Below are 137544 nucleotides of genomic sequence, written 5' to 3'. Positions count from 1 at the left end.
GCACTGGTCCTCAAGGCAAACATTCGCCTTTTCCGCTGGTCAAGTTGCGTAATTGACTTGCCTGCCGAGCGCAGTGTCCGTCCGTCCGCTATACAACTTTCAAACGCTTGTTATTTCTGTCGGTATCGAATGGATTCTGCTGTATTTTCATCGTGAAAAATGTTTTCATCAAGTTGAGCTTGACGTCCATGAATCAATACAACAACATCGCCAGTGTTTCAACCTAAAAAGAGACTCCATTAAATTTATCACTGGCGTGTGTTTCTGATATTTTTGAACAACAACAAACCCCGTTTCACAATCAGGAAAAAATATAACAGAGGCGACCCTCTGATACAGCGAGCAACTCGCGAAACTTTGAGTCCCCCAGTGGAGGAGAGGACTGCAGCTCACGTTACTGCCCCTGCACCGGGGTCTTTATTGAAACAATAGACATTCGTCCCGTGAAAGTCATTCACACACGCTGGAAATGTGCAAACCAGCCGGAAAGCTTTTGCGACCCTTTCAAATATAAAAAATACTCGTCATTGAATGCAAAGAGAAATCAAATGATCTAAAATGGCAAATATTCTCTCCAGATCTTTCATGGAACGTGTGTCTAATTTTCAATCCTTGCTCCCCCTTTTTGTCGCTTCTCAAAAATTGTGAACATTTTTCTCGGTCTCACTTTGCAATTTTATCTCTAGTAGTGGTGGAATGAGATGGGATTGCTTGAGATCTCGCTGATTACTTACTTGCCTTGAAGCGTTTCATCCAATATTCACCGGCAAGGCGCACCATGGTGAGATCGCATTGCGGAGCCTTTTTCGTGCTAACCCAATTTGGCGAGGAACGGCTCCGGATTTCGACGCTTTGATCTGGTTGCGACCTTGTCAAATCTTTGAAGTCCTCTTCCCTCCCACAGTAACGACGATCATGAAGAAAATTCGTTCCTCGCGCAAGCAAATGGCAAGCAAACACAAGAAAACTTTGGATATACGCGCGCACGCAATCTGATCCGATTTTTCTTCGCCGCCGCCGCCGCCGCTGCTACGAAAAGTTTGACACTTATTGGAACGCTGCTCGTTAGACATGCATGAAATATTGCAGCGTGGAATCAAAACTTTTTAACTATGAATTATTCCCGGCCAGCATTGACAGCGCTGCAAATTCTACTGCTGCAACAGCATTTTTCTCTTGCCTCCTTATTCCGCACTGAAAATTGCAACCCATGATCTATGAATTTTAATCCGTCCTCTGTCCCTCCTGTTTTTGCGATGAATCCTAGAAATTAATTTGAATTCATATGCGTCTAAAAGTAGCACAGGAATTTAATTTCGGATATTCTTGAAGGCCGAATTAGGATGGGCAGCTGATTCAATCAGTCGAAAGGCCGTCACAAAATGCCGCTAATAGGTGGAAACCGTGGAAACGTATAAACCGTTACTTGGGCGGTTGTTGGTCTAAACAAGAACGCCGGCGACCAATCAGTGAAGCGAGTGGTTCTCTGATTGGTATCTTGACGGAACGATGGCAGCGCCACAGCGACAGCCAATGTAAATGACAAGGCTGAATACTGGGGCTGACCTGCCTTGTCGCTTAACTCGCTTTCGCTGGCTGTCGCTGTGGCACTGCCGTCTCGATCTTAAAACAATCAGAGAACCGCTCCCTTCTCTGATTGGTCGCTGGAAGTCTTGTGGCTGTAGGTTCAGACCAAAAACAATCCAAAATTATGTAATTGTTTTTACGTTGCCGCAAATTTTCCAGTTGACCAATTGATTCAGCTGCCTATTCTAATTTAAGCCTCAGGAATTGGGACTACCAAAAAAGATGTTTTAAGTATAAAAATATATTTTATTTATTTCCAAGCCATTTCTTTCATTATTTTTCAACTTACAGTATCCTTTCATTTTAATTAATAAGGACGAATCAGCCAGCATATTCAAAAATATAATGAGAGCAGGTCTTCCTGTTTCCCGGGCAACTTCACACAGTTTACTAGCAGAGCGAGTCTTGATTTTCTGCATAATTGAACGGTGTTATTAGAATCATTATCCGTGCTTATTGAGTTATGATCTGGGAAAAGGTTCCACATTATACCAAGACCTCGATTAATCATGTTTTCGCGAACTAAATGCGCAGCTCTTTTTAAGAAGTTCATTTCATTACAAGTCGAGGTGAAACTCTGCAGCAGCGAAGAAAACTTATTCTGAAGGAGGAAAAATTCTCAGCACTTGTAGTGGTTTTGGGTTTGGATGCATTGAACGAAAGAGGTCTTTTGTCGCACGCAGCAAATTAAATTACGAGGCACGCGCGCCAGCCGGCGCAAAATAAATAGCCCGCCGGAAAAGAGAGAGAGAGAGAGAGCACGCACTTTGCTCCAATTCCTGCAAGGGAGCCGAAGGGAGACAGACGCACGCGGCCGGTAAAAAGCATCAAAAGGCTGGAAAAGCTGCGAGAGCGCAAATCAAATTACCGTCGCCCAGGCGGTGGCGAGGACCCGAAATTATTATATTCCTTTGCTGCCGACGCGGGCCAAATCGTCCGTGTTTGCAAAAGCAATCTTCGCAATTTTCCAACGGCAGCAGCAACGCAAAGGAAGGCTTTCCTCGCTGCTCTCCGGATTACGGCTGCGCCGCCAAGTGAGTTCATTAACGCAATGAAATAAACCATGCGCGCACCAGGGATGGTCCAAAACTCACAGGGCAAAATTAAATTTTATTTTAACCGTAAAAGAGGCACTAAAAGGATTGTGCAGTAAAAAAGTGGCTCAAATGAGCGCTGAAATATTTTATTACGTCACACTAACCAGTGAAAAACTACATTTCCAGCCAAATGATTTAAATTCGACAAAGAGGTGAAAATCCTGGTTTATCCCACGTACTGCTAAATTAAATCTGCCAGAAAGAAAATTGTTTTGTGTCATGAGAATTAAATTCTACAACTGCCAGGTTTTTTCCGAACAAACAACACGCAGAGAATGTACCAAAAAATCGAGTTTTTTGCTTGAAAACGTTTCAACTGGGAGAGGGCGTAATTCGCCGGAATTTTAAAATGAAGGTATAGTTCCGTAGAAATTTAAAAATTAAGGCGTGCAACGTGTCAGGAAGCAAATAAATTCGTAAATTTTTCGTTTTTCCTAAGAATGCCGCACATAAGATTTGAAATCAGGGCGTGGTTTCCCGGGAAATGAAAAAGGAGTGGCATGTGTTACAAAACAATGGAAAGTCGGAAAAATCGTGAAATTTAAGCAGTATAATGACAGTTCGAATTTGAAACAAATTTTATTTTGGAGCGTGGTTCTCCGGAATATGTAAAAGGAGTGGTACATCTCGCAAAGCGCGGGAAAATTGTATAAAATTTAACGTTTTATTGTGATTTCTTTAGATGCTAAAACTCTAGTTAAATTAATTGGTTTTGTATCAATAATTGATTTTTAAAATGCTTGATAAGCCATGCATGTGATTATATTTACAGTCCAAATGACAGTTGATAATTGTTTTGCACATCCCTATTTATCTGTTATTTAAACGAGGCAGCTTAAAGCAAGTCAGGTTGCAAGTGTCATTATCGGTGCGTTTGTCCGCACCTGGCATTGGAGGTGTGGCCCACCCTGCATGTGTGCAGCACACAAAAGCCCGGAATCAGAAGGCAGCAGTCGTGCAGACGAGCGCGCCGTTTAAACAGTTAGTGGACCCTTTTGTACGGGCGGTGGCGCCGAATATTGGCCGGTTTGTGCGCATTGTGTGAGCGTGCGGGCCCCCAACCTGGCCAAACGGACAAGAGGTCAAATCTAGCCGAGCAAACAGCCTGCCTCACGTAGGCAAACACGTACGCGAACGGCCGACTCGGGTGCTAATAAAGACACAAGCGTCGGGGCCGACCGCACGCAGGATGCGTTTGCGATTGTGTTTTATTTGCAAGTAACCGACGCACAATTGGCTCTTCGAGTGCTCTTGCCTATGAAAAGTTGCAAAAAGGGCCGCTACACAAGAGTCGTTGCTAACTTTCTGCTTCAAATGGGAATGCAAGGACATAAAAATTGCATAAAGACATCAACGAATAAACTTGCTCATTTAAGGATTTAGCTGTTTTTTTTTCGAGAATTTAATTTGTATATAGCAAAGTCAAAGATTCCCCCTTATGTGTCTTGACAGTCTTTTCTTTCAGATGTTTTCTCAAAAGATAAAAAATAAGGTTGTAAATCTTTTCTAAGAATACATCAGACTTTTCTAATCAATGCCATAGAAAACGCAACTAATGGCTGACTTAATTTCCGAGTGACTCGATTGAGTTAAAAAAGTAGCCAAGCATTAAATTTCTTTGCCTCGGCCGCAAAGAATGATATGTTTGGTGCAGAGCAGAGCTACAGCATTTTTCCGCTCTCTCATTTGGCTCCTCTCGCCGCGTGTTTGTGTTTCGCTTCGCTTCGCCTCCCTCTGGTAAAACACACGGGCTCTGTCATACATCACCTCTCGCTCTCTCGCGGGCGACTGTGTGCGAATTGGGACGCGAGACACGTCCACGCTCATCCCATCCAGCATCCACAAACAGCCGGGTCTGCTGCAGCTTTTTCGCCACCCATCTCGGCGCTCTGCATGTCACTCTTGCTGCCAAATGCGCGGCTACTCTCCATTCTCTTGCACTTGAACCACCACCGACCTTACAATAAGGGAAAAAGCCAACTTTAATACGTTATAAATTATTACTTATTTTATAAGATACTCACTAAATAAAATCGAAATCACGGGTCGCAGATAATTTTGGCGGTGCCAAGATTATTTGAAGAAATTCAACACCATCTATTCGTTTTTACGGGCCATTTTTGGCGAATTTGAGAATAGAATTTTAAAAGTTTTAAAAGTAAAGGTGTGCGTTGAACTCGTCTCGTCAAGCCTGATCGAATGAACTCTAAATTCGAGGTCATTGTTCAACGTCAAAGGTCAACATAATGCTCATTTTCGAAAATTTCCAGGTGCTTTTAGGATTTTGTAAACTAACACCACACTTTAAAATCCGAAACGCCCCTCAAAAGTGGTCTCAGGGAACGTGTGAACTTGTGTGAAAATTTTAAGGTGATATTCAGCATTATTTTCGAGAAATTCAATTTAAAAAACCCCAAATTTCTAGTTTTGAAAATGTTGCGAGCGCCAAATCTCGGGTTCTAACAGTCAGAAATGCAAAAACTGCACACCGTTCGACTTGGCTTGACTTCCCCTGGTCAGCTGAATGGTTTCAGGGTTGCTCACCTTCAACCCTCAACCCCTATTGACCGTCGACTATTTTAAATCGTCAAGATTGTTTGTTTCTAAATTTGAAACTCCTGTTTTATTAGTTGTGTTTTACTGCGATGATCGTATTTTTGGGTTGCTACGGGGCAATTTGCCAATTCAGTTGGCGTAGAGCTCTCCCCACGTTCAACGGTTCCATGGTGTAATGGTTAGCACTCTGGACTCTGAATCCAGCGATCCGAGTTCAAATCTCGGTGGGACCTTTCTTTTGCCTGCAGGAAATACAATGTATTATGACCTCACTGAAAGTGAATTAAGATTTTTCCGGTTATTAATACATATTGAAGTTACATTTTCTAATAAAAATGAATCAATAATACGAAACTAGGTTTCCTACTCTTCATTAGATTTTTATCATTATTTCCGCTTCCTCTTTCATTATTGACAAATCTCTTATTTGACTTGCATTAATTAAACCAAACAATCGGCTCCAACATTCACTCTGTGGGAATATCGATTCATAAAATTCAGATGAGCTAGCAGAATACTGATTTGAAAAGGGAAGTATCAAGGTGTTAAATAAAAGAAGCAGTACTGTGTATTACAAATGAATCATTTTCCTCTTTGGACTAAGCACAACAAGGAGAAAAACGATGGGCAATATAATATTGAATGAAACTGGAGCATCGTTCAGTAGTCTGGCACCAAATAAGCCTCCATTAAACTATTTGCTTGAGTTGGATTCGCGGACAAAGGCGTGCAGCGCAGCATTAGCGAAATGGTTTAATCCATTTATGAGACCACACACTCGCATAATGGGTAAATGTTGCTTTCGCTGCGCACAACCATTAATAAATTAGTCCGCGACTGCACATTCCCGCGTGAAGCTATATAGAGTTGTTGCAAATCCACGCAGCTCCAGTGATGTGTGCATCAGGCCATCAGGTGAAAATCGATGCAAATCCCATCAGAAATCATCTAAATGTTTTGTTTACGGTGTTCAATCAGGAATGAAATTCTTATATGATAGGATTTTTTTGAGAATTCTCTTAGAGGGGAAATGGAAGATTCAGTGCATGCATGCAATAATTTGAATTAGTTCTGTAGCGGTACAACAACGCGGTCCTGCTTTTTGTTGGAAGCCAACAATTGTCGGCGGTTTGAATTATTGTAATTTTGCATTATTGTTTAACAGCAGAAAGATGATTTTAAAATAAGAATTTAGTTTTCGTCCGTCAGCCACACGGTGCTGACGTGATTTGTTTAATTGTGCAGAACCCGATTCAAAGGGGTGAGTCCAACCGTCAGTTAACAAAAGAATTTATCACTTATTATTGTAAAACAATTTCAGTTCTTGTACTTGATTTAAGTATCCGATCGGATTTCCAACTGTAAACCAATACATCAACAAAATTCGTCAAATCTGAATTTATCGGTCTTCATCATTTCAGCCCCTTCCATCCCCCAAAGTTCTATTTTAAAAACAAAACAGACACAAATACAATATTAAATTTAAAAAAATATATATTTATCTATCAAGTGTTAGGCACTCGGTAAGGAATTTTCTATTTTCATATGACTGTGTAAAATCTGCAGTTGAAAGCCTCTGATGAATTCATTCCTTTTCCTAGCTGAAATGCTTACTCGGTTGCCTTTTCCTCTCTTTTTTTAAGCTGGATGAGTAAAGTCGAAGAGGCGAAACGCCGTGGCAAGTGATTACGTGGGCCAAAAGCGGTGAAGTTGGGAGAGCAGTCGGTCGAAATCTCGATTGCGAGGGAAGTTTTTGCATTCGCCAGCTACTGCTGCTGCTGACAAAGAGGGAATCGTGCGCTGCCAGAAGGGAACGAGCCAGGGGTCTCTTTCTCTCTCGCTCTCTCATTTACGCTAGATTGGAGCGGAGCAATCTATCTGCAATCTCGCGGGTCAGCGGATAATATGACGAGCGCTAGCGAGCACGCCTTTTTATCATATCTGGCCTGCGGAAGCGCGCACGGCGTGCAAGGCAGCAGTATCAGCTCGAATTAGCCACAGCTCGTCGGCTGCTCTCAACCATCTCTCTATTTACATTCGAATGCTCCCGCCAGACATCCTTCGCCAATCGGCTAGAATTAACCAAACCACCCTAGGCCACCGTTCATTTGCGTCGCAAATACGCATAATCAATAAATTTCAAGCAGCAAACTGCTTCCGGCGGTCATCCTTGCCTTATTAGAAAGCAAAACAAGGGTGAACGCGTTCTGGGTTCTACTTTGATGGACCTTCGGAAGCCATTCTAGCCCAAAATAAATTCCACTCAGGTGAGGCAAGGGCCACCGAGATCCGCCAGAAAGAGATTTAGACAGCAGTGACACAATTAAGCGAATTAAGCGAATCAAACAAGGCAGTTCAGCAAGGAGCCATTCTTTTGTCGCGCTGCCGTGTTTACATCAAAGAGCCGCAATCTCTGATTGGTCACCGGGGTTCTTGTGCCTAAGTTCGTAGATAAAAAAAATGCCGAAGTATTTCCACCTTGCCTAATTCGACCCTTAAGAGTCACAGTGCTACTTTAAGAACGTTGGTATTTATTTCGGAATTCAAATGCTTTAAGCTCGTTAGATAAAAAGTTTGCAGCGCAGTTTTAATTAAAACTCGATTGTGAGCGCTGTGGGGCAGAAAAAAATGGACTCCCACGCCGATTACACTTTTTGCAAGGAAACAATTAGAGTCTAGGGAAAAATTAATAAGTTAATTAATCGCCAGTGTGGCAGAACACTCGGCTATAAAGCAAGATAGCGTTGTGGGACAAGAGGGAGTTAATTTTTTTGCATGTAAGGATTATACATGCTCGCTGAGCGAGCGAGCCAGCACACAGCACAGTGGACCTCGTCCTGCAGACTAATCACAGGCCATTTATTAAAGCGAACGACACGCCGCACCAAAAACATGCTGCAAATAACTAATTTTTATTCAACTGCACGCAACGGAATTATTTATTACTCAGCGACACGAGCAAGGGCTTTTTGCATTTTGCCAAATTCATATTTTTTCCGGCGAGATGATGCTTAAAATGCTTTATGGATTGCCTGATTTCCCCTGTTGATATTCACTTTAAAGCAACATTTTTTCTAAATCGTTAGGAGATTTTATGTAAATGTTCTCTTTTGTGTCCCTCCTACAGCTAATTTAACTCGCAGAATTTCGAAGTTGGAAAGTTTTCATTATTTATAATCGGTTTTTCTCTTCCGGAGATGATCGTCCGCCTGATAACGAGCAAACGCAGAAAGAAAGAATGTGGAAAGTAAAACGCATATTTTTGCTGCAAAAGTTGGCTGGTGCAGGCGATCGAACCGCAGCGTTTTGCACTCTGGCTGTTTGCTGGTTGGAGCGAGCGAAGCAAAGCAGCTTGTTTGCCATTTTCATCACGCTCCTCGTCCTGGTCTTTTTGCTCCGTCGGACAAAATCCTCTGGTCGACGGCGGCAATGGCGGTGCGGCGGGAAGAAAACAAAAGTGCGCGCCAGCCGCTCGCTTCCTTTCATGCACTCAACTCTCGGCTTCGTTTTTGTCATTTAGCTTTGCCGGCCTTTGTTATTCTGCGTTCGTACAAATCGCACTAATTGCAATCTAGGGATTGCTTGTGCTAAGAACTAGTGTGCCACTAATGCCTTCGCCTTTTCTGACGCACAACAATGCCTCTTTTTCCCTCGGTATATGAACAGTATGCCCTGAATTTTAATTGCTTGTCAAGTGGCCGTGATCCATTTTCTTTTGAGTGAAAAAGTTCTCTTTAAGATGTATGAAATTGTTCTAGAAATAATTTTTCATGTCTGCCCCACTCCCATCCGGGATAATTTCGGCGGGGATCTTTGGCAGGAAATGAACAAAATGGTTCACCAGATATCTAAAAGACGCGCGTTTTTGCTGTTGTAAATATACGACGGAGCAAAGTCGTGAAAGGAACAGGGTGGTAAAATTTTTCTCTCCGCGCGCGCAGTACATTCGTTTATGTGGCAGGCGAAAGGGGTGCAAGCGGCGAGAGGGAGACGGACTACATAAAATAGCGCAGGCGGACCATCACTGCGACCAGACCGCTTATTATCTTGCCACACAGTGCACGTCGTCCCCACCGCATATTTGAATAAAAAGAAGGAAGTGGGCAAAAAATTCGACTCGCTTCCGGCAACTGCTTTGACGAGAAAAATCGCCTCGGCCGGAAGCCGCATGTGCAAGCACATGAGACATGTTTCGGGGGATGAAAGAGCAGAGAGCGAAGTCATGGCTAAAAGGGTGCAGTCAAATTTCTCTTTATATGGCGAATGAAAATTTAAATGGACGCGGATCCTGGAAAATACTAATTTTGTTTTAAATTAAAACTAGTAGAACTTGTATGGGAGCTCGATTGATCTTGTTTAAATAAAAAACATGTATCTAAGTTAAGAACAAGATTTTTTTCAAATTAAATGCGTTCATTTCAAAGATATTCTACGCATAAAATTTCCGTCCGGTATGAAAAAAAACACCGGATACAACTAGAAATCTAGAGGATGGATCTGTCAGCAGCAGAGGGAAATTCATAAATTAAATTCTGTGCAAGAGTGGCATAACTGTGCCTATATTTCCTCCATCGCCCCAGGAGCAGAAATGGCCGCTGCAGAAAAAAATCTGCGTGACAATGACGGATTGCAACGTGTTTGGACGTGTCCGTGCAATTATATCCATATCTTGGGAGTCGGCTGCGGCGGCATTCTGTCTCTCTCGCACTCTCATGATTAATTACTGAGGACCGACTGATTTTTCTCGCTACATTTGCCAGCCGACGGACGCATTCCTCTCACACCCAGTCAGGGGTGCAGGCTGCATTTGCCCAGGCAGGTCGCGATCGATGCGTGCTGCGCTGGGACGCATCAACGGCAGCCGCGGGCGCAAAATAAAAATGAAAGAGCTCGGGTCGCGAACGCCATTTTTATCCATTTAAAAACAACCTGGTGATGTGTGCAGCAGTAATTGCCTTTGCCGCGGTCACGTCCTAGTAGCCAATGTTTGTGCCGCCACGCCTGACTGAGTGAGTGAGTGACCGGCAAGCGGGATATATAATGCCGCCTCACCCATTCACCCATTGACGTCTGACGTGGCGACGGACACGTTTAATGTTAATGCAACTTGGTTAGTTAAATTGATGCTGCGCTCGCTGGCATTAATTAGTGTCGCACTGCTTGCAAGTCTGCTATCTGCACCAGAGAAGCATCAGCTGGTCGGCAGGATTTGAGCAGGGTTGTGTCCACTCATTGGGCCAGGATTGATTTTGTAGGGCTGAAATGTGTTTTTCTTTCATAAAATTTAACAAAGTCAGATTTCTTGTCTCTAATTAAAGTATAATAAGCGTTTCTCTGATTAGGACAGGCCTAATTGTAAGATCGAGACAGCAGCGCCACAGCGCGCCTCAAAATCATGGCTATGCTGGCTGACCTGCAGCATTAAATTTGATGCTTGACTCGCTTCCGTTTCGGCTGTGGCTGCCGTCTCGATCAGCGCCAATCAGAGGATCAATATATCTTCTTTGATTGGTCGTATTATGCGTTCCTGTTGCTAGGTTTAGACCACAAACCGGCACATCGTCGGGTGATTCAACCCTCAGGAATTGATTGGCGCTGTAAAAAACGAACTTCAAGCTATAATTTATTCGTTTCAAGGAGGTTCGTGACAATTGGCATTCTTTTTAAAATAAATATCATGGAAAGGAATTGAAATAAAAAATTTTCTTCTGATTGTAGCCAAACCAGCAAATCACTTAAAAAAAATCAAACCTCTTCTTCCATCGTAGAAACATTTGTAATCATTACTGCGACACCAATACGAAAGAAAATGCAAACCCAGGGAGCTATTAACGATTTCGTAAACCTTTTCTGCTCGTTTCAGGAGGAGCATGCACGCTTGGTAAAGCTGATCACGATGTCTATTGCGCAATTACAGGCTGCAAGAATTTGCACAAAGGCGAGGGTAAGCAGGTCAAATCGAGCGTGTATTCATATTTCATGTTCGTAAGCCATCTTGCTCGCAGCGCAGGTGCTTTATGCCGCGCACAATGAAGAAATCCTATTTCCAATGATCCGTCAGCATTGTGGCTGCACTCGCTGCACTACTTATATTCTCCATTCTCGCTGATCGGTTCGAAATGAAATCAGCTAGGGTACGAGCGCAGAATCATCTAATCTTATCATGCGGAGAGCGGCTTGAGATGCCGAAAAAGTGCGCACGTAGTAATAAAAAGATGTAATAGCTTTCCTGGCGTGCTACTTTCCCGACCGCTCTCTTTCCAAGCGAGCCGACAATCAAGTTCTTTCTTTCTTGTGACGCGGTGCTGCTGATGCTGGGTGGAGGATGCATGCATCACATCACACGCACTCTCTCTCTCTGCTCGGCCGGCCTTTGCCTGGAACCGGGTTTGAAAGCGTCTCTGCTGGCTGGCTGGCAGCACGTCGCCGCGATTTCTCCGGCCGACAATAAACCCTTCGTGCATTCACCGCATGCCCAATCATAATACACAGTTATTTGTCATCCTAAATGGACATTCCGACAAACCATTTGCCTCCGACAATAAAAATTCCATGGCTTTCAACAATTTTTACTCGGCTGATAGCTTTTCCGCCTCGGCTTTTCTCTCCAGCTAGGTGCTTTTTGCCACTTTCCAGCTCGAATATGGTGAGCAATTCTTCGCTGAAAGCTCGAGAATGCTGTGTACAAAACGCCGTTCGCTGGTATAGAGCTTGCTTTGATGACTTCTAATGCCAGCGTCGACTGGCTCAAAAGGAACGGTCGCGTATAGAATGCTTGCGAAAGGGCTAAAAGCAAATCTAGGTCTAATTTTTTGTGCGAACGGAATTGAAAGCGTTTTGTGCGCCCATTTTGTCTGACAACGGGATGAAAAGGGGCCGGGTCTTTTTAACGCATGGATAGTTTTGATGTATTATTTTACTTTGGATATATTTCGGAATCTATACGCTATTTAAATTTAAGAATAGAAAATGTAGTTCAAACATATTATCCATTTTGATTATAGTTAATTTTAAAACGGCTTTGGCAATTTGGGACATTTCTCCGAAATAAAAGCAATTGCTGGGGACGTCCCTTTTCAATTAATTGCGGCTTCCACTTGGCAAGCGTTATTGTTTACTATAAACATTTTACATGGCGGCATAAGCTAAACGTGACAAATAAATAATTCGCAGCTTCATTTTGCCGCTCGCTGTTTGGACACCTGATTCTGGGGATGAGAGTGGACGCAAACAAAAAGCAGCCGCGCAGCCTGTGTGGCCACAAACTGGAGTGCGTGTGACACGATCGCGGCCTTGATTGATGGCAAATCGATGCCGCCCGCCGCTCATCATTCGCCCACTGCCCACCGCACATTTTCGAGGTGAGCCATTATTATATAACGTTTGCGAGGGAAAAAATAACAAAAAGCGCTTTCGGTCTACACAACGCTAAAGCTCACAATTTTAAATCCTTGTTATTTTTCACGGTTATGCTAGTGATATTTCAAAAGTACTGCTGTGGAGCAAGAGGATAGATCGATGGGTTCAGCGAATTTTTCTGTGGAGCTTATATTTTCATCCAGATCAGAAAGAGGATAAAATCGTTTATATGGCAACGCAACTCATGTTGCAAGCGTTCGTATAAATCAGAAAAAATCCGGTATTAATTGATTGAATCAAAACAGTGGAGTGCTTTACAAGAGTCTAACTCTCTGTCGGCAAAGCAACAGCAGTGTCGTTGAAGTGGATCAAGCTGGAATCTGGGGGATGCGGCCAAATATTGAAAAGTGCGGCCGTGCCAGCAGTATTATTCCTGGTTCGCAAACTCACACTGAGTCGAACATGTTGTTAAAGGAACGGCGATGCTCGCTTGGAATCAGCCCAAGGGCCTTAATGTACTGTAGGGGTCGCCTGGCGGCCTAAGCAACCTGCGGCACAGGTACCAAACGAGCGCAATGCGCATGCGGTACCTGTGCCGGCAGCAGTGCGTGTGGTGGCATTTAACCTTCGGAAATCGAGCGTGCAGGGCGTGTGTGGTGGTTTAGCGAATAGTGCTCGTCATTAAGGTAACTTTTAGTGTGCTTGTATTTTTGATAAAAAAAGAGAAACCTTTTTGATTGATTGTAACACTGATTATAAATTGCAGTAAAACCCCATGCACTGCGCTTATTGTCTCGAAGGGTGATTACTGGCTTATCGTGAAGTGACTGACCCTGTGAATAGGGGTGAGATATTTTCTTGCGGTATTAAATAATTGTTGTTTTGATTTTAATTGACGAATTGATTATTGATTATTAGTAAATTAATTGGCGTATTCAAATATTGATCATGATCCTTGTAAATTGTTTCGAATTCCTTTTCTTGCTCTGACTTTGGAATGTGAAATATTTATTGTGAATTCCTCTGTTTCCAGTTCAATTGCCATAATATACGACGCCAGATATAGAAAAGGTTGGAGTGGTTTTATTTAAATATTTGGACCCCCACAGTACAAACACACAAGGCGATATTACTTATTTATTAATGTGCATACAAAGCCTAGCTGTGACTGCGAGAGAGAGAGAGAGAGAGAGAGAGAGAGAGAGAGAGAGCACAATGCTCGAGAGATTTTTGTTGAGTTTGAGCCAAAGGCGAAATAAAGAAGCAGACAGAGCCAGCTAAACTCCCTTTTCTTGCGTACCAAGCGAACGTCTTCTTGGAAATCACCTGCGAAATTAAATTTCTGATGTGCGATGACGAAGTATTTATTGAATTTTAAAAGCAATCCCCGTCGCTTCAAAAATCTGAATGAAATTGGTGCAGAAATTGTGATATTCCGTCCAACTTTAGCTTTATCGCTTGCAGGAAACGTTAGAATTATAAGATTGACTCATCTGAGAAGCTATTCTCCTTCCATTCTTTGGTTTCAATTTTACTTAAGTTTCGTTTTCAATTTGAATGTCATATTTTGTGGACAAATAACTTCTTGAACACATTCAGCATTTTTATTTTGCTTTTATTTGTCAATTTAGCTGATTAAATAGTTTAGGTCGCGAATTTCTCAGCAACATAAAAAAGTCACAAAATCAACGTTTACAAACCTATTATTATTTGTTAGTTTGTGGATGGATAACTAAAAAATATATCGGCTGGTCCTCGTTCAGCTGATAGTGCAGCTATCATAGCAAGTATACACATTTACTTTTCTTCGTGGCATGTTGCTGATTGTCAGCCGTCTTTCGTGTGGGACCAGTCTCGCTGCTTCATAAACACAAACCAAACAAACAGAAAGAAAGGGAAAAGGGTCGGCCAGTCCATCAACGTGGTAAAACTGCGGCAGCAGCATCCGGCGGCCTACGCATTTCTCACGCAACTCACGCTTTCCATCGTTGCAAGAGAGTGGCGAGCAAGGCTCGGCTAGTTCAGAAAAAAATACACAAGACACTGGCCTAGGATTGCCAGCTAGGCCATCCTCCGCGCTTTGGGAACTCTTCTCACAGTTCCCACCGGGGTAGTTGTGTTTTTCCTGCTGGTCACAAAGTAAAAATGGCGTCTACTGATCCAGTTGGTGAGTGTCAGTTCATTGATTTGAATCAGTGAATTGTAAACAGGGCGAATAATTGATAAGACTCTGGTTCTGCTTTGTTTTAACAATTTAACTGTCTCTAAAAAAAACAAAGGTTAAATTTTTTAAACCTAAGCTCTGAGCTTTTGACCTGCACCGTTTTGATAATTTGTCTTGTATTTTATGAATAATTACATAATGGAAAAAACCGATATGACTGTGGTAACCCTAGAGTGGAGCCATTGGCGGAATTGAAATGAGCCGGTCCACTTAACCCGCGCACCAATTGATCTCTGGACCGAAGGGAGCCAAAATCAAACAAATTGAACGCGCAGCCCGTTCGCTCTCCATCCTCATGCCTCGCGCAACGGCATAAAAGCAGCCGGGCCCATTCATTTCGCAGAAAGCGCATTTTATTACCTTTTCACTTGCTGTGCTTCAAAGGTTGAGCCCATTAAGTTTAATTAAATCCCACTTTCGGGCTTGGCTCTGTTGGTATTGAGGGAATTACAAATAATAAATCCCTCAAATTTGATGAATGCCTTTATTGCCTGCCTCGGAAATTTGAACTGTAAAGGTATTACAAAGATTCAATAAAATTCGGATATAGGATAAATAATTCGACGTGTTCAAGTTATTCATTAAAAATAAAGTCACCATATATATAAGTCAACATTGTACAGTAAATATCGACTTAAACAAAAATAAAATAAAATCTGAAATCTGATCATCTTCACTAATAAATTATTTTCGTCACATAATGAGTAGAAAAGGCGTAATAAATATCACACAAGAATTACCAAATTAATTGAATTAACAAAACACAGCTGTGTCACTCAATAAAATTAGGCTAGACGAATCTCCACAATTTTCGTTTTCAATGTTGCAGCAACCACCTTTTCCCCCCACTATCACCTGTGGGGAACCCTGGAACCCCCCGCTCGCTAGCGCACAGAGGGGTGGAGCTGAACACAGGTGAAAAGTGGGGGGAAAAGGTGGTTGCTGAAGTGTCACACAAAATGAGCGCTGCGTAGAACATGAGAATTATAATGAACGCAATTCTCAGAGCACTTCTATACAAGATATAATATTCATTATAGATAATTTATCATAAAATTCTTACATAGAAATGCAATTAAGCACAAAGATTCGCTATCATCTTGCAGGCGTGAGAGTATTGACGTTTTCACGCAGAGGGGAAGATTAGAAATATTACACTGTTGCAATGGAGGTGTGCATACGTTGAAAAGGTGGAAAGGAGAGTGCCGCGCCTATTGGCAGGCATTACAGCATGGTAAAATAAAGAAATTATTTCACACCCACCCGAAAATTTGTCAAATTATTGAAGCCAGTTCATTTGCAAAAAGGACGGGAATTCGTGGAAGTGCCGGGATTCGGGGCAGCGAGAATTTTAATCAAAATGCCAAATCTCGGCTCGGCGCGAGAACGCGGCGCTTAATATTTTGTTTTGGCTGCTTTTCTTATCTAAAAAGTGCCTCATTTCCTTAATGCTGCGCGCGTCTGCGTTTGAATCCAGCAGCCGAGTTGCAATCTAAATGGAAAATAACCGCACGCACACACCGAGTTAGCCATAGAGCCGACCAACCATAAATCCTTCCTTGGAATTCCGCATTTAAATGCGGAAAAATGAGCACGCGCTCAGTTTCTGCTCAACAAGCGAAAATATCATATCTGCTACTGAGCGAGCAAGGATGCTGCTGGTAGCATTTAAATACCACATAATAGTGCTATCCAGATATAATAGGGATCATTTTCTTCGCGATTAACATATTTCTTGAAATGTTTTTAAAATTGAACAATCTTTACCGTGTTTTATGGTTATTTGTGTCTGCAGGTTATTCTTCCATTCATACATTCAAATTCATATTCACATTATTTGAGCAGCTAAACTAAAAAGTGTAGCAAAATAAATACATTTTTAATGAGGACGGTTAGTTGTTACAAGTCTCGAAAGTTTTGTGCTGGTGAAAGACCTTGGCGTGAGCGTGCAGGCAACCCGAATTCAATCGAAGGGGGCGCAGGAAAAGCGACTTAGGGTGCAGGTCATCGCGAGAGCGAGCAAGGAAACTCGTCTAATGGACCAATCTGACGGGCGGCGGAGCATTAAGTCGGCCGAAATGGCTCAATGGTAATCCTATCAGGCGTGCAGATGATGCGTTATACCCCCCTTAGGGCAGCACGGGGTGTATCGCAACAGGCGACCGAGGATATTGCGCGCAGCCCCGAAATCACCTCTGTACGCCCTAATCGACTTTTAATACACCCAACTCGATCGCAGCACATTGTAAAAGGGCCGTTTGCCTTCACTGCTGCCGCGGCCGCAAACTGCGCGCTCTCCATGTTAATGCGTCATTACAAAAGTAACCGCGACGTATTAAAACTTAAATGTGTTATAATCGCATTGAACGGAAGATGGGATACCTCTCAAAAGTAACAACTCGTGAAAGAGCAAATATCACGCGAAAATCATGGCAGTTTTGGTGGTGTCAAGAAAATCTGACATAATTTCCAAATTCCAGAAGTAAAATCACGGTTGTTTTATAATATTCACTTTTTGAATGGGGATGAACTTAGTGCTAATAAGGGGCTGAGGGTTGAAGGGGTAGCACCCCAAAAACCATTTAGCTCACCAGGGAAAGTCAAGACAAGTCGAACGGTGTTTAGGTTTTGCATTTCTGACCCATAGAACCCAAGATTTAACGCTCACAACATTTGCAAAAATGGGAAATTTGTGTTTTTCGAAATTTAGAATTTAGGAAGGAAGCCGAAAACTGTCTTGAAATTTTCACACAAGCTCACACGTACCCTGAGACCACTTGTTAGGGGCATTTCACATTTTTTAAGTATTGTGCTGGTTTCAAAAATTTAAAAAAAATACCCCGAATTGTTGGAAATGCCCTTGGTGACTTTTGACCATGATTGATTACCTCAAAGTTAGTGTTCATTCAATCGGGCTTGACGAGAGGAGCTCAACCCACACCTTAACTTTCAAAATGAGTTAAATTGCATTCTCAAAATTCACCAATTATGTCCCGTATTATTTTGGGCTCACTTCGGCTGTGTTATTCCAACAGAGTCTTATTTACTTGTTTAACAGAAGTGTCGCCCATTCTCACATGCTTCCTTTCTCTGCTTTCTCTATAAAAACCCGCAAAAATTAAAACTGAAAAAGGAAAACCTCTGAAGTTAATATGACTGAACTATGGTGTGAATTCCATCAGATTGTCTTGACAGCGCAAAAACTGTCCTGCAACCCGTGATATTCGCTCAAAAATTCAGCAGAGATAATTAAAGATCTTTAACAAATTGTTTAATATTTAGCTCGGTTTGACCTTCAAATTTCATTCACCTTTTCAGTTTCTTAATTTTGAGTCATGCTTCAAATAATACTCCTCCACTGTTTTCAACAGTTTTCGCTCCAAAAGAACTTGGCTCAAGTTTGGTAGAGTTTGAAACAAAACTTAGGACTTAACTTGAAGCCGCGGTTTCCAAAAGTTCCGGTCTCACGCGCGTTTGTGCGATTTCGTCAGGCAAAAGCCTTTCTCCGGTGTGGTTTGCCAGCACGCCGCTCTTTTATGGCGGCACGTTCACGAGGCCATATTTAATGCTTTTAATATCCTTTCACCGCACCGTCTATAATTATATTTCCCGGACACGTATCAGAAATTTCCACACAGATAGCACTGGGTCTCGACTGCTGCACTTTGCAAAAATTTTGAGTTATATATAAACGTGCGAGCGACGTTCTTTTATAGACTGAAAACGTCAAGGTTGGTCCTGCGGCAAGCACGTTTCTCCCGAGATCACTTCGGCAATCAGCAAACGTGCGTGCCGACCGAAATTTGGCACAGCAATCGTGTGCCCGATGCCCGAGTAAATTTTAGGGATAGGACATTTTGGACAAAAATGTCATACAGAAATCATGGTGAGAATACTATTTTTTCTGTGGTAACATCAAATGGGTTAAGCATTTTGTTGGTTTTCGTTTATTTTACCGGTATATCTCAGTAAAAACGTCAAATTTTATGATTTTCCGCGCTTTGCCATGCCTACTTTTTATTTTCCGGGAAGCCCCATAAAAATTTGGGGCCTTTCCCAGTAGTAGCTGTGCAAAGAGATTCAGGTAAAAGTAAAAAAAATGCAAATTTCCTATAAAATCAATTTTACTACTGATTAACTCGTGTAAATCGTTTAATTATCGTTTAAAGTGGAAAAGAAACATTTGACAATTTCACTAAAAGTAAAAGACACTATTTGAAACAAAAACATTGTGACTATTTTGAGTAAAAAACGATTATTTTGAACATTCTCCTGTCACAGGGTATTTGAAAAAACGAAATGAAAAAATTGTTCTCTGTCCACAAAGATAAGAAGGGCAAAACACAACAGCTCATCCCTTTGTTGCGTGTAAGAAGCACTTTCTCTTCCTTTTCCGCGTGTGTGTGTGTGTGTTGCGAAATGCATATCTGTGCCGCTTAAGGGCATTGGGTTTTGCGGTCAGCTGGCCTTGTGTCAGCTCCCCGGCGGGGACATGGCCACAACAGATGGCCGCCATTAATTATTCACTTAAGCGATTCCCAAGTTTTATTTTCGCTGGGGTGCAGCCACGCCTCCGTTCGTCCGTCCGTTTGTTGCATTAAGGGATCAACTCGGCTGAAAGAAGCAAAAGGAAGGAGCGCTCGCTCCGGAATAAAAAGCACTAAACAAGTTTTTATTATTTTTCTGCCCTCTGAGTGTGTTTTTGCCTTGGCTCTGTACGCTCTCTCTTTATTGTAAACGGGATTTAAACTTGAGAGACACGAGTTTCCTCTTTTCCCTCTCTCCAGGCCAACGTTTTTATCATAAAATGTATTTACTGCTCTCATAAAAATTTTCGCCTGACGGATAAAAAAGGAAGCTCTTTTTGGGACTGTAGACCCTGCGACGTGCGAATTTTCGGGCGTGACAAGATTAATGCTGGCGCCGCGGAGAATAAGTCCCCCCGAAAATGGTCATGTGCGAATGAATCGCTCGGCCTCTGCCTACTTTCAGCCTTTCATTTGCGTGTGCAGTTTGTGTGAGTGAACTCAACATTCATTTGACTTTAAAAAGAGAAAATGCCAGGAGCGCTGCTGCTCTCATCTGAACATACAAAAATCCATTGGGGAAGATTTTACATTAAAAAAATAATTTTGTAATTGTCCCCTTTTTTGTTTTGACAGTTTTAGATGGCAGCCAATCAGAGGCGTCGGCCAAAGGGTCCCTATGCAGTCGGCTGGGGTAGCGAGAAAAGCGGAGAATGCGCGCTTTTTGCCCCCTTTCGTTACTAGTGGAGGGGATGAGAGCGTGTTCTTTCGCCATCTCGCTCTCCCTCCAGTGTCCACTTTGCTCGATGACTAGGGAATCCCAAAATTTTCCGAGATAAACGACTGGCCTCCCAATCTGACAATGAGCGAAACTGGTTAAAAATATTTTATTTTTCACTAGTTAGTTATTTGCATGTCGATCAATAAATTCTGGCATTATTTTTTTGGAATGTCCCTTTGATTTTAAGGTCTCATTAAATTAAAGTATCTTGTTGTATTTTACGGCTCTTTATTTAGAACAATTGATGAGTTTGATGATAAACTCAAACTTTCAAAATACAGGGCAGCCGACCAATAATCCATTCATTTCTAAAGACAACTCCTCATTTTGTAAGCAGAATAATTTTGATCGACGAGGGAGAGTAAAAAATGCGCACGTCCAGTTCAATGTTATTAAATTCCAGGCCGGCAGAACCGGCAAAAAAGATGGTCCAGTGGATTATTGCCAAGGGCAGGCCAGCAGAGACGAAGAAGAGCAGATCCCTCGCCTTTTCTGAAATTTCTCATCTCGCGTCCGCCGACAGGGCAATTTTTCTCAGCGCGCGATTGCATTATTTTTTCTCGCTCCGGCGCGGGGATTTATCTAGCAGTTGATTTAGCCTGTGTCTATCTATGTGGCCTTAATGGGCAACTCATATTTCACTTCGCATGCGTGCCGTCCTCGCAGCCCAAATTTTCCACTGAACCAGCGTTTCCCGCTTTCGCTTTCAGAGCAAAATTTTCGGGCTGTATTTTTTATGTAGGAAGCGCTAAATAGAAAATTAAAAGAACGGTGAAAACTTTACTACATTCCAGCGACAGAGTCTGATTGTGAGTGGCGAAGAAATTGAAAAGCTGCCACTCAGTGAAAACGAAACGAAACAAAAATAAGCAAGATCCTCATCAATTGCGCGGCAGGCACATTTAATTAGAGCAAAGAGCTGGCAAAAAGTTTGCCAGTGTGCAAACAATGGAGCCCGAGTGTCGCTGCGGCCGATGAAGAGCCTCGCCGAGTTTGTCTGACAATGAGTAAAAGAGCTTTTCTTTCTGCCGCGCGGCGCGCACCAACTTTCCGTTCGCTTGGCTGACTGACTGAGTGTGGGAATATTAGCAGAGTGTATGTCATTCTCTCGTCCTCCCAGATGCTGCACGTCTACATCGACAATGAAACAGAGAAGCCTTTCTTTCAGTCTGATTAACCAGCCAGCATCTCAGGAAATCCTCAAATCCGGAAAGTTCTGAAGAAACGCTGCACCGCATTTCAGGGATTGTACACGTCATACAATTCGAAACTCCCATCTTATTTGAAAGAGTAATCTAGAAACTCTAAGAGCGACCCCTAAAAAAATGAACAACAATTAAGGAACCCCTTTCAAATCAGCCAAGTCAAATGCCTTTGCTCCGAATGTGGCGTTTGCAATAACAGCGAAAGAGACTCTGAATGAAGGCCGGATGTCTGATTAAAGAGCCTTTTGAGCTGGGATTAACGCGAGTAGAAATTCACAACGAGCCTGGCTGGCAGGAGGAAAGTTTTGTAGACGCTCTCTCACAGCAGAGGAGCAGATCTGCCCGAACATTGCTGACAATCAAAGAAGAACAATTCCAGTTGAATTAGCGAACATGCTGGCGAATGGATGCAGCTTTTCAATCGTCGTTCCTTTCGGTTCGTACAAATTGAACTGCACTTTGCTGCCTTGATGGGATGGATTCATCATTAATCAACCAGCGTTTATTCAAAGAATAGATTTCATTAAACACAAGTTTGATGAGCAATGAAAATTGAACCTTGTCAGTAGCGTAAGAAAATGTTTGTACAAGGATTTCAAAGAAAAAACATTCCCTTTTGTGCGTCTCCTTTTAAGACGAAAAATTGCGCAGAAAGAGAGACAAATTGGCCGCAATTTTTCACCGCCTGCAACCCCAACGAGGCGGAATCATCAAATTTTCAATTCCCGACCGCCTCAGAAACGCCGGCGTGGATTTTCCACTCGAGTGAATAACTAATTAGCGTTGCAAGCCGCAAATCTGCGAGAGAGAGAGAGAGAGAGAGAGAGAGAGAGAGAGAGAGAGATCCAGCCGAAATTGGGGCTGAGCCCACGCAACGCTCCCTGCGGATTAAACGCAGGGAGGCGGCCGACAAATGGCGCGCAAAATAAGACGCGATGCGAGATTCGGCTAAAGTGGCGTGAATAAATAGAAAGCCATTACACGGCTCGAACATGCAGCGCCGCAAACTGTTTGTGAAGTTTATAAAGTGGCTGGTGCCCGATCCACGCGTGCAAGCGATGGAGGCAGGCCCCTGCTCTCTCAGACACTGGCTTAAAAGTGTACAAGAGTGCAGGCAACGTGGGCTGACAGGTGTAGCAGCATAAGCACACATGAGCGATGGATTTAATTCCGACTTGCTTCATTCCCGCTACCAGCCAACTGCACCTGCTCCACTTTTCCGACAGACCTGACCTCTGAGAGAATTCGCCAGCCGCATCCTAGCTCCAGACCGAAGTAATGTGGCTTTCCAGACTGAAACAGAAGTTTTGTCATTTTGACCATTCTCTAGTTAGTTTAGCTTAGAATTTTTATTTTGTTTAAATTGTTTTTTACATTGGCGACTTATTAAAATGCGCAAAGTGTTTTCCTAAACTATAACTAACTTATCAAAGGCAAAAAATTCATGTCATAAAATTGATTTTTCTATACAATTGTTTTTAAAGATTTAGAAATATTCAAACATTTTCAAACAATTCCGTTTCAATCGGTAACTTATTAAATATTCTCGGGATCATTAGCTGCTGGGTTCTGGGCCGAAGTATTTAGGGAGCACACACGCTCCATCTTACAATTAAGTATTTAGGAGAGAGATTTGTGGCTGAAAGTCTGATACAAGAGGCCAACAAAGGGTTTGTCTCGCGTCAGAGTGAATTTACTACCAAATATTTCATGCACTCCAAAAATACAAAGAATATGCAGTGAGAATTTCATACTCCGTAAAAAGTGGACGGCGCGAGTCCAGTGCGGTGCTTTTCCGCCAACATCTCACTCCAAAAAAACTCTTGTTCATCCAAGCTCAATTTTCAAAACCTGATTTATCTAAATTTTTGTACATGTACGAAAAATTACCATCCATTTTGCGATGTAAATGCGATTTTCTACTCTAAAGCGGTAATAATTGCTTCCTAGAATTGCTTTCGCACAATGTTCCATTCAGTAGCAGCAGGCAGGCGCCAACAATGAACGCCTAGAAGATTGCACCTGCAGTTGTTTACGACTTTTCCTGGAATCCTTAAGCTATTCCTTGGACAAACCCCGTGCTCGGATTGTCAGCCAACACTGACAGAAACATCATAGCACGAAACTTGCGAATGAGCTAATTTATTCACAGAAACTGTTTCTTGTCTTCATACAACACAAACATGACAGCCTAGTGCGATAGTTTGCATGAGAATGTCAGACACACAGGTCCAATTTACTCTTGTCGCTATTGTAATGCCTTCTGGTGCATTTCCGCATGCACAATTTGACTGGTGCAGAACGTGCATTTAGTCCAGTGAGGCGAATTAATTACAAAATACGCGGAGCGGTCATTCATGATAATTCCGTTTTTCAGATGACATTTTATCGATTCTTGTATGGTTCTATCGAAATTACTCAGATAAAGCAAATTGAGCTACATACTGATTGGTGTTAATCTGCATGCTACAAACTAAAGCTTTTACAGATTTTATTAAAAGTAGAACTTTGCCAACAAATAAGAACATTTTGCAATATAGTAGTTCATATTATGGAATTTAGCAAAAGTTTATTATTTTTAGAATGTGAAATAATGAAATAGGATCAAGGAACAGTTAAATTTCAGATTTAGCTACATTTCTCGAATAATTAAATGATTTTTTCACCTGATTTCGATCCCTCTCTTAGAGATCTATCCAATGGTGTGTGAATTATGAGCTAAATTTCCCTAATTTGATAAATAAATCGTGATTTTACGGTAAGGAGACAATGATTGATTAGCATGCAAAGTTTTAAGCCGATTATTCAGGAAATTTTTCACTCATTTTTTCATTTTTGGATAGCATTGTATTTTTTAAGGCCAACCAGGTTAACTGGGATTTTTCACAATTTTTTTGCATTGGCTTACTTTAGAAAAATGTAAAAATGGAGAACAGCTAGGGACGAGAACTGCGTTTCAGTTGTATTCGATACATCAGCCTGCTGACTCAAAGGGGGCTTTGCGTGCATCAAGAGAGCTCTCTAACTAATTGCAGATATTCCGCGGCGTAAGGTAGTCGTTGCAAGAGACGCGATTGTATGAGCGAAGCTCGCGGGTTCGCGCTCATCGTCAAGTCGCAAACAATCCACTTTAGCTGCTGGTGCGACGAATGCGTCGGCAGCGGCGTTCAGCGAAATGGAACGTTCTCCGTTTCTCTTTCTGAAATGCCACGCACACAATGTGTGTGTATGTGGTCCACACCTTGGCTTGGATGCTGCGGAATGGGCGGGCGCACACCGACGCGCGCGTGGTAGTAAATCAAACAAAAGGAAGTTTATCTTCATGAAAATGGAAATGGAAAAAAGCAATTTTCAGAGCTCAGATTCGGTGTGCGTCCTTCGCGCGCGCGGCAGTGTCGTTTCTGGCGCAGAAAAGAGAAAGCAGGTAATCCTCTCAGAAAGCGTCTCGATCTCACAGCCATAATTCATCGGCATCAGTCTTGGCAGCAAGTCGGCACCGCCAGCCTATTTCCCGTCGTATAAATAAGCCAGCGCAGCAGCTAAACTATCGAATGTCTCCGGCCTCTCACCTGCTCCACGCCCGCTTTCTCACTGTCACCGGCGGAATTCAGGCAAATCCTCAAAATGTACACAACACAAGGTGCCACAATTTTTCTTTATGTGTTTCCTTTCAGCTTGTTTTTGCATTCCGCGCGGCGTTGAAAAATGGGTTTCCATGCTACTTCAGCATTCAGAATGCCTGTTTTGTCACCTAAAAGAGATCATTCTCCAAGTTTGCTCATTAAAATTACCACCAGTGCTACAGTATTTTGTAAAATGAATCATGAAGAGCGGTTAACAATTTTCTTGCGGGTGCAGATTAAGAAGAAAAGCGTCCCAGTCAAGGTTGCTCCCTCTTGTTTTTGTTGACCTGTTGGGACCGTGGGTGCAGGTCTACTGATTGAAAGAGAAATTGAATTGTAACCAACAGTTTCCATTGTGATTAATTTCCATCTGTTCTTTCGCGGAGGATATTGGAAGGGAAGGAGAGGGAGAAAGCTCTTCATTTCCCTTGGTCCGACCAGAGCAACCTGGCCGCAAACGCATCGCCTCGACGCCAAGATCAATTCTCATTTGCATAATTTTTGCTCTGCCAGCCTGGAGCGTTGGGGTGGCGCGGCGCGAATTCTCCCTGTCCCATCGTGTGTCTGCGTGAGAGCTGGAAGGAAAGCAATTTGTTATTGAGTGTAATCGCGGGAGAGAGAGAGAGAGAGAGAAAGAGGGGGTGAGGGGGCGGCGGTGGTACACACAGAGCAGCGTCTTGAAAGGCCGGCAGCCGAGCAGAACGAGAGCGCGCGGCTTTCGAGGACGCATTAAAAGCATGTTGAGGAAGAAAAGCTGATCATCCTGATGGCTTTCATTGAAAAACACAAGAGGGAGACCCGTCGTGTGTGTCGTCTTTGATGAAAACTGCTTGAGTCTTGTGTGTGGCGCGGGTGCATCGCGGCCATTGTCTTTTATTTTTGTTTCGCTCTCCAGCCCGAGGCCACTGACGCCGGCCAACGTCGCTTGCTGCCTTTTTCCCTGCTCTAACAAGCCAAACAAAAGTGGAAAAAACACGCGGACGCACACGTGTATTTTTTTGCGCTGCCGCTGGCTCGTGCTTTGTACCAGCTTCTCTCAACTGGCAACCTTTTTCCTGCTCCGGATAAATATTTGCCAGTTCTTCCCCTTTCTGCATAATCGAGAACTGCCGAAATTGAATATCGGATATTGCCGTGCACAGAAAAGGAAACGGAATTTCAATGGCAACAATTCCCTTTTTGATCTTATGAAACACAAATTTTTCTTTTGTCAAAAGCCAATGTTTCAACTATCTTTAGAATCTATAGAAATAAATTATATTGTCAACCTAGCTGTCGTAGCAGGCATTGGCTTTCTCCTCGCAAACATAGGAAAGGGATGCCAGCCAAAATAATTGGACTGGAGATGCTAAATAAACAAGACTCTGACGTTGTGTGCGCGCTAGGGAGCGAGTACAGGCATAATAAAATGAGCGAAACCGCATGTAAAGGAAATATTTATTAGACGACCACCATGTTAGCGGCGAATGGGAACATGTACATGCATATGCGGGGATGGGGTTAGTACGACTGGGCCGCGCCAAGACTTATTATACGCAATTTATGCGACGGCCCGGCATCTTGAGGGTGTTGTAGTGAAACTGTAAAATTTTACTGCCGCAAGCGAGCGCGCAGGCTGAATGTATGCACCTGTTTCAGATTGCAAGCGCGGCCAGAGTGCAAGAAATTGCTTCACGAGGTGTTATATGCAATTCAAGCGAATTGCTGCGCAACTATTTTAGTTCAAATTAAGTTTTCATCAGATGCATGCAATGGCTTTCTACCCGGGGGAATGTTCCGAATATAATATACCCGCTTGGTATTGTGAAAGTCCAAAGCAGTTTTTGTTGTTTGCGTTGGTTGCCGCTGTGTCGCTGCTGTCTCGCCATTCTAAAAGTCGCTCCCCTCAGAGAAAGGAGTTTATTGGATTTTATTAAAAAACAAAAATGAACGTCCATGATTCAATTGTACGTGAGGTGCTAAGCCTTTCTGTTATCGTGTTTTTCTTGAAATGATGAAGGCTTGTTTTTACCTGTGAAAGCATCCCACGCAGAAAGAAATGTGTTTTCTGCTTTGGAAATAGGAGTTGCACGTCACTCGGAAAGTTTTTGTATATTCGTGCTGTCGAGACAAGCAAAAGGACACAAACAAACGATCGCTCGCAAGCAATAAGTGAAAGTTGGAGCGAACAGATCTAAAAGCGCACCCACAGGCAGCGAATATTGATGGCGACGTATCTCCGATTGCGTGTATTATTTCGCAAACACATTTCTCGTCGGATGAGCCGATCGCGGCTACAAAAGCGCAGGCGAGAACAACTGACGGCGCAATTCTCCGTTTCGTGTCTGCTGACGTGCTCATTTTGCTCGCTGCTCTGCCGCACACGGTACGAGGCGAAAATGAGCTGCTCCGTCTGCGCATTTCAAAGATACATAAACTCTCCTTTGCACTGCAGGTGCTGGATCGCGTGGTGTTCATTTCAGTATATTATGGAGCCAGCCAGTGAGTGAGTGAGCGAGCGAGCGAGGGGGATGATGCTACGTTTGCACCACAGTCATTCCTGAAGCTTTTAATAATTCATAGCGAGCGCCGTCCAGTCGCGCGTGAATGCAGCTTGCTTTAATTAAACCGGCTCTTGTGTTAGCAGTGAGCAGCCGACTCAAGCAAAACAAGATTAGTGGGCCAGTCGAGTCTGCTACTCCTTTTCCAACATTCATGTCCGACGCCAAGACTGAATGCAAATTAAAATTACTGTGCAAAGTACTGATTCATCAATGCTTATAAATATAGATGATCCGGAAAAGCAATCAAACTAGAAAATATGGAGACGAACCTTCAATAACGATTTTTCGACCGGACCTCTGCATGGATTGACAGTCTTTTTGCTCACAAAACAATCAAGCTTCAATTTTTATCTCCATCCAAAGCTATTCAACGCCAATCTGCCGAAAATTCCACGTCGTTTACGAAAACGGTCCCTCATCCTTATACTACCGAGCAAGAAAAAACAAGATTTCGCGAAAATTAATCCCCCAGAGTGAGAGCAGGGATTTTCCATTTCAGAGTGTATCAAAAAAGTTAATAATCTTCAGCGGAGAATGTCGTGTAGAAAATGAAAATTTAACGACCTTCAATTTGCTCGTCAAGCTGCTGGCCAACGCGCGCGATTCACTCTCACGGCAGGAGACAAAGGGGCCGCAAAAAATTGCACGCTTCGCATGAGCCACTTTCGCCGCCAGTTTTCGCTAACACCAAAAAGAGCGTGTCCAAGCAGCACCGGCGACGCACAGATTTTATCAAGGGAGCAGGAAAAACGGCGCCATGGAGAGCCGGCCGAGCGTGCGAGCACTGCTGGCGGTCCGATTTAAACGCTTTGCATTGCATTTTGCACTAATGCTTCGCGGGAAGAGTCCAATTGACTTCATTTTTATCCTGGCTTCAATTGCGTGTTTGCCAACCATTCTGTCGTAAATTATTTTGCAGCATCGGCAATTTGAGCCACGTCCGCTAATTGAACCATATAGGCGTGCAATATTTGCGTGAAATAGTTGGCGCTCGGTGGGAGAAGCAAGTGAAAGGGAGCCAAATTGATGATGGCCGCGTAAAATGATTTATGGCCGCGGCGTGAGGTAGCAGCCTCCCCGGGGCCGTATCAAAATAGGGCTGAAAAATCTTTACCTTTGATAATGCTGGGTTTTTTTCGATCCTGCATTTTTTTCTATCAATACACGAGAAAAGAATGTGTCAGCATTTTGATCTGCATGTCAAAGAAATGTAATTTTGTTTTTGGTACAGCTACTTACACCATTCAGAACCACTCGGCATTCAATATTCTATACCATTCTGTTTAAAATCAATAAGTACAATTCTTTTAAAACAAATTCCCTGTCAAACAAGAATCTTTTCTTTCTGGCCCACGTGCAGATCGTTCCGCTTGTGAGGTGCGATACATAAACTCGAAACTCACGCGAGCAGCACGCAGAATCGCAACTCCGGTGCAAAGCAGACAAGTTGGACGAGATGGATTATATATTATATGCGATGCTAGCAGTGCCTACAGAGAATTTCTCTTTTCCAAACAGCCAATTAATTAATTTCCGTCTCGCAACTCGCTGCTAACAATGCCAGAGCACGTACGGTCTAGCTGCCTGGCTGGCTAGCGTTATGCAACCCGTTCAGCCAAAGAGCCGAGCGGGTTGCCGAGCGCAAAAACGACTGGCGCGCATTCCAAGCATCGCTTAATTTTGCTATTTCGAAAATTATTCAAAGCAACACTGGAATTTCTGTTTTGACCGTGCCAATTCAAATTCAAATTTATTTTGACGTTCAGCATGGCAGTACACTCAGGTGATGATGTTCTCACATGCACCCCATCTGATCACAAAATTACAAAAAAATACAAACTATATATGTAACAAGTTATGTTACAAGTTACATATTAAACAATAATTACAGCTCTTTGACATACGACAGATACTCTCTCTTCGAGTAAAATTTCCGCAAATACAAAAAGTCTTTCAAAGCACTAACAAACTGTTTGTATCGCGGCTCACGCTGCAATGAAACTGGTAAGGCAATATACAAATCAGCAATACAAATCAGAGGATTTTGTTTTGAAATAATCGACGTTTGAATAGGGACATACAGGTCCGACTCGTCACGCGTGCTATAAGAGTGCACATCCCTCGTTTTTTTGAAATACGCCGGATACTTTCTCACAAACTTGCACGACTCATACACATATATTGAGAAAAATGGCAGCAAGTTATAGCGGACAAGTAGCGGCCTTGCTGAACATAGAGGAGTCGGACTTCGCCAATACCGCTCGCCAACAAGTGCCCGGATCAAACGCTTTTTTCGATTCCTGAGGATTTAATTAGGTTAGGAAACCGAATAACTCGGTCGTAAATTCGACTGGACGTTTTGAAAATCAGCAGAAACGAAAAAAAACTGTTATTTTTGGTGGTTTTTGTTCTGGACCTAGCCACAAGAACGCTGCTGGCCAATCATAGAATCAAGCAGTTCTCTCTGATTGGCTAATAGAACGAGACAGTCAGCGGAAGCGAGTCGAGCAACAAGACAGAGATCAACCGGAATCCAGCCTTGTCGCTTAATTGAGCTGGATGCCGCTGTGTCGCTGCCGTCTCGATCTTTTAGACCTGTGCCAATCAGAGTTTCATAATGAAAAAGTTTAGAGTCCGATAAACGCACGTTTCCCGTTTTGGAAGATGACGGAGTGAAATGGAATTAGTAAAAAAGAGGGGCAACAGTTATGAAACTTAATTTTTGTTTGGCACGAGTGGCAGAAAAAGTTTGAATGTGCCCAAAACGACGAGAGCAAATGCAAAACTTTTCTTGTTAACGCTCGTCGGAAAATGAGAAGGGAGCATTCCGGCGGTGGCAACAAATTTTTGTGAAATTATTACCATCTGCTGCGCAGGGCCCGCGAGCAGTCATAAAAATCAAGCGATCGTCTCATTCTTTTGACATTTTAATGATATGTCTCTAATTGATGAACACTTTGTTGTTCGCGCGCTGGCGCCACTTTCGTTTGTTGGGACACACCCCTGAAAAGTTAGTTATGGCTGACTAGGAATGGAGCGTGTTTGTGTTCTACGAGGCTCCCTAGTTAAGAGGAATTGGGCGAAAATAGAGACCTTTTATTCACTGGCAATTGGCCTAGGAAGAGCCGAAGGCATAGCAAAGCAAGAAGTTAACAATTGGCGACGAGGATGAGATAAGCGGACCGCAAATCTCTGAAGAAGTACACCGCGTGCGTATGGGTTTGCCGTCAAAACGTGTGAGTGATTCTCAATATCGCTGAAAATCAAGAGGATCAGATGGCGGATGACGAGCAAGAACGACCTGTGCCTCGCGAGGGAGCAAGAAGAGGGAGACGGCCTGATCCGTTTAATCCGAACGGACCGTTATCATTCGATGAGTATCTCCAAAGGTGGGCTTTCCATTTTCGGGTGCAGAAGATTACGGATGCGGAAGAAAAACGAGACTATTTTGTAGATAGCCAAGATGACAAGACTTTCAGCATCATCAGTAAAATCTGTACGCCGACCATGCCGGAAGAAACATCGTTTGAGGTAATCACGGCAAGGTTGTCGCAATACTTTATGCGAAACGAGCCGCAGAAGATCGTTTATCAAGATCAATTCAACCAGCGTGTGCAAGGACCACAGGAGCCGGCTGCTGAGTATATCGCAGAATTGTCAAGTTTGGCTACGAAGTGTGGTTTAAAGGCAAGGGAGGAGTTGCTGGTGCCAAAGATTATCAGTGGTTTAAAAAACATAAAACTGAAAGAAGAATTCTTGGCGGAAGACTCAGACAAGCTGACCTGGGATTTTGTGACGGCAAAGATCTATGCGCATGAGCGTGCTGCGATGAGTGCCCAGACGTTATCCGGTGCAGCAACATTGAATCAGATGGGGGAGTCGGCAGCCAGGAGATTTGGCAAAAAGGGCCAGTTCCAGAAGCAGCAACGGCGACAGGGAAGTGGGCAGGAGGACGAAAAGAAACTGTCTTGTTCTGGTTGTGGCCGCCGGCATGAGCGAGCAGACTGCACGTTTAAGGATGCGGAGTGTTTCGTTTGCCAGAAGAAGGGACACATCGCTCGTGTGTGTAAAGCTAAAGGGAAAAAGGGTAGTGCTCACCTTGTACAGGAGGAAGAGGATTTGGAGGAAGGACAGGCGGAAGCTGTTACCAACTACCTGTTACAGATCGAAGCAATGCCGACAGCCAAGCAGGGAAAAATCGAGTTGGAAATTCCACTGGCTGGTCGTAAGCTGTTAATGGAAGTGGATACGGGAGCAACATACTCACTCATTGGCTGGCCAACGTTTGTAGACTTTTTCCCTGATGCTAATTGTCTCCAGCCGAGTGATGTGAAGATGAAGACTTGGGGCCAAAGTGGAGATATTAGAGCTGCTGGGAAAATTATGGTAGAAGTGAAGCCAAAGGGTGCGCCGCAAGTGAAGTTGGAACTCCTTGTCATGGAAAAGGAAGGCCCTGCTCTGATTGGAAGAAATTGGTTCAAGCCACTGGGGATTTCAGTGCAAGTTCCGGAGTTGGGGGTTACAAGAATACCTCCTAGGGCCCCAAAGAAAGTATGTTTGCCTGAAGTACTCCAGTTGTCACAGCTGCCACCTGAGCTGAGTGAGTTTGCAGAAGTATTTGAACCAGTGTTGGGCCGGTACAAGGGAGAACCTGTCCATATTCCTTTGAAGCCTGCCACTAAGCCAAGACAGTTTCCAGCACGAAATGTCCCTTTCGGTCTGCGAGAGAAAGCAGGCAAAGCGATCGATGAGCTGGAGAAGAAAAAGGTGATTGAGAGAGTAATGTTCAGTGAGTGGGCGACGCCCGTAGTGTACGTGGAAAAGGGCGAGTCAGTGCGGTTGTGCGCCGATTTTTCAGCGACCGTCAACCCTGCGTGCGCTTCGGCGGATTTCCCGTTGCCCTCAATCGACCAGCTGATCTCCGGTGTGAAACCTGGCAGTCATTTTACTAAAATTGACTTGGCAGATGCCTATCTGCAGTTCGAGGTGGACGAAGAGTCGTCCAGGATGCTGACCATCAGTACACACAAAGGTAGATACCGCTTTTTGAGATTGCCCCCAGGATTGTCAATCTGCCCTGCTATTTTTCAAGAAAAGAACCAAACTTTGATTGGGCACATTCCTGGGGTCAAGGTATATTTTGACGATGTGCTGATCGTGGCAGACTCAAGGAAAGAGTTATACGACAGAACTCGAGCAGTTCTCCAAATTTACAAAGACAATGGCCTGAAAGTGAAGCTCACCAAATGCGTTTTCGATGTTGCAGCGTTGGAGTTCCTCGGGTACAGCTTTACGCCAGAGGGGGTGCGAGCTACACCAGAGAAACTCAAAGCCTTGGACGATATGCGAATGCCGGAAAACGTGGATGAGTTGCGTGCCTGGCTCGGGTACGTGAATTACTATGACCGGTTCATTCCGAACAAAGCAGCTATCCTGACCCCTGTCTACAGATTATTGAAGAAGGGTGTCCGGTTTAACTGGTCTACTGAGTGCCAAGAGGCTTGGGACAGAGTCAAGGAGGTTCTTCGGAGACGGTTTGCACTGGCGTACTTCGACCCCGCAAAGCCGCTCCGCCTGGCCTGTGATGGAAGCAAACGCGGAGTAGGAGCTGTGTTGAGTCAGCTGGATCAAGATGGCCAGGAGGTACCTGTCATGTGTGTGTCGCGAACCCTGAAGAAAAGCGAATTAAACTATTCACAGATTGAGGTGGAGGCATTGTCTGTCGTATGGGCCGTCAAGAAACTGAAGAAATTCCTGTGGGGACTGCCATTCGAGCTGGTGACTGATCATAAGCCACTGCTTGGAATCTTCGCCAAGGGCAAGCCTATGGCTGATGACTTGCCTTCAAAATTGAAGAGGTATTGCGTCTTCCTGAGGGATTTTGATTTTGTGCTGGTCCACAAACCTGGAAAATTGCATGCTAATGCCGATGTCCTGTCCAGATTGTCACTGCCGTGCGAAGAGGACGAGGACGAGGACGAAGAAGGCCGAATAGCATTTCTGCAAGTGGTGGAAACCAAAGACCGACTGTCGCTGACGCAGTTCCAGGACGAGACAAGGAAAGACGAGCAGCTTCAAGTCGTCTATAAATGCATTCTGCTAGGTAAACACCCTGAGAGCCTGCCGATAGGCTACGAAGAATTCAAGAAAAGGTGGCCGCAATTGAGAGTGACTAATGGAGTGCTGTCATTTGGAGAGCGAGCAGTGGTTCCTACGAGTCTGCGTGCCGGAGTACTGAAATTGCTGCATAGTAATCATTTTGGACAGACCAGAATGAAAGCACTGGCACGGCAGTTCTTCTGGTGGCCAAACATGGATGACGAGATCGCCCGAGTGAGCGCTTGCTGCCAGCCGTGCGCATTATTCAATAAGGCTCCAGCAAAGGCGCCCATCATTCCTTGGTCTGTGCCCCACCGCCCGTGGGGACGAGTTCATCTGGATTTCTTTGAAGTGTCCAGAGGAAAATCCTTCATCGTAGCCGCCGATGGATTGTCCGGATGGATTGACGCCGAAGCCACCAAAAATATGGACGCAGAGACTGTGATTAGGTATTGCAGGAAATTATTTAGGATTCAAGGGTTGTGCGACATGTTGGTGTGCGATAATGGTCCCGCTTTCAGGGCCCAAGAGTTTCAGCATTTTTGTGAGAAGCAATCTATTGCACTGATATTCGCGCCCCCTTACAGTCCACAGACCAACGGCCTTGCCGAAAGAGCGGTGCAGACTGTGAAAACGTTCCTTAAAAAGGTCCCGGAGAGAGAATGGCCTGAGAGACTGGATAGTTATCTACTAGGACACAATTCAACACCGCTGGCAGCAACTGGGGTTGCCCCGGCTGAATTCAACTTGGGCCGAAGGCCACAGACTGTGCTCGATAGACTGCGCCCGGAGATGGCTTTAGTACAACGCCAGAGCATCAGAGATAAGAAAGCAATGTTGGCAGTGGAACAGTTGCCAAAAATACCCCTGCCCGAGCAAGCAGCAGTTTGTCGTAGCTACAGGGACCCAAAAGTTAGATGGGAGCCAGCTCAGGTCGTACGTGCCTTGGGTCCTCGGCGAGTGCTGTTGCAGACGAGCCATGGTACGGTCGAGAGGCATGCGGACCAAGTAAAACTACAGCCAACAGGACAGGTGCCAGGTACCGGGACCGTGCGTATGGACGAGGAACTGCCTCAGGGTTATCCTGAGCCCCCTCAGGTACCGCTGGAACTGCCTGAACCAAGGCTGGAGGAGGAACACGCACTTTCGGAGCCTGGTCCGGTCTCTCCGGTAAAGCCGACAACGCCGGTACGAGAGCTTCGAGTTCGTCCAAATAGAGACGTGAGGTTGCCCGCAAGGTTCAAAGACTATGTGATGAAATAACGGCATGGATATGAGGCTGCGATAAAAGAAGAGGCTGATAATTCAAGTTGTCACGCAAAATGAGTGAGGTACAATCAAGTGCAAGTCAATGTCGGCGTGAAATTTTGGTGGGGCAAAAGTTGGGTTATTTGTTTTTCCATTTGTTTGATTTTGCCAAATTATGTTCTGTTCAAACTAAGGCAGGAGGAATTGATATGTCTCTAATTGATGAACACTTTGTTGTTCGCGCGCTGGCGCCACTTTCGTTTGTTGGGACACACCCCTGAAAAGTTAGTTATGGCTGACTAGGAATGGAGCGTGTTTGTGTTCTACGAGGCTCCCTAGTTAAGAGGAATTGGGCGAAAATAGAGACCTTTTATTCACTGGCAATTGGCCTAGGAAGAGCCGAAGGCATAGCAAAGCAAGAAGTTAACATTTAACACCGAGTCTGTTCAAAGAAATGGCACCAAATTGCTTTTCTGATGAACCTCTCCCCCGCGCCAGGCAATCAAATAAACCCTTACTTCCGCGAATTACACAAAACTCTGAATCTCTCTCCTTAATTTTGTGCCAAATATTGAAAGAGCAGGAAGGAAAATTGCTCTTAATAATGCCTCTCCTTTTGTTCGCATCTTTAATTAATTGAAAAAGGTTTGTAAACGATTCTCTCTGGGGAAAAATTCCGTCCACAGCTTAGTGATTAAAAATTCCTAAAAAAATTAATCTTACACGAATGAAAGACTGATGTTTTATGTGAATTTGTCATAAGATTAGTTCGGAAGAAACGCTTAATATAGCTTTGTCAAATTAATGCTAACAAAGCAACAGCTAATGATGGATAGAATATTAAATTATTTGGACATCATTCCACCTAATTGACACTCAAATGTATTATTTGCATAAAACAGTTGGTTCTAACGCGAGTTCATTATTTACCAACATTTACACCAACACACTGAAAAACATTATTTGTTACAGTGACATATTGTTCCTGTATTGTGCAAGAGTTTTAAATTCTATTTATAATTTTTAACTATGGTCAGGATCTAGTTTTCATAGTAATTGGAACGGAAAATCATTGCCAACACTTAAAAAATATGCATCATATCGCCACAGCCTGTTATTGCATCACAACACGAATTGGAATCTGTAATGAAATTTTTGCTCAGCGAGCAAATCTGTTTGCGACGAGAGTGCAGCGCGCGGTGAATCTACTCACACACACAGGCATCGCTAATGCTGAGCGCCAGGAATGTTTATTAACAGTAGCGGCCGATATAACTCTCACTGCCGGTATACGCTCTCGAAATCTGATAAACGCAGCCGCGCGCGTCGACTATTGGCGTGTCTTAACGTTATTTGCGTTTTGCGTGGCAACAACGCCAGATGAATGTTGAATATCGCACGGTATGTGCACACGGACGAGATGATAGTGATGATAATAGAAATGCGCCAATAATAACCGCGGCTTTAACAGCCACCGGGGTAGCTCTGTTAGGCCTGAAACTGCATCACGCCAGCTTGAAACAGCTCGAATCGATCTCTGAACCGTTAATTTGCCATTTCTGGAGTGGTACATGTTTGTATAAAACCCATAAAATCAATGATGAAGAAATAAGATATAGATCCAAAGGGTAAATATCTAGCATTTTCCCTATTTGGAATTTAGATCTCCATTTGAAATTACTAAGCGGCGAGATCGTTGATGGCTCCCTTGAATGGCGAACGAGAGAGAGAGAGAGAGAGAGAGAGAGAGAGAGAGAGAGAGAGAGAGAGAGAGAGAGAGAGAGAGAGAGAGAGAGAGAGAGACCGTGCTCAGAGCAATAATTCATTTCCACCGATCAACACGACGAGTCTGCCGCACTTGGTTGCTTTTTTAATCGCGCGCGCACTTGCGCCGATAAATCAGCAAGAGCATTTTCAATGGAACGAATGCATAGCGAGATCACGGGTGCAAATGAACGCGGAAAATGCAAGCCCGCCGCGTGCATTTCTCGCAGTGACCCCGATCCCATTTCTATCCCAGTGGAATTTAACATGAACAAGCACTCGATTCGTTTAAAACCCACCATGAAATGATTTACTTGACACTGAAGATATCAACGCTTAAAACTAAAACATTCTATTTGCAGAGAATTTACAGCTAATTTTCTAGATCAATTTGGAAAGACGTCGAAATTTTGAACTGGCACGATTCTGTTCTTCTCTATACACAGTAAAACATGAAATAACCTTTCCTCATTATCAGACACGGCGGTGGTTGGGGATTTGATTAGGAAGAGTGGGGATTCCCCCTCCCCTGCCTGCCGTCATGGTGCTGTTTGCGAGTGGTGAGTGAGAACTGAGAACACGTTCCCGTCCCCCTCCACTCGCAGTGACAGAGGCGAACAACGTACTTTCTCCGCATTTCTCGCTATTGCAGTGGCTGGAGGGACAAATTAGTGGATGCCTCTGATTGGCTGTTCCCCTCAATCCACCTAAACAAAGGGGAACAGCCTAATATGCGCATGCGCAGACGGGAACAAATCTAATGATCGCGTGCGTTTGGCAGACACAAAAAAAAAATCATGAGATCTGTTCTTTTGATTTATTATTTAACGAGATATTTTGCTTTTCCTTGTCCCCTTTAATCAAATTCACGTCAAAAATAGGAAAAACGTAAAAATTAGGAGTTGCCCATGATGTTTACAATGTTACGTATCATAACGAGTGAAAAAAGGTAAAACCTACACAAAAAAAAATAATAATGAGCTGTTCGTGCATGTTACCGCGGGGGAACTATCTACACGTTTAACGTGCTCAATTAAGCACAGCAAAGTCTAAGTTATGAACTAATTAAGCATTGCAGAGGAATTTATTAATGTTTGAAGAAATCGTAGCCAAATTCTTGGAACTGAAAACTGTAAAAAGACTCTATTTATACGTAGAAACGAGTTGTGCTTCCTGCTGCATCCACATTTGTTTTGAATTTACGTGCTTTTTATCACGCAGAAGCCATTATTATCTTGATCTGGCGTAAAAGGCAATTTCAGTGCGCCAATCGATAGCGGCAGGCAGGCAGGCTTGATGGAAATAAAATGTGGACACCCGGCTTTTGTAAATTTTATCGGCCTAGTGGCGTTATGCGTTATGCGCGGCAGCAAATTTTGACTCGCTGCCCACCACCATTATCAGTCTTTTGGGTGCGTTGAAATGATGGCGAAAGCATCAAAAATAACTCGTGATTTAATGGGCAGCTGGCTGAATAACAAACACAATATTATATTTGTTGGCGTGGCAATTATTGTTAAATCCATCTGCGGAATGATTCCCAAGGCGCGGACAGATAATTTAAATTATTGCCAATGTCGGATTAACTCTCCAAAACTGTTTGGGATTTATTTGCCTCTGGTGAAACTTGTGTTTGCCAAAAATTGAGCTTAATGTTGAATATATTTTCACAATAAATCGATACAAAATGAAGTTTTAGTGCTATATTTTCATCTTAACTCGTTCAACAGAACAAGCCATCAGTGAATTCACCAAAAATAACTAAAACATCCCTGGAGTTTTCTTTGCAACTGCTAACTTTTCAAATTTCCCACAGCTGCTTATTTACATTGAGGAACACGCTGTCTGGCTTTGTATACAAAAGCAGAGGCTGCGAGGAAACTAACAGTACTTTTTACAGCCTTTAAAACAGAAAACGGCATTAGCGGTTATAAATAGATAGAGAGAGTGGAGCTGGACAAGAGCAAAGCAACCCATTGAGTCGTCGTCATCGCACCGTTCCGCTTCATAGAAAATAAATGAGCAAGAGGTGGTTTATTTCGCCCGAGGCACGAATGGGTAATAAATTTGCTATGTGCTCTCTCTCTCTCTCTCTCTCTCTCTCTCTCTCTCTCTCTCTCTCTCTCTCTCGCACACCTCTGCGCAGCAGCCGCGCTGTAATAAATATTATGAGAATGAACAAAATTTATCAAGGTAGCGCTGACAACGCGCGAAAGCGAACGTGCGCCTCTGCGGGCAGGTACATCCGCGCGCTTTCCTCAGGAGGAATCTGTCATGCCATTAAAAGTTGTGTGTGTGTGTGTGTGTGTGTGTGTGTGTCACATCCGTTGGAGGTGGCGTATGTAAGTACGAGCTGCGGTTCCCCTGCAAAGTTAGCCCGGCCGCACACTTAATACCGAGATCACCGGCCGCTGGTTATTAGCCTGGATAGTTATAACTTCTTGGATGAACTCGCACTATCAAACGACCGACCCACGAAACTTTGTGCGAAGACGGAAACTTGGCTGGCGCCTGCCGATTCGGGTCCTGGTTAGCATTTTCGACACGCAGCCAAGCCCCAAAGTGTGCCCACTGAAGTTGATTGATATCTAAACAATTGGATCAAATTATGATGCGGCGCCGATTTGCACTTCTGCCTCCAACTTTCTCGAGCGGAAAATCATTCGGTGCTCCTACCAATGACAATGAGACAGGTCTGTGATTATAATTCTCTCCTTTATGTGTCCTACAACCAGACTAAAATACCCACAATTTAAAAAATAATCGAGTTTTGCTCAAAATAGTCGCATAGCACATAGAAATATGTTTGATAATTGATTTTGAGCGGAAAATCAGTAAAAAATAATTAGTTTCTAAAAAGTTAAACATTTTAACTTTTTATCAAAGTGCTATGAGTGAAAACGCCGCTTCTTTCTTTTACGCTTAAAGCAGTAAATAATCGATTTCCACGAGTTAACCAGTAAAAATTATTGTTTTTTTTTTAAATTTGCAATTTTAAGTATCGAAAAACACGTCCGGAGGATTTTCGGGGGCAGGGGCTTCTGGAGGAGAGCTTAGCTCGCAGGATTTTCAATATAGGGGCATGGTTCCCGGTGGCACGTGTCGCCAAGGGTTGGAAAAATCATTAAATTGTCATTTTTCTTTGTTTTTTTCAGCGTAAGCCCTGATTTAAACTATTGATTTTCTTGATTTGCAGACAAAATCGCAAATACTCGGTGTTCAAAATGCGTCAAATTTGCTTGGTCGTCTTGAAATTAGAAAAAAGTAAAACGAATACTGAACCATGGATACTTGTTATAGAATCAATAATTTTACCACTTTGCCAATTTTACAATAATTGTTGCTGTTGAATAAATTTATTCATAACAAAATATTAGTTAGAATTGCCTGTGCGTGTTTATGCTTCTTGTAATTTGATTCATCCGGGTGTATCGCCAAAATACATTTTTTGCGTGTTTGTTTGGAAAGGTAAATAAGAAAGAGTGAAAGTGGACGGGACAGCGGCAGGCGGCGATCAAACGCGTTGAAATCGGAAGACGGCGGAGCAGCGGGGGCGCTGCAGCCGCGGCGTCGGCGCAGAGGCGGCGTCTGCTTGGACTGTGGCGTCGGTGGCGCCCAGTGTCGGTGCTGCAGCCGTTCCAGAAACACGTTCTCGTTCTCCGGCAGCCGGCCAGCCAGCCAGCCACTCAGCCATTGTCAGTGTTGTTCTCACGCGTGAGCTTGTGGATTACTTTGCTTAACAGCCCGAGTGGTGCACGAACACTTGACCCCACGCCCGCGCGGTGCCCACCCCTCGGCAGACCGGTGAGTCTCAACCCTTTGCAGCACTTTCGCCGTTCGGCAAGATTTACGCTCGAGCGGGTGTGACGAATCTTGTGACACAACCCCATGCATGCAGGGGTGGTTTCTCGACTGGCCCACTGCCAGTGGGGATTATCATTTCTCTGTGGGGCCGCTGCCGCCGCCGGTGGAGCAGCCAACACATTTCCTTTTGCACGAGTGACCCATATTTGAGCTCGCTCTCGATGCAGACGCCGCGAAGGAGCTTTGTTGGCCTGCAGATATTCTCCCTCTCTCACTCTCTTATTTGCATATGTATGCGAACCAAGTCGCCGCTTTTATTAATATTTATGCGCCTCTCTGCGCAGCGTATTTCGTGATTTTCAATTGCTAAACGCCGCCGCCGCCGCTTTTGTTTTCAACGCCGATTTACATTGCAAAACTGACGAAACTATAAGCCAGCGCGTGCATGTTATTTCCCAGACACGTTGGCAGGTGCACATCCCTGGAGGTTGATCAATAAATAGCGTCGTGCGAAATTGCAACATTTATTTTGGGTACTAAATTTCGCCAAAACTTTGACATTTCATTTAAAACACGAACTTAACCCACTTGGGCTTAACGGAACTTCGTGCAATGGTGCTAGTTTTTATCGTCCGTGTATTGCCTCGGTTCAGCGAAAACAAAAAATTCAAAACTTTAAATAAAACTTTTGCTAACAAAAAACTGCTATCTCTTCAGTGCTGTTTTTTGTTCCCACCCTACTCGACTTTCTTATCTTCGTTAATGTAGATGTCTGAAATGTCCTTTTGCTCACCAAATAGGCTGTATGTATCAGTGATATATATCAAATTAGTTCTAAGGAACAATTAAAAACTATCAGAATTAAAAACCTCACAGTTCAAAATTTCTTAACGTGATTTATTTTTAAATTTAGGCATGTCGCCTCAAATTTGAATTTTTCTAAAAAAAACGCAAGTTAGCTGCGAACAACTAACTTCGTTTATTTTAAAAGGTGCGCAATGTGGTTGCTCATCGTTTGTTATGTTATCAAACATATAAACACCAGTCCTAAGGGAAACCTCGTGAAGGTTGTTAAGATTTTAAGAAGCTCTACGCCTACGGCACCTTTGTTAGGCGTGCGGTCACAATTCTCAGCCGGCCATCATCTCCGTGCCGGCCGCCTCGTCACGCGCGGCGCCACGTAAATACCCTTGCGCATTAACGACACAAAGGCCGGCCAAGTTTGCTTATGCATTTTTCAGCGCCTCTCGGCACAAGTTGGCTGCGATACACACACCAGCCATTTCTTGGACCTCTATCTAATTACCACCTAAGCTGAGCACACAAACACGAAATGTGAATGCCTATATTTAGGATCAGGAGAGGATTAATTACACTGATATAAAATGCCAAAATGGTCAAATATATAGAAGTAAATATTTATTCTGAAATAATTCATGCTATTTTGCATGGGTTTCAAGTAGCAAAACTCTGATTTCAATTTGGGGAGTTTACCCAGCAGGTTTCTAGAGATAAACAGCCCGAGATAAAAGCGGCCATTATGTGAGAGCCCACTCGAGCTCACGCGAGCACAATGAAGGACACGCAGAATCCGGCGAGAAAGTCGCATTGCCAACAAAGGAGAGGGCCCTCTCGAGCCAACGAACAACTGCAGCAAAAGTGAATTAGTGCTGTTTGCAGACAAGATTGGCACTGATTCCTGCTCTGTCTCTGTTGGTTGTGTGCAATGGTCTTTCACTTAAGGTTATTTGATGATCATGCTTTTTATTATTGATTTGAGTGTCTAATAAATAAATAATTACGATTTCAAGTCTTAGTGGATTGGAAAAATTCTTTTAAAGAAGTACTGCATTTCGTTTAATCGATTCCTGAGGGTTGAGTTAGGTTAGACAGCCGAAAATCACCGTAATTTTGGCGGTTATTTGCCTAAACCTCGATTAAAGAGGGTTACAAACACGCTGGCAACCAATCAGAGAAGGAGTGGATTTTTTATTGGCAAATTTTGATGTTACGACGGCAGCAAAAATCGCTTAATTGCTTTGACTGTCGCTGTGGCGCTGCCGTCTCGATCTCAGTGTCCAACATTACGTTAAAAAGCCAATTTGAGAAGCTCTTGATTGATCGCCGACGTTTATGTAGCACTTTTTTCCAGGTATTCTGACAAAAATACCTCCAAAGTAACGGTTTACACGTTTTTCCGATTTTTAACGTCATGTCGATTGTCAACTTTAACGAAAAAAATAGAAAAAATATCAAAAGCATATATTTAAAAAATTCGGTCCGATATAGGCAATCAAATTTCGAATCAGAATTATTTGCTAACACACATGCACGCTAGGAAATTCCGTCTGCCGTGGTGTCGGGGGGCAAACACCTCTTCGCACACCGCGAACCGCATTAGCGGCCCCGGGGAGCGTGCCCGGCCAAGTGCAATTTGATTGAGCCCGGAGGCCATCAATCAGGCGCGCCCAGAATTGGCAGATCCACTTGATTATGCAAGCTGGTGCGCGCGGAATGCCTCGCCCCTTTGGGGAGGCTGCGCTGGCTGACTTTCCACTCGACGGGGCAGTGCTAGATCAAACACTGCGACGATGCAACGCTTTATTAGCCCCGCGGCCGCGTAATTGAATCGCAAAGCTCGCGCCCCCGAGCATTTTCATCATTATTTGTTGCCCTCAAGAGCGTATTTTTTCCTCTTTTTGCTATTTAATCGCGTTATATAGAGGATCGATAAGGGAAAGTGCTTTTTCAATAATTGCAACACTCTAATGCTTGACTCAATTCACAGGAAAATCAATCGTACGTGATAAAAAACGTAACCATGAAATTTGAAACCTCTGATCCTTATAGCTACTCGGAAAATATTTTTGTTGTTTTATTAAGTTTTCCATTCAGTGTAGAGAAAACAACATGTTCTCAGGACCAGAACTGTAACTCTTTTAAAAATTCAGCAGGACACACAAACCTAAAACAAATAATAATTCGCTAAATTGAAATAAAACTCTATTCAAGTGGGATCTGTTTGCTCTTGGGCATATTACGTTTAATTTAAATAACTGTTTTGTTAAGTTGTTTAGAATCAAGAATACCATTCCCCTTATTGAAATTTGAATGTGTGGCATCCAAACTGAAAATTGATGGAAATTGCCTGTGAGCACACAAAACAAAACACGAGAGTGTGCAATAAATTACACGCTTCACTCACCACCCTTGGGACAAAAGATACACAAGCAATCAATAGAGCACGTCCCTGGCTATGCCGTGGGACAGGCAGAATAAATTATTTTTCGAAAAATCCTTGACTCACCCACCACAAACAAAGCATGACTCAAATTTATATAGCCTTCAAAGTTTAGCTATTGATTCTTTTTCTGATGGTCATTTCAAAAAAATTTCAAAAATTTATCTCACCGCATTCTCCGCCAAAAATTCTTGCTCTGTCGCTCGCGCGGCCGGTGTTTCAATTTCTTCCGCCTCTGCTCTTTTTCGCAGAGGCAGAAACTCTCATGCGGAGGCAGAATGAGAAGGAAAAATAAACAAAGACTCGTCTGGCGTCGGCAGTAAAGGAGCAGCTAGCGAATTTATAAATATTAGCAGCACAGCGCGACTACGAGAGCAGGCGCGCGCGTATAAAATTTGCAAAGCATGCCCGAGAATGATATCAAAGGCTAAGGGCAGTAAAATTTTATTATGGCAAAAATATTCGCTGGTATTAAGCAGGAAAGAAGGCGGTTCCGCTTTATTTCATTTATTTCCAGCGCGGGCTTTGATTTTACGAGTGTTTCCAGCAAAAGGGACTCAATAGTTGCGCTTGACGGTTGAGGAAAAAATGCGCTCTTTGACATGCGTAAATAAGCAGCAACCCTATGAATAATGATTTTATTGGAACGGGCCTCCGCCTGACTTCAGCCCCGATTGACTGACTGACGCTCGCTTTACCTCCAAACACGCAATCTCGGAAAAAGGGGACAGAGGAAGATTCTTAAAAAAAATGCATGATTTATGACAGTTATAGATTGCGCATGATTTTTGTTTTGTTTTAGTAGCATTGGAATTGTTATCTTTTACTGTGCCAATCGATTCCTGAGGGTTAAATTAGGTTAGGAATCATAAAAAACCATTGCTTTAGCGGATTTTGGTCTGAACTTTCTTAGCAAAAAGTGTCACAAGAACACCGGCGACCAATCAGAGAAGAGGGAGGTCAGCTGACAGACTGCGCTGACTGCCACTGTGGCGCTACTGTCTCGATCTCAAGCCAATCAGGGAACCGCACGCTTCTCTGATTGGTCGCCGGCGTTCTTTTTGCTACATGCAGACGAAACACTTCCAAAGCAACGGTTTAAACTTTTCCGCGGAAAAATCAAAATAATGCGGAGAAACTAAATTCAAATCTGACACACCGATGTTTTGAAAAGGATTTTATGTGGATCATCCCCAATTTTATACCGAGATATTTGAATAACCAAGCAATCCCAATTTTATTTTGGATGTGACTTTACGAGCATAGATCCAATTTCCAAACTGCGTGCGGAAAAAGGCGTAAAAATGGGTGAAAAATCTGGTAGCCAGTTCGGGAAAACCACGCGTGCAATCAGCGTAATGCAGAGAAGCACACATAAGCAATTCTGCCAGATTCGCCGGTTGGCACGTTGCGTAAAAAGAAAAGCGGCCGCCACAGAGCCGGGCAGAGAGGCTTTCGAGCTGGGAAAAATACAGAGGCGCTCGTAAACAAAGCACTGCCATTCCTAGGGAGCTTCTTATTGTTACAACAGCGACACAAGGGTTGCCGCGTGTCTGTGAACAAACGGATTTGACTCTTTTCTGGCTTCCCCTTTATCAAAATATTTCCCTAAAGCGAAAATGGACTTGTGCCAAAAGTGACCGGACAAGTTTTAAAAGAGTGAATTAATTCTTCAGTGTCTTTTATTTTTTATTTGAAATCCCGTACTCTGGGAGAGCCAAAAAAGCACACCTCTATTTTTATCGTACACAACAGAGAAGATGGTAACCCTAGGATAGCAGCGTCGTTTGTGTATGTTACACACTCGGGCAGCGTGTTTTGTGTTAAAGAAGTGAAAGAAGAAGCCCCGCAAGAGATAAGCCCAATCCTGCGTGTGTTTGCGCGATTCAGCAGAAAAATTTAAAAGTAATCTCGCTCGCGCAATATGGAGTCAGGCAGGATTTTGCCCGCAACGTCGTTTCTTTTTCCCTCTTCCTCTTCTCTCCTCCTGCGTGTGCAATACACTCACACAAACACACACACACACACACACAGCCTGCTGCATTATTACGCAGTCAGCACTTTTTGTGGCGGGTTCATATTCCACGCAGCCAGATAATAATAACACTGACGACGATGGCGAAACAGCCCCGGGCCATGCGGAATTTCCTTGGTGGAAACTATCTGTGAACGGCCCCGGGGCTTGGGGCCACCCTTCTGGAACAAAAGGGACGCTCCATTATCTGCCATACCAAGCATGTACAGCACGCGCGGTGTTTAATTAAATTTGTTGCTACTCAAACGAGGCCGACACCTGCAACTTCCATGAGCAGTGCCCTTTCAAGTTTATTCAGTTCACTTAATACTATTTCCCTCCAGAGTTAACCTTAGCAATCGGCAGTCAGCTCGAAATAACCTAAAGTTTAAGATGTTTAATGATAAGATTATAATTAAAAAATATTAAATAGGTCTCAAAATATTGGATTGTGACATATAATTCATGAGAGCGCTTCAAGAATTAGGAATCGAGTAGTAAAAAATAAATTAATGTTGTTCTAAAGCTTTTTTCGTGCCTTGTATAGCTTGCAACAAAGAGAAGGCGAAATACAAAACTTATAAAACCAATTTTAAAACTCGGCGCTGCTCTCGGCGCCCATGATTGTGAAGCTCTGAAAAATGCTATAGGAGAGTTTCGGGACTCATTTCGAGTTTTAGCCCCTGAAAACAGGTGTTCCGTTTAGGCGTGCATCAATAATTCAGGCTTCCTCGTCGGCTAGCTGAGAAAGTAGGTTATGGATAATGCCTGCCATTTTCCTATACCTTGCGGTTGGATGGTAGACAAGAGGAGCGGCTGGTGTCATTCCGCTGAGCGACGCAGGGCCGGAAGATTCATATTTTGCCGGTGCGGCCGTTGTTTGTTCCTGCGACTCTTCTCGATATTTGCCAAGCCTGCCGGTGTCATTGTGCCGCAACAAAAATAAATTTCGGCCTCGGAGGCTGCTTCTCATAACTCACACTTTCGCCTCTTGTGTTTTGGGGCTGCAGGTGTATCGTATTTCATCCTGCTGTCAATATCGATTTCGCATTTCTTCTTGCACCGCGCCGCCGGAGTGAAACCCAAGACGCCTCCCTCTACGGTTTCCCTGCAAATAAATTTAACTCTGATGAGTAGCGTCCAATTATATACGCCTCTGTCCTATTAAAAAATCTTTGCCTGGAATATCAAGGTAAGTTACACCTGGCGTATAATTGGCAAAGTTGAGTGGATGGAGGCAGTAAAGAGCGGGCGACGGGGGAGCGCATTGCCAACTCGCGTGCGTACATGTGTATAAAATTGGGGCAGGCTCACTCGCCGGTTTATTGTTGCCGTATTTTCGCTAACGAACCAACTTAAGTGAGTTGCCGAGGAGACAGGCGTCGGCACCATGTGCAGCCGGTATAATTTTGATGCCGCGCTCATTAATTACGTTTTACTGCCGCCCGTGAGCATTGACATCCCGTCGGTGAACAAGCTGCGAGCGAACGAGCGAGCGAGAGAGAGAGAGCGAAGGCAACGCAACTTTCCTATTCTGCTAAGTAATGAGCTTATCACAAAAGGCCTAGCTGCCTCCCAGGGGCCTCGAGGTGCGATAAAAAGGAACGCACGCCTTTCAAGCTTCAACTCTGCCGTAATTGGAAACATTATTCTGACCCACTTTGAATGCATAATGATATTATATTCATTTAGAACGCATATATTTAATTGCAAGTTCTCAGCAACAACATTTTCTTGCTTGGATAGATGATACTATTCAGGGAAACACGTGCTACTTCTATGAAAAGCCTTTATAAGTTTTTTATGTTTGTATGTATTCCTCAGTTACTTAAGTAGATTACGACAGGAAAAGCAAACCTTTCCCTCTGGAAATTGTGTTTTTTCCGCTGCCATTCGATAGTGTTTGGTATTAAAGATGACAATAGCTACCCGTTATTTGATTAACGCCTAGAAATCTTCTCAGCGTGATTTTCCAAAATTTTCCAACAAAAAAGTGTTCCGGTGAACTCAACCAAGAGGGAATAAAACAAATTACCAGATGTAATAGACACGTCAAGAGTTCCAGACGTGTCGATTTTAAAAATCAACCCTTAGGTCTAGGGGTATAGCCCGCGCACAGTTGCTGACTCGAACATGCTCATTTTCCCATCAGCATCGCAGCAGAAGCAGCAAAAAAGAAAGTTCGCTCTCTCGTCCTGATTGCCAACTCGCAGAGTTACAAGCTGGAAAAGCAGTTGTTTCACTCGGGCACGTGCGAGTTGGAAAGCCGCGCGAGCGTTAGTTATGCAACCAGGGCCTTCGTCTGCAACTCCCTGAGCTGCTGTTGTTTCCTCTCCACTATTTTTACCGCACCGTCGTAGTGTTTCGCCTTGCTGTCTCGGTTTTTTGTCACAAGCATCGTGAGAGAGCCAGCCGCATCCAGCCGGCTCCAGCATTGCATGCGCGCCCAGACTGATTTACTTTCTCGCGCCTCGGAATTCCCTCGGCTCTACCAGGCTTTTTTCTTACATATATTATATTCTCTTTGCCTCCGTCCGACTCGCGTGGAATGCCAAGCTTCAGGCCGAATGACGCAGATTTATTCCCCAAACTTGACGTTTCGAATCGCTCGCTCCCGTGATTTAAATTGGTGTATAGCAGAGGAATCTTGGTTTAATTATAGACTGATAATTTATAGTATAGCACAGAATTTTCTAAAATTTAGATCACAACACTGGATTCAGATGAACTTTTGATATTTTTTAAGCACAGTATGGAATTAATTCTACCTTTCAGCATGGCCATCATAATTTCCAATTCATTTTGAAGAGTTGAATAGAATCAAAGAAATGCAGATCTCTATGGCAGTGGAAATGAAAAAGCTTCAAAAAATAATCATTTTTAATTGAAGGTTTTGCTGCTGGAAACAAAAATAAAGCTTTGAAAAAGATCCCCAGTTGTGTGTGGTTTTCATTTCCGCCGGCGTTCTGCAGCACGCACAAATGATCACTCACAGAGAGAGGGAAAGGGAAAGAGAGGCAAATTAGTAATTATGCCGTTTGCTGCGATCCTCTGCCCTGCGTACGCAAATACACATTTCCTGCCACTACACAATGAGTGACCACGCATTCGGCAGCAGCCTTTGATGTTTTCGGCTCTAATTATCATTGTGTGTGCGTTCGCAATTTATTCACTGCCCAAATGCGGCCTCAGTTTTATTTGCCAATGTCAGGCGTAAGCGGTCATCCCGCAGTCTGCGACCGAAAAATGAGCTTTGTTCTAACTGACGCGCTGAGGGACACGCCGCCGTCACCGATTGTTTTTATTTTTGCCAGCTCGGTGCGCTTTGCCTGCGTTCAATATCAATTTCGTCGAGCATTACTCGTGTGTGTGTGTTGTTTTTTTTAAACGTGTCCGCCAGGGACGTCGCGGCCATCATGACTGATCACTTTTGTTCATCGAGCCGAAAAGCGGTTCCACCAATTCTAAAGATACACGTTTTTCTGCTTTATTGCATTTGGAACAAAAAACTGAAGTGGCACATTCTGTTGTACTCAAAACACCAGTGTTTGCGGTAAACAACACAGCTCTCACGACAGGGGTTTCTTTTATGATAGTAATGAGTTGTCGCTCGATAAGCGACAGGGTTTCTTATTGTTAGCTATATAATTTAAGGAAAGTATAAAATTGCTGATATAGCGTGTACAATGAAAGTAGCAAAACATGAATTATAAAAGCTGATATTTTGTCATTAATTTGTGACTTTCTTGAGAGATACTTTCTAGCTTCCGACATCAAATATTGATGTTTAAATCAATTTTGTGAAATTCCCCAGTTGCATAAACCCTAAGTGTTTAAAGCCGCCAACAGATGGCGCCACCGCAGACTTTCGATTTTAAGGCACTTCCGCTGCGATTTCAGACTCAATCTAGCTACCGTGCATTCTTAAATTAATTTGCTATTTTTGGACGTGCTGAAAACCAAAATCGGTTCAGTCAATCGCCATAGAATCGTGAAAAACTATTTTTTTGAAATAAAAAAATCTTTCCCAACGTTTCTACGGCGAATGGCTGAACCGATTTTGGTTTCCAGCACGTCAAAAAAAGCAAATTAATTAAAAAAAGCAAAATAGCTAGATTGAGACCGATTGAGACTTAAATCACAGCGGAAATGCCTTAAAACCGCTTAAATCAAAATTTTTAAGAAAGTCTGTGATTGCACCATCTGTTGGCGGCTTCAATAACTAAGGGTTTATGCAACTGATCAATTGCAGAATGTTTTTGTATTTGCCTGGCAACACTCGCTTTATACCGAATTCAATTTTGACGACAAGCCCGGAGCTGTTAAAGCAAGCTTATTGGCTGGAAACGCAAGCTTATTTGGACGGAATCGAGCGGGTATTCTCGCAGGCTCGACTGGAAGCGATAATGCAGCCATTTTTATGCCGCAACACAATTTGCCCGTTTTATTTATGGTTAGGGTCATAAAACAATAGGTGCGTGCACGTATATAAAATTTATATATACGCCGCTCCAGCACGGCTGAACAGAGAAATTTTGTGCTGATGCATTAGACTAAAAGCGCGCAGACCCTTCCTCGGCACAACGGAAGCCAAATTTATGGGAATTTCGCAAATTTTCGCTCGTAAATCGCCTCTAATTTGTCGCCGTCTGCTGAATAGAGAGCTCTGCAAGCTGGAAATTATGTGCCGACTACATTTTGCGGCCGCTTCTCACTGAGGTTTGGCATAATTTGGATCCTTTTACACGGCATAGATCAAAGTGCAGGAAAACGACATAATTTTCGAAAATTTCAGGAAATTTAATTCAGCACCGCACATGTAGGAAGTGGAAATTTTGCTGTTCTAAAGTTTGTCCTTTGAAAGAAGAGCCGGAGCAAAAGGTGAGGGTTGTAATTTTACGCCTGATGCACGTGTTGAACAAATATTGGGTCGCGAGTTGCTGGAATTCAGGAAATGAAGTTAGCGAGAGGCGCAGTCAAAGTGCGTCGTCAAAAGCTTGCACAAATTCCACGCTCTTTTTACGAGCGAATATCACGGCGGAAAAAGCAAAGGGGATGGCAACCGAAAAAGTCGCAGGTGCTAAAACGCTGTGTGCATGTCTATGTACCAATGGTGGCGACGCGAGTGAGCGTGAAATCTCATCCTGCTAGACTCCTAGACCAACGTTTTTTTATAACTTAAGGAATAAAACTGTTGAGTGGGTTAAAATTGGCATCCCCTAAAACTTGGCAAGTATAGCAATTCGTTTCCGTCTGCACATTCTATACCCTTAAAGGTGAATTGGGGGGGGGGGGGTCGGTCAATTTGTCTCTCGAGCAGGCTGGAGCAGCGAGAATAGCGGAGACTGCGCTGTTTGCCTCAGTCGCTGCGAGTGGAGGGGGGACGAAGCGTGTTCTTCCACCCGCTACTTGCTCCCCTCCACTTGGCTTTTAAACTGCACCACGATGGCAGGGGAGGGGAAATCCCCTTTCTTCCGAGACAAACCCCCAATCACCGCATAAGCGAAAGTTTTTCTTGCACTTGGCTTGAGTGATTGTTTCTTTAAGAAAAAATCTTCATTCCTGAATTTAATTTAAAATTTAGTGATTGGGTAGAGTGAGTGGCTGAGGGGTTTAGTCGCCTGCAAGCCCGTGCGCGCGACACGCTGCAGCCCGGCCGGCAGCTGAGCCAACACGCCCATTACATCACGCTGGCTGGAGGAGGCGGAGGATTCCACTTGTGCCGCAGACTCAGTGCTTCCCCCAGCCGCGGGTTCATTAACTTTTTATGCAAATCGCTCTGCGCGTTTTTTAAACACTTCATTCAGCCTTGAAGTGATTAGTTTGTAATTGCAATTGCGGAGCGTTTTTTATCGCAATGTTTTTTACTCTCTGCCTTAATTTTTCCAGCTCCGCCAGACTCCATTATCAAGGCGAATCCTAAAATTTTCCTGCCATTTGCATTAATATTTATGAATTCAAATTTCTTTTGAAAAGGGAGCGAGGAATTAAGCTTGAGGCCAAATATACGATTGTGTTTACAATTAGCAAAGTTTTGCGTGGAGCAGCGAGAAAAATTTGATCTCTTTCAGAAAACTTGGCAGGAAAGAAGTGGATCTAAAATGTTTTCTAATTAGTTTTGACTCCGGAGATGTAACGGTTTCGCGGAACAGAATGAGAATAAACTAGAAACGTGTTCCATTATAGTTGGTGCTATAATTAGAAAGCGAGAAAGACGTGCTCCAATTAATACCAATCTGCGAAGCAAAAAGTAGATAGTCGCGATCGGAATCATCAATCAGCACACACCATCGGAAAATAACTTTTCACGCGCTTGCCTCTGACAGATGGCTGCGCGTGAGGCCAAACTGCAAAGCTGCTCTATTCTTTGTGTCGCGGAAAGCGAGCCCGGCTATCAATCTCCGGAGTAACACATTAATTTCTCTCGCAACCATCCCCGATTGTTGGCTTTTCTTGCCGAGAAGACTCAAATTAATTACACGCTCCAGCTGAAGCATTAAATAGTCTGGATCCTGGTATAGTAAAAAGGAAGTGGCGCTTCTCCATTGATTTCCAAAGCCTTCAATCAAACTAAATGCAAATAAAAACGCTACTGAAGCGATGTTTCCGAGCGTTGTTTAGGGGCTGATTTGCATCCAAATTCGACCCTCTTGCATTGCAATATGATCAATCCATTATTCGGATTTGCTACTTGCTGTTTTGCACCTCTTCAGCATGTCGTTTCCTGATGGGGAGGTGGTCCCATTTGATGTTATTGGGACAAAAACAAACTTTGTGTGAAAATTCGTTTTCAATTTTCGTCCGAGTACGCCACTTCATGTGAGAAAGGGCCGGCGCTTACAAGATTAACTTGCGAGACTCGCCTCTCTTCCAGCACCTTTTTGCGATTCAAATTGATTAATGAAGCTGCAGTTCATGAAAGAGCCGTTCTTCCCACTTCAAAGTGGAAAAGGCCAACACCGAAATGATGAAGAGGGATTTTCGTTTGTGCCAACTTTAAGTGATTTAGTTTAGCAACGGCACTTGCGAGGGTCTTTGACACGCATATTCATTTCCACAAAGTGGTGCATATTCGCATCAACTAACTGCGTCCTCTTTCAGACCGCTAAGAGGCATTAGCGCTGATTTGCTCGGCAATTAAAACTTCCTGACACGAAGAAATGAGACTCTCGTTCGTCTATTCGATCCAACCAACCGTTGGTCTGGCACGCGAGAATGCAAAACAGCGAGAGCAAACCACTTGCAGCACTTATTACTATTAACACGCCGCGCGGCCATGACAGTTAGTTGCTGCTGGGCTGGCAGTAGTGCAAGGCGTGGTAGTCGCTGATTATGCAAGAGCGCAATTCCATTCCAATGAGATGAGCACACTAATGGCTTAATGATTGCACTCGTGATGAAACTACACGAGCTGGCTCGCCCCGCTGCTTGCATATGCACCTCCTTATTTCGCTTGTTTGCGGCTCGACAACGTGCCAAGAACGAGAAATTGTATAATGAATTGAGATTGGCTTCGTGACCAAAAACTCTCTGATGTTTTTATTGTAGCGTATGTAAAATCAGAGTAAATGTTGAAGTGAGTTTCTTTTCTTTTGGGGTGAAATGTGTCTGCAAGCGTGAAACTTGAATTATTAAATATCTCGAGTATACGCTGGCAAATCCAATTTCTTGCAAACTGAATTCTCGCAGAAAGAGCCAAGCAAGCGGAGACGTATCAAAGCTTCCGCTTAATTTTAATTTGGCCTGCTTCTCCTTGGCGGCGAAACAGAGCATCAAAGGCTCCGCGCAGCTTCTATGCGGAAAACTGAAAGCCTGCGGTGCCCGGTCGGCGTAGTTCTTGGTCCAAACTGCGAATGGCAAAGAGAAGCCAAATAAAGTGTATAGAAAGGACCAATCTATTTCAAGTTTGGCGGAAATGAGGTTCGTCTGCGGCTGTTTTGATCACGACGAAAATTGACGAGAGCCTTTTGTTTGCTTCGATACACAGGAAAAACCATGATTGGTGTGATTCAAGCGAAGCACTTGCTCAATTAGAAGTAATCAATGTGTTTCCCTTGCGATGTGTAATTTGGGCCACGTAATCCGGCTAAAGTTCTTGCCTCGGCTCGAGCAGTGTGTAGTGTGTTTTGTGTGTTCAGCGGCGAGACCCGAGAGGTGCACAGCACACATGGAGTCGGAGCGAATTAGCAAGAAGAGGCAAGGAAGAGGGCATATGCCGGCATTATAAACAAAATTGTATTAATTAAGTTGTGCGCGCGCGTGAAGGTGTGCGCCGTCAAGACTGGCTGCCGTGTTCATAATTCAGCCGTTGGTTGGTTGCTGTGACGTTCGCCGATGACGAAAGTTAGTAATTAGTTTATACAGCAGCGCCGGCTGAAATAATGTCGCCGTAATCATGTTGTCAGGCCCCTTTTGTTTTTACGCAAGGAGCGCACTGTTTGCACACTCGCACAAACCATCAGACACGCCCATTTGCATTCGTGATTAGGTCCCCGAAGACCGCGCCGCTTTTGCAGCCCATGTTTGCCGCCTGCTTTTAATGGATTTTTGTTTGCCCGCTGCTGAAACGGGAGCTCGGTTAATTTACCATCGTGAATGGCTCATTCTTCCGAAAAGCAGGAATATTATTACACGCCACGGCACTTAAATTTCCAGCAAAATTGATTGTGGACACTCTCAATGGATCGATAAACGCTCAAAACAAACTCTGTTGTCATTTTACTGCGCGAATTTCACCTGGGATTGCATCCCTTGGAGCGACACGGTATTTTTGAAGCCACGCGTTTTTGACTTGCAGTGTAGTGGGCTAATTCCCTTTTTATTTGTGATTTTGGGGGCAGCCAATCAGAGACTCGGGCTAATTTGTCCCTTCAGCCGGATGGAGTATCGATAAAAACGGAGAATGTGCGTCTGTCACTGCGAGTGGAGGGGGATGAGTGCGTGTTATTTCTTATTTCACCTGCTCGCTCTCCCTCCAAAAGTAAACAGTACCTTGATGGTGTAGGGGAGTCCACTCTCCTGAGACAAACAACTGGCCCAATTAACCGGAATGACTATGATGCAAAAGTTTCTCCTGCTCTCGGCTTGCAGCAAATTTAATTTTCAGATTTCGAGGGATTAAAAGATACTTCAACAGCGTGATACCAATTTTCTAATAATATATTATCTACAATCTACAGTAAAAATGATAACTTTTCGCATGTTCTTTGTTAGGAAATCGATTGTTTTCCGCATAATTACTTAAACGAATATAACACGTTGTGTTGTTTGTTTTAACACGTAACGAATCCCGAAGAATAAAAACAACCATACTGTTTAGTTATTCAAAGGGCGTGTCTCGATTTGTCCTAAATTTTACAGGAGATTGAGCAAAAAGCCTAATAAATTTAAATGAAATCGAGCTAAATTAAACCAATCGGAAGAATGAATCCGGATTAAAGCATGCGTTTCCGGAGAGATGACCTTGAACGTTTGCCCGTTCCTCTCTTCATCCCTAACATGCGACGGTCTCCTCCCCGTCAATGCACATAGCGTCACGCAAATCGCGCGGAATGCACGATCGGAGCCGAAATCCCTTTGCGTCAGATCGATGTTATGTGTGTGCCGAGCTCATCAATATGGCGCTCACGTCTTTAATTAAACTTGTTACTGGCGAGGAGGCTGGCGTAAAGCTGGCTGCCTAGTCGGCGGGACGGATGGGGCGCGCTGCACGCAATACGCGATAAAATTCGAGGCGATGAGGTGGCGGCAATTTAATTTTGACGCGTGCTCCCCGGTCGGCCATCGATGCCGCGTTCGCCGCCTGATTGGCAGCTCTCTCACTCCCTCGATATGCAATTAGTGGCACACGAACGCAATTCCATTCACACGAGCCGGTGGAAAAATTGGCAAAGCAAGTCTCCTTTTGCCTTGATTTACAAACGCACTCTCCTACTATTCAACCCCCTTCCAATCACTGGGCGTGTAATTGAAAATCTTTGACATGAAGCCTTGCACTGGGTTGATTGGAAAATTCAGCAGCTCAACTCAAAGGAGGCAGCCGCGCTGAATTGATTAAATTTAGAAAAAATAAAGGGACCCACTTTCTTGCCAGTTTTGATCTCGATCTAAAGAGGCGAACGCCGCGCACAAGCATTGAATTTAGGGCGGCAGAAGCTTTTTCTTTCTTTGAGATGTATTTCCGACGGAACTTTGAATCTGCCTCTGCTTAATATTCAGCTACAAAGCATTCATGATAAATTCAAAATTACTTTATTCAGTGCAGAATCCGCTCTCCGCCCTGTCAAAAGTAACACCCTATTTTTCTGGCTCTGAAGCGGATTGTGATGTAAATTGAACACGAGTCGGGTTTTGCCAGCTTATTGGAAATCCCTGCGCCACACATTCGCGAGCGGAGTTGTGATTTTTATCTTGACACGAGGAAAAGCTGACAAGTGCAAGCAACTCGCAGCGGGTAATGCATTTCGCGTGGAAAGCGCGAGAACGAGTGTCAGAGCAACCTGTGGCAAATAGAGTGCACGTCACTCACAACACTACTAATTTGCAAATTCTGCTACAACTCGACTGCAATGAATAATTCGTGCAACTGCTTCAGAGCCACTCACGCATTTGATTAAAGTTGACCCACAACAGTCTCTCACAATGTATACACGTCTGCGGTTTTTCAAGCTGCGGTATAGTTTCGCCAGAGTTCATTATCTTGGAAGCGTGGTAAAAATAGCAATTGATTAGTTTAGTAAATTTTCAACCTTAAATTTAATTTAGTAGAAGTCATAAATATTGTAATAAGCACCTCCTAAAACCATTCAGCTGGTCAGGGAAGGTCGAAACGAGTCTAACGGTGGGCAGATTTAACAATTCTGATGGTTTGGCAATATTAGGAGAACTTAAAATGTCGAATAATCGTGTTTTTTCGAGTTTAGAAATGGAATATCTTGATATCAAAGTAGAACAACACTGAAATTTACACCCAAGTTTACACATATCATGAGAAAACTGTGTTTAACACATTTTCAAACTTTCAAAATCCTGAGCTCATTTCCAAAATTTTAATCAGAAACCAAAATTAATCTTTAACCTTATTCAGAACAAATAAAATATTTATTGGAAACGTCAAAGTTTTTTTATTGCAATCTCTGCTCAGGGACATCCCGTTGGCTATCATGTCAATTTTATTCAATATGCTAAAACATGCCATAGACGTACGTTTATTACTGGACATAAAAGAGCAAGATCGAGAAGCAAATTTTCGTTTATCTGACTGAGACCTTGCCATTATTTGAAGCAAGAAAGACGTCATCGTGAGTTGTGAGCACTTATGAAATGTACGTTTCCGCGCACATTGATTGTGAAAGGAGCAGACAACGTCTCTCTCTCTCACTCACTCAGAACAAAAGTGTAGACGTGCCTTGAACGGAAAGGAAACAAGCCAGACACGCACACACGCGCCACTTTATTTCCACTTACAGCACGGAATGCTGTTGGCAGACGGAAAATGGAAAACGTTCAGTCATTCCACCCCATACACATACTTTTTCTCCTTGTTTCAGCTCTTACCAAGCGCCGTCCAGTGGCGGACGAGCGAATTTAAAGGAGTTTAAAGGAGTGGAAAAATTAATGGCCGTGTTTACAAACATTCTTCGTATTCAGGATCGTTTGCAACGATCGTCCCTCAACATCCAGAGACGTCTAAAGCACGGGCCTTGCCCTTTCCGAGCATTAAATTGCCGATAAATACGAAAGCTATCGATCATGGGCAAAGAAAGTCGCTGACTGAAGTTGCTACTCGCTCCATAACGAGTTGAACGGCCCATTTTTGCGAGAATCCGTACGTGGCCCGTGTTGCAGAGGGTTGGTTCGACTGCTGCGAGTTAGCAAGGAGACGCCAGCCAGTATTTGTTTTGCTCGGCCAACTTTTTCAAATCTTTTTCTGCTGTCCGTGGAGAGATGTTGGCAAAAAAGAGCAGGCTCACTTTCTGGCTGCAGAGCAATGAAGCAGGGCACGCCGGTGCAATTTTTCAAAATGATAACAATGAGGGCAAAAAGTGACGCCGTGTAATATTACTCCAGAGAGGAGGAAAACAAATTTACATAATAATGCCAGCAGCTAGTGCGTGTGTGCATTTTTCTCTTTCTCTGCTGCCGCCGCTCCCTCTTTTTATTAGTCGGATAGCTGCTTTCTTTTCCCTCCATCCGTCCGCGCGCTATGCACGCAAAATTATATCTTTTTCCACCCGTCCCGTGCGCACGTTTTGCAAACGGCGCATTAAGCAAAAAATACTGGCTGCTACCAACTCTCATTAGGCCTTATTATCACCAACTCTCAGCAGCGCCCCTCTCTCTAGTTGTTTATTCAGCAGAGAGTACATATTTGGAATTCTTGTTGCAGGTGTACCGATTGCCTTTCATCAAAGTCAACGGCAGCATCCTTGCCAGAGGAAGCCTCAAAATCAAGGTAAATATATTAATTTGCACTCTGATTTCGAGAAGGAAGTTGTCAGTTTATCTATTATAACATTTCTCTGCAATTGATTTACAAACCAAAAGAAAAAAAGACAATTTTCTTTTGAGGTCATATTAATTCGAAAATGTTTCAAATCATCCTACTTGTTTTCAAAACAGTAGCGTCAAACATTCAAATTCTAGATAAAAAAAATAGCAAAGTAATTGATTTTCGGCTCGGGGGATGAAATTATGGCTAATAGAGGCTGAGGGTTGAGGGGTGACGCCCAAAAAGCATTGAGCTCGTCAGGGGAAGTCAAGTAAAGTTGAACGGTATTCAATTTTTGCATTTCTGATGGTTACAACTCGAGATTAAGCGCACACAATATTTGCAAAATTTGAATTTTTTTTTTCGAAATTCAAAATGGAATCTCTAGAAAACGAAGCCAAACAGCACTTTGAAATTGTTACACAAGTTCACACGTACCCTGAGACCACTTTTGAGAGGCGTTTTGGATTTTTTAAAGTATGGAAATGGTTTTCAAAATCTTAAAAAAAACACCCGAAATTTTCGTAAATAAGCCTTGGTGACGTTTGACCTTGACCGATGACCTCAAATTTGGTGTTCGTTCGATCGGGCTTAACGAGAAGAGTTCAAATCTTCCACTGATTTTTAAATTGCACCATCTCAAAGTGAGATATTGCCTATTGCATTTTCAGAATTCGTCTAAAAATACCCCTAAAAACCTGCAAAAATATTTGTTGTTGCTCTTCTGATCGATGGTGTAAATCCCTTCTAACACCAGGATTACTAAAGCAGTCAATTCTCACTTTTAAACTTTTTAATTTCACCAGTTGACGGTCATGATGAAAAGTCGATTTGCGTCATTGTCATGTCAGGGAGCAGCGGCCGCGCACTTTTTCATCAAGTCGCAACTTGGCAAACGAGCAAACTTGGTGTCCGTGCCAGCTGGCATCTAATGAATTAAAAAGATCAAAACCACTGCAACACACAGAGAGAGAAAGAGCGCGCTGAAATCTTGGGTCGGCCGCAGAGCACATTGTGTGTGTGTAACATTCAGCCCCCGCTCCGCTCTCGGACACATGATGTGGTTTTATAGGGCAAAGATTAGGTGGCTGCGTTGGGCTGGACCTCTTTATGAGTATTTATGTGCCGCTAAACAACAATGGGTACTCTCGATGGCGGCGGAAAAATAGAATCACAGCCTGCCGCGCGGTTGGCACAAACTGCAGCGGTGGCTTAATGGGGCCCGGCTGTCTTTGACATGTTTACAGACCGATAAACAAATCGCCCGCTGATAATTCAGCCCTGCTCTCTTGTTCACTTTTGTGCCCGCGTCCAGCGGATCCCTGCCCTGCGCTGGACAGCCCTGTTCCAGCTGCAATAAAAGCCATTTTATTTCGCCGCAAAGGGATGATCATTACTCTTTGTGCACGCCATCAACAATCTTTTCCAAATGTTCACCTGGGTCGATAGTAAAATTGGCCCTTTTACATTCGATGAAATGTGGAAAAAAGATAAGCTGCAGCAGAGTATTTGCCCTCGCAGACGTGCGTATCAAAAATCCATTTGATCATTTAAAACTGGAGGAAGTTCGCCATTTGCACATTCGGCTCTTTTGAAACGCGTTCGCCGATTAGCTTTTATTTTGCCCACGGAGGCAAATCACGGCAAAGGGTAAAAAAAACCCGCAACCGCGCTTCAAAGCAAAAGTAAATTTACGTGGCGCCAGAGAGTCAAACTAAAAGCAATTTAAAAAAAACCGTGCTGTGCTGGTGGCAGCGGTTGTTCATTTTTCGCTCGTGTTTGGATAAGGTTGCCAACTAGCTTTTGTAAATAAATATTCAATCAAACTCAATTGAAAATCAAAAAGTTTTCCTGTATGGATTGTGTTTCCGCTATCGCACAGTTGATTTTGCATTCGGAAACATATTGTGTATTAATCTCTCCTCATTATTCCACTCCTCTTCAGAATATTTGGCATAAATTAGATAAATTGATATATCATAATTCCCTAGGGATTTATTTTTTAATAATTGAATTGTAGCGTGGAAACCCTCGCGGTGCAACCCTCGTGAGGCAGGGTGGGCGGATGGGAGGGACGAAAGAGTGAAACGAGTGCGCGTTGTAACTCTGTCAGGCCCGATCGACGGGCAAATGAGCCCGCGGCCACTAATGGCTTCTGTAATTAGGTCTGCACAACAGCGCGCCAGCATAAAAGCATGTTGCCCCGTAAATAACAAAATAACGGCCGGCAGAGAGAAAAGCGGGCGGGTGAGCCAGCGAGAGAGAGGATCTTTTTTATCACCAGCCCGAGCAGAGAGAGCGCCCGCGGCACAAAATGTGCGCGCTTGCTTTCGCAAAAGGCCAGAACTTAGCGCTCTCTTTCCTCCCTGCTCACGGGCCGATCCGCAAATTTTCCCACGTGTCTGCAAACTCCAGTCGTGTGCCCGGCCGGCTGCTACTCCGGCGAATGGAGTGTGAGAGAGAGAGAGAGAGAGAGAGAGAGAGAGAGAGAGAGAGAGAGAGAGAGAGAGAGAGAGAGAGAGAGAGAGAAAAGCTCAGGTCGATGTAAGAACGAGCCCTTGGGCATCATTAAATTCTGCAAAGAGCAGTAATGCTGTTGTTGTGTCGCGGAAAAAGCAGGCGAGAACTTGTAATTGCACTAGGAGCACACAGCCGCAATGACACTTAACTCCCTTGCAAGCAGCATCTTCCTCACAATCCGCTCAAAGAGGGTATTTTCATCGTGATTTTATTTTCATACCCTACCGATCAATATACAGGACGGGAATATTATCAAGGTTATTTTTTATAATGACCTATATACCGCAAAAGAACGAAATGCTATTTTGAAAATTAATTTTACACGTGGACGGGGGTGAAAAACGGTTGCACCGTGGAAATAGAGGGAAACCCTTTTGCCTTTGTGACTGGGTGATGAGGCAGGGTGCAGCACTCAAGGCAAGGAGAAAAAAATCGCGCAGAGTGCCGCTGAATATTTGATTGCGAGGCCTTTTGCACGAATGGCGGGAATTCCGGTCGCTGGCCAGCCTGCGGTTACACCGACGACTCCTGCATAATGGACACGCATTAGTCGAATTGTGGATTTGCGCTGCGTTTAAAAGGCGAATCCCGATAATTGTTTCTTGCGCACGTCGGTTAGCTCTTGCCAGTGGCGTGCCCAACTTCAAAATTGGGTCAGACTATGATTTCCCCACTGATTATTATCCGTTTGAAGATTCCTAATCAGTTTTTCTCACGATTGCTCTTTTGTTGAAATGCTTGGACCAGGCCAATTGGTCAAATTAGGTTTGGCAGACAAATTTTTTGGTCGAAAAATCGACACAACGTGCTGGAAATCCGTTACATAAGTGGAGTATGGTGTAAACCTAGCAAAAAGGAACGCCGTTGACCAATCAGAAAAGGAATAGGTTTTCTGATTGGTCTATAAGAACAAGACGGTAGCGACACAGCGGCAGCCAGCTCAATCTATTGGCTGACCTGCCCTGTCGCTTGACTCTGTTAATTAATAACTGCACCATGCAGCAGTAAAAAAGCAATTATGTCTATGAAAATAGCTTTTGTCCATATCCTTAACAATTTTTACGTAGGATATTGATTCCGAGAGAGGAATGAATTTTATCTTTTGGCGGCACGTGCGGTCAGGCCAGGGTACCTGAGAGTTGAACTGTGTCATCAGAGTGTGAAAGTAAAAGCTGTCCGTCCTCTCTTGCCGTCACGCACGCGTCCTTTTTGTCCCAGACGTGCAGCGCGGGTAATTGAACGCGGGTCATCTATCACTCGGAAGCTGACGACGGCGGCGGCAGAGCGAGCACTCGCTTTCTGTTTCAGGCGAAGAGCTCCATTAGGCTCGCTGGAAATGCAGGCGCACACCTTCCCTGCATAACGACTGCTTTTTGCTTGTCGAGCGAGCGAGCGAGCGGCGCAATTTATAACCGCATCGTTGTCGTCATTTTTCAGTAAATACACCGCATGCAAACTCTCAGCACAGACACAGCGTTCATTGGTGTTTGATTTCACGTGATTACTCACAATCAGCACTTCGTGTGCAAATGCGCGCCCCTTGAGCGGGATTAGTACGCATAATATTACTAACGAGCCACTCCCTTTCCCAGCTTATTGTTAGACCATATTGTTTCTACTTTAACAATGGTTTTTATTCATAAGGTACTCAATGACAGGAGTATTTTCTTGTCAAATATTAGTTTCACACACCTCTTGCATCGCATAATCATACCTTGAAAGAGGAACTTCATCAAAGAGATTAGAGCTCTTTTGAAATATCAATTCACCAGTTGCATAAACCCTAAGTGTTCGAAGCCGCCAACAGATGGCGCCACCGTAGACTTTCGATTTTAAGTCATTTCCGCTCCGATTTCAGACTCAATCTAGGTACTGTGCATTCTTCAATTAATTTGCTTTTTTTTGACGTGCTGAAAACCAAAATCGGTTCATTCAATCGCCGTAGAATCGTGAAAAACTATTTTTTTGCAATAAAAAAATCTTTCCCAACGTTTCTACGGCGAATGGCTGAACCGATTTTGGTTTCCAGCACGTCAAAAAAAGCAAATTAATTAAAAAAAGCAAAATAGCTAGATTGAGTCTGAAATCACAGCGGAAATGACTTAAAACCGCTTAAAACAAAATTTTTAAGAAAATTTGTGGTTGCGCCATCTGTTGGCGGCTTTGATAACTAAGGGTTTATGCAACTGGTCAATTATATAGCAATTAACAGCTAATAAAAATGTACCAGTACAGACATCAACGACGCTAATATTGCATGCAGTTCCGCCTGCGCAACTGATACCCTTCGTTTAGTTGGATTTAGTGGGCCAGCTGACCACAGAATCGCCGTCATGCCCGGGAGAAAATTTCTCGTGCTCATGGCTTGCTGCTAAGCAATTTTTGCATGAAATAAAAAAGGATTTCCACCGATTTCTTACCAAGACAGCAGTTTTTATAAAAGTGATTTCGTCTGGAGTTCAGTTATAAAGAGTTTGTGATTGTGTTGAAAGAGTTCTTTTATGCTCATAAGTTCTACTCTTTTGTTGAATATCAGAATTGTGTAAATAATTTGTGATTTTGATATACTGGTGCTAGTTTGTTGATGCGCAGTGTGATTTGGTTTGTAAAAATCTCAATTTTACTGTGTTGAATATTGGTTCAACTACTTTGTTTCTTTTTGAATGAATGTGACTGTATGTATTTGTATTTTTTTGCAATTGGATGTATGTAATTCGGTACAATTATTGTGATAGAGTTATGTGCATGCCAAAAGTCAAATAAAGAGATTAGTATAACTTATTTTTTCCGTAATAATCCAATTCTGTAAATATTAAAACACTGTGAGTGTTATGAAATTCCGTTCCACTAGCAGAAAACTGTTTATTCGTTCCGTTGAATCCTCTCAATCCCAGCATGGGCCAAATTTGCAAGTTAATGATTGGCAGAGCCATCAATCTTGCCCCTACGCAGTGCTGTTTGTGCTAGTGCGATTGGTCCTGCTTTTCCGATTGATCGGCTGCGAGGGAGAAGGAAGGTATGAGAAAATAAAAGAAAAGAGGGATGACAATCGAATTAATTCATCATATCTTTTTCCCGCTTTTCCCGAGGCCAGAGGCAGGTGGCGTTAATGACCGTTCTCCGCTGGCCACTCGCACCATTTCCGCTGATTACTCCGCAGAGAAATCCCTCGCCTTCACTCCCGCCTGTCACTTTGATAGATTATGGCTGCGGCGTGGAACGCGCGAGATTATGGGCAGGAAGGAGCTGCCTGATCCGGCCGCCGAATAAATTTTGCGGCAAAGACGCCTTCCGCTCGATGGGCCATTACGTGCGCCGCACCACGCCGCCGGACGGCTTAAAAATTAATTTTGTATAAATGCGCGCCGCCGGATCACTGCTATGTTGAACTGCAAATATTTGCCCGCGCCGAAGCGCCCCACGCCAAGCTAAATATTTGGCCTGCTTTAGACAGAATAGAAATCGGCAAACAATTTTTACCACGTGCAGCTAAAAAATGCAACTGTCTATTAGAGTGTGGCAAAGTTTGTGAACACAACCAGCAATCCATGGCGCGTCGAGTTAATTGCTCAAAGAGAGCCTTGGGTAATAATGATTAATAAAGCTTGTTATTTCGGGTTTGCTGTTCCTTTGTTCAATTAGCAACAATTCTTCATTGTTTACTGGCTCGTGTTATCCCAGATTTTACAACAGCAAACTGGAGTGGAGGTAGCAAAGGGTTGCTGATTTTGTTTTCGCAGAAACAGTAGCTTTTGATCTGTTAAGTTAAATGAGATAAAAATTAATTATTAATATTTATCATGGATGATCAGAATTGATTTTTGGCGTTTATTTGTTAGGGTTTAAGTGTTATAAAATGCGGGAAAGAGGTACAGGCAAGTTCCCATTAAGATTGACTGGTAATTAAAAATAAAATTCTTAGCAATCTAGTGAGTGTCCCGAATACTTTGAATTCAAACACATATATAGGAGGCACAAAATGACATCTTAGGAACCCACGTTTGACCTTTTCTCTTTCTTTTCACACGGAGCAAATCGAATCAAATCAAAATAAGGTCGGTGAAGCGAATGATTAGAGGCGTAATTGCATCTGGCCGCACGGTCGACATTTTACAACGAGGTGGCCGGCCAACAGAGGCGGGCTGCGGTCGTCCAAACTCAAATCTCATTGTCAAAGTCACGCGCGCGGAATGATACATAACACACTCGGCGGGCAAGCAGCAGAAGGGTACAGCAAATTGTCTGACAAATATAAGGAGCAGGGAGTGCTGGCGTGGGGGTGGCGGGGGGCCGACAGTGTTCGCACTTGTGGTCTGAAGGCTAAATTTGATTTGCGGCCTGCCGTCGGTGCCGTTCGGCCCCCAACTCCAACTCCTCCGCTGCTGCCGCCGTTGATGGCTCCATTAAAAAGGTATTGTGCGCGGCCCAGTGGCGCGGAGCCCAATCCGGCCGCGTGTGTGTCACTTCACGCGCGAGAGTGTGTATTTACTGCCGCTGATGAGCGTTTTCAGACTCGCTCGTGCAAAAATCGTTGCTCCTCCACGAGATGAAAGGGGAGGAAGTAAAAAACGCACTGACGTGGACGAGAATTAAGACTAATGAAAGCGGCTTGCGTTTAGCATTCAGCTCGCAAATGTCAAAAGTGACTCAGATTTTTGCTCCCGGCGTTGCCAAGGCTAAGTTAGCAACCCAAGATGAGTCTGGAACGAGACGAACATACCAAATAACCTACCTTTTGGCTAGGTATGCAACCTGCTCGCCACTTGTAACCGGCACTTTGCATACATTTCTTCCGCATTCTCATGCTAATTATTAATTGACAGTTAAAATAAATTTAAATACAATCAACAGTTAGTCGTATTAGAATTAAATTCAGAGACTCAATTTGCATTTCCAAGAATTGTCGAAGGGTCGAGTCGCAAGCCACCGGCATAAGGGAACAAAATTTCCGCATCGTGCGCCGGAATGCGCGTGCTTGCTTTTCGAGGATGCAAATTAAAATTAAATCATCACGCCGTCGGCAGAGGAGAGACACACACACGCGTCGGTGAATACGGTTGTGAGCCGGCAGAAATCCAGCCCCGAGATGTTTACAAAACACGAACATTATTCTTGAACCCGGGCATCGCATACATGCTCCGCTCTCTACAGTTCTCTCTTGAAACATAAATTTGCATAAAGAGCGCGCGGCTCCGGGCGCAAGGGTAAATTATGTTAGTTTAGTGTTCGGCGCTACACACGAGGAGAGTCAGACGTGAACGAACACTCACAAACATACCTAACTAGGTGGGCCTTATTTGTTTTTAACTCCGTGGCACGAGATAGATAAACGGACGGGGGTGCTCTTTGAGGTTGCTCCAGTGGACAGCAATGCATGTTGGTGTGTATACAAATATGTGTCGGGGCCCAAGAACCTCGCCGGGGCTTGCACAAACGTCACACGATCGAGCAGATTTTGTGATTGCATGCTCGATATTTTCTTTGCTATTGGAGTTGCGAAACTAGCGATTTCTCGGAATGAATGTTTGCTCCTAACAAACTGCTTCAATATCTTGGAATAAATGGAATTGTGCTGAGCAATCGCGTACAAATTTATTATTTTCTTCGATTCAAAATGCGGATTGCTCGATCTTTCTTCATCTCGAGATGAAAAGTTCACTATCCTGATCAAATCATTCCTGTATATTTTTTGTGTATGAGCAGTTATTTGCGAGATTGGAGGTCGATTGGACGCGATTTTTCAGCGTTGAATTTTTTAGGTGGCAGTCATATTTGCTTAAAGTACTTGTTAATAGATGGTGAAATTCCAAATTTGAAGCTCGGGAATGCGGGCGTTCCCTATTTTTTCGGTATCTCAAAAATACCCAAAAAAGGAATTATGTTAATGAACTCTAAACTGCAACTCTTGACTGCGTTGAGGTATCACGTTGAAATTTTCACTGCCTAACCTAGTTTTTAATCCTGAACAACTTTTGCATTTACAAAAAATTCGCAGGTCGAAGGTCAAGGTCACCTTTTGCGACCTTTTTTTGAAAATTCAAAATTAAGGGATGATAGCCCCCTACGATTTTTTGGGGTTAAGGGCTGAAATGTAGCCCGTGAAATTATGCACAAGTACACCAAGTTTCATAGGTGCAATCGCGATACTTTTGCTGCAATTTGAATTTGAAGTTTGAAAACCCGCTCGAGGCCGCTTGACCGCGCATGCACTTTGAGCGGCGAGTTCGCCTCTCGATCGTCAAGTTGATTTTTTTCGCATTTCACTTGCTTAGAAACACCAAGAGGTCCTAGGGTAGACCAAGGAAGGTAGAAATCGACCTTCAGGGTCTGTCCCTGACGTGACCCTGAAATACAAAATTTCGAAAATTTCCAATTTCATCGAACTTGGTGTCTTTTCATAGGTTTTCACCACTGTACAGCTCAAATATAGAGCCAAAATTGCCGAATTACAATCCTGAAACCGGTTCTTGAAATAATTGTGGTAGCCATTCATCCAGACATGATGTGCAAAATGGTCAAAATTTTAACTTCTTAATTCTATATATTTTGCACACATGAAGTTCATAATATGTGTTGATAATAAAGGATCTTATGCTTAATACTATGAAAAAATGTTATTAAATGCACTGGCAAATAAGCTACTTTTAAAAACCAAATATTTTTGTTTCCTTTCTTTTTATAAAAAAATTAAACATGTAATTTAATTGTTATTTGCTCTAAATAAATTTTTTTAACTCTTTTTTAAAAACAATCGTTAATTTTTAACACTCAATATGAACTCTGTGTGTACAAAACAGAAGAATCATATCATAAATTAAAGATTTCAAAATTTGACCATTTTGCACATCATGTCTGGATGAATGGCTACCACAATTATTTCAAGAACCGGTTTCAGGATTGTAATTCGGCAATTGTGGCTCTATATTTGAGCTGTACAGTGGTGAAAACCTATGAAAAGACACCAAGTTCGATGAAATTGGAAATTTTCGAAATTTTGTATCTCAGGGTCACGTCAGGGACAGACCCTGAAGGTCGATTTCGACCTTCCTTGGTCTACCCTAGGACCTCTTGGTGTTTCTAAGCAAGTGAAATGCGAAAAAAATCAACTTGACGATCGAGAGGCGAACTCGCCGCTCAAAGTGCATGCGCGGTCAAGCGGCCTCGAGCGGGTTTTCAAACTTCAAATTCAAATTGCAGCAAAAGTATCGCGATTGCACCTATGAAACTTGGTGTACTTGTGCATAATTTCACGGGCTACATTTCAGCCCTTAACCCCAAAAAATCGTAGGGGGCTATCATCCCTTAATTTTGAATTTTCAAAAAAAGGTCGCAAAAGGTGACCTTGACCTTCGACCTGCGAATTTTTTGTAAATGCAAAAGTTGTTCAGGATTAAAAACTAGGTTAGGCAGTGAAAATTTCAACGTGATACCTCAACGCAGTCAAGAGTTGCAGTTTAGAGTTCATTAACATAATTCCTTTTTTGGGTATTTTTGAGATACCGAAAAAATAGGGAACGCCCGCATTCCCGAGCTTCAAATTTGGAATTTCACCATCTATTAACAAGTACTTTAAGCAAATATGACTGCCACCTAAAAAATTCAACGCTGAAAAATCGCGTCCAATCGACCTCCAATCTCGCAAATAACTGCTCGTATACATTTATTTTTCTGTTTGAATTATTAAAGATCGCCAAGACGTCGGAAGAAATTGCTAAACGAACCGATTTGTTTCCACAAACAAAGTGCGAGTGAAAATTAGCAGCGCTTTTGTCAATGCCAACTGAAATGAAAACAGCGTGTGTGCGAGCATCATGTTGGAAACGAGCCCGTGTTTGTTATTCTCGCACACAATGTTGGGCGTGAAGCAGAAGGAGCGGCAATTAAGGGCAGCTTTAAATTCGGCGCAAAACCCTCCTTGGTGTGCAATATTTCGTGAAACGCGATTTACTCGGTCGATGGCCGCAGAGAGGAGTACATCGCGCGTTAAAAGCGCACCATTGGGGGCATTCAGCTCTCACGCCTCGCAACTCTATCGCTCGCCAGAGACAGTCAAATTTACAAGTTGTACATGAAACATGCTCTCTTCGGTCCGTTCAGATTGGTGTCCCCCCGTTATCAACACAAACGAGTGGACCACTCGAGTGGAATGAGATTTATTATAAAATTCATGGCTATATTACATGTAAAACGCAACATTTTTCTGTAATTTCATTCTCTTTACAAACTAGTAAAATGACTCTTCAGCAACAAACACCTTAAAGAGAAATTATAAACTCTGGGAAAACCACTGTTTAATTTTGTTCCACATTTTTTAAATCGTTCCGGGCTTTTGTGCAGTTTGCTCTCAGCGCGAGCCACCTTGGTCTCTTGAGCTCAAGCAAATTTTGCACTTTTACTCATTGAAGTGCGAATCGATAGCAATCTAGTGCCTGAGAGAGGGAGAATGTCTGCTACGTGATAAGGCCCAGGCGAGCGCGGCAAGTAGTGGAGCCACTTCCTCCGGCCGCCCACCCGCCCCATTATTGCTTTTTAATTCAATTTGCTGCTGCTCAATATTCAAAATTGCCTCCACGACTTGCACGTTGCGGCTCGCCGGGTGGTTTGTGTCTTTGATCACCACTTTAATTTCCTTGTTAATAACGACTATTTAAAGTGCAACCGCTGCTTCTTATGACAGTCTAGAAACGAGAGATAGCAAAACGAAAGACAAGTGAACAATTCTAAAATCACATTTACCTCACATGGTATCAAGGGAAGTGCACCAATTAACCCAATGTGCTGTCGAAAAGCGATCTATTTTGGCACAGCGGAGGACCACGGACGTTCTGATTGGCTGTCGGCGGTAAACACGCCATTGTTGGCCTCCGCCACGCAAAAAAGATCGCTTCTCGACGGCCAATAACCCGCTGACCACTTGGAGGGACGAAAAATTACGCTTTTAAAGTTTCATCTTCATCTGTATGAAGGAAAACATCAAATGTTTGGCTCAAATGGTGCACGTCCCTGGAAATTTTTTACTTTGGACGATCTGAGTGCTAAATACTCCCTGTCGGGCTATATTGTATGTTTTATTCAACAGCAAGAGACGAAGGAACCCTTTGAAATGAAAAGGAGCCAGCCCCCCCTCTGCAGTGTGCTGAATGGAGTAATAACCGGTTGATGACGATTAGGGATGTGACTATACGTGTGGTTTGCTTTGCAGGGGACAAAGGGCTTGATTATCGGTGTGTGTGTGTGCTCCGGCGCAAACACACTGGCCTACACGACGTGTCAGTTTAAGTGCCTTGCCTACCCACGGGCAGCGGCGACCATGTTGCATGCAAACAACGTGTGTAATGTGTACACACACACACACATAGGCGCGTAGGTACACGACGAGAGCGGCCCACACATACAGAGCACTTTGACATTCACGAGCCGTTATCCTGCAGCAAACACACTCGCCACTCTCGGCACGCAGCAAGTTGTCTGTCTCGCTGTTTGAGAATAACGCGGCCGGGCGCGTGCTAACAAGCAAAAAGCAAGATTAGAGCGAATACGACTCTTTTTCCGCGCAAGCAGGTGGCACGTAGCCGGTTTCGGAGTTCGCGGCGTGCATTATTCAGCCCGTGTGAAACACAGTGCACTCTGCCAGACATAAAAAACTTCGCGAAACACGCCAGCCCCCGGCTCACCATCCAAATCCAATTACTGCAAGATGACCCTCGAGCAACCCCAATCTAAAATTTATGCGTTGACGTAAAAAAGCGGAAGGCCGCAGCCCTTGATACCTCGCGACCCATATTTCCTCTTTTTTGTGTGCTCGTTCATCGCAAATGCCGACTCGAATACTAACGCGATTTTCACCAGGACGCACGTGATACTCGATTTGTTATATCAAATTTATTCATCCTCCCTTGCGTGCCACTCCAAGCGGAGTAAACACGCCAATCAATCCTTGGAATATAAACCAAAAATCAACTTCTGCTCCTGTGCATCACGGACAGTCGGTCGCTTTTGTTGAGAAAAGTTTCAATCAGTGATAATTTGATATTTCTACGTAAGATACTTTGTTTTATTTCCTAATCGCATTACGTCAAAATGAATTATGACGCTATCCTCGGGAGGTTACTTTACTATACTTGATTCCCGCGGAATTCAGACAAATGGTGCTCAATTAATTAGTTGTAGATTGCAGTCGGTACACTATTACAGGCCTGGAGAGGTGCTCTCGTGCAGAAAACGCTTTGAAAAAAAGCCAAATAAATTAGCTCGAGTGTATCATAATCAGCCGGCAGGCACTAAGTTTCAGCTGCTTGGCAGCGGCTCAAGAAACAATTCATCCCGCTCCAACTCTGGGCCGCGCTGCGTGTTTTATCTGCAGGCGGACAGACCTGCTCGCTGGGTCCAGGCTGATAGCGTGAGCCCGAGCTCGCTCAGTGACACGGCTTAATTAAAGAGCTCCGACTTTGGTATCTTCCGCTCTTAATCTTCGTCATTGCAAGCCGCCGGTGCACGGGGCCGACCTGGACTGTCCTGTCGAAAAAAAAGAAGATTCGCTCCTGCCTAATCCGAGCATCCCGGCGGCGTGTTTGACAAGGCCACCTGCAGCTGGGGTTTATCCAGAACTCCAAAGAACTTCTTTAATTTTTAAGTGGCATAATATCTCGAGGATTTTGACTCTCAAATTGGTCAATTTCCAGTTTGGTCCGTGCAAGGAGATCTTTAGCAGATGCATTAACATCAGTTCTGGGAGCTTAAAGCCTGCATCTCATTAGAAACAGGAGTGCTGCAGCCTGGCGAGCTGTCGTGTCGAACACAAATGTCGTGTGCGCGCGCGACAAACACGATCGGACGCACCAGATGCTGCTCTGTGAATGTAATTAGTGCTTGAGTGGATCATCTTTAATCTCATGGGCATGTCTCGTCCGTCATATAACGTGATTCGAAGCGAGAGAGATTAATGCGCCTTGTCCGACTCGTGTAAATAATTTATCGTCGTGCGCGCCTGCCGCTCCCAACAATGTAATCACGGATTGCTAACGAATTAATCAGCTCTGGCGCAGCCCCCACGCCGTGATTATGAATTATGGAGCTGTGTGGCATGGCAGCGAATGGTGCTCATGAAAATTGGATTTTTCCATCTCTCTCCCGGCCCGAAAAGAAAGTGTGCAATATTCAAACGACTCTGCTGAGCAAAAAATCTCAGCCAGAGAAGCGCTACGAATTAGCAGCATTTAATCAGCTTAGCACGCCGACCGCTTTTTTTCGCCTTTGACGAGGGGGTCGTAAATCATTAGGCGTGCATTATGGATGAACGATCACAGCTAAACCGACGCTCGGATAATTAGAAATTACACGTGAATAATGCAGTTAGTGTGCGAGTGGGCGGGCAGGCTCTCTTGCGAACGCTTTTGACATTTTCGCACTCCTCTCCCTCTAGCTCTCCGTCCGGTCGGCTCGGCAGGCCAACTTGAAGGATGCAATTTACAACACACAACAGCACCAGCCGCTCTGCTGTTGAATATTTGATTGCGAGATCCAATTTGCGGTTACGCTGCTTTCTGCGCGCAGCCAAATTAAAATGGTCCTTGGTCTGGCCGGCACAAAAGGAAGCGACCGCTGCAAACGAGCCTCTTGACTGCCAAATGCAAGATTGTTTGCGTCGCTCGGCTCGAGTGTTCATACATTTACATACCTGCGACTCGACTCCAGTGTTTCTCTCGGATATGAATTCGAAGCACCAGTCCCCAGCGACCCTTATCGTCAAACAAGAGAATTTTCCGTGTATATTTTTTTACCAGCACAATTCAAATAAGTAATATCACATCCAATAAAGCGAAGAGATGAGTTTTTGTGCTACGTCGAGTCATCAACTGAAAGCAACTGCATCTCCAAGATTATTAACCTCAGCAGATGAAATAACACAATGAAGCAGTCCAAGTAAGCAGTTAATTCCCTGAGTGGTTGCTCTCCACGCGCGAATTTGCTGAGAAAACAAGCTTGTGCCGCAGGAGCCGGCGCAATCGCTATATATCAGCGCATGGTCTATATTTTTCTCGGGTCGAGCGAGCGGTCGAGGCCGTGTGTGTGCAAAGGCATCCGTATTATCTCTTATTGCTGTTTGCTGTAAACGCAGGCGTGCGTCTTGCTATCTATTTATAAATAAGCGAGAGACGCAGTGGGGCAGGACGCAGGCCTGATTGCGAATCCCGCAGAGACTGTTTATTCTGCAGTGCCGTTTTATCTCTCTCTGCGTTTGAGGGCTTTGGGAGGCAGGAAATTGATACTCTCTCCCGCTCGCTCTCCAGCCGCTTTTTTGGCCGCGGCATTTATTTTCAATACTCGCGCCGGCTTATCAAAATGATGTAAGCGACTCGGGCGCCGCCGGGTATTTTGCAAAAAGCGCCGCGCGGCCCTAATCAGATTAGCAAGCACGCACAGACCCGAGCACCCGCGGGATTTCGTCCGCAATTAATTCCAGACTGTGTTTTCACGCCCACCAAGTCTGGCCCGGGCGAAAAGTGTGCGGTGTCAAAGGGCCAAAAAACGACGCTCGACTGCGTAATCGACTCGCTCGCACGCTGCTCTACTCTAGGAAGGAGGTGTTGCATTTATTAAGTGCGGCAAGTGTTAAGATTATTATTTTTAGTTAAAAAAAAACTCTGCACAGCACATTCCGTGGGCTCTGAGCTCCCCAATAAAACAGCTAAGAGGAGAACATGTGGTCGCAAAAGAGTTTGGCCATCTTTTCGCCTCCCCACACAGAGGTATTTTATTGAAACGCCAGACATTGGTTCCTAAATGCGCTGGAAAGGTGCGAAAACCAGAAAGTGGCGTGTCCTCCCAGACCTCTGAACTATATTTGAGCATTTCGAGTCACAAGATTGACAACCTTTTGCCATCTCTGACATTGGGAAGCCAATAATATGTGTATATTCCAAGAAATGCTCATATACCTCCCATTGCTTTGACACTCCTAAGAATGCCTTAATATGCGAGCCAACTGGCTTTTTTTCTCCGGAATATCGCGACAGTTTCTTGAGTCTCTGAAAAATACAATCTAATAATTTGTTAGAACTTAAGGTGTTGAAAGAGTTGCAGCATTTTGCTGTGAAACGAGAGGTCGAGGTCAAAGAGCAAGCTGTGATCGCGATGTGTATGTTTAAAATCTCGCAGATTTGCAAGCTAATCCCGGGGAAGAAGTTTGGATCCTCTGTTTAATTACTCCTCACAGAACAAAGGGCAAAGTCTGCGAGCATTTGGGCTTCAACTGGCGCGACCTTACTTTATGCGTGCTTATTCCCCACCTATGGCAATTTCGGTTAGGCTTAATCTTGACAAAGGGCGGCCGATTCCGCAGCGCAGTCACGTAGCGCACCGGCAAAACCCTAAACTCAGACGCGTGCTCGTATGTGTAGGCGAGCGAGCGAGAAAACTTTAAACGCCGCCATTACTCCCTTTGTCCTTATAGGACGTCACACGCGCGCACGAGGGACAGGGGTGCAGCGGCGCCACCGCGAAACTTTCTTTCTTTTTCACGCCACCAGCCGAGCGTTTAGCCCCGTTTTCCCGGCCGACAGCATTTCATACGCGCGTAAAAGTTATTTACGGCGATAGAGACACTGCACGCGTGTAGTTTTCGCGGGCTAAAGTTGCAGAGCCTGTCTCTTCGCCGCCGGCTTTTTAATGTATTCCGCGAGGAGAACTATCGCGCTCCGCTTTTAAACCCAAACACGGCCGTAAAGCTCGTGGGTAATGCAAATGGGTATTAATTTTGCACACAGAACTCGCGTTTCATTGCGCCGTCGACTTTGGCTATAAAACAATTTGTACGTACTTCACCGGCCATTACGCTCCTTGTACCGCGCGGAATTAAAAAGTCACGTGCCGAATCTCATTAGACAAGCTCTCGAAATTGGACAGTAATAACCCAAATATTTTGATGGGTTTAGCAGTTTTGCCTTTCCACGAACAATAATTAAATGAGTAGAGCTACACTGGAATTTTGTATTTAGCAGTGTCAAAGCAATTCCTGAGGGTCAATTTACAGTTAGGTCGAAAACTCAGCATGACGTGATGAAAATCGGTAGAAATGGAAAATCCGTTAACGGTGGCAGCCAATCAGAAATGTAAGTGGTTCCCTGATTAGCTCCTGAACACAGCGACGGCAGCGACACAGCGATCGCCACTGTAAACGATTAAGTGTCACCGTGAAGCTGCTGTCTCGATCTGTGACCAATCAGAGAATTTGATTGATTGGTTGCCGTCGTTCTTGTGGCACTTTTTGTAAGAAAACCGATGATTAGACTGTCAGAAATCGATTTTTAGTTGCAAGTGTGGAAAAAACAAAATTCTGCTGCTACTTTTAATTTGTTGAGCGTCGGTCCTGAGGGATGATGCCTTCTGCTTGCAATTTCAAGCCCGGCCTTGATTAGCAAGCGTCGGTGAAATGCGGTTTTTTGAGCCGAGCCAGGTGATTTTCCTTCTTGCTCCTTGTTGTCCTCGGGCGATAGAGCCCTTTTTATGCTCGGGCCAAGGCTCATTAGCACGGCAATGAAAGCGGATCTCCCCTCGCAAAGTGGCCTGAATCGAGAGCAGGTACGCGCTTTTCTGCGGCCTTTAAATGCTCATGTAATTGACAAAATTGTCGTGTCCCCTCGAAGCGAAGGAGTAATAAGCTTTAATGAGACGTCTGTCCTGATCCTAGCCTGGAATTGATGGGCTGCTGAAAATCCTTCCTGTTGCAAGTGTAAATGGAAAATCGGTGCAAGAAAGAAAGGAAGGAAGGAAGGCGCGCAAGAAACTGGTCTCTCCCGTCGTAATGGAGAGCACAACGTTTTTACCTGCCTGCACGCTGATTATTTTTGTTTCGCGTCAATTTACGGCGGACCAACCCAGCGGAAGAAGAATAGAGGAAAATTGAGCGCGCGCGCGAGAGAGAGAGAGAGAAAGACAATCGCATTTCCACGCCTCACAAACTGCAGCGCCGGCGAAATGAGAAAGAAGAGAGGACTCCTTTCAGCAGATAATCCAGGTGGAAATTATCAACGCGAATTGCCCCGGCGGCCGCAGCATCTTTGATGTAGAGAGCAAAGAAGCTCTCTCGTGTCTCTCTCGAGACTAGGCGAAGCATATGCACGATTTTCGACAAAATACAGAGGTGACTTTGTCTGATAGGCGGCCTGGCTGCCTGGATCAATATATCTGGTGATATGGGAGAAAGCATGATGAAAACGTGCAGCAGCAGTTCTCTCTCTTTCTTTCTTTCTTTCTCTCTCGACGCCATCGCAGCCTCAAAGAGTACACACACACAAGTAGCAAAAAGTGCGCTCCAAACAAAATATCAAACGAAACCACCAGCGCCGGCAGTGTCGTGTGCGAACGAACCCCCCAGGGAGGCCGATATACGCTGTGGCACCCGCGATATTTTCTCGTCATTGTTTGCCGTACACTGCTGCGTGTCACACACTTTGCAGAGAAAGTCGACTGATTGATTTTTCAATATCTCCTGCTGCGAAATCAAAATGGAAGGAAACGACACCACTGCCTCCCTATAGAATCTGCTTTCGGCGTTCCTCGCAGGTTAAATAATATATCATTTCGAGCCGCACGAGTGCAAAAACATCTTGGAATGTGAAAATGTAAAATTATGGTTTCTGAGAAAATACACGACGCGCAATGTGTTGTAAAAGAGTGGAGCATTGAAACTATCACTTAGGAAAATGTTGATTTTTAAAAACCTCATGACAGTACGGAGATTTCCACCGCATTGACTAGCTTTCAAACATGTAAAAATTTATGTGCAATCAAAAATTATTGCAGGATAGTCGATGGAAGTTTGATTCAATTGTTTATAAGACACTTTTTGATTTTGAACATCAAGTTTGTCACTCATTTTTAATTCACCCGGTAACACAGTCTCGGCAAAATACATTCAGACGCTCTGATGTTGAAATATAATTATAAGTCAATATAATATTCAAGTCAAATAAGCAAATTATTTTCCAACAGTTTACAAAATGTCTTCCATTGAGGGAATTATCGTGCGCAAACCAAAGTGGCATTCAATAGTGGTCGTAAAGCGCTTTCAGAGCTGTTACATGAATTATCAATCACCTATTCCGCTTATCAGTCGAGGCAGGTAATAATCGCCGCGGGCGCCCTACCGTAGTAGCTTTGTCACGCGTCTGCTTTTTATTGATAAAAAGAGAGAATCGGTCGGATTTGCCAAGCAATAGCACTCTTTTTAGCCTGATAGTGCTGTAAAAATGAGCGAGCATGGTGATTTCATTTTACGATAGTCGGCGCAAGCAGCATTTTGCTCCAATGTGAATATTGCCTTTTTTAGCTCTGCTCTCTCGGTCTGGCTGTGTATTACGAGTCTCGAGATAAAGTAGCAGCAAAGAGAAACTCGAGCACACATCCACTCGGGCACTAGACATGCACTCTCGCCCCGGTTTTAGTGAGTTAGGCTCACGACGATGTTGTATATGTACGCTGTCTCAGGCATTATAATGTCCCTCGCAGCTCCTGCGAGGAATTTGCCCCGTTATAACTCTCTGCATGCCGTATCAAAACACACACGACGAATGACATTCCATCCTGAGCGTTTTGATGCCCAAAAGTCTCTCAATTGCGCGCGAGTTTCGATCTCGCCGTAAAACTCTGACCACTATCGTGATAAATTTGTGTCGGCGGCAGTAAAATATTCGTGGGATCGAAGCACGAGGGAATTGGCTCTTCTAGATGACTGCCACACGAGACGAGAGAGGGAGGAGTGCAGATGGCTGAGCCGTTGACAGGGAAATTGAGAATGCGGTCACCGGGCATAATTGGCCTCGGACGGAGAGCGAGCAACTTTTACGGGTCACTTACGCCGAGCTGCCGCGCACGTCCAGCCATTTTTGCATTATTTTTAACCCGGCGTCCACTTGCAGCTGCCGCCACGGCTGCACTGCTTTTTACCATCAATTTATACTACAGCTGCAGCGCAATAATATCATGAGGGAGAGCAGAAAAGCATATTATGTGTTCGCTTGCTTGCTCTCTGCAGTGCTGGGCTAAAAACGTCGTAAATTTCAATATCGCGTCGCCAATGAATTCGCCATCGTTCAAGTTAGGCAAAACGCCTGGCACCGAGTCAAGACTCGAGAAACACGAGAGAGAGGGAGAGGAGAGAGTGAGAGAGAGAGAGAGAGAGAGAGAGAGAGAGAGAGCCTCGCAAATCACCCGACGCGATCAAATTGCTCATTGGAGAAAGCAAAAGCGCGCGCGCGCGGCCTGCTGACGTGGAATTTTAAACTTTAATGACATCGCATCTGGTGCAGACTCTGGTGCATTATGGATTGTGAGTCGCGCTTTTGTATCGTTTTCGGCAACCATGTCCCCGCTGACTTTGCAGGCAAAGGCCGCAGCTTTCCATTTGCATGACAACAACATCACGTTGAGTTTGCAACGAAAAGCGGTGCTCTTCACTCCCAACTTGAGAGCGTTTTTAATTGACGAGAGTCTGCGTTTGTAAACGCATTTAATTGCAAAAGTCTGTTGAATACATTCCTACCTACAATTTAATTAAAAATCCCGGCATTTTCCTGTGTTGCGTAAAAAAGAGTTATTGCAATGCTACCATTTCCAGAAAAGTTGTGACAAAATCTTTGTAAATATCCATAAAAGCTGATTCTCTCGTCATCTCTTATGGTGGCTACAAAAATCCCTCTTCGTTCAACACTTTTTGTTTGAAGCCCAAATTACATTTCTGGATATAACTTGATTTTAATATTCGTTATTGAAAACTGGCACACGCAATTCTATATATAATATCGAATATAACTTTTTCAACACATCCAATTTCACTCCCGATTTTCAGTAAAAACAAACACCACGTGAAAACCAGGAAAAATTGATCAATACAAACACCAAGAGCCGCTTGGGATTTGTTTTTTTTTCTTCACGCTCTCTGAAACATGAAAATACAAGGGCAATTTTCCTCCCCAAATTGTTCTTCTTCTATAAATCAGCATGCATGCGCAGAGCAGAGTCTGGCCGAAGAAAGTTTTTCAGATTAGCGGGAGCGAGGCGAAATTAATGAGCCGCCTAAAGCTGTGCGCCCGCTGCCGCAAGCGAAACGCGCAAAAAATCACTGTTTATTGTTCCAGGCAGGCGGTCGGTCCGGGGCTGCAGGGGGTGGGGGTGGGAGGGGAGAGGCCCTAATGGCATGCAAATTTCGCAGATTTCTTCAACTTTCGCCAGCCGGCGTAATTGATGACTGAATAAACAAGCAGCAGAGGGAGAAATGAAAAATCGCGCTTTTCTTTATCACCACGACCTATAGATCACTGTCTATCAGGACGCGTTTTCAAAGGACGAAACGCCAACTTTTTACTCGAAAGATGTACATACACACACACACACACACACAGAGGAAAAAGTTGAAGCACAACCTGGCTCTAAAAAGTTTTGCAATTTATAATCAAAGATCCGCCGGGCGAGCGCGCACGGAAATTCTGCTCTGGCAATTTATGGAGGCTATTAAGCGGCCGAGTTTCTTCCTCCCCACTTCCAACTTATTTTGCAGCGCCAAGTTGGACAAATATTGTTCGAGTAGGTGGTGCAGTCAGCCCGAGACGAGCTGCTCGTATTTAATTAAGAAATTTCTAAGCAGCTTCCTTCTCTCGCAGCTCGCTTTCGAGTCGTTGCCCGCGGACGTTGTTGCTCCATCCGCTGGAATCTTGCTCATCACGCGCTCCCTATTCCCTCAGCGATGTCAAATGGTCGATTTTCGTTCCGAAACAAAAACATCAACATGAAATGAAAGACTTCTTGCAACTGAATTTCCTTTAAGATGATTTTACAGGATATGTGTAGTGATCGAATGCGACACTTAAGTGATTCCATGAGTTGTCCCAGCTCTTATGCTTTTAGACGCGAGGTTGCGCAAAAAATAGATCGAAATTTATCTAACCTTCTTCTCTGGCAGTTACAACAAACCTCGTGGAAGTTGGCTACAACCATAAAGTGCAACTGACTAACGTGTGTTTCCAATTTATTGAAAGTATTTGCGACTCGAGACTCTTTACTTGCTGGTCGGAAAGAAAGTTTTAGCTTTGAAGCGAGTAGTAGAAAACCACTCAACCCGATCTCTTTATCTCTCAGTGCATTTTCTCGTGGGCTGAAATTTAATTAAATCTCCTTTATCCAACCGTTTTTTTCACGTCGGTGGAACAGAGCTTTGCTAATTTTTTGATGCGAGAGCCACAATCCTTAATTCGGTTTCCACATCAAATAACCTCGCAATATTAAATTCATTGGGGTAAAAGTATGTCATACAATACTCTAAAGCACCCCCTAACGCGTCAGCTGGTCAAGGAAGGTCAAGACGAGTCTAACGGCGGGCAGTTTTTGCAATTCTGATGGTTAGAACCCGAGATTTGGAGTTGAAAATATTAGCAAAATACGAAAAAGTTGAAAAATCGTGTTTTTTTTTATTCTCGCGGAAAATTAATTTTTACGCATGCCATGAGACAACTTTAAATTTATTTTGGTCTATAGAATAGAGTAGGAAGTTAAACTTCTCACTGCCTGATCTTTTTTCTAATGGCTATCTAATAACCTCAGGCAGCTTGATCACATCAAACGGCGGATGAAGCACACTTATAATTATGGACGCAGGAACGCAATCAAACGCAGACTGAATGCAAATTGCATGGAAGCGGCGCGGTGCGGCCCCTTGTGATCTGCGGCGCGGAAAATCCTAAATTGATCAGCTTCCTACACTCTCCATCAGCATGCAAATGCAATTTTATCGGCATTAGCTGGGGTTAATTGCTAATGAGCTTTTACCATACTTACGCTTTGATGAAGAAATGCGGCCATACATAGACATATAAAGCTCTGAAATGAATAGCGGAAATTGGATTAAAGCAATACGCGCGCAAGCGAGAGTGGAAAATGTTTGCAACTCGCCTTTGAACGTGAGCCATCCAACCGTGTCAGCGTAATATTTTCCACTTTAAGAGAACAAGCACTACATAGTGTAATTTGAGAAATGGCTGAGGAGATGGACATCCCATTTCAAAGAACAAGCTCAGGTCGCTTAATTGGCCAGGTGATTATCGGCGGCAACCACATGAACCAGAATGCTCGGGACCGCTCGCTCGCTCGCTCGCACGCACAAAAGCACTGTGAGGCTTGCTGTGGTGTGGTGCGGTACGTGGTCCTCTCGAACGGCGTGCAAATAGTGGCACACACTCACGAGGTCGACGCTTTCACCACTATGCCCGTTCTGTATTGATTGTTGTCAGAAAGGACCAGTGGCGTGCTCGCCTCCAGACTTTCCTGGTATCGTCTTGACATGGCTCATCCTTCAAAGCCTGGACTGCATTCCGTTCCAGGGAAGAAGCTAATCAGAAAATCCTGCTCTGGTTGGTTGCTGGCGTTCTTGTTACGCTCATTGACCAAAAACCGCGATAAGTAACGGTTCTGCAGATGTTCAAACGGTCTCGCCACTGTTTCGGCCAATGTGCGAGACTGGAGCGAAAAGGAGCCTCCGCCCCCGCAGAAAGCAAAGAATTTAATTATGCTCGATTGAGAGACACAAATTGGATTGCAGGTGGGGCTTGTGGCTCGAGTTGGGGTCTAGTTAGCGCCGCTCCGACGAACCATCTGTTTTGACACCCGGCCCCGTCCGCCGTCATGCAGGGATGAAAGCGCACCTGTCCGTCCGGCAGCCTCCCGAGTTTTTGTGTGATGTGTGTTGCTCAAAGATCCCGGCTCACTCGTTGGAATTCCAACACGCAGGCTTGTGCGACTAAACTTGACTTTAGGACGCACGAGGACAAAAGGGCACACAAAGAAATTCCTCTTTATCAAATTCGCATGCAGATGGTTTAATTTAAAAAAAATAAACATAAGGAAACGTTGTTTCTGTCATAACAAGTTCACCAGTAAATTAATCCAATAATTGATGTTAATTTAATTTTTGTTAAAAGTTCGTGGAGATAATTTAGTTAATTTTTATAAATATACCCAAACGATAGTATTATGTTGGATTTTTCGGCCAGCAAAGGTCAAACGTACATTGATGGAGCTTGAAATTCAAATATGTTATTTACTGGGCAACACGAATTGAAGTTTGTAATTTATTAAACACCGTAGATTCACATACTATGTGCTCCACCTCCTCACAAAAAGCGCCGAGAGCCGTTTGCTCAGCAAATTTGCGTGGGCTTGCTCGATTGATTCTGCCAGTTCTGCAGGCCAGGCCGGAGAAAGTGCGCAAAATTAAGCTATGAAAATTTGGTGTTGGAGGCAAACACCACCGGGAAAACAAAAAAGTACCTCTCTTCTGACTCAGTCGGTCCTTTCTCACCCTCCGCCGAGGGGAAATTCTGTGTATATCGCGGCCGATAAGAGGTAATTTGTGAAATATGAATTCCTGCGGGCCTCGCGTGTCGTAAAATTTTACGAGCAACCTTTTACAGTGGATTCCTTTTGCATGTTGCAGGATTGGCCTCCGCCCTGCCCCCGCCCCGCAGACGCGATGGAATGCATCGTCGCCGGGTTCTTCTCCCGAGGTAAGTATTCGAATTCCTCTCCCGTTGCCGCGAGTGCGTGTGTTTGCCTCGTGCAAATTCAACCCTGCGCGAGCATCTCATCAATCAGCGCAAACAAATGCAAATTATGGCAAATATTGGAACGTGAGTTTGCTCGCGGCACTCGACTGGAACGTCAGCTGCAGCACACCCACGCGGAGATGCGCTATGAGAATTTCGCAATTAGATATCGCAGCCGTTCGTTTGTCACAGTTCGAGCCTCAGGGGATAATAAGCCATGCATTGTTCTTTCGGATTAGAGTTAATTTGACGCAGGCAGCAAGCAACGCATATTGAATGATCTTTGTCTTGCGTACGCAACGCACACGTGCAATAAAGCGTGACGCCATTGTCTCAACTAATTGAGCAAACACAAAAGACGCAGGCGAAGCGGCTGGCTCCAGTCTTTTGTTGCCTTTTGAAGCTTTACGTCCAATTACCAACTCCCTGTTGACTCTCTTTGTGCTGCGTTGATCGAGAACTTGCATATTTATGATACAAAAGCAGAACGCCAGATAAAATAAAAATGTTCGTGGACGAGCCACGATTGCAAAAGAAATCGTCAATTGTTCTGTGGACGGAGACCAGCGTTTATATTTTGAAGTCTCGACTGACGGTGTGCTAGGCGGACAATATCGGCTTGACGGCCTCTTCAAATGCGAAAGGAGCAGCGTCCTACAGCAAACTTTGTGCAGCCATTCAATCATAAATATTAATACGGCGAGTACAAAAGCCACAGGCTCTCTCCCCACTTGCAAAGCAAACTTGACTCGTCGTCCGAAATTTGATAGCTTTGACTGAAAGGAGGTAAAATGTATTTTCCTTTCCTCAAGAGAAATTCGTCAATGGGTAAAGGTCCAAGACCATTCTATGTGTGCATATTATTGCTCTGTGATTTACCTGACATAAATCGGATGCAGCGCGCGACGCCTTGCCGCGCGGCGAGCAAACCGCAGGAAAATGAGGCGAAAAGCCGTTCAGGCGAAAACCTATCGGAGGCTTTGTTGGAAAAAGTTTACGGGAAGCGCGTGCACATTGTCCGCGCCAAGCAGCAAACGTGTTCTCGCGGATGCCGGCGTCGAGTGGGTTTCGGCCCGCTGCGCGAGTGTGCAGTCGGATCGATCGAGGCCAACACGGCGTCGGTTGTCGGCGGCAGCGGCGGCTGCCCCGCCCGCCCTGCCCAAGACCTCACGGGGCCGAATCTCTCCTGCCTTTTTTCGCGCTCACTCGGGCCTAACTGACTATCGTGGCCGCTTTTTGATGTGGCCCTCCGCCGGAATGCTCGCCTTTTGATGAGCCCTGTGCAAAGGGACCAAATTCACTGGAAGGATCAAGCTGCTTTAACGCCAAATATTTTCAAAATCTGCTTTGGCTAATCATGCGTACCCAGGATGAAGCATTATTTCTCGTTTTTACAGCTGAGTAAAAAGTGCCATCAACAAAAATTCGACCGCGGCCGCTGTTAAAGGCTTTTATTTACTGGCACCGCGTGAGGAGCGTTAGACCATTTTAAAATCGCCGGCACTCTTTTAATTAGCTGGCGTAAAACGTGGCTGGGCTCTGGTGCTTTTGTACACCGTCATCGCACACATGATAAATTTGACGCGCCGCCTTCTGCTCATTTGTCACCGGGACGCACACACATATTCAGGCACGTGTGAGAGGTGGAATGGCCTGTCCCTGCGAGTGTCCTCTAGCCGACGCCGCAATTTCACGCTGCTACCGACCATGCACTTACAGCATCCATAGTTCACTCATTGATCCAGTGCAAGTGAGCTAATCATGCAAAATGGTGAAACTGCAGTCGAGCTAAAGAGTGTGCATTTGTTGGCAGCGTTTATCATTAAAATAAATAAATGGCAACAGACGAAAAGAGCAAAATTAGCATGAGGTCAAGCAAACTCTACGAAATTTACACTAGAAGTCAATCTTTACTAAAGTAGATTGCAGCATTTTATGTAAAAAGGGCCTTTAAAAATTTTAAGACCTCAGGAGTATCATCTCCATGTGGTGCAATTTCAAAAATAAGATGTGCTTTGCATTCCTTCCGCCGATCCCGATCAAACGGACACCAATTTTGATATTCCAAGTCAAGGTCAAATAAATTATTTATTATTAATCAAATATAAAATATTAAAATGTCCTTAAAAAATATTCTCACGACATGTTTGAGGTTGATAAAAAGTACTCTTCTAAATCGAAAAGTATGATTTAATTTTTAATTTCTTTTTTGTGTTTTGCAACTCCAAATCTTGGATTCTAATCACCAGAATATCATAAATTGCACACCGTTAGACTCTTCTCGACCTCATCTGACCAGCAAAAGAGTAAAGGGGGTGCTTTCCCCACCCTTTAAACCTTTTAACTAATGCCAATTATGTCCTCCGCCCCGTGAAATTTCGTCCCAATATTTATTCCTATAGATTAAAAAACGTAAAAATAAAATTAAAATATGATATTTAAGATAATTTATGTCTGCGCGGACTTTCAAATAGGTAGTTTACTGTTTGGTTTTCACCAAATGATTGTCATTAAATTAGAAGCAAAGCCTAAAATACACATTTGAATTTAATTTTCTTTTCGAATATTGTTTTAAATTAAAATAATACTGCCGCTAAGTATATGGTTCCGTGCACAAATCATTCGCATGGAGCATAAAGCAATTGGTAACCATCGCTGCAACGAAACAACCTCGCACAATGTCGATCAGCAGCGAAACATACTGCCCATTGCGGCGGAATATAATTCAATTTGGCGGCGGCGGGTGTGCGTCCGCCTCTCGCGTCACTGAAAGCATACTTTTTACTGTAAAACAGCACACACACACATATTATGCTAAAGCAGCCTCTCAGGCGGCAATAAAAACCGACGAGAGCAACGGGCTTTGAAAGCGCGCAAAACGGGCCGTCGTGTCCCACGCCCGCTCTCATTACTCCTGCTCCGTATTTAGCACAGATAAACCCAACCCACGCGAGAGAGAGAGAGAGAGAGAGAGAGAGAGAGAGAGAGAGAGAGAGAGAGAGAGAGAGAGAGAGAGTTGCTTGTTTGATGCTTTGCATAATCCGCGCGCGAAAGATTAAAAATGATTTTCACGCGCGCTAGCATCAACGATGTATACGGGAGGCCTGCTGTGTGTGTACGTATTTTAAATTTGTGTCACGTTTTATGATGGAACGGCCGGTTGTGTGCTATATGTATTATTGTTGGCGGCTCTCTTTCCCTTGCTGGCTACGCGATACAGCCGCGAGCGCAGCTGCAGCCCGCGCTTATTGTTATTATACGCAGCGCTCATTTATAAAAACGGCGGCACCTTTATTGCCGCTGGCTGGCTGCACCTGAAATGGATTCGTAATTGCACACTCTGCAGAGATTTTTTCATATTAATTTTATGCTATGCATGCAGTCCTCGGCTGTTGCGCAACTCCGCTCTATTCATCCTTCCGTGGTTTTAAATTAATTTGCAAATTTTTTATATTATAGCGAGACTCACTTTCAAACGTTATCATTAAAAAAAAAAACACTATAGACCAGTTTTTCATTACTCCTGTTTTGACTTGTGTACCTTTCCCTGACTGCTGTTTTAAATTTTAACTAAGTACTTTCAATCCTTGCAAGTCATGGCATGTAAAAATTACAGAAAATGGTCAAATTTTACGATTTTTCCGCGCTTTAGACCACGTACCGTTTAATTTTCCGGGAAGCCGCGCCTTCATTTCAAAATTCCCGCGAGTTCCTACCTCTTCGAAAGAATCTGTTAGACGTGTGAAAACAAAACAGTGCTTATTCCAACAATTAACTCGCATAAATTCATTATTTATCGTGTTAAAGGAAACCGACGAGAGCGAATATTTCAATGAATTGACATGGAAAAATAAATAAAAAGTTTAAACTTTAGAAAGTGATCATTTACCGTGGAATCTCATCAAAATCTATTGTGATTACAAATCACTAGCCACAAAAATAAATTAACAAAGCGGTCTCGTTGAACTTTCTTATCCTGAATTAAAGAGAGAAATGCGTTGTCGGAACCTTAGCGTTTCTCTCTCCTTTGCACACCCGACGGCCCGGAATTGCGCAAAATTCCTACCGCTGCTCGTGCTCAAACAGGCCTCGCATGCACGCGGTTATTAAGTACATACTGCAATAACGGTGGCGGCGGCGGCGGCGGCTTTGTCGACGTCACTCACTCAAGCTGATGGTGCAAGACGGCGCTCGCTGCACTCGCGCAACAATGCTAATTCCCAACACTGCAGATTGCCAACAACACGCTTTGGTAATCCGATTAAGGATTTTATTTCTCGGCGCACGATGAAAAATAAAAAAAAACATTCCCCTCTTCGCAGGCGAATTTTTTATGCAAATTTGTCGTCAACGCGTCCCTCGCCGGCTGGGCAGAGACAAACGGGCTGAGAGAAACTTTCGTTTGGAGTTGAGGAAATCTCCCTTGCCGCGGGCAAAACTCGCTTTCTCTCTTTGCTTGATGTGTTTTCCACCTGCCCTCTTTCCTGAAAACATGGTTTATCGCCGCTTGGATGGTTCCGATGGAAAGCCTCTTTGTTGCAAATAAAGGGTGAAATCGGCTAGCCGTGCTGCCACTCCAAGTTTGTCCAAAGAGTGTATCCACATAATTCCAAATCGATAAGAGAGATACGTATTTTTCTCGGATTCCTGGCTGTTCGAGGAGGAAAAATGGACTGCTAATTCTTTTTAAATAAATACTTTACTTTTAATAAAAACTGTTCAAAGCTTATGAATCCATGAATGTTCAAAAATTGAATCCAACAGTCGCAATCAGAGCATCCCGTAATTCCATTCGCAACGCAGTGATTACTTTAGGGAAAAACAGGAGTTGTTCATCTGTGTGCTTTGCATTCATTTAGTTTTCATATTTGCATTCCATGGAGTGTTTCAAGCAATTTCGCCTGCGGAACGTTCTTCATTTACGCCGATTAAAAACGCAGCTCTGTTTTCGCTCCGTGATTCATTTTCCCAGCTTGCTTTGCGATTGTAATTACAAAGCAGCGTTACAGCTCAGTCGACCAGTAGGAAATAATCGCACTTTTTACCTTGTTCCGCTCCGCAAGGAATGCAAATGAGGATTTATCCGCATATGCCACAGATAAAGAGTAACTAGATAATGTTTCGCTCTAGTTTTTAGCTAAACTGCTTACATCGTTTCATTTTTTTTAATTTACTTGATTCTCTGGTCTTTGTCTTTACAGTTTCCATCTCAGATTTTAATACTCTATGAGGAAGAAGCCGAGAATAGCTGATTTGCTGCGGGCAAGAAGTTTGAGAATCTTTTTAATTAAGAACTCAGCGGGCAAGTTAAGCCCAGTTGATATTTGTGTTTATGCTCGGGCATCCTCCCCCAACTTATTTTACTCTGCCGGCAAAGTTTGTTCGCGTACACATTTCGCGCAGTGTGTCTATAGAGCAGCACTCCCCCAAGTCGTGAGCGAGACACGCGCAGACACGTGTAAACATAAAAAGTTGGGGTTGCCCGCGTAAAAAGTGTCCGTATAAATAATTCACCAGCGCGCAGTTCATAATCTGCGGCGACGCTGGGCAAAACATTCTGAAGCAAAGACGCTCACGCCAAGAAATAATTTACAAATCCCCCGGCGAGCGTGCCAGCCAGGCCAGCGCGATGACGCAGGGACACAACAGAGAGCAGAGCGCCTGCCGCTTATTAAAATAGGCAATCTGCCGGCCCATTGTGCCACGCCGGTTGCCTGCGCGACCTACAACAACATCAAAGTGAAACGGAGAACAGCCAGCAATGTAAGCTGATTAATTTTCGAATCTCGTAATTGTTCTTGGAAGCAGTTTACGTTCTGATTTTTTTTTGTGAGGAGATGGGAACATAAAATATTTAATTACCAAAACCATAATCTATAAAATTTATTATATTAATTTTGTTAAAGGTCATTAATAGTTATTTTAAGACATGAAATTTTGGAAATTAATTAACGGTTTTGGAAGTTTAAAATGAGCCTTTCCTATGACATCTGTAAGGTCGAGTGAAAATTTCAGATTGGTTTTCTTTTTTGTTCTCGAGAAATTCCTCTTCGAAACTCGGAAAACACGAATTTTTTACCCTTTTCATGTTTTACCTGTTTTACAAATATTGCCAACTTCAAATATCGAGTTCTAATCATTAGAATTGCATAAACCGCACACCATTGGACTCGTCTTGTTATCCCCTAAACAGCGTAATGGTTTAAGGGATGTTTAGCCCACCCTTTCAACCCCCGATACAATATTAAAAACAAAATTTTAAAATTAACTATTTTGTAGAAAGATTTAAAATACGTTAGAGTCCAACTTCGGGTTTCAATTTCACACAGTTCGCTTGACCTCAATCCAATTTTGTCCTCCGTCCCGCAACATTTCGTCTATCGGGAAATTCTACTTCTGACTCGGCATTTCGTCAAAGGGTTTAATTGCGGAAAAGGAATTTGCTGCGCGATCCTGAGGTGGAGAGACAAAGGAAGTGTTTCCAGGATAATGCGAGGTGAGGTGAGCTGGCTGTCCGTGGACGTTTGAGGTGCTGCGACTTCCTTTTGAAGAAAGTTGCCTGGTGTACGAGTTCCGGAAGCGAGGGTCGGCCCTAGAGTAACAGGCGAAATCGCCTCCAATATCCTGGCCCGGAGCTCGATTCAATGCTTTCGCTCTCGTGTCACTCGCAAAAAGAAAATTGTGCCGTCAAAGAGAGCAAAGCGGCAGCTCACGCAAACGCCAGCCAGCCAGCCAGCACGCCGATGAGGTTTTCAGCCAGTTTTGAAATTTCCGCAGCACTCAATTTGAGCCACCCAGCATCAAAAGTTTCGTCGCCACGCGTTTGCGCCGACAAAAAAATGTGCCTGCCGTCAAAGGGTTTCAAAGTTTTCCATTTCGCGAAGGCGCGAATGTCGTTAGTGTCAGGCCACTGAGCTAGGGTTGCCAGCCGCAAAGTGAAAACGTCTGTTCAAATAGATTCTAAAATGAAAAAAAATCTAATGGGGTATTAAATTTTGAGTATCGATCATTTAATCAGGATTTTAGCAGATAATCTCAGTGAAAACCTCTCTATTATTGCGATTTTCCCGCGCTTTGCGTCACGTGCCACGAGAGCCACGCCCCATTTCAAAATTTTCGCGAGTGAAGGCTCTTCCAGTGGTTTGAGTTAGTGCAATTTAAAATTTAATATGTGCGTTGAACTCCTCACGGCAAGCCCGATCGAATGAACACCAAATTTGAGGTCATCGGTCAAGGTCAAAGGTCAACAAGGGTCATTTTCGAAAATATCCGTTTTTTGGATTTTGAAAACCTGCACCAAACTTTAACATTCCGAAACGCCCCTCAAAAATGGTCTCAGGGTATATGTGTGAGCTTTTGTGAAAATTTTTAGGTGGTGCTTGGCTTCGTTTACGAGAAATTCAAATTTTAAATTCGAAAACCCTTAATTGTCCAATTTTTGTAGATGTTGAGATCGCCAAATCTCGGTTCTAAGCGCAGAAATGTAAAAATTGCTCACCGTCCGACTTAGCGAAGCTGAATGGTTTTAGGGGTGCTTAATCCCAACCCCTAAACCCTTATCAGCGAAAAAATATCATTTCCCGAGTCGAAAGGCGAATATTTTAAATCTTGACGTGATATTTTGTTATTTTTATTGGAATTTGAGAATTGGAAACTTGCATTTTGAGCACAGGATGTTTTAAAACTTTTTTAAATGTGTTAAATAAAAAGTGACGCCTATAAAGACACTGACAATTGATTTGCGAGCACGCCAACTCGACCAAAGTAAATATCGATACAGGATACATCCGGAAAGTTTGGGGAGGCGTGGCAACCCTGCATGTTGCTATTTTCACATCGTGGCAACCGACCAACCGTTTTTTACGCGGCTCGTTGTTGTGACGGGCGGAGTGGCTAAATCAAAATAAGTTGGCCGGGCTGCGAATCAAGCTGCGTGTCCTTGGTGCCGATAAATCGCAAAGAGAACTCGTGTTTCCCGCCCAAAAATAGAATAAATGGGAGATGATGTGATTTAGCACGGACACTTTGTTTTCATTTGGACGAGAGCGGCGCGGCGCGTCCTTCGCAATTGCCGCATTGAAAGCGCGATGACGCACTTTTCGACAAAGTGATGAAGTTACGAGCGACATAATGTGGCCGTCATATTTTCAAAAGTGCGCCAATTTGCATAATAACGCTAACAGAGGCTAAACAATTTATCGCTGCGAAATGTTGAAAAACGGGCGCGTTCGAAATGCTTTCCGGTGCAAAGTTTTAATGAAATGAGATTCCCCTTGGCTCCCTAGCGAGCGAGCACGAGTGAGTGACGTCGGGCTCAAGAGGAAAGTGAAACAGCGAGGCGAAAATTCGCTGGTAATTCAATACTTAATTTGGCAACTTGTATGGCCTGTCAGTTGGCAGCGAGTGTGGCGTGTGCACGCTGTTGAAAATTTAATATCCGTCTCTCATCTCCGCGCCGCAAAATGTGTGTATGTTTACATCATCTCGCTCTGCTCTCTATGCCTCATGAATACATGTTTGCACGCGCGCGTGTGCATATTTGTTGTTTGCGGTGTTTCTCTCGCTACCTCGCAAATCGCGAGCGCACCGGCAATTTGGCCCGCTGCTGCCCCTGAACCTGAAAAACCAGAAAGAGACACGCGAGCGTGAAATTTCAGCAGTCAACATAAACTACTGAGCATTTATTTTTGTTTGTCAGGAGATGAAAGAATTTTCATTCGCCAGCAGAAAAATCTTGTTGGAAACTCAAATTAAGAACGGTGTACTTCTTAAAGGAGCACCTGAATTTCATTTTTGTCAGAGCTAATCGATTACTGGGGGTCAAATTCGGTTTGGCAGCCGAATTCCTTGGTCGACAGTTCGACACGATGTCTCAAAATCGGTAGAAACGTAAAAACCGCGACTTTGGCGGTTTTTGGTTTGAATTTAGCAAAAAGTGCCAGATAGACCAATCAGAGAAGGAATCAGTTCTCCCATTGACTTTTTTATTTAACGACGGCAGCGACACAGTGGCAGCCAGCGCGATCGGAAAACCGCTCCCTTTTATGAATTGTCTCGAGACATTTTATGGTAGGTTCAAACTCAAACAAAAACCGTTTAAGTTTCGTTTCAACCTTCAGGAATCGATTGGAAATATAACAAATGAAATTCCAGTGTTACTTTAATACGATTTCTTCGCTTTTATCGGAACATTACTGTGCTCTGAAAATATCAATGGAAGCCAGGTTCTCGTGCAAAGATATAATTAAAGTTAAACGAGTTAAATTCAGCAAGAGGAAATGCTGGAAATTCGGTGCTGGGCGCGTTGTTAAGGAAAGGCCGGAGTTGGCTGATGCATGAGCCTGTCTTTTGTTGTCAACTTGCGGCTGCGGGTCCAGCGAGGCCGGTGAGCAAGCACAACAGCTAATTTACAGCACTTGCAGCGTCCGCTTTAATTCAGATGTGTGTCAGCTAAGAAGATTAGTGCAACGGCGCGCAAAAACTCGTGTAGCCAACATTAATTATTTTGCACCCTTGTAAATTGTCCTGCTTAACACTGCTATTGTGTGTGGGGGATAAATGCCGAGTGAACACACAAAAAATGTCCATGTTCCGATATTTGAAACTTTTCAGCCTTTGGTGCATCATCAAACACTCTGGTAGAATTAGAGTGAAAGTCTGGAGTCTCGTAGGTTGCTTTTTGAACAGATTTAATAGACTGGTGCGTTATTTTGATACCCGCCAAGTTTGCCTTCCTTCTCTATTCTGCCACTCAACGGTCACCATTCACCGCGCCTGGGGCTCGTTGAAAGGGAGGGCCGAAAAAGAGGCAAAGATTGCGAGCAATAGGTTTGAGCAAACACACACACAACACACACACTGCCTCTACAGAGGGACCATCATTTAGAAAATGCGCTCAAGAATGCCGGACGCTGGAGAGCAAGAGGGGAATCTCTTCATTTCGCGTGCGCATGGAATTCCTAAGGTGAATCAGGTCGATTCTGGTTTGAACGAGCGAAAAAGAAAACAGCTGTGCTCGTAAATCACCCCGGAGTAACATTCATTAAGGGATCGTCTCGTCTGCGGTTATGTGCGTCAAACAAGTTGTAGAGCGGCGTGTTTCGTGTTTTTGTGTTTGTCGCCAGGGGATGATGGATCGCGAGGGCGAACAGCCGCCCAGGGCCGATTATTTATTTCGTACGCCGCCTCTAGATACGACTGGGGAGAAGATCATTTTGCCCGCGGGGAGAATTTGTCACGCTATGACATCGTCATTAGCTCTCCGTCGCCACTGTCACTAAACCTATTGTCGTCTTTTGCCACCGCGCTGCCACCCTTGCAACAACAAACCAAAAGGTAAAGCCAACTTTTCGCAAAAAGCCCTCTTTTGTTCTGCCGATTATTTTGCCTTGTTATACTTTTTTATCAAAAAAGGCTTTGTTTTCTCCTTTGAGAGCATCGCAACTCGCAATAATTGAATCGCGATTCGTTGAAAAGGCAAATTGCGCGGGAGAGGTAGAGCAATAATTCATTCAATCTCTTGGAATGCAAACAAAAAAACGTAGAAATTGATCTCTAAAAAGTGAATTCTATACTTAGCACTTTGGATGATGGAATTCATTTTTCTTTAAAAGTCGAGATTTCCTCGTGAGCAGTGTGGCTTAGCAAGAAGTGTCGTTCGTGCCGGGAACAGGTGAATAAAAAGGGCTAATCGATTCTTGTACACCGCCGGGTGGCTTAACACACTCTCTCTCCGGCGTCTCAAAAGCTTTTTGCGTAGAGAGCTCCTTAAAGGCATGAAAAATTGATGCCTCTCCGTGTATACCTATGGCATCCTCAAACGCATACAAAGTTAAAAATAGAAATAAGGAGATCGTTCGCAATGTTCATTCATGAAAATACTAAATTCATGCCACATTTATCTTATCAAATTTTGTTTGAGCTGTACAAACTTTCTGGCAGAGTTGTCTTTCTTGCTCTCCTATACAAATTACACAAAAACCGCATTGGTCCGGGCAGTGCTGGAAATGGTATAGACTGAACACGTTTGCCCGGCGCACCGAATTATACAACTTGCCGCATTATGAACATTCGTTGAGCGCGAACAATGGAGTAAACAACAGCGCAGAAACGCGCTACGAATTGTTTTCGAATGGCAGCGGCACCACTTTGGGCCATAATCGTGTCTGACTCTCAGGTAGTCTAGCGCTATTGCCATTCCGACTCAAACTCAGCCCTCACATAACGCTCAACAAATTATTGAAAGCGCGCCTTTGATCCTGAGAGTCGATTCCGACGAAACGGAGTCACATCACGATTTAATACACTCTCCCCCTCTCGTAGTTGCTGTAATTAATATGCAAATGCTCGTGCCGAGTGGCACCCCGTTGCAACGCCGTCGGGAAAATGTGCTCTCTTTTCCCGCAACTTTCTACTGAATAATTTATACCATTGCATGTTGATTCAAATGTGATATATGCAGAGTAGTGCGTAACAATTGTTTAAGTACACAGCTTCCATTATTTATTGTTCGGAGTATTGCAAAAAATAATATTATCTACCAGAAATAACTCATCACCGTAAAAAAGTGCATGGGTTTTAGGCAGACTTTTTCATATCTGTTTCATCTAGAAGGTAATTGGCAATTACGGCTGTGGAAAAAATATCTTCCAATCGATAAAATGTGAGCTCGGGCTGGTTGAAATCGTTATTTTTGAGCTAGGTAGACTGTCATATACATTAATGCGAGAAGAGAGTTAGGTAGAATAGCCGTGGCAGGAAATCATTTGAAACTTCTTTCTGAAAAATTGTTGTGACCTCATTGGGAAAAGCATCAAAGTTGCCGGGCGTCATGCAATGCGAGATTACAAAGTTTAAATAGTCTTGCTTGCCACAGTGAGGGCTGGATCTTCTTAATGTTGTAAGTCTCGTGTTCTAATCCCTGGAGCAGGTCATATCGCCTATGCAGCGGGAAATATGGAAATGACGGGCGAGCAGCAGTGCATTACGCTTGCGTGTGCTCACCCGGCCGCTTCTAATCCGGCAGGCCTTGGATTATTAAGTTATTGGCCGCTTTAATGAAATGATGATGAGCGCAACCCCCAAGCCCAATATTGCTTCGAGAGCTAGAGCGACTTAATTACGCGCCTCCCACCACCGCCCCATTGATAAAGCAGCAGCCCGCCGATCAATAAGCATGGAGCTTTTTTTATTTTTTATTTTCGCTCGCGACCGCACGCAGGAAACCAAGTTAGCGCGCGCCCCTGCTTCGCTCAAAAATAAAACGAAATTCTCCGCAGCAGCAGAGGCAGCGTCGTCAATTAATTTCGGCCCTCCATCCCGATCAAATTCCCGACAGAGTTAATCATTTTGATGGTGAAATTTTGCACTGCCTCTAGTCTCCCTCAGCAACTTTCAATTTGGTGTGGGGAAAATTCCATTAAAACTTCAAATTTGTGGATTAAGAAAAGGGAGCTTCGAAGGGTCGTTGACTAAAGGTAATATTAATAGTTGAGTTTAAATCAAATCAAAATGGAAGGGGAACGGGGAGCATTGACTTTTCTCAAAAATCAATGTAAAAGATTAATCATTAATCTTTTCGAAATTCGCCGGAAAATAGCATGATAAATCTTTGATTTTCTGCCATCTACATCCTGAATCAGACGATTCCAGTTGTAAATTTGAATGTTTAATACCAAAGGTCAAACTCTTTGTGTAAAGTGCTCCGATTGTATGATTTTAGCATTATTTTGGTCGTAATTAATTTTTCATAAAGCTTTGGTGAGGCTGTTCCCTGAAAGCGCTCTGTTCTGTATGGCTATGATGCGGTTTGTGTGGAGTCGGGTGTTGCGGGCATCAGCATGGAGTACTCTGCGCAAATTAAGACAATATCTCATCAAGGCTGACGGAACGCCGACGGTTTTGTTTGCGGTACAGCGCACCAGATGAATAGCATTGCACTGCAAAAAGCGGCGCGCAGCGTGCACAATGGGCGGCAAATTGCGACTGACTGACTTTTCCACAATAACTCAACACGCGGTCGGAAAAGGAATATCGCAGTTGTGCAGTGCAAGTCCGGCGGGAGGCTTTGATCAGAGAGAGAGAGAGGAAAGTATCATTCGTTATTCTCGCCCTGGCGTGGCCCGAGCACGGCATTGGTGAAGAATAGCCGGCGAAATTGGGATTGGGAATTTGTCCGGCGAGCAGGTCTCGTAACTTGCTTTGTGCGTATGTATAATGCACGGTCAAGGAGGGAGAGCAAAAGGGAAAAGGCAAATGGAAGCACATCCGCGGGTCTCATCACGCCGTCATTCGTGCTAAGAATAAAGAGCCTGCCTCCCGGGACCAGAGGCTGCTCTCGCTGCTTGTGTCTCCTGTGCACTGCACCTCCTATCCACTCTCTCTGTGCCGGCCAAAATAAACACACGGACTTGAAACGCAATCAATACGCACGCCGAGCTGCTGACTGCCTCGTTTGCCGTGCAGCTGAATTTGTTTTGAATACTTGACCGGCCTTTGTGCTGACCACGCGCCTCCGTGTTTGCCTCTCTGCGTGAATCGCCTTGCCGAATATTTTCCAACCTAAATTTTGCTGAATAACACGCTGCCGTGAGTAAATAATAGTGTATTTTCGGTGCTGTTTCTCTCTCCCTCCACCCTTGTGAGCTTGGTTAAATTTAATGCTGACTAAAAATAAAATATATTTGGGAAAATCAAAGAACCTTTCCTTGTTGCCAAAACTCAAAGCTTTCCTCCCGCTCAGATTGAAATCCAACTCGAAGTAATCCCGTTCGGTGTGTGAAATGAAATGGACAATCCTAGTTAGCAATGCTGATGTCGCAATTAAAAGCATTTCGAGCAAGAGCAAATCGTGTCGCCAAGATAGGTGCCAGAGCCAGACAGCGACGATTGTGTGTTGCTTGGAGCCCGGCCAAATTGAACCGACTCGATTTCTGCAATTACTTTGCGGCAGTAATTGCTGCACAGCTCCATTTCTTTTCACCCTCAGTTTGCAAACGATGGCAAGACAGCTAATCCATTGCAACTCAATCGGCTTCTGGGATTAAATTTCGCAAGAAGGCCTGTAAGAAAGCCATTTGGGTATTCATTGCTTCCGAAAGACTTAAAGAGGATTTATACTGCAAAATCCTTGTTGCAAATGCATGAACTGATCCTTTAGTTCAGTTGAAGCCAAAATTTACCTTACAATTAGTAGCACTGGGATTTTTTTTTTTAGAAAAGTGTCTGCAAACTATGCATGTCTCTCCTTACTTAAAATCTAATTTTATTTATTTATTTATATTTTGAAATTATATTTATTTGGAAAATTTATACAAGTCCAGCCAATTCAGAATGAATTATCGGCTGGTTCTCGCTCAGCTGCTACATCAGCAGCAATTTAGCAAAAAATAATAAACATGGTTATTTTGTCTTTACAAACGAAGAGTTTGCCTAAAAGGTTTCATACGCTGATGAATAGATCTCGACGAGAGGAATCGAAATCTGCCAAGAAAATGTGGTCAACCGCAGTAAATTTTTTTAATCTAGCAAGGTCATTTTTTACTATTGCTATTTACGATCAACTGCTTATTGCATCCAACAATTCAATTTTTGTTGTTGTGATACAATTTAACATCTTCTCTAAGTTCAAATGCGAAAAAAACACTCAATGAGATTAATTCTTCAATTTATAAAAGATTGTCCTTCTCGGTATTTCAATGAGTTTTCTTCCAGCCTGTGAGAACATTTTTAAACTCGGAATGGATTTTCTTCTGCCAAGCATGTTTTCCTTTTGACATGATTGAATAAAAGCGCCCAAAGAAATGGACTGAATTCTTTTAAAACACTGGGCAGAAGGAAGTTGGCTGCAGGCTCGAGTAATTATTTACCATCGGCAACGGCGCTCTTAGCGATTTCCACTGCGTCTTATACTTGCATCGTGATTGATGGCGGTTTCTTTGGTACTTGGAAAGCAAGCTGCCTCTCTAATTGAGCCGGATCGAGCGCCGGTCAAAAGAAACGGGCATAAGTCGCGTACTTGAGAAAAGGGTTCTCAGCAGCCAATGCGTACCGAACAACGCGCGCGCGGGCCCTACTTGTGTGCACGAGTGCTCTGAGAAATCCGGCGCCGACAAAACGAGCAGTTGAAGGCTGCTGTCGAAAAATCCGCTCCTCGCATGCCTCCTTTCACCGCAATATTTCAAGATGATTGCCTGGCAAACGTGCCGCAGAAAGAGAGAGCTCCTCAATGCCAACACGACCGTTTCATTTCTTCCAAGGTGCAGACTCCGGTGAAATTTGCTCAAAGGGTACGAGCAGAATTAATGAAGAGATACCAAATTCGGTTTATTTCGCAGAGTGCGCATTTTGTGAGGTGGTGAAATGAAACTATTTCTTGTGAGCCCAGTTTTAGCACCGTGGCGGCGTCGTCCAATAAATATTTAATGGACCGAGAGCGGAATGAGGCTGCAGCATCAATTTTATGCGCGTGATCCTGGGAAATATGAAACCAATATGAGCGAGAGCGGCATAATGCAGTCGGTTAACGGTGCCTTTTCCACGCGCGCCTGCATTTACGGTCCGCAGCGAATTTCGCATCTCGTGCACGCAGTTTGGCCCCGTTTAATGATGTTATTTAGGGGCCGTGCCCTGCCAATTCCCGGGCCAATTTCATCAGCTTTTGTATCGGCGGCAATTTCGCTCAAGAAGACCACTTTCTTCTCTCCCAACTTGAAAAACTGGAGCACGTAGGTTTCGATTCAATTACTTATTACAAAAGATTGATTTGATTTCATTCCCAACGTTTCGTTTTAGAGGATGCTTCAACTCGTGCGTACATTTGCTCGTGCGCTTTGCTATCTTAATGTCGGAAAAGAGTCTGTAAGAGAGATGCACGAAGAAAGCACACACTTGGTTGCAGAGGGTGCATCCACAGCGAGGTGGAAAGTAGTTTGTACTGCTGAGCACATCAGAAAAGCATTCTTTTCGTGTACGCTCGAGTGATCAAGTCTCCTAACGCGCAACTAGGTCAGCACTTTTCTCGGCGTTGCGCAAAAAGAGCTAGACAACAAGAGAACGCAGCCATTGACCGACATGCACCGTATTCCAAACGCTATGGACACTGAATTTTTATCGCTTTTAAAGTTTGTCGCACACAACCTTGAGTCCTGCACCAAGAAATGTGCTGCCATCTGACAATTCCTCTCCAGAAGTTGCACGAATGCAAATAATACGCAAATTTCGAGAATATTATTATGCAGAGAGAAAAATTGAATGTGACGTGGATGGAGAGATGAAATTACTTAATTAGGCAGCTTCATTCTCGAGGATCGACAAAGAGAGTAAGAGAACTCGAAAAGCCCATTATTGCCGCTTCTATTTTTCATCAGTCAGGAGTGAAAGAGGAGCGCTCAGCCGGTCGGTTAATAATTAATCCAGCGCCCACCCACACTCCTTTCTCCCGCCGTCTCAAGCTGCTAAGGGAGAGTGGAGGCAAGGATGCGGAATTAATTAGAGACGCTTTTATTTTTTAATTAAGTCCCTCGTCCCATCGTTCCAGCTTCGAATGTTCGCCTGACTAATGGGCCAAAACATGGTCGTGCGCGTGGTCACATTTCATTATTGTCAATTGGCCCCATCTGTCTCCCCCAGCCAGCGTGGCACTAATTAAAAGTTGCCCAGAAGTTTGCAGACGACACCGTTTGTTTCCTCCATAGCATTTCAATAAAAAGATATCTATTATGTGATTTCAGATCTGACTGGCGAGCAGTGAGCACTGACTGTCGGTAAGCATCTATCAAACACAAATTCTTTTTCCCAGGGCGAAGGCATTCTTTGAATGCGAAATCGACGTTGTATGCCGTATTCCAGGCTTGTTTTCTTTTCTGTACGCGCTAATTGAAAATTTTAATTAAGCTGAGAAAAAGAAAGAGGCCGCACATCGGGTGAAAATTACGCACCAGGATTCTCTACAAAGGCCCAACGGAGATGAAGAAAGTAAACACGAAATAATAAACTTCCGCCGCGAAACACTCTGTTGCAAACCCAACCATTCACTCTTTTTTCCTCGAATTGAGGAATCTTAATTAGTTTTTTTTGTTAAGTTCGTTTCAACTCGGCGAAAACACGGAGAGAGAAAAAACTAATTTTCTTTGCTTCCTCTCGAAAGGGCGAATGTCTTTTTTGAAATTTCGATTCACGAAATCCGCTTTCAGGGGAAATTAAAGAGCCATTATGTCAAACTCAGCCGAGAAGGTGGTGCCCCTTGCAGAGCAACACATTTCATATCGGGCAAATTAGCATGCCGCCATCAATCTTACCCGGCAAAAAGCGCGCCAAGCGTCACAACACGGCATTAATATTATCCAGCAGCGCAAAGGACGGTGAGGAAATGCACACGAGGCCAATAAACACACACGCCGTCTGATAAATTGCACCTTAGCCTCGCGTAATAAAGTATGCAAGCCAGCAGGCAGGGATAGTGCATCAAGAACTAGAAGCGGAGAGAAAGAAAAAATGGAACGGCGGCTGCTGGCGTTCTCCGAAGCTCTGCGCAGCGCTTTGCATAGATGTACACTGCGAGATAGCGCGATTTATGACACGCCTGTATCCTTTCCTGCATTCCGCCCGGCTCCGTAATAAATTGTACACCGAGATAAGAATGCCCGAGAATGTGTTGTTGCACACTAGTGTGCAGCACCGGCTTTGAACTCAATCTTAAAGCGCGAATAAAGAAAGCCGAGAGGAGAGAGAGCCGCTCAGAGAGCATAAGCGCAGTTTGCTCGCGATCAGCCCGCAGTTGACCTCCATAATTCACACCACCGCACAGGAGCAGCCAGCGGTCCCTCCCACTTGACGCCTTCATTTCTATATATTTTCTTATTTCCGACACTCGAGCCAAGTAATTTTCCTTCATTTGTGAACATGGCTCACCTTGAAAGGGCCCAAGGACGCTGAAAATCTGTAACTATCGGTCACAAGCTATTACTCTGCCTGAGAAACAAGTAAAAAGATCTGGGAAAACAGGTGTCAATTAACGCGGGGCTTGAAATCGTCGAAAGATCAGGAAAGACTAGCTCATGTTCCTGACCTTTCATTGAAACGCGATAAATTCATTCGCGCATTCTGGAAAGGTTCAAAGCAGCAAGTATCGAGTCGGAAAGCTCTCGCAATCCTTACAAATCCGGATTGGCTCCTCATTGCAATGCAAGAGAGTCAAATCTAAGCCCAAATCTGCCGAAATTCAACCCACAGACATAAAATGATACACAAGACCGGTAATTTTTAGAACCTGTTTTTATTGATTTATTTTTATTTTGTTACCCATCGCAGGGGCTGAAGTGTTGTTTGCATGCAGTAATAAATCCTTTTCCATCTCGCGGGCCGGCAAAACGGAAAAATGGGAATTACCGCGACATCCGGGATGAAGTACTCTTCATAAGCACTAAATCTGCATGTTTGTGCTGATTCAGTCGTGCTGACTGAAGAGAAGAGCCACTCAATCAACTCTTGTGCTGATATAATCACGTCCCACGCACACTGCGCGTTCAAAAGCACTAAATCCCAGCGCGCGAGACATTTTTACGACAGAAGCGGCGTTCGCTGATTTTGCGGCGGCGAGCCAAATTGAAAACAAACTATCATTACAAAACCGACTCGGCGTCGATCGCTCCGAGAAAGTCATTACAAGCACACAGAGCGTTGTTTCCCTTCGCCTCCTCCTCCGCGGCACAGCGTACAACTCATTACGCTAAACATTCTGGCAGACTCTGTTCGGCAACGGTTTGTATCTCGCTGATAAGGGCTCATCTAGCCCCGCACGCACAAACGCACTCTCGCAATATTACAATTTGGCTCGATTTTATCTTGTGCGGTTCGAATGAGAGTCGCGTTTGCGGCTTTTCCTCCAGTGTTAGCACAAGCAACGAGTAGCTGCCGGCAAACACAGTAGTGGCTCAAATGAACTGTTCTCCGCTGCGTTGCACACGCCGTATGTGTGCGCTTGTTTGGCACATTTTCAACTGCAACCGCAGCGACGGAAGAGCGGGGCAGAATTGCAATTTCGCTTTGCACCTGTATGATATTGGAGATGAAACGAAACGCTGCGTTTGGTTTGCAGCGCATTCAGTCGTGCTTAGACGGCGCAGCCAATTTACCCCGAGCAAGTTATGCAGCGCAGGCTTAATTTTGTTCTGCTTCGAAAGAAATTCTGCAAAATCAATACGTCTCATACATTGAAACATAGGCTGAGCACATTTCGAAAATGTTCTGAGGAAATATTTGCTGTAAAAAAAACTTGAAGCATTATGCACATAAAATTAGCCAAAATTTTGGGTTTTCATCCGTCAGAATTCAGCCATGGGAAAAACAAAGCACAGCTGGTCAGTGGCCACGCGAAAGGGCCTGGCAAAAAGAGTGCAAGTCAGAGGCAAAAAGGCTGCGTCCGAGATCAGTAATTAGATGCAGAAACAAAACGGTCGGCCGAACAGCAAGCAATGCAAACAGAGCCGCTCCATAATGTATGTTCGAGTGCGAAAGAGCGAGAGTGGAACTGCTGGCAAAACACGCACGCACGCCGAGAACGAGCTTCAAGGCGCAAAAAAGGGTGCGCGATTGCGAAAAGATAGTGGCTGCTGCTGCTTAAATAAACGCGCGCTTTTGCAAGCGTCTGGCAACAAACAAAAGAACTGCCTAATTGAAATTGATTGTGCAGACCCGGCTGTGAGAAAACGTTTCCTCTCCCGACTATTTATCGACGCCGCTTTTTGCTGCGTGCACTATGTAAATGTCTGTTTCCTCTGGGCGCAGACCAACTCGACCTCTGCTTTTTAATTTGTTTCAACGGCCTTTTCCTGTCACCGCTTGAAAGTTCACTAACGTAAGCAATCCGTTTTCACTAAAGTTAATATTTGTCGATTTTCGGCACGTGCGGATTATCAAATGTGACGTGCTTCTTTTGAAATAGGTTTAACTGTTGCTTGGCTACGACCTTTAATGGCGTCGATGACATATATCCTGATGATTTCGCCGGCTGCGCTTTGTGCAGACAATTATCCGAGGCATTCGACAGGAAAAATCGGTGAAGCGCAGTTAATGTGCAACAGCCTAGCACAAAAGAGCGTGCGCGGGACTAAATTATAACTAATAGAAGATTAAGTTCAGTGTTTTGAGACCGCAAACATACGAGCTGTTTCTTCGCTTAATCGATAGTATATTTTATAGCCAAGCATATACATACATTTCTCAAGGCGAATGGATCGGAAATTGCATAGGAAATTGAATTCCTGCTTTCCGCTTCGGGCCTCGGAACTATCCACGCGTTGTTTTGTTTTTCAGACCCTCGCGAAAGCTAATGAGCAAAGGAAAGAGAGCGAATTAAAAGTGGGCATCATTCAGGGCTTAATCTGCACCAAAGCGGGTGTGATTTAAGATGGAAGCCCCGGCTGCATGGTGTAAATTTAATTACCAGCCCGAGTTAGAGTGGCCATAACAGTTAAGCTCGCGAGCAAGCGAGCGCGCGCGCGTGTACTAACTTGAGCCACTCGGCATAACTTTGAATTAAAGTTAATTCGGTATGGAGAGCAGTAATCGTTAAACGAAACGGTCTTAATAATAAAATACACCCGCCAAGCCGGCTTTCTCTCTCTCTCGGCCCGTATTATCATAATAATGCACTCGCGGACGCAGAAATGGCCGCGAGTGTCGTCGTCGGCGAGAGCGATAGCGTGGGTGAAAAGTGGAGCTGCTCGTCGCGTTTCGTGCCCAAAATTTGAATCGCGGCGGACAGTATGCTGACTCGTGCCGAAATTCCATTCTCATTTGAGAGAGTGCAGCGCGCCCGATTCTCGCACATTTGAATAATTCACACAGCTATGGAAAAGTCGTGAGTGCGCTTTTAAAACCATTTTCTCGACTGTGTGCGCAATCCGTGAGTCAATGAGAGCCCTTCTCTGGGCTCCGAATCATTTCTAAATGGTCTCACCTCTTAAAAACTGGGATAAGTTTTGGGCTGTTTGCTTCTAAATTTTTTACAGCACCATATTTCCTCAGGGATTTTCGTCCTGGTGGATTGGGATTAAAATTGTCAGACGTATATGTAGCGATCGCTGTCAAAATATATCCACTTGAGCTGGAGTTCAAGAGTTGGAATAAATCCGGGTGCAAAGGCCCCGAAGCGTGCCTGGCGATTCCGATAAATGTGGCTACGTAGGCAGGAGAGTAACATGATCTACCTTTTTGATGAATATGCCTGCCTGGCGCGCGCACGTGGAGAAATATGAGCAGCTATCAGTTATCCCAGGAACACTTTTTGTTCAGCCCACCGCCGGATGGACGGATGAAGGGTATTTATTCAACGCTGACGGATCCCTATCAATATCCAGCTCGCTATCACGATCTACGTTTATTTTCAGCCAGATTTTCAATATTTGCTCAGCAAATTTTGACGTTCATTGTATTCTCTGCCGTTAGTGCAGGTGAAAAAATCCGTCGATGGAAGTTGAAACCGTGTTACGCGCTTCATTGTGCAATTCGGCTACAAATAGCTGCAGGAAATGTGCGTTCTAACCGCGCCATTACCGATGTTTGCTCAAAGCAAACCATTTTTCTTTCCTGGAAAGACTAAATCCGTCCATTCCAGTGATGCTTCTATTTAGAAATGAGCCAGACATTTACATTCGCTAAACTTAATGTCCGTTAAGAAGATAGTTAGCTCAAGCTCTATGCGTGGACCCTCTTTTACTGCGAGTTTGGAAGTTATGCGGCGAAGGGGTGCCCTCACTCTCTCACCGCAGCCACTCTTCGTCTAATTTGAGAGGGTCTCCTCTCCGGCAGGCTCCACGCAAAAGTGAATTTTATAACGAGACGAACTTGTATACACTTATAAACCCGAGAGGAAGATGTTGCAGCGGCAACAAAGGCTATTTTCGGGGGCAGGTGTGTTTCTTATTCCCTCCGTGTAAGTATATACATATATTTATATATCCGAAGAAACACTTTTTTTCATTTCCCACGCACGCAGCACAAAGGAGAGTGACGAACGGTGCGTCAGCAAATAATTCCAACTCGCTGTTGCTGCTGCTGCTCGGCAATGTATAAAAAGAGATGGGCCGAATAAAATATAATGGCGTGCGGAATTTCATCTCGCAAGGCTGCCCAGCCGGCTGCTTCCCTTCCCGACCCCATTCTCAGGGTTGCCAGCACGCCCCCTCGGTCGGTTGTAACAGGGAACTATTGTTTGTTTCATTCTTTAATTCCGCAAGTAATTGCAATGAGCTCCATGGCTAACAAAGTTTCTCGTTCTGATGAATTAAACGTTGCTTACAATTAGTCCACCGAGTTTGGTTTTTTGTTCTGAAAGCGATGAACTTTTAAACTGTTCAAATTAATGAGATCAAGGTTTTCAACGAGGCTTTACATTAATTACGCTAATAAGATTTACAATGAAAGGCAACTAAGCTAGTAACAGAGACAGAATCAATTCATCATTCTTTAACATCGGCTCATGAGGCCGCAAAGGAACATGGGCCCAATGTGGTTATCTTTTTAGCCTCTCCGCATTAAGATCTTTTACTGAAAGGCCTGACATTTTGTCCCTGAAGTCACGGGAAAGGTGCGAAAACCAGCAATTATTGGCGCCTCCTACCAGCCCGTTGAGCTATTTGAGAATTTCGAGTCACATAATTATCCACTATTTGCCTGCTCTGACATTTGGCAGCCACTGTAATAGATCTTCGAAATGCACAAATACAACCCATTCCCTTGACAATGTTCATAAACGGAATTGCTGACAAAAAATCCAAACCCTTTGAATTACAGCAATGAATAATATTTTTTCCTTGTTAATCGCTCTCAATAGCACATCCAGCAGTAAAAGATTGTTTGGCAACCCTAGCGACTACTTCCTTTTCCTACAGTCAACTTTTTCTTCGAACCAGAAAGAAAGGAAAGGGAGAAAAATGTGCTGCCGTCTGCTTGGCGACTGGGTTTGTTTTATTTCCGCAGCTCTCGCTCTGTTCCCTTTTCTCCCTACTTTTCTGCGATCATAAAAAGTAGCACTCGTCGATTGCATTTTAAATTTTCATTGCACCAACGCGGCATCTGGAAACGCGGCGAGTCTCTCTTTGTCTTGGGAAGCAGCCGAGACTCGTTTTATCAGCAGCAGGTGCGGCCGTTTTATTTTAATGCAACGCGCGAAATCCGTACTTTTATTTAGCAAATGCCTCGGCGGATATGAATACTTGCATTTTATTTGCGACTCTCCTTTCCACTCGGCCGGATTTAACTTGGTGGCAAAATGTGCTTGGGAATTAAACTTGCCTAAGCTCTCTCGTCCCGTCTCGTCTCGCGCGTAAGCTTCCATTTTTCTCGGCGCTGGAACGTGTTGTTCGAAACTCGGCAAAAACGGCCAAAGTACAAGAACAAATAAACACAGTTTGAATAAAGTACGGTATATGGAGTAAACATTTTGCTCTTGATGAATTTTTAGTCGTACTTTTATCTCGAACGGCACTCTTGAAAAGTTGCCTGCACTCAAGTGGATCTCCGATACAAATGTTCGGAAAAGTTTTTCGCCACGCACTCGATTGGGCGGGAATTTAGCTCCTTAAACACGACGCTTATTGGATTTGCCAATCGTAGCAGCAGACTAGCTAGGTGAACCCTCGAGAAGTAGTATAGCAAGTAGGTTTTGTGGCTGGAACGTGCTTTCGCCTGTCGGATGTCGTTATCAGACAACGGCATCTTTTTCCTGCAAACTTTTCACACCGAACGCGCGCTTCCGAGGGCTGCTCGTTGATGATTGAGTGCACGTTTGCCTTCCGCCGATATCATTCACCGGCGACGGCACGTGTCAGTCAGTCGGCGTCGGCAGGACTATCAAAATGCACGTCGGAGGTGCAGCCTCTCCGGAGAGACCTCCGCCCCCGAAGAGCACACGTTATCAAATTTTTATTACATGCACCTCGCGCTCGCCTCCTCCCTGGCCGAACAAACGTGTGTGCGCCTCTTTTTTTTTATCAATAACTCCATAAAAAGTAACAGCCTGCGAGTATGAAGTGGCTGACGCCGGGCTCGTAAAATTGATGCGCTGCACTCTCGCTGCTCCCACAGGCTAAATTGAAAATGCCGACTTGACGGCGCGCAGCTTTGAAGGCTTAATTCACTGCTCCTCGTTTCCAAGTCTTTTCGGCTTATGCTATGCATTTTTATTCAAAACTTCATAACAGCAGTCAAGCGGCGTCCTGTTCAAACAACATGATAGCGGAATGCGCAGTTATTGAGATCATCTCTCAAGAACAGACTCTAAAATGGAAGCCGGGATGAAAAAGACAAAATTAATATTTTGTTGTTTAAAATATAAATTTTACTAAAATTTAGTTTTGAAAAATTTCCTTCAGAGGGCCAATCAACCAAAAATGCTTTTCTGTAAATATGATTTAAATCTAGGAAATGTTTGCAATTAACTTGCAAGAGTCAGGAAAAATTCCTAAGATGGAAGAGGAAATTTCCAATTTATCGCTTGTTATGCCAGGATAAGAAATTAAAAATAATTCGCAAGGATTATAATAATAATATAGAATCAAATGGAGCACCGGTTTCGGCTAATCCCGAGCCTCAAATGAAACCAACACTCCATTTTGCGTTATTCCCATCAGATCTAAACATAAAAGCGATCAATCTAACTCATGTGACGTTGAATGACTATCAATTAGCAAATGGATCAGGACAAACGAGTGTTTTCCTGGCGATCGACAGCCGATCAATTCGCATAGGGTGGTGGAGGAAGGATATGAAATTCGAGTGCAAAAACAAAAACAAGAAAATCCGACATGAAGTGCAGGCGGCGCGCAGATTCATTAGGCGCGCGCGGCGTAATAATATTATGGGGCGTTGGCGAGCCAGCCAGCCAGCCAGCGATATTAAGAGTGATTTACAGGCTGCCAAAGCGGGCAACGCGTGCTTTTTCAGCCGTGCACACCGCCATAAATTTCGCCAGCGGCAGCGGCCAAGGAGGGCCCCAAGATATTTTATTCGCGCGCCGCCGTATGAACATAGAGCGAAATCAGAATGGAATAATGCCCGCAGCAGGAATTTTCCCCTCGCCTTCGCTCTCTCTCGCTCTCTGCAAGCGTGTGCAAATTTTAATGTTTCAATTTCGGCCCGCTTGCCGCGTCGATGGAAATATTTCCGACCAGGGACGAAAACGAGCATAAACCCTTTCTGCCCCGCGGCTCTCACGGCCGCGTTTTCACGACCTGAATCGCAAATTCCACATGATTATCCTAAAAATAAAACCCAGATCGGTTGGTATAGAGAGCATTATTTTCTCAACGTACTTGCTTCCATCTCCAGACTTTAAAACGCCGAATAGAAGCGATGAAAACTGCATACGAGTGCTGCTTTCTTATTGGAAATCACGATTTATTTCACAATTTAGGGAATTTTTCTCCAATTTCGAACACTAGAGGATAAATCAAGCGAAAAAACCATCTATTTTGTTGAGAGATTTGGCAAAATCTAAAACTTAACCGTTTCTCGGTCCTAATTTGCTCACTGGAGAGATAAATGTTGTTAATTTTCACAGCAATAGATTCAATTAACCAATTTAACAACTCAAAATGTTCTTCATTGTTGGAATGTTAAGTTATACCTTAAAATATCCCATCTTCTTTTGTAGTCAGAGGAATTTTGAATGAAATTTAGCTTTGAGTTTAAAGTTTTAACACTCGACGTGTCATGATAGTTTTCTAACAAACAGTTTTAATGGAAACGGTGCGGTGCAGTGAGAGAATTTTGCTGCTTGTTTAAACTGGAGAATTCCATTTACGGTGTTCAATTGTGGAATGTGTCGTTGAAGCATGCGTCCGTTTGCTTTGAAGAGATTTCACGCAACGCCTGGTGCAAGCGCAAACAAACGCAAATCCGGTCTAGTAAAATTTGATCCGTTACCCGGTTGGCAGCTTCCATATTCGGGCGCGCGGAAAGAAAGGCGCTCTCGGCCAAGCGTATTAATCTGTTCGGGCTGAAAATTCATTTAGGCTGAGAGAGAGAGAGAGCCGCAATAATTCGTCGACGTACGCACATTTTGCCGCTGCCGAGGATTATCGCGCGAGATGAATGGAAAAGCAGCAGCTTTAATTAGGGTGCGAGAGACCGTTTTTGCGCCGCATGCTCACTCGTCGGCCGAAAAGCGCGCGCTCTTGTGCCAAGTATGGACGTTTTTCAGCTTCAAATTGACTTCCATGCTGCTGGATGTATGGCAATTTTGTGGTGAATAAATTCGCTTCTGAGAGAAATCCCTCTCGACAGCAACGTGCAAAACATTGTTTTACAGGTTCCAAATGCGAGAGGGAAAATTTGGATTTATTTGCTGTACTTAACGATTGGCAATAATTCAAACCTTAAGCCTGCAACTTTATGTCCAAATAATAATTATTTTTAAATATTTCATTCAATTAGCGCTGGAATATCATTTCTGAGTGTCGAGTTAAGTTACACGAAGTGAAGCAAATCGACGAAAACTTAAAAAAATCCGTTAGTTCAGCGGTTTTTGGTTTGAATACCTTGCCCCAAGAACGCTGGCAACCAATCAGAGAAGGGAGTGGTTCTCTGACAGCCAATCTGAGAACCGCTCCCTTCACTGATTGGTCGCCGGCGTTCTTGTGCCAAGGATCAGAGCAAAAACCGCTAGAGGAACGGTTTTTACGTCTGCACCGATTTACAGCATGTCTTGTCGAATTATCGACCGAGTAATTGGTCTACAATTTCTAATCCAATTCTCAGGAATCAATTTGGTACTGTCAAAAATTAGATTCCAACGCTTTTTTTGTGTGGTTTTCCTGCTTATTGTACTTTGTGGTTGCTCAGTTTTTTAAAATATTTTCATGAAGCTCAGCAAACTGAGGCATCAAAACAATTTTTAAACCTTCATTATCGGCAGCTAATCGAGCTGGTGGACTGTTTTCGTCAGACTTTTGTTTGACAATTTGCAGACGACATTGCATTGAATGAAATTAGTGTCGTAAAAAGCGACTATTTTTGCGATTGGCCTCTGGTAACGATCGCAATGAATCTTTCGTCGTGCTCGGGATGAGAGTGGCAATGATCAAAGTAATTACGGTCCGTCTGCAAATGGACAATTCGGGGTGGGCCAACAAACGATTTATGCCGCTCGCGCCATGCTCGATTTATCACAAGCCTTTCGGGCAGCAGTCATCTTGAGATGTGGCGAGCGCACCGCCAAGATTTATATCTGATGCAGGAACACGATTTTTTACCCTCTCTCCAGGGCCATAAAAGAGCCTCTTGCTCCTCCACCCCACTCTCTATCTATTATTTTTCACGGCGCGGCAAAGATTTGTGGCGGCTGCCGCGCAAGAAAGGAACAAGTACCTCTCTCGCTCGCTCGCTGCTGCTGCTGCTGCTTGTCCTGCCTGCTGTTTACAGCGCGCGTTGGCTAATTTTTTATGCCCGAATAAATCAACAAGTTATCTTGCCTCTCAAGATGCTGGCCGACTCGGCGGCTTTTTATGCTCTCGCCCGCCGCCGAGTACGTACATCAGCCAGCGCAGTGTGGTTGCCGGTAAATTGCGCCTGGAACTACCGCGAACCGAGTCATTACAAAGTGCACTTCATAAGGAGAGTCTGCACGCTCTGAGGCCAGACTAAATGGCTATTTTGCCCCCGAGAAAGTTTCTTCCTCGGCAGAATTTGTCTTGTAATTTGCTCTGTAAATGCTGCTGCTCGGATGTGTATAGTGCCTCATTCAATGGATTTATTTGCCCGAGAGGAGCAGGAAAAATGGAAGATAGCTAGGCAAACCGCCAAAAGACGCGCACTATATAAACTTTACTTTGTTATAAACGGGGACACTTTAATCATTCATTGCCGCCATTCCAGCGCCGCTCAACTGCGTCCAACGGATTGGAAAATGAACGCGAATTTCTAAAAGAGAACCCATTATATTAGCTTAATGAACATTATTCATGGCAAATCATTTATTTTAACTCGACCAGAGAAAAATTCAACAAACCACGCGAAGAAAAATACAAGGATTGAAATTTAAAAGCAAAACTCGAGCTAAACAGTATTGAGAGCACACTCAGTATAAATGTCGTTTATTAGTTGGTTCCGCTGATATTTGAATGAGGCATTGGCTGCGCTCTCGAGTCAATTTAGCCTGACCGAGTGCAGAGAGTCATCAGTTGGTGAGCTCACCTCTAATGCAAATAAATCGCGTGCAATAACGGCAGCCGCGGATTATTGGCCTGTTATCGACCTCGCAGGCTGGAAATTGATTGCCGGCGGCAATTAGTCGGAATTTATGGCATTTTTGAGGCCGAGCGACCGTGTGTTTATAAATCAACACGAACTAGTAATTATTCACAGCGGCAGATGCACGACCGACTTTTTTAATTAATAATATCCTCCCGCGACGACTTGTGAGTGTATCTGCATGGCTGTTTGAATAATCAAGTCTGCTCGCTCGCTCGCTCGTTCGCTCGCGCTCTGCAGAATGTGTTTTTATTCCCGAGCGTAAATTTGCATTTGAGTGGATGGAGGGGGCGGCAGGGGGTCGGCTGCCTGGCTGGCTGGCTTGCCAGGCCAACAAGACGAAGGGAAGAGCAGGAGAATTTCTCTTAAAGGCTGTCTTGAGAATATCCGCTCGGAATACTAATCCCGAGCACACTCTGCCGTCAGTTCTCGCGCGCATTAATTTGCAAGAGACGGCAAAAAAGGCTTGCTGCTCTTGCGATGTGTGGTGCGCGGAAGAGTGCGTGGTCGAGGCTCGTTTTATTCGTCAAACTGCCTGCACAACCCCGCTGCGAGTCGCCGTAAAAGCTTGTTAGTGAAAATCGAACCGTGCGTGCGGCGTGAGGCGAAAATCTAATTTTTCTCGGCTTATTTGCCGCCTGAATCGTGTTTTACTTGGCGCCACGATTTGACTTCTTGTACCAGACCTTCATTATATCAGAGACTCTCTTCTCAGTCGTGACCGAAATTTAAAATATTTTTTCCATCGGTTTATCTCTTTCACGATGGGGACTTATTTATTGATAGTGACCGACTCGCGGACACTCATTGGAGGAAGCCCAGCCCAGAGAAGAACCAGTTATTGGCCCAGCATTGGGGTCTTTTTATTAAAACGCCAGACGTTCGTCCCGTGAAATTCATTAACACATGCTGGAAGGGTGCGAACTAGCTGGTATCAAGTCTGAAAGGTTTCGCAACCCTCCCAAATCCGAATGGAATCGTCATTGCCATGCAAGAAAGTCAAACGTAGGCGCCAAACGACCCCCAATCACCACTCGGATTCTCACATTGCAAGTGCACGCAAAGCATGCGATCCTAAAGCAGATTAAGGCCTCGGAAAAATAGCAAAGTCCTCCTAAAGGTTATTTTATCCGTGAGTGGAAAGAACGGTGGCCTCGTTGTCAGCTGAAGCGTGAATAATCTAGAGTTAACCAAACCCCGAGTGCTCACCTCGTGGAGAATGCATTATTTTTGCACTAATTATTTCCAATGGTAGCAAGCGAGGAAGGGTGCTTGTGCACCTTTTTATGCAAAGTTCGCATGTTCTAAAATAAAACAAATCGTGCTGGTTGGTGGAAAAGCAGCTAATTTGGCAAAAGTCTTTCCAGGCAGGCTCGATTTCAGGCGCGGCCGGGGGAACCAGAGATGAGGAAATTGCAAAAACTGGACGCGAGCCAGAACCAATAATGGACTCGCCATTAGCGCCTCTCTGTGCAGGCTTCCCCTCGCCTCGGCTGGCCTCTCACGCTCGCAATCCGCCCAAAGCCAGATTAAAAACAAACAAAAAGTCTGGTGCGTGCGACAAGCAGACGACCAGACGACCGGAATCGTGACGACTGCGCGACAACTGCAAATTTTGGCTCTTGTGCGTTCACCGCCCGATGCCAATTCCGAGGAAAATGCGTTGTTGAGAGCTCTTTCACCTGCGTTGTACTTCAAACTTTACCAATTAGTTGCCATTTCGAGACTAGTGATCCGGGAGGAAACGCTTGATTTGTCGCTATACCCACGCGCAAATCATGAATTTTGAAAGCTGGTAATTGACAGCCTCATCAGATTTGACCACTCGAGTGGCCGCGTGGGCAGTCGGTGAAGCCAATTTTTGCCTCCACTCGAAAGTTCACGGTGTAACGGGGAAAACGTCATGTTTGAATTCACTCCGTGTGATGATTGCCAATCGTCCGAGTGTATTGCGCGTGGCCTGATCAGATTTCGCAGAGATTAAAATTTCTGCTTGGCTGTTGGTTCGGCATGCCGAGCATCCGGCCAATCAGCCTTCTCAGTTTGTGTGTTAGGAAAGTTTGGCCCGAGGGCAGGCGGCGCACGAGTGAGAGAGATTTCCGTACACAAAGGTTGCGGCGGGAATGAGTGACGTTGCTTATTAAAAGCTGCTGCTCCTCGCGCTTCATGTCCTCGCAGCTATTTTCAGCCAACTTGCCGGATCGTGCGCTCGAAAATTCGGATAATTATTACCTTGCTTGTAGCAACTAGAAACGCGTTTGTTTTGCTGGCGGAAAGTTTGCCGCGCAAAACTCTCGGTGGTGTTAAGCAACGCGATATTGCGTAATTTGCAAAAAAAACTTCCATCTGAGTGGAATTTCCTATTAAGTTTACCTTGCAGTTTGTTTCAAACAGCTTTCTCCCGCGAGACTTAGTTTTAGTCTGATGGATGGAGATAGAGAGTCGCTTAAGTGCACGTATCACTAGTTTTTTTATAATAAAAGTTTGTGAATATTCGACCCTCGTGAAGCAACAAATTTCCAAATAAACTCTGATTCAATTTGCTCGAAAATAAAAGTGCGGTGGTCCTTTGTACGACTCGCAGCCGCACACACGTTGCATATGAAATAAAAATGAGGACAGAAAGACAGTGCAAATTTTATGGATCCGGCGGAGAGAGAGAGAGAGAAAGAGAGGAATGTGTTGCCACTTTGTTACAATCTCCTGGCACGATGTCTTATTCGATATACAGCCCAAGTGGAATGGGAAAAGTTTGGCACAGTAATTTTGTTTACAAGCAAAACTCGATCGTTCCTTTTTACGTGTGCCGACGCGCGTCTGCATATAAGTAGACACACACACACACACACAAAGAAACTTGCTCACTCACTTAGGGCTGTGAAAATATGGGCAAAAGCTTTGTCGAAATTTTCTCGCTGTACATAGAATTCATCTCGTTGCTCGCATTGCTCGCTGTGTTTGCAAAAGCTTCTCCTCGGTGGTGCGAGGTTTTGGGGTTTCAGTTTGCGAGCAGACGGAAACTTGGCCCGCACAGCATTTCTCAATTGAGGACTCCTTTGAAACAACTTAAAACGCTGCTTGCTTAATGGAAACATTTGCTACAAGACGAATATGCATTTCAACAGAATTAATTACACACTGTTGTTTACCGACACTGGAGAAGACGCAGCAAATTTGCTCCGCGCTCGCTATTTTCTTACGTTGCGAGCGAGCGTCATCTTCTAGTAATTGGATTGTGGATTTAATGTTGTGTAGCTTGAATTCTCTGGCGTCAAAGTATGCGTGACTCGCGTGACTCACAATCAGCAGCCACACAATAACTACAATCAATCTCTCAATATAGTGGAAGAATCGTTCAATTTAATTGATCTGCTCGCCTCTGAATTTAATAGAATGCTGGTCTCTTTCACGCCCATTCCGTTGAAAAGCCGGCTATGCAGCATCGGGTGCCGCCTTTTGTTTTGTCCTCTATTCTCTCTCTCTCTCTCTCTCCCTCTCTCATATTGTCGCCGACTGCCACCCCGCAGGCAAGTGAGTTAGTGTCGTCAAAAGGGCTGCTTCTATGAGCACCAAAGACACGATCTCCGCCTCTCATCGCGCTCCTCTCGCTGCAAACGAAAACAAACGCACAGACGCGAAATCAGCTCGGCAGACGGAGGTGCGATAAAAAGCTGCTTCGTCAAATTCAATTTATAGAGTGTGCTTTCATCTCCTTTCCAGCACCCTTTTTGTGGCTATATAATCGCTTGAAGGAAAATAAGGAGCACACGCACCTAAGGCTAAAAAAGAACAGACAATGCAATTCGAATACCTTGTTGTAAAACTTCAGAAGCGTGCAGATTCAAATAAATATGAAACTCGATGATAATCGTCTCGAATTTCAAATTAATTTGTCATTTGGAAAAATAATTTAGAGCTATTTTTCCCTCAACGGCAAAAATAGATATATATTAATTATGCATTTCATTCATCTGACAAGTCGCATTTATATTAATGATTTTTAAGCCTCTCACGCTAGCATTTGATTTGTTTACGTCTGCGCATGCGCGTACAAGGCTGAATTTGCCCCTCCAGCCAGGAGAAGAGGAGAATGTGCGTTGATTGCCTTTGTCGCTGCGAGTGGAGGGGGGACGAGAGCGTGTTTGTACGCCCCCTCCAGTGCCTGCTTCGCTCGCAAACAGCACCACGACCCCTGAGGAATCTCCAATCTTCCCTGGCTGCAAAATTCACGGTCTCCAATCGCCGCCATGTCTAAGCGAATTTTTCACGTGCGCTTTTGGCTAGAAATTATTTTGTTTAATTTTTATTAATTTTCGTTTCGTCACAGCTTATTTCTCGATTACATTAAAAAGTGCAGGAAATTCAAGACTCAAGAGCCGGTACATTACACATTCATTGGCAGGTTTCCTGATAGCAGCTTGTCTCTGGCCGGGCACGTGCAGACCAGGTCATAAATAAATACGCGTTGGCGTTCTTGCAAAGCAATAAAAATGAGATTTTTCCCTTGAATTGATGACCGTGGCGCTTTGATTCGCTCGCAGCTGCAGATCAAAAGAGGTGGTTCCCGGGATCTGGCGGCCCAGTTTCACTTAATATGAAAAGAGTCGCGACAGTTAATGAAAAGTCTCCCCAGGTAGCAAGTGAATATTTTTAAAATGAAAATATTCGAAGGGAAAAAAACTTGTGACCCTAATTTCATCTTTTTTTTAAAAAGCAGCGAGGAAAATGGCAGCTGAAATTCATATATATTCCTTACTCTTTATCTTGATTGCGTTATTTTTCTTTACGGAAAATGTAAAAGTTTATCTGAATGAGATATGAATATTCGATTTCTTCAAATCGATGAACGATGCTTCCGGCCCATTGTGTGCGCGAGGTGGCGAAACGGGTAAGATGTGTTTTGTGCTTTCGAGTGTGCCATCCAAATGGCTGGGGTGGGTCGGTGCCCCCCAACCCCTCTCAGCCACCCCCGGGCCTCGCATCCGCCTCGCAAATTCCGCAGACGAGTGCGTTCTGATCTCTCACATTGTCGGTGGCTTTTGATTTTTGACGTCTGCGTTCGCGATCAATAATGTCGCGCTCTGACGAATTCCAAGAAACAGACTCGTTCCGCTGCAAGAGGTCGTCACTCCGATATCGACGGAAATTGGAAATCGGGCTTTAGTTGGATGCACTAAATTGATGTTTTATATCTGCTGGAATTGAAGGAATGCTAGGCCTGTATTAAAATATTGAGGTGTTTTGTAGGAAATTAAATCTCTCGACTGGACCAACAAAACAAACAGTCCAGGAACTGTAGGAATTAGGCCGAGTGAGATTATATGTATGATTGTTGTTATACAGCGAGCGTAATAACTGTTGTCCGAGGAGTAATCAAAAGTACGGTTAAATTTGCATACAAAATCGACTGAGTGCGGTGATGAGCAAAGTTTGACAAGCCAAAACGTGCGCGTTTCGTTGGCGCGACTAATTATCTCGTCCGATCGTGAGCAATTGTGGAGATAGTGCTCGCAGCAACAGATCTCTGGAGAGAATTGTTAAATAACGGACATACACACACACCCGCTACAGTTTCGCACAATGCAGCAAACTAGAAATTACAATGGAGCGTGTGCCATACTCGGCTTGTATGTTTAATTGGCAAAGCTCTGCTGGCTGGCTGGCGAGCGCATGAATACCAAATCAGCAGCGAGTGCCCAATAAAATTCGGGCAAACTTTGTCCCGGTCGAATACAAAGTGCCTCTATTGTCTGCAATTTACGATGGTAATTAGATGCATATTTTCAGTTCTCCATGTTCAGCCAAGCCGGGAGGCAATTTAGAGTTTGCTAAGAAAAATGAAATCGTATGATACATTTCATTTCCAACCATTAAAGCTTATATCCGCATTTTAATGACGAAAATATTGTGTTTATGAAATGATAAATTATTTTTATGAAACAAAACTCTGTCATCGTTAAAGCCACCTCTTTGAAAAGAAAAAAATGGCGGACTGGCATCGACCGTAGCAAAAATGTTTGCTGGGCGTCGCAATTATTTTCATTTGCCGGTCATTAATTTCGCGAACTCTTGAGTGCGTCCGCTGCTAGCGCAGCCGCACCTTTTGCGCTCGCGGTCGACGAGGATAACGAGGCCGGCTGCCGCACACGCGGTTATTTTGAGCAATTTGTCAAGCGGTGCGAAAACTTTTTCACGTGCAAGAGAGCAAATGCGGTGGGTGCGACAATCTAAAAAGTTTTTCGTGCTTGCCGCACAAAAGTTTAATGATAATTGCGGCTCTGCTCTCTTTGCCGGTCGAAACTTGAGGCGAAAACTGCGTCTTAATCCGTCTGAGCCATTGCGTGTATACCTAGGAAAACGCCAATTTAATCGTGGATGTAAAGTTTTGTTTTGGAGGAAACGATCTGTTGACCGCAGGATGTGTGCTATTATTGCTGCTAGCACGCGAAGAATGATTTTGGCAGTCGCTTTATTGTGCGGTTTGCTGTGCTCCTGACAGCTGGCTGGCGGTCAGCTTGCTCGGTAATTAGATCCCGGCGGCTGCCACTGACACTTGCTCGGCCAATCGAAACTCTTACCTGCGCGCCGACCAGTTGATATTGGCTTTTACTGTAACGCAACCAAACTTGACAAACTACGTCACAAGTCAAGTCGGCAACGTTTTCAATTATTAGTTGACCTCCACATTTAGGTTTTCCTGGATTGACACATTCCATTGCCAGTCATCAGTGCCAAAATAGATTCCTTAAGGTCAAGCGGCCGGTTGACGATTTGACACGATGAGGGGATGATCAAAATCGTAGCTTTGGTTTCTTTTGGCCTGAACAATGGCGGCGACCAGATCGAGACGGCAGCAAACAACAATGAATGAAAGGAAAATGTGCTTATCGCTGTACGGCAACCCGCGCATCCGATGCCTCCAACCGGTTGCATACCTTTGATTTCGGCAAAGACGCGCCAAAAATATGTGGAGACCGTTACTTTGAGGGTTTTTCGTCTGAAAGTAACAATGATCAGCCTTCGCTTCACTCGCTTAATTGTGCTGGCTGTCGCTGTGGCGCTGCAGTCTCGATCTGGTTGTGAGCCAACCTGACAATCGCTCCCTTCTCTTACAAAGTGGTCAAGTGGCTTTGAGTCTAAAAACCTTCATCTCAACGTTTTTTAATATTTCCACCGGTTTTTGGCGCGTTTTGCCGAAATAAAAGGTATGCAACCCGGTGGTAGCATCGGATGCGCGGGTTGCCTAACAGTGATAAGCACAAAATTTGTTTTTGGAGAGCGGCGATGAATCATCGATTTGATGTTAGTGTGCAAGTCGGTTGCAATTTTATTGCTGGTGTCACATGTCGGTCGGGGAAACACGCAAGCGACGTTATTCTCTCTATTTTCATCGATGACTGAAGGGCTGTTGTTTTTATTATTATTTACATTCAAGCGCGGGATTAATTAAAGCGGACAGGTGGAGCACATTGAAAAATAGGATCACGTCCGCGCTGGCAAAAGTTAATCATCGATAAACCTATCAATTTGAGCGGCGCGTTGCCCACGGCGTTTGCTTTTACGGCCGGCTTCACGTTTGTTCAATTTTTTGGTCGTCAGCGTTGTAACGCGTCCTATAATGTTAAAAATCCGCTAGCAATCAAACCTTTCAATGGATTGTTTTGAAAGTTGTCGGCCGGAAATGGTCATGTGTGGTATGCAGAGCAGAAAAACAGCGCTGGAACGAATTTGCATGTTCGGCGAGAAAGAGCAGCCGTATACACAAACAGGTTCAGAGTTGGTTGTGCAGAGGTAAAGGTGCTTACAACACACACACACACGTCTGCTCCTCTTATGCAAGCCATCCTGCTCTCGCCAATATATGGTAATTAAGCCCGACCAAAGGGTTTCCATGGCGACTAATGCAAAAGCACGGGTCCGGCAGCGCAATGAGATTCCGCGCCCGTTCGCTTGCGAGAGCATTGCACCGCTCTCGGCTTGTCCAAGCATCATACCTCCTGCCCACACTTGCGTGGTTGACAGGTTTTTTTTCAAGTCCCTTGTGGAAACACTTTCACCACATTACAAGTTGTAATGAAATCTCCTACCAAAAGGAGGAATAATCAACGTTAGCGCAACGTCTTTTAGACTTAGAAATCTGAAAATTATTTTATTAGGAGTGTGCTAATAATTTTTAATTATAACATCGATAAAAAATCGATTTCTACTAGTTTCCGTTGGAAAATTATTGATTTTAGAAAAATTTGCATTTTTTTGTGTCGATAAACAGGTGATAAAACAGTGACTGCTGAAAGGGGGCGGAACTCACTGAAATTGGTGCCTGGTTTGCCTTAAAACTATATAAGGATGGCGTGCCACTCGTCACAAAGATCGATAAAAACGTAAAATGTGAGGTTTTACCAAGAATTTGGAAATAGGGGCGTGGCTCCTCGGAAAATGAAAAAGCAGGGCGTGGACAGTATTGCAAAGCGCAAGAAAATAATAAAATTTAACAATTTCATAGGTCTGCAGCCCAAGTCCAGATTTAATTATTGATTTACTGGTTTTGCTTAATTAATCTCTGTTTAAAATGCGTCTCCAACAATAAATATTCATTTTAAAATAACGACGCCACTTTGCTGAAATATAAGCCACCCAAAACGTCATATATATAACATTTAATAGTCACGAAGAAGCAAAGGAAAACAAAGGCGTGAGGCGACATTGTGCGCGCCGCATGCAGCCGAGCCGATTTAATGAGTTGATAAGAAATCGCACCATGTTTCATTCATGGGGGCGAGGAGAGGAAAGAAACAGAAGCGGCGGCGTTTTGCATGCTCAGCTGGCGTAGCAAAAACGTTTAGCAGCCAACAGATTTCCGTCGCGCGCGCACACTGCGACAGACTAAATAAATTGCCGACGTGCGCTCTGACACTTTTAATATAAATTAATTTCATCTATCATTGTCAGCCGCTCCGGGCAGATTATTATTACTCCATACTTGGGCGTTTGCACCAGAGAGACGCGCCGTACGTGTGCTGATTCGCTACTGCTTTAATAAATTGCACCTCGGTGGTTCTGTCTAATTTGGCTGTTTATTTCCTCCCAGAGATTTATTTGCCGCACCTTTTTTTGTTTAGGGAATTCCACTCGACCCCAAAGTTCCATTTCCCTTCCTGGAAAGTCACTACTAAAGTTCGGTTTTTACTGTTACAAAATGTAAGAATCTGAAAAATAATAAATGTTTAGCCATTTGATAAAAGATGATAATTTTCCATAGGAATTTCGAGTTTGCAAAATCCACGACTAGCAAATTCCAAATAGCCACAATTTCTTGAAAATTGGTTAGATTATCGAGTGTAGAAATTTATCGGCTGGTGGTGATGTTTTTTCTTTTTTTCTAAGATCATCAAACCAAAGTTTTATACTTGCTGTTTAGTTTTTTTTGTCAATTTTTTAAAATGGCTTTCCGGGAAATTTGGTAAAGAAAAAAACTTTGTCGAGACCATGTTTAAGTAATTCACTTATTTTAGTCTAGAGCACAAATTAAAATTACAAACTCACATTCTTCTTGTTTTTATTTAAATTTAATTAGTTATTCGATGAAAATGGGCCAGAAACAATTTGTTCCGCGAGGAAAAACGGCACAGTTTCCAGGAATGCCTGCTGGCGGGCTGGATTTTGTTAGCAGAATAAGTGCTATACTATAGATGATTGCTTTCCTCTACCAGGCAGCGAAAGTTTGATTCGGCGTGTTGGTTTCCACGCACCTAATTTTATTACGGGTGCGCCAATGCAATTAGGGAGAATGGCTTTATCGCTAAATGGGAGGCATGTCAAAAAGTTTGCCCGCGTAACTTCCACATTATGACTTTTGTGATTGTTTTACAACAGGCAGAAAAGGCCGCCCGCAGCTCACTCGTTTTAATCTCGGCCCGAATAATCCGGCAGGGCGTTTTTCTGTTACACCGTTGCGCGTGTCGCCTTATCGGAGCAGGAATGGCTCCGTCTTTAATCTCATCCCTCATTGCGCTCGCCGAATTAGTTTGACACCGATCTGGATCCGCATAAATCAAGCGCAAATGGAAATTTGATCGCACCTCCGAGATCCTTCTCGTCCCTCCGGCTTTTGCTAAATTTGCTCAGCGTGCACCACCGCCGGCACTTCATATTGATCTTCGCGGCAATCGGCTGACGATAAAATTCACGCAAAGTTGGTTTCGCATTTGGTTCGCAGCATAATTCAATCCAACTATATGTGTGTTTTTTTCTTCTTATAATTTTCCATTTGCTGAGCTGATAAGCTCAAACGAACGATCTCTTTTGATCGTCACCAAATTTTATGTGCACAAGTTGTGAAATTCAGACCAAATCCCATTTGCACATCCAGTCAGCTAGAAATACAAAAGGCTTCAAATGTGAAATAGGAAATAGGAAATAGTTCTCTCTTCCCGCGATATGCATCAGTCCTGAGGGTTGTTTTTTCTGTGGCTGCTATGATTTTTGGGTCATCATCGACACGTACCGTCCATTTTCCAGAATTTTTCCAATCGATTTATTTCGATTTTTTTCTGCAAAACCACTGATTAAATTTTTAATATTATGATTTTAGCTGAAAATAAAATGAAGAGGTTTAATTTTACGGTTTCCCGCGTTTTGCGACACATGCAACGCATCTTTTTTAATCTTTCCTGGGAACCATCACGCCCCCTGTTTGAAATTTCTGCGAGCTGCGCCCTCTTAAATTGCTCGCTTTTCCGATTTTTTCAGAGAATACAATATCTAAAATTTCCTTGGAAAAGTAAAATAAAATTTGTATCGATAGTTTATTTATTGTTCTCCTCAAAATCCATTAATAAAGAGATTATTTTATAATGATTGATTTTAAAATGACTACTCCCATTGGATATGTAAGGTCAATCAGGTCAAATTATAAAAATATTCTTTTGTGCCAGGACACCGAGTGAAATAATCGACTATTTGGAAATAAAACTCGTTTATTTTCACATTTATTCCTATTAATCCTCAACGTTTGGTGCAGTCACGTCAGTTGAAATAAGAAATGTCATGCATGGAAAGCAGGATTTGATTTTCGGAAGATAGATAGATGTCATTGCATTCGAACGTGAGCGTGTACACAGGGAAAGGAAATCAATGCACACACGTGCTGTGGCACCTGGCAAAAGGCAAGCAAAGGCCGCTCTCGGCTTTCGCTTGATGTCATTCCGCCGCTGCTCTTGCTCTGGCAGACGGTTATTGAAAAATGGTCGTGGTTGATTCGCATTCAAACGCTCTCGCTATCACGGCAGCGCCATCGGAAACGTCCCTGCCTGCGTTTTTGTCCGCCCGGCCGCGCCATTCATTTCAACCGACTTTTATCAGTGCTGCGAAAGCTCCGTCAGCTGCTGCCTGCCGCTTTGCAAAAAGCAGCAGCAGCAGCAGCGGTGCCTGGCTAATCAAACGCGCCTTTCTTTCGCGTGTTTTCAACTGACGCACGAATGCCGCCAGGACCCCCTGACACGTGGGCCACACAAGGTCAAATAACGGTCAATCCAAGTTTAAAATAGGCATGATAACACAGACGCACAAAAAATACTCTTTTTGAGCCCTTTGACTTAGCTCCTTTGACCATCCAGGTAGATATAGGATATTAAATTTACTCTCGAATTTCCCTTTTGACAGTGCCAATCGATTTTTATGAAGGTTGAAGTGAGTTTGGCAGCTGAATCACGCGGTTTACTCAAGCTGGAAATCGGCAGAAACGTACAAACCGTTACTTTAGAGGTGTTTGGTCTGAATCTAGACATAAATTGCCTGGAGTCAACCAATCAGGGAACCGATCAATTCTTTGATTGGACGTAGTCTTGGCCAAAGATCGAGACAGCAGCGCTTCAGTGACAGCAGCCGGAAAGCGACAAGTCGAGCTGCTGGCTGACCTGCCATAAGCTACTTGCATTGGCTGTCGCTGTGGCGCTGCTGTCTCGATTTCAGGCAGAATCCGCTTTTTAAATTCCCAGCTCCACAGGGGAACGAAATATTCTTCCAATTACACCCTTTGAAACTCCCTTGGCCGAGTGAGATATTTTGTTAATTTTGGGAGGCCAGCCATGGCTTGAGTGGGCCCTGGTGGGCCCAAAACACACAATGCACGTCGATAGGCGCTAGACCGGCCGAATGAAGGTACGTGATATGATTGTCCAGCGCTGGCAACACACACACTCTTGAATGAGCCGGGCGCCGACGGCGATAAATTACCCCTGTGCCGGCCATGTTTTATGGAACTCACGAACTGCATGGTTATCGATATATTATGGACTATGTGTGCTGCTTTTTTCTCGGCGCAATTTCGCTGCCGCCGCCGCCGCACTCGAACTGCAAAATAAAACTTGCGTCGGCCAAATGACGTTGATTGTGCGCCCGGCGCGGCCAGACTGCTTTTTTCATTAAAACGCCAATCAAAGCGGCCTTTGTTTCCTGTTCGCAAAACGCCAAATCATTGCGTCTATGGCGCGTGTGCGTTAAATTATGGATGAGATTCCAAATCAAATATTGGTTGTATTTGCCTCAGCCGCCGCTGCTACTCTGGCGTTCAATTAAAATGAGAGTGCTTTTTATTATTATTTACATGTGTATGTACTAGGACAAGCATGGGCGGTCGGTTTTGGATTAATTTTGATTGAACCAATTCCGGCTGGGATGATGTCGGTGTTGATTTTGCGTCTGTTTCGCTTCACCATTTTGCCCGGAAACTTTTGATCGAAATTCTTTGAAGAGCTTCGTGTTTCACTCGGAGGACTTGGCAAAGGAGACTTGAGATTGAAATTCGAATAAAGACAGCAATCGAGAAGATTGATAGCGGTAATTACGGGGAGGGAGCATTCATTCTTGTTGTGACAAACAATTTTGAAAACAATAAATAGACTGCAAAAATTAGCATGTTGCGGTAGTGGTGAGTGCGGCAAGCGGCGATGTGGCCATTTGCGTACCATTCACGTTTCACGGGAGAACTTGGCGGCAACAATAAAGTCGACACAATTGAATTCACTGCATCAGCTCTTCATGGCGTGTCATTACTGCGGCCCCGACGTGTATTCGCAGTCCGTTCTTTAATGCGAGGTCTCAATAGAGCCATTACCTAAACTCCCTGACTTGTTTCGCGGAGCAGCCCAGAGGCAGGGGTCATTTTTACCCTGCCGCCTGCTCCCGCGCCCGCCGCTCGTTCGTTCGTTCTTTCGCTTTCTGGTTCGCCTGAAAAGGCCGAATCAATACTCGGCAGCTAACGCCGCGATGAACTCTCCAGTTTCTTATTCACTGATTTCGCTGAATACGAATCATGAAGAGAGTATTTCGCATCCGATGAATTTACAGCTCTCTGCGATATTGCATGTAGTATTTGTATATCTCTGACATACGAGTTATTCGATTTGCCCTGGTAGAGCGGATGGTTTGCATTTCTTCGTTTTGATTATTCCTTGTTCGCATCAAACTTAATCCTTTCTGAAACCGGAAAAATGCACAAGCAGGCAAGGTTTCAATTTCTAGTAATGGATAACTAGCGATATTCTACAAGGGAAAAATTAAAAAAAATCACGCTTTTTCCTCTAGCTAGAATTGTCTAATTAGGTGACATTGTGGATAATTATGTTCGGAAACATTTTCTCCTAATTAAGACGCTGCTATGTGGACGGCAGAGAGCAGGAAGACGAAGGGGATGCCGCCAATTAATTCTTTTCAACGGTCCGCAGGGAGTAGCCGGCGGCCGCTATTGATCCTGCCATTCTGAAAAGCCAAGAATTATCCAATCTAGCAAACGGTGCAATTTAGAAAAGACGAGAGAGCTAAAATAAGACTGGTGCACCCGGGGCGCGGCGGCGAGATAAGCCTAAAAAGGCCCGGCGCGCAGATAGGAGCAAGATGTAGCTGCGAGGCAGAGAGCAGAAATGAGAAACTCTTTCCGCCCACATGCGAAGCAGGCCTCTTTTGATCCGTTTTAAAGGCTTGCGTGTGCATGTACGTACTTGAGCCCGACAAGCAAGCCAATCAGCGCCGAGCGAGCGGGCGTTTGATTTTCACCCCCTGCGGCAGTGACGAGGTGCGAAAATCGCCACCCGCCGATCAGCACAAATCGCATTCATAAAAAGCAGAGTCGATGGCGCGAAATAATGAAAAGATGGAGCAGCCAGCGCGGCGGAGATGCTGCTGGCGCAGCCGATATTGCACACTCAGCCCGGCAGAGCGGCAGCCCTGCCGCCGCCGCCGCCGCCGCCACCGCGAATATGCCGTTTGCGTAAAATTAAACGGCTTCACTGTTGATGCTGATGATGATGACAACGATGCGGCTCTGCAAAATTGATATGCAAAACACAAACTCAAATCGCACGAATTACCGTTAATTTTGGCTAAAAATTGTCGTTGCTGACTGAGGTCACATGCCGTTGTTTTCACCGAAAATAGAATGAATGCCGCGTAAAATGCTGATTCTTATTTTGTCGACATTTTTCAACTTAGTGGTCTCTCGGGACTAAAAGGGACAAGTGCTTGCACGCATTAAACAAAACTCACGGCCAAATCCGTGATTCAAGCGCAACTCTAGAGATTTCTCTGGCAGAGGCAGAGAATCTGTGCGCTGGGAGCAAAAGGGAAAAGAATTTTGCGCGAGCCGTGCGTGTGCTTGCTAATGCAGAGCCGGGAAAAACAAACAGTACCATTCGCAGTTGACTTTGCATTTTATATGCGAGCTTTCGCTCCTCTTCTCTCTTTCTTCTCTGCTTTCCTTTCGCTTTTAGGGTGGAGGAAAAATCCAAACGCGCGGGGGCGAAGAAAATAAGGGCGCAATAAAATTTTAGCGGCAATCAATATGATCGGCCCACTTCCTCGGACTCTTATGTACTCACAAACGACTCAATATCGAATCATATCGATGCAACACATTGCGCCTCCATAAGCAAATCTGCAAATTAAAATTCACTCTCAACTTCGTTTTTCAGCCTTGTTGACTGGCAATTTTTCGGGAGCCATTATTTTGAATTGGCTCACCACCATAATGTCTGTATGGCCATTATTTTTGGAATGAAGACAATAAAAAAAGTTCCATTCGTTTCCTTCTTGTTTTCCTGGCAGGCGAAAGTTATTGTGCTTGGTAAGCACTTCCTGCTCGGAAGGGGTTGGGGCCGGCAAAGTGGGTTTTGCCTTTTATTGGTGTGATACGGAATGTGTCAGCCGCAGCACCTTCTGATAAGCGTGCCAATCGTTTCTCTCAGCCACTCACTAGCACGCACCGAGCGAAATTCAACGCCACTTGATTGAGAATCGCACATACTGCGAATTAGGGGCTGCGCGTAAAAAGAGGGAGGGATGTGGTTTGACATCTGGCAGCTAGATTGCCGAGCAGAGACCTCGAGGCATCATCAATTCAGCCGCAATAAGCCTTTGAGCTGTCATAGACTTGGAGAAATAATAACGCTGGCTGGCAGTGTGCGAATGACACATCCAGCGCTATTGTTCATTTCAATCCCCTGACAGCCGACACCGCCTGGAGAAAAAGCTGCAGCAAAGGCGCCGCGCCGCTTTCCCCGGCTCCCTCGCACTCACTCTCTCGCCGCGCCAACTAGTCGCCGTAAATTTGAACCAAAATTTTTATTCGCCTACTTAGGCTCGAGTTGTCTGACAGTAATTGAAATACTTTGCCGGCACTTTCACGCGTCATTTGCCTTCCAACTTGCGTCGATGATTTTCATAAAATAGCAAGTTTCCCGCCCGAGATTCACGCAACTTTTCTCATAAGGGACGCAACTTTTTGATGCACCTGCTGCTTTTACATATTGCCTATTTGGCACTCACTTTCTCGGAAAGAGCGTCGGCGCTGTCGTTAACGCGCATCCGCTAATCGTCTTCAATTCACTGTATCTGGACGAAACGAGAATATTATCATGCATTGCGTAGCTAATGCGTGGGGACAGTGCAGGAAAGGTTGCGAGTAAATATTTTATTTTCTTCGAGGGTGAAAAATTGGTGCTTTAATGCTGGCACCGAGGATAATGTGGGAATGCTTTTAGCGGCGCAAGCTGCCATATTCTTTACTTTATCACGTGCACTCACGCCCAGGGGCAGGGCGATCCCTCAAGCGTGCCTTGGATGGTGTTCCTGGCACGCTCGAATGCGCATAATGCCCTGTAATTTTTACAATTCGCCCGGCGTCTCAATAAAAGGTAAAATACAGCCAACTAAAGTTGCCGCTTGATTTAGTGCCGACAATAAAAGCAACGCAGGACCCATATACACATCATGCAGGCTTTCCGCCGCGTTTGCTCCCTTTTATTATTTGTTTGTTTGTTTGTTTATCAAAGGCACACACTTTGATGCCTGGCGCAGAGACAGAGGAGGGAGAGAAATTTCTGTTTCCGACCATTTGCCGCTTCCATATTTATCAAACTGCAGACGCCCGGCTGAATTGCATGAATGAGACACACGCTCCTTGTGTTTGAGCCGCGCCGTCGCTCTTCTGCCAACAAGTTCTCGAGAGATGCGATCTGCGCGAATTCTGTGCCCTGCACACCTCTCGCGAAGCAAAGCGGGCCATCCTCGCTCTCTCTCACACACACACAAAGCCACCAAAGAGATGGTAATCTTGCTTTTAGTTAAATACTTTTGTTACGACGGCGGCGGCGGCGGAGCACATAATGTTAAAAATGTTCTATTCAAAGAACTTCATCATCGCAGCGAATATAAAACTTCCTTTGTTCGCTCTCTCTCTCTCCTCTTGCTTCAGTGAATTTCAAGTCTGGAATGCGGCATTAAAAAGTATGAAAGGAGGCTGCTCTTTATAAAGCGAGCAGGTTCCATCCTACTTCTACTCCAAGCCGCAGGAAGTGGAATTTCTCTTCTTACGCTACAATTCGGGTGGATCGGAAAATTATTTTACATCTGTGAATTTTTTCATTCGTGCTATACCCATGTACACATTAACATGCCTCTTTTCATGAAGCTAACGAGAGAATTTATATTCTGATTTCAGGTTCTATTGGAAGATTGGAAATCCACGCATGACTGCGCGAGCTGCCACACCGCCGGAGGGGCAATTTATGCTGTAGACCCTTCTGAACCGAATTTGATCGTCCGACCGGCAGGCTGCGCGTGGAACAATGGAAACACGGCTGCTGCTTTTGACAGTGCTAATTTAAAAGTGAAATCAAAGGGACAGAGATTGCGACCCGCACTCCACTTGGGCTATAGGAATGCACAGGCAGGAATGTAGTCATGAAGAAGTTTAGTGGCATCGGACGTAAAATGCTTCACCACCACTGGCTGACCTTTTTGCTGATGCAGTGGTGCTTCCACATCAGCGTGGCCTGTCCGACGGCTTGCGTGTGCAAGTGGAAAGGAGGCAAACAAACTGTCGAGTGCGTGAACAAAGGACTGATTGCCATTCCCGAAGGAATGGACCCGGGCACGCAGGTGCTAGACTTCGCCGGAAACAATCTGCAGATCTTGCCACGCGAACGCTTCGAACGCCTCAATCTGGTCAATCTGCAGCGCATTTATCTGTCGCGCTGCAAACTCTTTCAGGTCGACGACACTTCTTTTAAGGGGCTGACCAACTTGGTCGAGCTCGACCTCAGTGAAAATCTGCTCACGCGAATTCCGACCGAGACGTTTAACGATTTCAGACTCCTCATGAGGCTCTCAGTCAACGAAAATCCGATCAAAACTTTGCGCACGAGATCGTTTCAGCCACTGTCGTTCCTCACCACCCTGGAACTGAGCAAATGCGAGATCGAAATAATCGAGAATGACGCGTTTTATGGGCTGGAACGGCTCGAGTGGTTAAAACTCGATAACAATAAGCTGTCAACTATTCGCGGTTCGTATCTCTTTCCGTCGTCGCTGCGTGGTGTGGCTCTCGATAACAATCCGTGGCACTGCGACTGCAAGCTATCCGAGCTGCACACTTGGCTATTGAATTACAAAAACATTCCCCAGTCCATCGAGCCCAAATGCAATTCTCCCCCTCGTCTCCAGGAAGCCGTAATCAAATCTTTGGACGTCGACGATTTCGCTTGCTTACCCGACGTGTCGCCGACAACAATGTACCTTGAAATAGGAGAAGGCAAAAATGTTTCCCTGCTTTGCCAAGTGTCGGCTGTCCCCGAGGCTCGTGTTTCTTGGTGGTTCCAAGGACGAGTCCTGCAAAACGACACCATTGTTGCGCCCGGCGTCCACTTGTATTACTACATCGAAGACGGCAGCATCGACAAGAAAAGCGAGCTTTTCATTTTTAACACGAATACCGACGACAACGGAACTTTCATTTGCGTAGCAGAAAATCCTGCCGGAAAGACTCAGTCTAACTTTACGATCAGGATCATTGTGCGAGAAGAGGTATCCGTCGCTGTGGTGCTGCCCTACGAGTATCTAGTCGCCGTCGTGTCTGCCATTGCAGTGCTTGCCATCCTCGTGCTCATCATATTCATACTGATCGTCATCCGCTGCCGCAGGCAACGCAGCCGCAAACGCAAGCGGGACCGGAGCAAAGTGGTTGCACTACAGTCACCAGAGCAGGGTGCGGAGAAGTCAAATGAAATCGAAGCAAATATCGCCATCACTCGGATGCACAAGCTGATCAACACGGGCGTAGTTCCATCCAAGTCAAACGGTGTTGTAGTGACGGAACGTCACGTCCAGATGAGACATCACGAGGTTCTCATCCGTTCGGGCGCCGGGGAAGTGTGCAGTCAGGGGCGTATGGATCCCTATCAGCTAAGTCCCAATCGAGCCTATCAAGAGCAGAATCCCGACTTGATCAATGACGCAGAGATCATGGGCAAGGACAAACGGGTGACGTCGAGCGGCCGCAGGCGCGAGGAAGGCGACGGCGAGGAGGTTGACCGAGAAAACTGCGGCAGCAGCTATAAGGAGGCCATGGAGAACATCATCGAGGAGTTCATCGAGGCGGGCGAGCCCAAGAAGATGGGCAAGCCCGGCGTCACGTGGCGAGACGACGCTGGTTTTCCTCTCAAGGTGATGACTCCGATGCGGGAGCACGCGCCTCCGAGCAACTTCTCCACCCTACCGAGACGAATGCTGGTCAAGCCAGAACTGACGTACCAGCTCTCAGCAGACGTGCATCTTTCGCCGGGCCGCTTTCTCGACCAGGACGGCTATCCCGTTGACTTCGGACTGCCTAAGATCGCACCGCAGCCTTCGATGGCGTTACCGATGGTGGCGCCGCCACCGCCGGCCGCGTACTACCGCACCCTGCCGTACAACCGTGGCCACAAAAAGAACAACTACCCTCGGGAGGCCGAGTACCTGCCGGCGCCGGCCTACGAGGCGTACGCGGACACCCCGACGGACGTGCGGTACTCCGTCGATGGTTACCCTACCTCCGCCCCACCCGTTTTCGCGCCAAACGAAACCTTCCCCGACCCAATTGGTAGCAACTTTATTCCCTCCCCACCTGACGCGTACAAAAGCGATGTTACGGACAGTGCAGACGGCGCCAAGGGGCAGCCGGCGGCGCCGGCCGTCGCCCCAGTAAGCCCTCCCAGCGCCAGTGCGAACAAAGCGTGGTCGGGCTACTCGCAGTCGAGTTCGACAAAGACTTCCGAGAGCCAGCAAAATTTAATCGAGAGCGCGATTAACGCGATGGTGACCGCCCAGCCAGAGTCGCGCGCCGCTCAGCACGAGAGCCCTGACGAGGGCTTCGGTGAGGACGGCACCGAGATCTGACACAAAAGAGCGGGGGGTGCGGCACCGCCCCCCAAGAAGTAAGATTGGGACTGCTTATTGAAAATAAGGGATAAATTTAATGCTCATAGATCGAACTTGTCACACCTTGGTAGAAGAAAAAAAACACAAGAAAATGATTTCAACCATATTTCATTTTTGTGATATCAATGTAAATGTTGACCTTTTAAGATGTGGAATTTCCCGCGAAAGCAAACATTATTTGTACATTCATACCAAAAATAAGACAAACACACGCGATTTTATACGGAAAAGGAAGAAATTGTAACGCGAGAAGCGGATATTATAAACAACTCTCTATGATCTAAGTGGTTATTTTTACTGTACAGCATATCTCTATTTTTAACAAAAGCGACGGGTTGACTTGCGTGGGCAGATATTTTTGAATATCAGACAAGTGTATAGCGTTAAAGAGTATGAGAATCAATTTAAAAACGTGTTATACATGACTAAAGATAAGGAAGTTAAAGCGAAACGACCTAAATAAGAAAATAAATCAAATGATTCTTCTCTCATGTGTAAAAACTGATTGTGAATCCCCTGAAATGTATAACTTGAAAGTAAAAAAAAACTTTGAAAGCGATAAACATAATATACAAAGACGGTGTTTATTACCCAACAGATGTCAACTTCAATTGCTGGAATCTCCTACTGTATAGAAGCAAACCATGTAATTATATCCGATATATTATCAATTCTGTAGGAGCGTCCTTTTAAGCGTAAGCGTTGAAAAATTCGTTCACTGTGTTGCAATTTGTGTTTTTCAAATTCTGGAGGCCGTGCTAATACGGGTGATGCTCGGCATAAACGGCAATTAACAAAGGGTCAAAAGCTCATTATGTTGAAACAAACTGGTTTGAAAACTTTTGACTGTACGCGCGACTATGAAATTTCAGCATAGTGTTGGTATATTTGGTAAAAAAAAAAATCAAATAAAAGGAATTCCAACAAATACCTGCAGGTTTTTTATTTCGGCATTCAACGTCAGAGTATTACGCAACTTTTTGGTTTCCAGCATTCGAATATTCACAGGCATTTTACGGAATTCGCGTATGAGCAGTGCGTATGTGTACACACTCACTGTTTTTGCTCCATGCTGGCGTCGCGTTTTGGTTTCGGTCGGCCACACTAGCAGCTATTGCGATTGCAAAACATCACTTTTAACACACAAGAGCAAACGTGATAAACAAAAGCAAATCGTTCGATTGCTGTGGCTGAGTTGGCTGTGTTGCACGCCCAATGAACCGCATAACAGCAGCAGCAAACTTGCTTTATAACAGGGGCAAACATTGCCACCAGCGTTGCTTTCATCGACGCACCGGAATTTCCCGTTTTAATTTTGTTTGCGAAATGCTGTGCCCTAGATTTCATTTATTGACTTTCCAAGACTCAAATTGTGTTATCTAATTACTGGAAAACGTGTAGAAGTATCAGTGGATGGATTGACAGTCACACCAAAAGTCACAGGCTCTTCAATTTTCATCTCCTCCGGAACAGATTATCAGATTAGGCTAAGCGGCTTTTGTGCGCACAATTTCTTTGCTTATTAGGCCACCCGTTCGTCACAGCGCGTAATCCCATCGCGCAGGGTGCGAGGCGTTTGTTTCCAGTCAAATCGGCTCAGTTTCTCTTATTGGCCGCTTAATCGATTTATCTGCCTCGCGCGAGATTCTCAGCTTGTTTGACAGGCTCGCTGACATAAAACTTGATTTAACTGGGCACTAAATGTCACGCTAGACGACCCCTCAGTAACATTAAATCCAACGACTCTGCATATGCCGGGAGCAGAAGCAGCAGAAGAGAGAGAAAGAGCCAGCACACGGGATATCATTTCGCCACCAAAAAGTTGCTGTGCTCGGCGCTGGATATTAAATTTGATGGTTCTGCTGCGAGGGCGAACTCAGTCAACGCGCCGGGGTGAAAAGTATGTGAAGCAGAAGTGGCAGATTGCCACGCTCTCTCAGCTGATTGAAATAATTTCCCTCTGCTTGTGCGGTTAACGAAAGAGAGTCAGTTTTATTCGGAGCAGATGTTGCGTTTCAGTTCAGTGATTTAAATCGAACCTGCCTTCCATTTGACTCCTGAAAGGAGGCAATTTGATTTAAATCAGCTAGGCTTTTTTGGTACATATGAATCTACTTGAATTGATTACACGCAGCTACTCAAGTCACGATTGCAGCTTGTGATTGCTTTTGTACCGCACTCGTCGGCGTAAATTGCGGCCGACTTTTCGTTTTGTTTCGCGCGCGCAACCACTGATTGCTTTGTGCAGAGGATCCTCTTTGAGCACCAATTGCACGTACGGCGCGCGCACAGCACACACGTCCACCCCATATTATTTGTTCCTCCTTTCATCGTAGAGTGCATTATCGGAGCCCTGCCAGTCGCTCTGCTTTAGAGATTCAATCAATAGTAATTGTTTCTGTGTGCACTAAAAGCAGCAGTCCTCGTTAAAGTGATTGTTCAAAGCAAATTCTCATAGGATAGAATGAAGTTTCGTTGATTAAAATTCAAAACTAAGCCCGAAGGTCTGTTCGCATTGAACAATATGTGAAAAATGTTTCAGCCGGGCTCGCCAAGCCTTTCAGCAGGTAAATATTGCGTATATGTACGTCTGAATCGTTTCTGCGATGATTGGAGGGTGAAAGCAGCGCTCTCTACTTGGTCTAATGAGCTCCTAATACAACGTCCTCTCATAATGGCCACCGGCTCGCAGATTCAGCTGAGCCCTCCCGAGCTGAAAGCACCGCGTGCGAGCTCAATGTCTACTTGCAGAGAAGAAAAGCAGAGTGTCATCACTTGTACTAGGGTCCGTCCACAACACCATTCATAGGATTTCCAACAGCTTTCGTCAGCAACATTATTAATAGCGAGTCGCTTCCCAACTGCAAAATTTCAAATAACCATGACCAAATGTTGGTTTTGGCAAATGTTGATTCAATTTAACGTTTTATTGGGTCAATATTATTACTGAATTACCTTACAGATAAACCCTCGGGTAGTTGGCATCCTTAGTTTTTCTTTTGTTTCTTTTCTCCCTCGCCCATAACCGCGTGTGTAAATAAAGCAGATGTATACAAGTTTCGCTCTCCTTCTCGAGCACATTGCTTTTAACTTTTCCTCGCCTACTTGACCCAACTTGCAGGGGTTCTCCCTGCTGTGACACCATCTTGAATCCAAGAAAAGTGGAGACGGAGCCTCAAGGTTTAATTAAAAAAGCCGTCTCTCGGGCCACACAAGCAATTTATTGTGATTCGACTCGCGATTATTGAATTAATACAAATCAATCACTTTTATGGCCAATCTGCAGTAGGAACTAATAAATGTGAACCTGCTCGATTAACTTTGACATGTGGCACGTGTGTCCCTTGTATTAATTATGGCACATCAAACATATAGCACTATTATTCGGACAAATTTAATTATTGCACAGGAGTTGCGAGTATGGCATGAATTGGTGTTCTGGGTAAACAAATGAGTCCGTTCGGAGTCTGAAATTTCCGTTGCAAACTAGGTTTCACCGTCATAAATATCAATGCCCTTTGAGAACCATAAAGAGCAAGGTCTTATCGTCGCACTGAATCTTTTTTATCGGAAAAGTGGATCAAACTGCAATTTATTTATGGCGCGGATTTCGTGCAGCGCCATTCAAATAGCTCTGATTCGAGCAGGAAAGACATGCTATCCTTTAATTTCTCTTGTGAGATGGAGTTTGTTTTGGCTTATTGCATATATTGAAAGTTGAGGATAACGCGTTCAAGGAAAACCATGCAAATTTAGTTTCTCTCATGTTGATCTTGCAAATATCAGGATTAAACAAAATAAACAAACTTAATTCATTCGTGTCCTACTCGTTGACGTCACTTTCCTTGGGTTTTTCAAATGGCATTTACGTCACACGATATTCCCAGCAGATGCTTTCGGCGTCGTATCAAAAAGTTTTAGCGGTGCGTGGCTTTGAAATTCAAATGAATCATGTTAGGCGCAGTGTTGGCGCGAGAAATAATGAACTCGCAAATAACAACTGGAATAAAAACAAAGCGGCAGGCCGCTCTTCCGAACTCCGAACTTCTCGCGCGCGCCCGGTCCCCCTGCGCGTATACACATTAAGTGCAAAGTTTCGCGGCTGAAATTTAAAATACATTCTGCGGATAAATTAGCTCTCCCTCGCGGCGCAGCATTTTCTCTCTTTCTCATTTTGTTTGCTAATACAACAGCGCATTTTTACATGCAGCCCAACACTTATAAAATTCTCTCTCGCGTTCTCTGCAGAAGCGACGTGCAAATTGAATTAGAACAAACCCAAATGCGTGTGCGGAGCCGAAAATTTTCACGCGGCGCCAACAAATTCGAGAGGAGACTTAACCGGCACATTTACTTGGGACGAGTTTAAATTGCTGTCGAGATGCGTATTTTACGTACACTTCACTAAAGCCAAATATTGGTTTAAAGTCTCCTCTAGGAATCCTGTCTGAAAATTAGGCAATACCGCAAATTAAATCACACATAAAAATCTCATGAAGATGGAGGGAAACAGTGCGTATATAAAGCAATTTTGCAAGTGCTGGTGACCTATCTTTGAAGGTCTTTGAAATTGATAATTGCATCTTTTGTAGACACCGGTGCTGAATTTCATTTTTTACTATGCAATTATAAATTCCTGAGGGTCAAGCCACTTCGTTGACAACTCCACAGAAACTCAGAAGACGCTACTTTGGCGATTTTTGGGCTGAAACCGATCAAAAAGCGCCACAAGAACGCTGGCAACCTATCAGAGAAGGCATTTTGAGGTACTGCTCCTGGCCTAAGACTAAGATCGAGACGGCAGCGCCATAGCGACAGCCTTTGAAAGAAAGTCAACCGACAAGACAGGTAAGCCAGCACCAAAACCAAAAATATGCAGTAGGGAATTAATTCCAATGAAAGAAACCAGCAAAATCCTTAATAGCCTCTTGGCATTTTTCTTTTGAAAAGTTTTCTTAGGCCTGCTCCTTTGTATTGCGCAGTATGTAGGCCATCTCACTCAGAGAGCAGAAAAGCAGACCAATTGGATCAACTTGTCTGCTCCAATTTCCATCTAATTATTCTCATCCACGCCGCGCGCATTCTCGGGCGGCACTCGTCGGTCTCTCCCTCTCTCTTTTCTCGTTTAATATTCTAATAGCGGCCGACTAATTCTCGTTGGTTCGCGAGCTTCCATCATTGATGGCATGGCAGCGCGCGGCAGCGATGGTAATCTCGTTAACAACAGAAATCGCGCTGCTATATAGAGCTGGCCGTCCGCGCGCACCACCAAGAAAAGATTTACATACCAATCACTCCTCAACTCCTCTGCTCGCGGGTCCGCTCATCCGACAACTTCTCTCAACTTAAACTCTATTGCTTTTGACTTTTAATGCGGTTTCCCAGCCACCGGTAGAGTTGCTAACTTGTTATAAAACTTGATTTTCCACATATGCGGGGAACAAATTGTTGGTTTTTTACTACAAGTATAAAATAAAGGAATGATTAATAGCGAGAAGCAAAATTGAATTAATTACACCGGCTTACGCAAAGCTCTTTGAGCCTGCAGAAAAGCAAAGACAATCAATTCTTTTGACCGTATTAAAGAGATCATTAGAAAATCCCGACGATTCTTCTAGCGCGAGTCTCGCATTTTTAAAAAGGGATGAAGCAAGGCGTGTTATTTACAACGTGTTGGGCTGCAGGGCGCACTAATCTGGCGGTGCATTCGCGTGCAATTTATCTGATGGCACAAAAGGCGGCCGGGCTGAAACCGAGGCAATAAATTGGCGGCCGCGGCAGAAAGAGCAGCAGCGGCAGCTTTTCTTTTCCTCCGCGCGCGCGTCCCAATAAAAGACCGGATTTAGCCACTCTAGATCAAAAGCGGCAGATTCGAGCCTCTTCTTCCTCTTGCTCTCTCGCCGCACACGCGGCCGAAATGTTGAGCACGATTCTATCAGCGGCCCTCCCTCGGGACCCACTTTTGTTCTTATGCTAAGGCTGCAAAGTTTTACTCCTTTTAATCAGCGCTCCAGCCTACGCCCGAGCCAGAATAAATCCCGCCGACGACCCAATCGAAGAGCCCGCTCGGCGACAAAAATCGGCCCGGTTATTTTGGGGCAGCTGTAATGAAATCGATTTTAGAGATAGCATTCAGCAAAGTGAAGGGTCTGTCTGGAAATTTGTCAAGGATATAACTTTCAACGTACATAACTCATATTCTATTGGGTTGCATCCAGCAGCCAAAACTAGTTCAGAGCAGGAAATTTCGTTAGATCTTGGACTGGTCGCCCACTCGCATTCAAGGGATGATTTTTCAGTGATTTTTAATTTGTACACGCTTAATTAGTTGCGTCAATTGTTTCCACGCTGCGAAAAATGCGCTCTCACCATTTTATTTGGGGTGGAAAAGGGGTTGTAACCCTTAGACTGCTTCAGCTAACTAGAGGGGGGGGGGGTAATCAAAAGTCAAACGGTGTGTAGTTTTTGTAATTCTGATTCTTAGAAGTCGAGATTTGGTGAACAATTTATTTTTCTTTCCTATTACAGGCGGAAAAAAAAGTTTTAACTAAATTTCGAGTTTTAAGAGTTGCATTTCCAAAAATTGCATACCACTTTACTCATTTTCACGTCCCATGAAGAACTGAACAGTGAACACTAGATTCGGTTGCGTATAGTGAAGTGACCATTAAAAAGTGCAAAATTTTTAGTTTTTTTAGGGTGTAAAATAGGGGTTGAAGGGTTGGCAGCTTTAGACTGATTTGGCTATTCAGGGGAGGTTTAGACCAGTCTAGTGGTGTGCGGATTTTGAAAATCTGACCATTAGTAGCTGAGATTTGGGCGTATAAACATGTTTCAAAAAGTCAGAAAATCACTTATTTTGCATATTTTTTTTTTAAATATTTTTGGTTGAAATGATGAAGACCGATGAATTCAGATTGACGAATTTAACACAGGTTACAGTTGGAAATCCGATCGGACACTTAATCAAATACCAGAACTGAAATGTTTTACAATAATAAGTGATAAATTCTTTTGTTAACTGATGGTTGGACTCACCCCTTTGAATCGGGTTCTGCACAATTAAACGAATCACGTCAGCATCGTGTGGCTGACGGATAAAAACTGAATTCTTATTTTAAAATCATCTTTCTGCTGTTAAACAATAATGCAAAATTACAATAATTCAAACCGCCGACAGTTGTTGGCTTCCAACAAAAAGCAGGATCGCGTTGTTGTACCGCTACATATTAATTTAGGCAAAACACCATTCTAGGTTTTGACCTATCCA

General features: G+C 44.2%; 1 protein-coding gene and 1 non-coding gene across 3 annotated transcripts; both read left to right on the top strand.

Annotated features, from left to right (window-relative positions):
• Positions 1–5401: 5401 nt before the first annotated feature.
• Positions 5402–5473, top strand: TRNAQ-CUG (transfer RNA glutamine (anticodon CUG)). Its single transcript has one exon. It is a non-coding gene; the product is annotated as a tRNA-Gln (tRNA).
• A 34766-nt stretch (positions 5474–40239) lies between these two features.
• Positions 40240–131204, top strand: kek2 (kekkon 2). 2 transcript variants are annotated; one of them, XM_065496674.1, is made up of 5 exons: positions 40240–40416; positions 58060–58125; positions 82166–82235; positions 99005–99037; positions 127519–131204. In XM_065496674.1, the coding sequence occupies exon 5, from the start codon at positions 127761–127763 to the stop codon at positions 130230–130232; it is 2472 nt and encodes an 823-aa protein (XP_065352746.1). In that variant the 5' UTR covers positions 40240–40416; positions 58060–58125; positions 82166–82235; positions 99005–99037; positions 127519–127760; the 3' UTR covers positions 130233–131204. The 2 variants fall into 2 exon arrangements, with proteins under 2 accessions (XP_065352746.1, XP_065352747.1); XM_065496675.1 differs by lacking the exons at positions 40240–40416; positions 58060–58125; positions 82166–82235 and adding an exon at positions 92326–92609.
• The last annotated feature ends 6340 nt before the right edge of the window (positions 131205–137544 follow it).

Source organism: Cloeon dipterum, chromosome 1 (genome assembly GCF_949628265.1).
Source record: "Cloeon dipterum chromosome 1, ieCloDipt1.1, whole genome shotgun sequence".
In the NCBI taxonomy this organism is placed as follows: domain Eukaryota; kingdom Metazoa; phylum Arthropoda; class Insecta; order Ephemeroptera; family Baetidae; genus Cloeon; species Cloeon dipterum.
This window is presented reverse-complemented; position numbering and strand designations above follow the sequence as displayed.

What these genes read in the sequence shown, in the direction of transcription:
- kek2 (XM_065496674.1), top strand. Translation starts at nt 127,761, where the DNA reads ATGAAGAAGTTTAGTGGCATCGGACGTAAAATGCTTCACCACCACTGG.